The sequence below is a fragment of the Phaseolus vulgaris genome, chromosome 2 (genome assembly GCF_051622355.1).
Source record: "Phaseolus vulgaris cultivar YP4 chromosome 2, ASM5162235v1, whole genome shotgun sequence".
NCBI classification, from domain to species: Eukaryota; Viridiplantae; Streptophyta; class Magnoliopsida; order Fabales; family Fabaceae; genus Phaseolus; species Phaseolus vulgaris.
The window spans coordinates 41,776,874-41,896,065 of record NC_143499.1 but is presented as its reverse complement, the minus strand read 5'-3'; the positions used below and the strand labels follow the sequence as shown (position 1 = coordinate 41,896,065).

At 29.5% G+C, this 119,192-nt stretch overlaps 12 protein-coding genes, 2 non-coding genes and 1 pseudogene across 19 annotated transcripts; 3 read left to right on the top strand and 12 right to left on the bottom strand.

The window, feature by feature from the left end:
- Positions 1-3,297: 3,297 nt before the first annotated feature.
- LOC137812167 (uncharacterized) lies at positions 3,298-4,842 on the bottom strand. Its single transcript, XM_068614084.2, is given in 1 exon segment — positions 3,298-4,842. A coding segment is annotated over 1 exon segment (1,230 nt). The 5' UTR covers positions 4,694-4,842; the 3' UTR covers positions 3,298-3,463.
- An 11,295-nt stretch (positions 4,843-16,137) lies between these two features.
- LOC137812170 (U-box domain-containing protein 17) lies at positions 16,138-19,230 on the bottom strand. Its single transcript, XM_068614087.2, has one exon. It carries the CDS (start codon positions 18,493-18,495, stop codon positions 16,351-16,353), a length of 2,145 nt encoding a protein of 714 aa, XP_068470188.1. The 5' UTR covers positions 18,496-19,230; the 3' UTR covers positions 16,138-16,350.
- A 4,127-nt stretch (positions 19,231-23,357) lies between these two features.
- Positions 23,358-24,659, bottom strand: LOC137812166 (fasciclin-like arabinogalactan protein 11). Its single transcript, XM_068614083.1, has one exon. It carries the CDS (start codon positions 24,535-24,537, stop codon positions 23,599-23,601), a length of 939 nt encoding a protein of 312 aa, XP_068470184.1. The 5' UTR covers positions 24,538-24,659; the 3' UTR covers positions 23,358-23,598.
- A 2,499-nt stretch (positions 24,660-27,158) lies between these two features.
- LOC137812165 (fasciclin-like arabinogalactan protein 11) lies at positions 27,159-28,325 on the bottom strand. The gene has a single exon (XM_068614082.2). The coding sequence runs from the start codon at positions 28,227-28,229 to the stop codon at positions 27,378-27,380; it is 852 nt and encodes a 283-aa protein (XP_068470183.1). The 5' UTR covers positions 28,230-28,325; the 3' UTR covers positions 27,159-27,377.
- A 3,610-nt stretch (positions 28,326-31,935) lies between these two features.
- On the bottom strand, positions 31,936-32,999 carry LOC137812164 (fasciclin-like arabinogalactan protein 11 pseudogene; annotated as a pseudogene). The gene has a single exon (XR_016518772.1). The product of XR_016518772.1 is annotated as a fasciclin-like arabinogalactan protein 11 pseudogene (transcript).
- Positions 33,000-34,404: 1,405 nt separating this feature from the next.
- On the top strand, positions 34,405-38,387 carry ERD2 (ER lumen protein retaining receptor family protein). Its single transcript, XM_068614080.2, has 6 exons — positions 34,405-34,631; positions 34,836-35,101; positions 37,115-37,230; positions 37,648-37,721; positions 37,801-37,864; positions 37,947-38,387. The coding sequence occupies exons 1-6, from the start codon at positions 34,541-34,543 to the stop codon at positions 37,981-37,983; spliced, it is 648 nt and encodes a 215-aa protein (XP_068470181.1). The 5' UTR covers positions 34,405-34,540; the 3' UTR covers positions 37,984-38,387.
- Positions 38,388-40,510: 2,123 nt separating this feature from the next.
- LOC137812169 (glutathione transferase GST 23) lies at positions 40,511-42,593 on the bottom strand. The gene is made up of 2 exons (XM_068614086.1): positions 42,077-42,593; positions 40,511-41,066 (listed from the first exon to the last, which is right to left on the bottom strand). The coding sequence occupies exons 1-2, from the start codon at positions 42,389-42,391 to the stop codon at positions 40,695-40,697; spliced, it is 687 nt and encodes a 228-aa protein (XP_068470187.1). The 5' UTR covers positions 42,392-42,593; the 3' UTR covers positions 40,511-40,694.
- A 4,616-nt stretch (positions 42,594-47,209) lies between these two features.
- Positions 47,210-49,384, top strand: UNE1 (intracellular protein transporter, putative (DUF641)). Its single transcript, XM_090298867.1, is given in 3 exon segments — positions 47,210-48,858; positions 49,159-49,191; positions 49,194-49,384. Coding segments are annotated over 3 exon segments (1,389 nt in total). The 5' UTR covers positions 47,210-47,531; the 3' UTR covers positions 49,223-49,384.
- Positions 49,385-53,205: 3,821 nt separating this feature from the next.
- On the bottom strand, positions 53,206-53,279 carry TRNAI-AAU (transfer RNA isoleucine (anticodon AAU)). Its single transcript has one exon. It is a non-coding gene; the product is annotated as a tRNA-Ile (tRNA).
- A 4,590-nt stretch (positions 53,280-57,869) lies between these two features.
- LOC137809499 (B-cell lymphoma 6 protein) lies at positions 57,870-58,434 on the bottom strand. Its single transcript, XM_068610606.2, has one exon. It carries the CDS (start codon positions 58,326-58,328, stop codon positions 58,038-58,040), a length of 291 nt encoding a protein of 96 aa, XP_068466707.1. The 5' UTR covers positions 58,329-58,434; the 3' UTR covers positions 57,870-58,037.
- Positions 58,435-69,085: 10,651 nt separating this feature from the next.
- LOC137812161 (uncharacterized) lies at positions 69,086-71,488 on the bottom strand. The gene is made up of 4 exons (XR_016518771.1): positions 71,141-71,488; positions 70,015-70,196; positions 69,778-69,873; positions 69,086-69,471 (listed from the first exon to the last, which is right to left on the bottom strand). It is a non-coding gene; the product is annotated as an uncharacterized LOC137812161 (transcript).
- A 726-nt stretch (positions 71,489-72,214) lies between these two features.
- LOC137812160 (NAD(P)-binding Rossmann-fold superfamily protein) lies at positions 72,215-78,925 on the top strand. 4 transcript variants are annotated; one of them, XR_016518770.1, is made up of 16 exons: positions 72,215-72,396; positions 72,759-73,004; positions 73,121-73,282; positions 73,434-73,484; positions 73,910-74,044; positions 74,460-74,483; positions 74,629-74,740; positions 75,156-75,281; positions 75,377-75,431; positions 76,160-76,318; positions 76,403-76,498; positions 76,581-76,696; positions 76,785-76,908; positions 77,907-78,020; positions 78,187-78,267; positions 78,522-78,925. XR_016518770.1 is itself a non-coding variant. In XM_068614077.2 (16 exons), the coding sequence occupies exons 1-16, from the start codon at positions 72,337-72,339 to the stop codon at positions 78,666-78,668; spliced, it is 1,803 nt and encodes a 600-aa protein (XP_068470178.1). In that variant the 5' UTR covers positions 72,215-72,336; the 3' UTR covers positions 78,669-78,925. The 4 variants fall into 4 exon arrangements, 3 of the variants coding, with proteins under 3 accessions (XP_068470178.1, XP_068470179.1, XP_090154992.1); XM_068614077.2 differs by having other exon boundaries at positions 75,382-75,431; XM_068614078.2 differs by having other exon boundaries at positions 72,234-72,396; positions 73,137-73,282; positions 75,382-75,431.
- Positions 78,926-80,868: 1,943 nt separating this feature from the next.
- LOC137812159 (uncharacterized) lies at positions 80,869-81,476 on the bottom strand. Its single transcript, XM_090299430.1, has 2 exons — positions 81,102-81,476; positions 80,869-80,985 (listed from the first exon to the last, which is right to left on the bottom strand). Exons 1-2 carry the CDS (start codon positions 81,368-81,370, stop codon positions 80,904-80,906), a joined length of 351 nt encoding a protein of 116 aa, XP_090155556.1. The 5' UTR covers positions 81,371-81,476; the 3' UTR covers positions 80,869-80,903.
- An 8,877-nt stretch (positions 81,477-90,353) lies between these two features.
- Positions 90,354-92,252, bottom strand: WRKY65 (WRKY DNA-binding protein 65). Of its 2 annotated transcripts, none has more exons than XM_068614075.1 (3): positions 91,883-92,252; positions 91,365-91,511; positions 90,354-91,206 (listed from the first exon to the last, which is right to left on the bottom strand). In XM_068614075.1, exons 1-3 carry the CDS (start codon positions 92,017-92,019, stop codon positions 90,717-90,719), a joined length of 774 nt encoding a protein of 257 aa, XP_068470176.1. In that variant the 5' UTR covers positions 92,020-92,252; the 3' UTR covers positions 90,354-90,716. The 2 variants fall into 2 exon arrangements, with proteins under 2 accessions (XP_068470176.1, XP_068470177.1); XM_068614076.1 differs by having other exon boundaries at positions 91,365-91,745; positions 91,883-92,088.
- A 7,420-nt stretch (positions 92,253-99,672) lies between these two features.
- Positions 99,673-100,815, bottom strand: LOC137809778 (transcription factor bHLH35-like protein). Its single transcript, XM_068610858.2, has 3 exons — positions 100,563-100,815; positions 100,300-100,446; positions 99,673-100,040 (listed from the first exon to the last, which is right to left on the bottom strand). The coding sequence occupies exons 1-3, from the start codon at positions 100,638-100,640 to the stop codon at positions 99,756-99,758; spliced, it is 510 nt and encodes a 169-aa protein (XP_068466959.1). The 5' UTR covers positions 100,641-100,815; the 3' UTR covers positions 99,673-99,755.
- Between the last annotated feature and the right edge of the window lie 18,377 nt (positions 100,816-119,192).

The following is a 119,192-nucleotide window of genomic DNA, read 5'->3' as shown; positions in this document are numbered from 1 at the left end:
TATCTCCTGTACAATGTTGATTGTATTAATGAATATTATAAATTATTAGAAAATATTAAATTAAAAATAATTTTTTAAAATAATATTCATGTAACACTTTATGTCATCTATATAGTCATTGTCTTCTATTATTATACTATTTATACAGGTGCTAGTTTTAATCATTTTTGTTATCTTATAAACTCTGCCATATGAATTATGAAAAATACAATTTCTCTAAAATACTATAAAAAAATTTAAAACTATAAAAATAAACCCATAAATCCTTTATTACAAAATTTGATTGAATAAAATCTATAATAACAATGTCATTTGTTTTAAAAAGGATAAAACAAATATATTAAAGGTTACACTAGTAATCTACCTTCAAGTAATGGTAACGGTGAAAATAATTGTGTATTAATATATTTTCTACACATAATAGACTCCTGAATGAGTTGATTTCAAAGATTATTTTCCTCTTAATTTTTTAAATAAACTATAGTGATATTTCTTTTAGTTTTATTTAATTTTTGTCATCTAGCGTAACTTGATTGTTAGGGTTTGGAAAGTGAAGAAAAGAAAAAAAATATATGAAATAATTTTATATAATTAAAAATATAGTTTCTTTATCATTGTTCTTAAGAAAGTAATTATTATTTAAAATATGTTTTTAAACTAAACAAAATAGAAAAGCGTTTTCCTCTGTTTCATGCCAATTTTGGAAAACAATTGTTTTGCAGTGAATCTCATAGAGATTTACTCTTTCTATCTCCCTTCTTAATCTACTCATAAATGAACTTCTATAACTTTTTCTACAGAATTTCTATTGAAATAAGATGAAGTTGAGAATTGTGTTGTCACATCGTGAATTAAATGTTATGACAATACATTTTGGGGTTTGGTCTAATTCAATCCATAATTTATATTGCTGTTTAATACTGCTATATATGTAACTCTTCATTTGATTGGACTGCTATTGGCATGAGGCACATGAAAATGTTAAGGATTCATTTTATATGTTTTCCTTTTTGGAAATAATCTCATATATAATATATTCCCTATTTCATGCCATAAAATATAACTCTTCAAATTAACCATTTTAGTTTCTATGCCAAGGGTGCTTAATTTATGCTGCTCTTATCATCATAAAATCCAATGTTAAGTCTTCTTTTATTTTAAATTGTTTATTTTTAAATAAATTGATAAGGAAGTAATAGTTTATCAATTTAAGGTTAGGCTACTAAAATATAAGATAGACAACTTCATTTACTTAAAAAACACAATGGACAATAAAAGTAAAGTTTTATTTTTGCCTCTGGAATAAAAGAAATAAACTTTTCAAGTTTGGGTATTTAATGATAAATGCAAAACAGAAGGAAATAAGTAGAAAGAAATGCAGTAAAATAAGATGACATAAAGTAGATTTACCATTATATTATTTGATTATTTTAATAACGAAGTGGATTATTGGAGTATTATCTGAGTTGGAGGGAAAGAAAAGGTGATGTATTTAATATTGTTTTCAACAATCCAAATAATTGAACTCAGAATCAATTGATTCCATTGTTTTTCCTGCAGGAGTTGTTTGCCTTTATCCCTAGAAAATTTCCCTTTTATGATGGCTAGTCAACAAGCTAATTTTAGAAGAGAAACATTTAATGCTTTAATTGCTTTATTACATCAAAAACCATTTGAATTCTGCATCTAGCAACTTGTGCTTACGTTCAGTTATCAATATGAACATGCATCTGCATAGAATGATGGATGCCAAAATCATAAATGAAAATATTAATTTGATCATGCAAAGCCTACCTGCAGCATGATTAAAGTAGAATCACCAATTTATGAGACCCTAGCTGATAGGTTAACTTTATTATTGCTTCTGCTTTTTTATAGGTATCCCAAGTAACCACCCAGTTGACTTTAAGAGTTTATTAGGTCTTAAGTGTAATTGGGACTTGCTGCTATGTTATTATCTAATTAGGCATTGCGTAGATGTGGCTTAAATGCCACACTTGAAGCAGGTTTTAGGTACGGTACACAAATTATGCATTTGGGGTCTCTATAATTTCCCCATATTGTACATGTAGATTATAATAATAGACATGTATAGTATTTGCATTGTATTGTAGCTAACTTGTATCATTTATTCATCCCTTATAGTAGATGATCAGAAATGGTACCTTCGAGATAAAGATATCTCACAAACTCATAAATTTCTTCACTCACTCGATCACTCCATTTGATGGCCTCACCTAATGCTCCCAACATGCTAGCTGCCACTTAAGAATTTATACCAAGCTTTATTGGCAAAACTAACATTGCGAACATTTTCATCACTGCTACAGGAGCTGAAACATGGTGAAGTGTGTGGGGGTGTCTTCAAAGGGAGACATGCTAATTCATTTAATTAGGCAGGTTTAGACTACATATCACAGTGAAATAGGGGGAAGGAAGAATATATTCTTACAGGGTCCTAATCAACCATGTGACGGTAGATCAAATGATCTAGATATGTTGTCTGTAGGACACACAATGAGTGAACCATGCTCATGAATCTACTTATTTGCCAAAAACTTATCATATCAGTTTTTCCTTTACTTGTGTGGAGAGATAGTTTTTGGATTTTATTAATAAGACATAACTTCACTGTTATGCTCATTTGTTAAAGAAGTCCAACTTCACCTTCAGCATATTCTGCTCATTAACATGTAAGCATAACATTTTTATGTGCTGTATTAGAATTTAATGTTTAACTAAGTGAGCATAGTAGAACATTAGCATTTATGACATTCTTGTGATATATTTTATTTGCATATTGCCGCAAATTTTTAAAACTAAATAATTAAAAGGTGCAGACCAAAGCTGAAGGTATCTGATGGTGTGTAGTACTGATCACGAGGAATGAAGAATAGTCTCCTTTCCCTTTCTTTCATTTCCCATAAATATTTAACCACAGTTCTTCCACCGGCATGGGCAATGTCGTATGGGTATTACACTGGTGGGAGTGTCTAGGACCATGCCGATGTGAATAGCAGCAATGTATTATATCTGAATTCTCTATTTTTGGAATTTTTTACCATTTGGAATTTTATAGATTCCTTGTTTCCTCTAAAAGTTTCGGCTCCCATAAGTGCTTCAGACTGCTTCCTAACCTTCCTTAAAAACAGTGCTAAAATTATGAACATGTTGCTACAAGCTTACAAGCATCCTAACTTCAACAATATAATCATGATTTGATTATAAAAGCTTGGGATTGTTTAGATTTACATGCACAAAGAACTCCTACTAATGGCATTTTAAATATAACTTATTGTTATTAATATGAAGTATGAAGTCGTTGAGATCTTGATGCAACTTCTCTTGAATTTTATACAGAAGCTGAGAATGGAGAAATTCAAGTAAACTTAGAGCATAACTAGAACAAGGGTAACTATTTACAATTCTGCCAATCATTTCCTACAAGCTAAACATTTTGTTGTTAATCACAACAACAGCATTGCTTGTGTGATTAAATATCCGAACTCGCTTGGCTCATGCACAACCATACTTGCTTGAACACTTGGATGATTAGATCATGGTACTCATTGGAATTCAAAGTCAGATAACATGCTAGCAGATCTTGCATTTCTTCTGGCTGGCTGATCTGTTTCTCCGTGATCATCTCAATCATTGAATCTCTGAAATCTTTCTGTGGATCCAAAGAACATTTCACCACCGCAAAGCTATCTAACCCTTCTGTTTCCTCCACAATTTCCTCTTCTTTCTTCATCTTCAGTTTTGCTTTCTTCTTCTCTTCTATGGCCTTTATTTTACGGACTTCAACCTTGGAACCTATCCTTGGAGAATATACTTTAACCTTGGAGTTGTGCTTTGGCTTCCTCCTCTGGTTTTCTCTGCTCACATGAAGCGATTGCATTTGTTGGTTACTCTTTGCTTTCAATTTCAACTCCTCAGTTTGTTTCAAATTATGCCACTCAGAATCCAATTGGGGACTACACACTCGAGCTTCTCTGAGATTTCCAAGGCCAGAACTCTTGAAATCCGCAAACAAATGCTTCCTTGGTGTACAAATTGTTCTTGGTGACTCGTATTGCAGCACATAATTTTCTAAGAACGGACTTGATGCAAACTCGGCTTCCTCTTCTGCCTTTTCCAATTTCAAGAGCTGCTCTTGCAAAACTCTTTGTGCTTTTCTCTCATATCTCCTCCTCAAGGATTCAAGTTCCTTTACACTCCTTGCTGCTTCATTCAGCAATGTTGTTTCTTCTCTCAGTCCAGTGTCCTTCTGCTTCGACTTCTGAGTGGCTTCTCTTCTACCTTGTCTTTTAGCATTATTCAATCCACCGGGGAAACTTGAGGATGAAATGACATGTTCAGCATCCATTTGGTACTTTAGTGGCTTCAGAATATCATCACTTTTTCTATGCTCGTTGCCCTCTTCACCAAATGAGAGTCTCCAGAAAGCCTCATCATCCCCACCATAAAACCTGCCTCTATTATTCCCACAAGCATAATAGGGTGAGCTCTCTGATGGAGTTGAATTCTGCTTTGCATTTTGCTTCAGTGCGCCAGGTTTTGGCTCTGAGTTTATTCTCATATGCTTGAACTTGGAAAGCCACGAAAAAGGAGACACATGAGATATGAAAGAAGGCCTAGAAGAGGAAGAGGAAGAAGGAGAAGGAGAAGGTTTTTTTCCACCCCACTTCATAATTTGGTTTGTTATTGTGTTTGGAACTCTAGATTTGGTGAAGGTTTTATTGGTGTTAACTTGAGAGAAGATAAAGAGCAGAAGTGAAGTGCATAATGGAGTGGGGTGTGTGAGAGACTTGTAGCAGTTATTGGGACGGTTAGGCTGTTAAATAGAAACGTGGGTTTCCTACTGATTTTTTTCTGCTATGTTTTCAAAAGAGATACCCGCCCCAATTCCTGTGACCACTTTTCCCACTTTTCCTGCTTTTTGGTTTGTACTCAAAAAAAGATTTGTGCCATGGGGGGACCTCTTTGTTAGGCCCACACGCTAATACTAACAAATACCCAAATTTTTAATCAGAAATTTGGTTGCGAATATGAGAAAGTGGTTATGAACAGGGTACATTGTAATACTGAGGTAGTCCTGTTCTCTGTGTAACTTTACTGTGACAATAAGAACTAGAATTGTAGGGTATTTGAATATTGCAGTATATTTGAATGAACATTAACTTTGTTTTCAATATGTAGAAGGCTTTGTAAAAGGCAGAAGACTAAAGAATAAAATTGTTTCTTTTTGGATTGTGATGGAATTGAAGTGTTTCCTCTTTCTTATGGTATGGCAAAATCCTTGTCTCATCTTTTGCTTTGGTGGCTTTATTTATTTGCAGTTTTCTCAACTTTTTGTTATAGGTCAAAGACTGAGAGAGCAGCAGCACTGTGGCACACTGGCACACATGTTTGGAGCACACACAACTTATTACTAGGATTAAGCACAATGTTTGGCGGTTGGGGTGCTCCAAATTGAGTCCTGTCTCTCTAGTCTAGGTGTGTAAATTCATCTTTCACCCCTCACCAAATATTACAAATATTATTTATAGATTGTGATCAATATGCGTAGTACTACCATTTCTTTGCTACTTCTATTTCTATACTTTGCTTTATATACTTCTTGTTCGCTACTATATAGTTAAAAAAAATATATTGAGTTTTGAGTACATTGTTCTATTCATGAGAAATATACCGTGTCAAGCCAGGGGATTTGGGCCTCTAAAAAAATCAAGGATAATAGTGATCCTTTTGAATGTTTCAGTGTCAACAAGATTAAGTTATGAGAAATATTTTAAAATTTAGGACAAAAATTGGTGTGATTATGCTAGAGAAACTTGACACAATATCTACCATTTTAGCAAATGGCTCTTTCTCATAGTAGCTATTATATCATGAGATTCTGCTTGTCTCCTCCAAATTATGCAGTAACTCTTAAGTTCCAACCAAGAAATAAGGTCCTTAAGATGAACAAGGAAACCTTCATTTCCAAGGAAGGTATAAGACCAGAAAAGGCTATAGGGTAGATGAGTATTCGATTATTTATGAAATTCTAAATTGGTTGTGTTGTAATTTGTCAACAAAAAGAGGTCATCGAATTGATTCTTTAGTTTCCTATTTTGATAGATCATAATCTTTTGCAAGTTATTTCATTTTCACACACAATAAATTCTTCAACTCATACCATCCTTCTTATTCACTCCCACCTGATCTAGGCATTTCTTATTAACTAGAAATGAAAGAGAATCTTTGCATTATTTCCATGTTAATGCATGAAATGACATGTATGCATTTAATATAGCAAGAGAGAAAAGAAGGATATTATGGAATATATAAAGGAAGAAAACTGCAAATCTTGTTTTTTTGTTTAACTAGAGTTGTACGCAACATTCTACATAAGGTTATATGCTTCTTTAGCAACATCATCCAGAGCTCTAATTTATTATTACATTACGATTTACATACACGTACGTATCATCTTAATGTCTCTAAAATATATTTAATTTAATTAATATAGACTAATTATTTTTTTAAAAAAATATTTTTTATTTAATATTTTTTATTTTTATTTTTGTAATTGTAATTGTACCTGTATGGATGTCAGGGTCAGAGTAATATCGATCCACGTCAATACACAATTGTTGTCGTGCCAGCAGCTACCTAATCCTTCAAGTCCTTTCTCGGTGCTGACCGGTACGGTAATTAAATAAATTTTTATTTTATTTGCTCAATAATTTCTAATTATTGTTTTAAATTATATTTTAAATGAACTAAAATGAATTACAAGAATTGATGACAAATTGGTTTTGAAAAAAAGTACAGGTGACATTGCGGGCTGACTCATCTCGTATAAGTGTGCTCCGCGTTTAGCTTGCAAAATGCGAGCCAAGATGACCCGTCCCATACAAGGAATGCAAACTCATTTCATTGACCCGTTTCGCGTAAGAGATAGTTTGCATCAGGAATTTTTTTTTTAAATTAAAATTTAATGATAAAAATATATTTCTGCTGCTGAAAAATTAAAATTTCATCATTGTTTTAATTCATTCAATTAAGATAAAAAAAAATATAAAGACATTTAAGTATGATGGTTGTTAGAAGGCTTGATTAAAATAATTAAAGTTTTGTTTTGCATATATTTACCTTATATATGTATTTAAATGTCTGAGAGTATCTTATAAAAGTTTTGCTACAAAATATTTTAATGAAATCTCTTCATTATATTATTTTTTTATTAACAAATTTTAAATATAAAGTTTTACTTAAAACTAAATCCACTTTTAATTTCAATATTAACTTCTTTAGATAATTAAAATAAAACATACTTTTTTGTGTACATTAAATTTAAAATAAAATAAAAGTCACACTACAATAATAATGTGCGAGTGAGATATGGTTTTTTTTAAAAAAAATAAAATAATTATTTCTTTTATTTATGCGAGTCAGCGAATCAATCCATCGTCCTCATGTTGTCTCACACCCATATGGTTCATTCCCTAGAAAAAAAAGTGTCAACGATTTGAATGAATTAGATATATGTGGGAATAAAAAATAAAATTCATAATGAAAATTGTTAAAAATATTTTTTAGTTGTGGGTGCATGAAAATATTTAGTTGAGAGTAAATTAAATATAAATGCGTATTAAATTAAATTAATAAAGTTTTTTGAATTTATAAGAAGTTAATTGGGCCCAATGATATTTCTCTCTCTCAGAAAATTCTTTCCACACACCCTGTGGTTTCATCCTGCGCCTCCGTGAGTTGGAACTTACCATTTTACCCTTGATAAAGTAAATAAATCCTACAACACCTCTTCTTCATGTTTATCATTTTGAATAAAATGAAGGGACATTGTGCACGGATCAAACAAGTGACAAAAGTTAGCAATGAGTAGTGGTCATGTAAGACTGAACAAATGAATTGACTTTAAACAAGATTACCTATGGTATTTACAATCCAAAAAAATTTCAAAATTCACATTCTAAAATAAAAATAAAAAATTGGTATTTTTTGAAATACAGATGCAGGAAGAATTTGCCCTCTCGCTCTAGAAGTACAAAAACTGTAGCCCACAAACCTTACCCAATTGCAGTTTTGTATTGGCTGATGGGTATTTCTTCCTACGCCACTACATTTTTCTTCCTGCACGCCTCAATTTATGCAATACCAGAATTATCCTTGATAACTTTGAATGATTCTGGAATAAGAGTTCGGTAAGAACAAAATATTTCCAAAATAGGGGTTCTGTGAGTAAAATGTGTTTCCAGAATAGGAAATTCAGAAGGCCAAAAATCATTTCGGAATTTTCTTCTGGGACATATTTTTTTAATTTCTGAAACGTCCTGAATTCATAAAATGTGTTCTGAAAAGTATGTTCTGTAAATATTTTGGAAAGATTAATTCAGCAGTTATTTTTAATAGGGGTAAAATTGTCTTTTCGAGAAAGATGGGTGGAGAAAGTTATTTCTCGGGGTGCAGGGAGAAACATCCTTGGATGATGGGCTGACTCTTAATTCTGTTGGCCCAGTCCCTTAGAGCAACTATTTTTCTTCCTGCACTTCCTCTTTTTCTCCTAACACCCCATATTCTTTCAAATTTCAATTTTACCCTTTTTTAGCATATCTAGAATATTGTAACATTGTTTTAAGTGTCCTTTAAAATTATGTAAATAGTAATTAGTTTACACAACAGTAGAATGTATATTTTAAAATGTTTGTTTACCAAGTTTAGAAATTATTATTTTTGGAAAACATTTGACATATTTTGAATTTTACTTGACACCATGTTTATAGGCATTCTGAAACACTATTCACATCCTTATCTATTATCTAGAATATACATAATTTTAAAAAAAACTGTAATCCATTCCCGATTGTATTTTTTTTAATGTATACAAGATTTAAAAAAAGTAATTTTATCCATAAAACATATGAATGGGGGTGTTAAGGAAGAGATTATTCAACTGATGGTTTGAAACCATTAATTGGTTATGAATTTTATTTGTCTCGTGAGTTGTGAGTCGAGGTGGAAGTGTTAGAATGTGGAACCTTCTGTTATAGAAATGCTGATCCATCCATTAATGTTGTGATGTTACTTTAATTTAAGTATTGTTTGTTGAACATTGAAGAGTAGTAATGGTGCTGGACTCTAAACTCAAGTTTCAACCTTGTTTAGTTATATGCAGGAATCAAATTACATTTTTGGTGGCCAATTAAGAAAATTCTTAACAAAATTATTCCAAAATCAACTACAGACTTAGAAAGATCATAACAACACAAGTTAGTCAAATAATAATTACATTGCTACACTACAACATAATGTCTTACTATTCAAAATAACCATAAATTGAAAGTTAATTCAAATTGACTCATGACAAAAAAAATAAATTAGTGCAACCTACGTTGGTTATGTTCGACAAACTAGTTGGAAAGTTAGCTCAAAGATGAAAGTTCAGCTGAAAAAATAAAAATTAATTTAGTTAATATAATAATTAATTATTTTTTATTTTTAAAATTATTTTTATTTAATAATTTCCTTGTAATGAGTTAAAATTTAAATCATAATTTTTATTTTCGAAAATAAATTTATTTTAGTTCTAACTTTTACAGTTAAAGTTAAATTAATTTAGTGTTTGAAAAAATATCAAAATCTTAATATATATGTATATCTTATAAAGTTTTCGGTAAAGTATTTTTCCTCAAAAATTATGATTATTTTATGGATATACATAAAATAAATAAATAAATAAATAAATTAGTAAATATAAAAATTTGACAGCAATAAAATGTTGATAATTAAGCAGTAACTGAAAAATGGAAAGGTAATGTTAACCATTTAATAACAATCAACATTTATCATCAATAGGATATGAAAAGCATAAATTTTAATTATTAAATTGTCAAGATTACCTTTCATTTTTAAAGGATAAATTTAATTATTAATCTGTAATGCTAAATTGATTTAACTTTTGGAGAAAAATATATTAAAGCTATTTCATTTAATATGATTTGATTTCTTTTAATTCCAATTAAATTAATTTGATGATAAATGGTTTAATTTGAGTCATATTCATTTGAAAATGGAAATATCTCACTAAAAAATAATAATTGAACTTTATCATCAACCAATAAAATAAACAATTATATTTGATAAAAAAAACACTAAGAATTCCTCTACTCTCATGAATTAAGATTAGGAATTCATAGTTATTTGTGTTTAAATATGAGAAATTTGAAAATCTTTTGTGATTATAAAGTTAAAAGTAATCTTTTCTGTTTATTTATGATTATATTTTTGTTACAAGGTTTGAAATCCTATTTTTATAATTTTTTATTAATTTCTATCATGCTTTTACGAGATAGAGTTGTTTCACAGTTTTTAAATTCTATATATATCCTCACAAGTAAGATAATTATGTAAAAAATTATGTAAATTAATTTTTATAGAGTGATTCACATGACTTAGAGTTTGAGTTTGGGCTCCGAATATAATTTAATAATAACAATATAATTAAAGGGTCTGTTAGTTAGTTAACCTGAGAATAAATATCTGATGATACCTAATAAAAAACATACATTTGATGGAGATTGGGAATTAAGAGCAATAGAGTTCTGTCTCTGCAAATAATAGTTGTCTTACTGTCAATCATCGAAATATTGGAACATGGATCAAGGTAAGTGTCTATTTCTTCTTGATTTTATGAATATATGTAAGAATCATAATTGATAAAAATGCATATGTGATAATAATGTGTTCAATTATACGTTTATTCATGTTTTAATTTATAAATCAAACATTCTGATTGAAAACAAATTCCAACAATTTTGATTATATTTTATTATATTTTCAGACGGACAATTATATGTATGAATTACTTTACGTATTTAAAATAATTTATTTTTTTCACTGATAAATATATATTCGTTCATCGCATAGTCTATTATATAATATTCGGAAAAAGAGAACTGAGATTCCAACAACCAAACAAACTTTTTTTATGTAATAGTCAAACATATTTTTAGTATCTTAAAAATAATTTCATTAAAAAATATACCTATTTAAAAAAATGGAATTGTTTTAAGTAGACTCAATCCACTTGGTATCAAACAAATGTTTGTCATGTTCTCGTAGGTGTGATTTTCAATGGATAAAAACGACCGTAGCTTATAGATAGAGTCACTAATGATTTTAAGTTTTAACAACCTCTTCTGTCACAGTCTATTAATTAAAAACCTAACCACACATTAATCACTTTATTAAATCTCAATGCTTGCTATGTGAGATTAATAGGCCGGTTCAAGAAGCAAATAGAGCATAGAAAATTTATCTCTATATCTCGATCTCAATTGTGTTAAATCGACTTATAAAATTAAACTAAATTTAAAATACGCTTTTTCATACCACTAAAAAAAATCTTACACAACATGAGAAAACAATGAAGATTCATGATACTAGGTTGTTATGGTGGGTGAATTTGAATGAAGCAATTGAGAATGATAGTGTTATTGTCATGAATGAAGCTTCCAATTATTTAATTATTTTTTAAATGTGTGCACTCTGTGTCCCCACTGTGAAAAATATTGATGTAGTGGAATTGGGCAAATCACCTGCAATTCTCCTTTTTGAAGAGAGGTTCATGAAAACCATTGAGAAACTCAAAAACTTATAGTGAGGTCAAGAGTGGCTCTGCTAACACCACCAAAAATGGTGCAACATCTTATCATAACAACCATTTTTTCCAGCCTTTATTTATGTGCTATTTGGACCACTTTGGATTCGAATCCTTCCAACTAATTATGAGAGAAAAGAAACATGTAATTAAATGGAAAACACAACTTTAAAATTGGATTTTTTTTCTTTTAATCTAAAAAATATTAGAAGGAATTAAAAGTTAACACATGTATATTCATTTTTGGAAGATTAAGAATGTGTTTGTTGCTGAAGACGGAAACATAGGAGGCTGTAAAATGTATGGAATACAATATATGAAATTATGAAAATCCAGAGGAATTTTGTTACGATAAATTTATAAATTTGTGATTAAATTTCATATATAATTGATTTGATAATGCTTATTTTGCATAAAGTACTAAATAATAATAAAATCTTAATAATATAATCGATTAAATAAAAAGTATAATAGGTGTATAAATTTACTTTTACTGATAATTATATTATTAAATTTTACTTCAACAATAATATTTGTATGGACTATTCTATTAATACGGTGAGGATGAGATTGTGTTGGTGTATGATCCAATTGACCCTGCAAAATAGTAAATTTTCCATTTTACAAAAATTTCATATGTAATTCACCATAATAATCAATATGTGAACCAATAGTCTTCAACCAAGAAGCAACCAAAATAGGTTAACGCTTGACACAGGTAACAAAAACATTGGAAAACGAAAATTATGGCCTTGTGCATGAAGAGCAAGATTTAGTATCATTCACTCAACTATGATATAATTCTCATTGCCCACAATCACTTTGTAGAAATAAGGAGCCCTTATAATTCCGTCGTTGTGTATGGACTGTGAGGGCTCTCAGCCATATGGATAGTTTGATGTGCTCATCAGCGCTTAATCTTGAGATGTGGATCATCCAAGGCACATTAGCATGGCGTACTTCTCCTGTTTGAACTGGAGTTTGAAACCAAACTTATCCTCAGGAGGATAGATGGGGCGATTCAGGTGAGATCCAATGTAGATCCAACTTTCTCTTCACTCGTGGGATCCGGGCGATACGGGGGAGTTCAATGTCAAGCTTCAAACATTTGACAATTTGTAAAAAATTATCCAAAAATTGTCAACTGAATGATTATGTAGTATGAATAGCTACACAGACACGAGACATGGACACTTTGATATATGTAATATCCAAAATATAGGACACATGATACAAATTTATATATTACATTCTTATGAATTATATGATAGGAGATTATCATCATCATTGAAAAACACATTTTAGATGAAATTCATTTAAAGAAAAATTAACAACTTTAACAAAATGCACATTATATGAAGATATAATAGGATATTAAATAAAAACATTCTCAATAATACATATATAATGATTTGTTTTGATTTGAATATGGATTTGAGGAAGTGGATTTGAGGTGAAAGTGAATGGAAAGTGTGATTGTTTGGATTAAGGGAAACATGATAAGAAATGAAGGAAATTTTTATAAAAGTTTGTGAATAATTTGATAAGTGTGATTGATAATATATATATATATATATATATATATATATATATATATATTTTTAAATAGATAAAAATGTAACATTACAAATTTACCATTGTGGTTTAAATTAAATTAAAAAGAAATATTAATTTTTTTATGTATAAACAAATTAAAGTTTATATAAAAATGTTTTACAAATCTTGACACATGTATTTTACATAAATACAATTTCTAAATAATTATTTTTTAAAATAAATACAAATCATAAATTATTTAATGTACTACTTAAATAATAAAAATATGAAATAAATAACATTCTTAAAATTTTCAAAATCATAAATAATTAAAAATCTAAATTATTTAAATTCAGTGTTTAAACAAAAATAAATAAAATTCTTAAATGATTTCAAATCCTAGATAAATAAAAATATAAATTATTTAATCTCGTACCTAAAAAATCTAAAAAAAATAAAATTACTAAAAATTAAATAATAAATAAAATTATTCAATTATTTAAAATATTAAATAAATAGAAATATAAATTATTTAAACTCGTATTTGAAAAATATGAAATAAATAAAACTTTTAAAATATTTAAAATATTAAATAAATAAAATATAAAATATTTAATTTTGTATTTAAAAAATCTAAAATATAAAAAATTAAATTATTTAAAATCTTAAATAAATACAAATCCTAAATTATTTAATGTCTTTTTTAAATAAAAATCTGAAATAAATAAAATTATTAAATTATTTAAAATATTAAATAAATACAAATACTAATTTATTTAATGTTCTATTTAAAAAATAGAAAATAAATCAAATTTCTAAGTTATTCAAATTCATAAATAAATACAAATCCTAAATTATTTAATGTACTATTTAAATAAAAATTTAAAATAAATAAAATTCTAAAATTGTCAAAATTTTAAATAAATATAAATATAAATTATTTAATTTTATATTTAATTTTTTTTAAAATAAAAAAATTTCTAAATTGTTCAAAATCTTAAATAAATACAAATTCTAAATTATTTAATGTCTTATTTAAATGAAAATATGAAACTAATAAAATTTCTAAATTATTCAAAATTTTAAATAAATACAAATTATAAATTATTTAATATACTATTTAATTAAAAATCCTGTAATAAATAAAATTCCTTAATTATTCATAACCTTAAATAAATATAAATATAAATTATTTAATTTGATATTTAAAATAAATTTTGAAATAAAGAATCTCCATAATAAAGGTATAATCAAGCATAATCATTATCAAAATGTAAATATAATTGATTATGACATGAATATAATCTATTATCATTTAAAAAAAAAAGTTATAATTGATTGACAGTGTAAAAATAAGCCATAATCAATTATGGATGACTTGAGAACATAATCAATTACGGTTGAAAAAAGAGTTTAATTAATTATGTTTGCAGTTGATAGAGTTCCTTACTTGGGTTTCTAGATCTTCATGTACTTTGCTTGCTCCATCATATATAAAAGCAAATTGCATACACAGAAACGGTGTAACTATTTTTGTATTTACATAAATGCATACATGGTTGTCCCCAACTTTCTCTCTATGTTAGCGAGGCATGGATGAGAACATATCCACGTTTTTCCTCACACATATTTCAGTGCACATCAACTGATACAAACTTAGTCCATTCACACTTTCTTTTGTCGTCTAGAGCCAAACATACGCTAAACATGAACTTATTCAATTTTCCCATCAAAGGTTATGGGTGCTTTGGTCCCAAATAACATGGTTATTACTTAATTTGTCATCAAACGTATAAATATTTTTTTTTAATAAGCTTGGACCAGTTTATTTAGAAATATCTTTGAAAAAGAGTAGGAAAAAACTTGTTTTTCTTATAAATTTAACGTAAAGTTATGTGATTTAACTTTTTTGATACTTAAATTTATGCATAAACAAATGTTACTCTCGTCCTCCACCGCTCAATGCCACCAACAACCACTTTCATTCTATGAATAGCACTCTTCTTAATTGCCTCCACTTTTTTCTCAGTGTCTTCGTATGATATGCTCCGCAATATTTTAAGATACCTGTCCATTATGATTCGTGACGACACATATTCATTCATAGCTGCTTTTTCCCGAGCACATAGGAATGGAACAAAGCAAGGAAAGTCAAAATCAAAGAGCATCATTCATCTCTTGCGTGATCCACATTCGTTCCTGTGCTCTCTTAATACTTCACGGGACAGAATTTGCGGACTAAGTTAATACGGAATAATGATGCATGCATGCTACACGCTTCAGCCCATCCCAACATGGTTTCTCAAGTCAAAACTACAAATTTTATGACTCAAAACTTGACAACAAAGAGAATTTATTCCACCACGCTTTAGCAAAGATACATCTGACAACTCCATGTAGTAGAGCAAAATAAAGGCAACCAATTTTAACACTTTCCCGCGGTGTAAATCACTTCAAATTTTGTTACACCTTTTCCATGCTCATGTAAAAGTTCTTTCTCCCATCAGAGAACAGGGCATGCCACTCAATTCAACACAACGAGGACGCAGAATGGTGCTTATAAATTCCCTATCGATGAATAAACATCAGTAGGAAATAACTCAGACTACCCTCATTGCAAAATGCAGTTTTTTGTATCCTAACTGTAGCGTTATTCTAATACAATAGAAAGAATAGAAAAGTGTTGTTTAACACAAGTAAACAAAGAACAAAGTGTGCACAATAGTACACATGTTGACTCCGGTAAATTTAACAAAACAAGTTTAGTTCGTATGTTTAAACACAAATATGTAACATCAATGCATATGTGCGCATCAATCATACATATAAAAGTAGTAGCATTACACTTAAAATTCCTGTAAATTGGCATTCTTGGTATTTATCAGTAGTGATGGCCAATAGGAGAGATGCACAAAAGAAATAGGAGCCTGAAATGGTCTAATAATTCCACTTTAGAACATTTTGTATTCGTTCTTGCAAAAACAGATTACACATGGGTTGAAGCTAACTGCTCAACAACACATCCTTCTTTGAATACATCTGGTATTGCTATACTTATTGACTTTAAATGTCAACGAAAGAATCAATAGAGTTACAAAAAAAAAAAATCAAGAACACAAGAACATGGGAAATGATTATTACCACTATTATAAAACAGGAACAGAAATGGACATTGGAAGTGAAACATCACTCACAAAGCTTGTAGTATTCCTGGTTGAAGCTGAATCGCTAGCAAATGCATAACCCACACCCAATCCACCATAATGTAGAGATGCATTTTCACATCTCTGAAACACTCTAGCAAGTGAAGCAGCCTTTCTTCTTGCCCTCTTTGTCCCTGTAAAAAGCAAGGTTTGAAGCAAGCCGGCCAAGGCAGGCGCCCTAACCACCCTTTCTGTTGCAGCTGCACCACCACTCCTGCACAGCTCCAGCAAGGCTGCAACTGCATTCTCTTTACCTCTTGGCGTTCCACAACGCATAATTCCTAGCAATCCACCTACTGCTGCTTCCTCCCCCACCACTGCCATGGCGCCAATAGGCTGCCGAACAATTAAGGCCAAGGCACCAGCTGCTTCCTCAAAAACTCCTTCATTCCCCAAAGCGACGACCATAGCTTTCACTGCCCCTGCCTCTATCATTCTCAAACAATTCTCAGTATGGGTGGAGAGATTAAATAATGCTGTGACAGCGTCCTTCTTCCCTCTTTGAGTTCCCTGTAGCAACAACCATGCCAATGCTTCAACAGCTCCCACATTATCCGCAATTCGTTTCTTATACTCATGGACAGCAGAGAGGCTGAACAATGTTGCAGCAGCATTCTCCCTTGCCTCAGTCGTGTGCCCGAATTGCAACACCTCAACAATTGATCCCAAACACCCTTCCTCCATGATCATACTCTTATTTCTTTCAAAAATGGATAAATTGAGCAGTGCAGTCACAGAATTCTCCTGTGCAACAAAATTGGGAGAGGAAAGCAAGTTCCTAAGATGAGGAATTGCCCCAGCTTGCGCAATGAAGGCACGGTTTTCCTTTCCATTTTTGGCCAGCAATCTTATCTCCCTGGCAGCCACAGTCTTTGCAACTTGAGACCCATCAGCAAGCTGCTGAATGAGAAGCATGGCCGTCTCTCGGTTAGCTTCAAGGGAAGCTTTGGAGGGACAAGCTGATGCAAACATCTCAACAGATGGATCAACCCCTTCAGGTGGATCATAGGGCACGCCATGTGCGCTGCACCACTGCATAATCAAATTCCTAAGAGCACGATTAGGAACAAGCCTGTTATGTGAAAGCAATAGCCCAGTTTTGGGACAAGTGCAATGCCCCTCCTCCATCCACCTCCATATAGACCTCCTATCATAAGTTTGACCGGTAGAAATTATTACAGGATCACACATCAAATCCAGTGTTATCGGACAGCAAAAGTCCTTAGGAACAGTAAAAAATGTTTCAGCAATTTCCTGAGTAATCAACCTCTTCCTCGCCCTCTTCTGAATCTCAATTTCCAATTCGTCCTCAAACCCAAATAACAAAAACCTACAATACCTTGTGATAGCCACCATCCCATTAAGCACAGGAACTGTTGGCTCAACATCACCCTCGTGGTTCACAATCTGCTCCTCCAAGGCTTCGACCTCCACCCTACAACTCTTAGCATCGAGCATCTGCAACTTATCCACAAAGAAACACCTCAAGTCCTTAGAATCAGGAACCCTCCCACTTTCAAATTCATCAAGAAACCAAAAGAACCTTGTCCTAAGGGCATCATCTTTCTTATCTATGAACAACTTAGCCCTTCTGGACTGTCTCTGCAACAACTCAACCTGTTCCCTAACGTCATCACTGAGTCCAATCTCTCCAACAGGAAAAACATCCAAAAGGGTCGAAAATTCTTGACTCAAATCATGGAAGTGACCAGAAACACAATGGTTCTGAAGCAAGAGCCACAACTTGCTCGATCGGGCACAGTAATCAAGGAGAATCTTGGAGCGATATAGTAGCAAATAAAGCTCCTTTAGGCACAGCACCGCCGTGGGGAGAAGAACGCCACCGTCGGTGGAGTCTCTCAAGCACTCCAACATTGACCGAAAAATCTCCACTTTTCCGACGAGGGCACGCGAGTTCCGGCGCTGGAAGGGAAACCGATTGTCGGAGAAGCATGATACAACGTCTCCGGCGACGTAGATAAGTGTCTCCAGCAGCGCCACCTCAGAGAGGTCAACCGGCACAATAAACGCCTCCAGCGATGGCGACCGGCGCCGCCGAAGCGACGAAAATATAGCCGCCGAAGCCATCGGAGGTGCTTTTTTTACTAGACTAGCGGCGACCCTGATGGTGGTCTCAGGAAAGGAACGGGTTCCCCAAAGAAAGGGGAGAAATTTGAAAGGGTGAAAGATTTTCCCGGAAAGTGTTTTCTGGGTTTCGAAACGGAGGTGGCATGCTATGAAACAGTTTCGCGGTGGTTGGGTGAAGAAGTTTGAACGTTTAAAGAAGTAGGAATCAGCAAGTTAAGAAAGAGATGAAGTTAAGAGTGGATTATGCTAATAATTTCGGCCGAATCCGCGTACGCAAGTGAGAAAAAGATGGGAACAAAGGACTGAATTTCCAAAGACTTTTTGTTTTGGGTAATAAATAAATTATTTTTTATTTTCCCTACCTTTCTCTCTCTCTAGGAAAATTCAATGCAGCCGTCCAGAAAATGATTTTCCTTAGTTTGACGGATGATTGATTATGTACTCTATATTTGTATTCAGATCATGATCCATTTTTTTGTTTTTTTTTCAAATGTTTAACTTTGCTGTAACTGTAAGAGGAAGGAAGATGATGATCACAGGAGAAAGATAAGAGGATGAAGAGTATGACAACGAGGAGTTTTGGTTAGAATTTGGAAAAATAGATTATGAAGTTTCAAGACTGAGGTGTGGTGAAATGGAAACTGGTGGGAATAACATGAATTTCGTATCTCCATAGTGGTTAGGTTTATGCAGGTCCTTTGAGTTTTGACTTTCTTTTGAATAGTGAAGGAGGGTGTGGTGTCCTTTTTCAAAACAATTAATAAATTTGGCTTTTGCATTTACTTTTATAGATTTTCTTTTAAAAAAAACATTTTATTGACTTTAAAATTAATCTACTGTTAATATTTAAACACTTTCTCCATTCATATATCTCTTTGCACCATGTAAAATTGAAGCTTGTGTAATACATACTTCAATGGTATACTTTCATAAACAACCTCATAATATTTCACTAATTTAATATTAATATTCAATGTATAATTTATTTTAGTGATTACTTAACTCGAATAATCTAGCAACTTTATTAGAGAACACGTTACAAAAATTAAAATAAATAAATAAATAAATACACACTCAAATGACAATTCACTTTTTTAACTTAAAATCTACCCTTAGCACTCAGGGAAGGGAACAGAATATAATTGGACTAATAAATAACAAATAATTTAATTGTAATATGTTATGTGCATAAGATATGTACTGATAATTAATAAAGCCATCTTATATATGATTTTTAAATAATTATTACAAGAGTAAATACTATCGATATATTATAGGCTCAATATCATGAATACATATATTAAATTATAAAAAGTAAATACAAATACACTGAATGAAATATAATATATTTAAAATGCCTAAAACTAGTAATTAATAAGAGTTAACTTCCTTCTGTACATCTAAATATAACTTAAAGTTATTGAGGAATTATTTTATTCCTCTGGTTTGACGAAGAAGTTGGTGAAATAAATCCTTTATTTTAATTGCTCCATATCTATTTGTTGGGATGTCTCTAATGGAGTGATATACTTGCAAAGCCTGGGATGTTCTTCAACAACAAATTTTTATTTTTTTTATATTTTCTACGTTGAATTAAAAAAATATGATTTATATTTTCAGTTAGACTTAATTGCATTCCCCATTCATAATTTTATTTTATACATTTTCCTATCCAAATTTCAATTTAGGAATTTTACTACTAATATTTTAAAATTAAATACATTTTATTTTTCGGTATGAGATTCTCAAATGTTTAATATTGTGATAATTCGATATGAATGGTGTACTTACAACTCGTTCACACTGAAATTCAGAAATAGAAAATATATAAATACTTTTTTATTTAATGGCTATATTTAAATTAATGTATAATATAGCATTACCAACACATATAATAAAGTCTGGTCCTTTATGCAACTACTCTTCAAATAAATTGAGATGCTCCATTCATTTTAACACATTAATAACTTTGAAAAGTCATAAATATCTGCAGTCTCTACAAAATAAGAAGGATTAAAAATTGAAAGACATTACATTAATTTTTTTTACTGTTTTTTTTTTACATATAAATATTGGAGATCCAAATTCATATAAAAATAAGGATATTTTTGAAGTATATAAATAATTACAAATTTTATTTAATAATTTTATAAGGTCGAATTATATTTAAAGGTTATTTTTTAATAATAAATAAATATTACATTCATAAGATATATACATGAAGAAAAGAAAAGAAGTGCATGCATGATAAATATGCATTTCTATCTCATTTGCCGAAAGGAAAAAAGTTAGAAGATTTCTTAGACTTTTGATGTGTTTAATTGTTGTTTCTTTGTGTGGAAAGTGGAAATGGTGTGGAATAACTTAGTTTAGGGTTAATAAAAAAAAAGTGCCTACCCTTTTCACCAAAGTCACTAATTTCACGAACAACTTGTGCGAGAAATAATTATAAGGACCGACCACGGAATTTGAAATCATAAACAAAACAAAAAATCATAGGTAGTAATTTAGTACGGCCCGTCAACAATATAACATCCTCAAAATTAATCGCTTTAATGTTAAATGGATATGAGTGATATTTGGATTTGTTTTTTCAAATTAGGTAGGAGGAGTATAATGTGTATGTTAATATTTGTTATATTTTTATACACGTTTTTATTTTAAATTATTAAGATATCTTTGATTAATTAAATATTTTAGTAATTATAATTTTTTAAATATTAAAAAATAAACTATTTGTTCTTTTGATATTGAGTTTTAAAATATCATTTTTTTTATTTTGATTTTATTTTCTAAAATTATTTAATGCTCATTTAAATGAGACGAGGTTTGAATACGGTATACATGTTATTATCGAACAAAAATAAAAACGTAACAAAAATGTTATTAGCATATCATAAATGAAAATAAATATAAATTTTAATTTTTGGAAAAAAAAAATGGTACAAGTCAAGCGCACCTAAACACCATGTCATTTCAATATACATTTTATCGATATTTTAATAATAATATCTTTGCCTTTTTTTGACAATTAAAAAACCTATCGCCAAATATTAATTTAAAGATGAAGATCGATATCACATTTTTTAAATATTAGATTATTAATATTGGTTTAAAAATATAAGAACCAAAATTAAATTTGAGGAGTAAGGGAAACATTTTTTTTCTTAAAATAATATATTTTGTATTAAAAAAAACTCTAACCGGCAACATGTCCTCACCATTAAATGTGCTTTTATTATTTGACCGGAAGAAGGACGGAGATGTTAAAGCTTGCACTTTGCACATGCATGGCCTCTTCACTGTCTCAAAGATGCAGATGACTTTTGAAACACACCATTTTTTTCTTTCTCTAAAATAATGGGATATATAGAAAGAGTTCAAATTTCAAACAAATATTTATCTATTTATTAAAATCAATATATTGAAAGGAAATAAAAAAATTAAGATAAAGATATTAATTTTCTTAAATTTATTTTAGAATTTATTTATATATTTATTTTAGTTTATAAATATTAAAAAATTATGCTAAAATTGTTAAATAATTAAAAAAGGATTAAAAATTTAAAATTATGTACTGTTGTTGTAAGAATATTGTATACTCCCCTAAGAAAGAAACGTGGTACCTTACTTAGATGTATGAAACCTTGAGATGCATATAAAATAAAAATTCATAAAAAAAATTAAATTTTAAGTTTAATTCAATTTTATAAAATTAATTTCTAAAATAAGATTTATCCTCACTTATAAATTTTAATTTTTAATCGATATGAAGTCTTTAACACATTTTTTTTCGGATGTTATCAACTTATACATAAGATTATATATTATGAATGTTTTTATAGGTAAAGTCGTTTTTTCTCCTGCATGGAGAGTGTAAAAAATATTTTGTGAAAATTTTATTCTGTAATTAATGGAAGATGATACAAAAAGAAATGTATAGGCTTTAGGAAATTAAGTTTTAAGTATTTTGTGGAGCTATACTTGTGTTTGTACTAGCAAGCATATCTATGGCTGGGATATTATCTGAAGTCGGTGTTGTTATTGCATAATCTGTGGGCTAAATCACTGTTCATCTTTTGGGCTTCTTGTTTATACCCACATTTTGGTTGCTATCAGTAGTGCATAATCTTCACTCAGAAAAACAAAATTGCTGTAAACCCATGCATATGTATTTTCAGCTATATCTTTATCCATAAATCTTTAACATTAAAGGGAAAATGAAATATATTTTTTTATCTCGTCTTAAGTTTAATATGGAGGGAAAAGAAGCAAAAAGAGGAAAAGTAGAGGTGCGACTTACAAAGAAAAATTTATCTCTAATAAAACGGACATATTTATTTATTTTTGTTAAATGAAACATTTACCACCAAAAAAAAAGAGAAACATTTACACTTTTATTCATATAGAGAGAATAGGTAAAAATAACATTTTTTAAAACAACAAACCAATGTACTTTGGTAATCATTAATCATATAATATGTTATATAATTTATGATCCCGATCTCTTCGAAAAAATTACCATCTAATAATTCAAAGAACAATATAGCTAGATATCTATTTTGTTATCATAATTTAAAGAACAATATATATAGCTCGATACCAAGCTTACCAATTATATTTATTTGATACTTAAATTTACATTTATTTATTTAACACTCAAATAAATTATTATTATTTTTTAAAAAGAGTTGTAACTTTTCATATTTAAATAAATTATTATTTAATTATAATATAATGTTTTATTTCAAAAATCAATTGTAGAATAGTAGTTTTTATTATTCGGTGAAAAAACAAACTTTATTCTCATAAAAAATGAAAAAAATATTATAACCAAATAACAAAATTTCAAGAGCAAAATATACACAGAACCTTTTGTTTTATAAATCCGCTTACAAAGCCAGAAAGAAATGGATCAATTACCAGAAGTAAGAAACAACTTATCAAAACAAAAGAAGTGAGAAAAACCCATGCATGCATGAATACATTTTCACCCTACAGCTATACCCACAAACAAGAACCCCAAGAACGAAAGCATACATATCACTCACAAATGCACAACAAAAAGATCGAATCCCTCTATCTATTCCATCCACACTCACCTCAGATCATAACTCCACTCACCAAACCCACCACTCCAACAACAACAACACTATTCACCCACTTCATCGAACAACCTGCAGAAACTCCCGCTGACAAACCCTTCCCGTCGCTACCATCATCGCTGGCCGTGGTACTATCATCCGCCGCCGTGGAATTCCCTTTATCAGCCTTCGGCAACCCTTTTTTCGCCAACGCCGGCGCTGGAGCTGGCGCCTTGCTGGGTAGCACGAGGTCGAGAGGGAGAAGCACCTTGTCCACCTGGTATATCGCCAACTTGTTGTCGGAGTAAACGGTTCCGGTGATGGAGGCGTTGACGGCGCCGGTGGCCATGCTTACCTGGCTTCCGAAAGAGGTGACGTTGAGTTGCAGCCTCTTGGGATCGTCACCAGCTTGAGTTTGAACCGGGTTTGTAAGAGTATCAAAGTTAGAGATGGAAATGAAGGAAGAGAGAGTGTGGAACTGCAAAAGCTCCACCTTCTGCCTGTCGCTAAGAGAGTTGAGGAACCCTGCTTTGAGTTTGGAGAAGGAACTGTCTTCTGGTGCAAAGAGGGTTAACCCTCCCGAGCTTGAAGTTACGAGCTGTGAGTTGAGTTGGTTGATTAGTTGGGTGGTTTTTAAGAGGCGAGTGAGAACGGAGAACCTTTTGGCTTTTCTTAGGATTTGGACTATATCAATGGTGGGGCCTTTGGGGATGATCGTGGGTGTGGGGGCCCCACTTGGGGTCACTGGGACAAGAGGTACAGTGTTGAATCCCGGTGCCGGGGCTGTTGCCGGCGGCGAAGGAAGTGCCGGAGACGGCGGGGAGGGCTGGGGCAACGGTGGTGATGGTGTTGTGGGGGGTTGAATTGGTGAGAGTTGTGCTGAAGTTATGTGAAATAGTGCTAGTAGTAGAATTGTGGTGGGAATAATGAAAGATCGAGATTCTTGCATGATCCTCATTTCTAGGTTTTTTTAGGGTTGGAGTGCAAGGGTGAATGATAGAGTGTGGGATATTTTTGCTTTTGAGAGTAGTATATTGGAGTGGTTGGGGTGTGAGAGAATGAGAGAAGGGTTGCCTTTTTATGTTGGAGGCTAGAAGGGGAAGGATGAATGATTGTTTGGTGCAAGGTTTAGTTGGAAAGATAGACATTGCTGTAAAGAACAAATCTGCTTCCGTTGTCAGGGAAAGGTGGTGCATCAGAGTGTGATAATGGGTGAGGGAACCATTTGCTTTCACATAATTGTTGCAATGAGTTGGATACATGGGGTAAAGTATAGATGGAAAGGGGACGATAAGTGTGTGTATTGGTTTAGAAGTTCCATCAAGTAGGAGGAACAAAAACCTAATATGGTAGCAATCTAAGGTGGCCTTGTCTCAGACAGATTCAGGTGAGGATGGAGCCACATGAAGGCTCAATCACACACCTCAATTCTATTATCTTCATTTTATTATATATATCCCAAAACTTAGCACACGTTCATAAAATTACTTTTTATTTCAGAAAATATAATTCATATTCTAGAATATAATTTTCTATCTCTCTGTCCCATCAATTATCCTGTCTCATTCTGTATTATAAAATTGTATAATGTAATTAATTTCTCAATTTTTTATGCTGAAGGGGATTTGTTGAGGATGTATGTATATATGCACCCCTTCAATTAATTGTAAATTTAACCTTATTTTAGGTGCATATCCTTCCCATAACAATCATTAGCCGTATCATATTGATTATTTTATTTAACATATATAGTTTTTTTCTTCTTAAAACAATGGATACTAGGCTTCCAACATATAGGGACATTTTTTATTCAGATAAGATCTCATTATTATTTATATACTTTTTAATATTATTGTGTGACGCAAAGAGTAGCTTGTGGTGTTTGTATTATCATCCTAAATCATCAAGTGAAAACCTTACCTTATTCACACTTTTTACATACCTAAAATGACCATTCACCTAATAGATAAATAAAGAAGAAGAAAATAACCAATTGGGGCATCTTTGATAAATATAAAAGACAAGTTATGCGTAAAAAAATATTTTACCCTTTATAAGTGTTCCAATAGTATTAATTGATAAAATAATTTTGAAATGCTTGGTATTATTTTGTACCCATGACAATACCTTTTAAGTATTTCTTTAAGTTCAGAGTGGTATCTTTTGGAGTGAGTGGCAACATCTATTTCTTCAATCTTAATGTATCAGAAGTAACTCGTTACACCATTACCGTGCAGTATAATAGAAGAAATAGTGTTTACTTTAAAAAATAATTTTATATTATTGTCAAAACACACACTTAGAATTTCTTTAATATTAATTAAACCATCAACTTCAATAACATCATAAATTTTATCTACCGTAAAAGTGTGAAATTTATTAGCTGCACGTATAATGCAAACCTACCCATTTAATAATAAAAGTAAACAATATTACTATCATAAAATATTATTTTTTCCAATTAAAATTTTCAATTTTAACGTAAGTATATGAACTACTTTTATTTTTAAACACTTATTCTATATTCATAATTTCATTTTGTATTTTTTTTCTTATTACATCACATCAGTTACAATATTCATGTATATTTTGAAATCAAATTTAAGATAATGTTGTAAGATGAATCATCATATTCAAGGTTTATCTACTTTGAAGTTTGATGCTTTTAAGGTTTTGTTATTTTAGATGATATAAAATTACTTTTAACTTTAACTTTTAGTAACGGTTTGTATCCGAATGATTGTTTTTCACTTGGAAAGAAAAAGAAACCATGTGTATTGGTATCCCACAATTTATGAAGAATGAGTGGTAAAAAAATTGTAAAAATAGTCAATTTGATTCTTCTGAATAATAAAGAGAAAACTACAAGTAAAATGTGATTTTATAATATTACCTTTTTGCTTTTCATATAATGTCATTTAATATTATTACTATTCCATGCAGAAATAATATTTTAATATATCATAAATAATATTTCAATTACCAAAAATATTATTTTAATTCAAATTAATTATAATTTACAAATAATCAATCAAATTATTTCTCTACAACTTTTAAATATAAAAGTAAATGCATAAACTTATATTTTATCAATTAAAAAAAATACAATTTCAATCACACTTATTATATCACTTACAAACTTTCATCAATTTTCTCTATATTTTTCCCTCTATTTACCTTAATCAAAACTATAATTTTTTTCACTTTCTGTTCAAATCCTCTCAAAATTTATTCCCTCAATTTCACTTTCTAATCCAAACAAAACATTAGTCTACTATTACAAATCTTTTATAGATAATTAAAAAGGTAAGAATCACCTAAGGTCCTTTTGTTTTTTTTTTTACTACAAATGACCATAAGATTGTGATCTCAAATCGACTAATACAACGTAATTAAATTCAATTAGAGATACTTTTTCCTCACAAAATACTGGGAAGACATTTCAAAATATATAACATTTGAAGTATTTATATATTATTTTTCTAATAATAATTTTAAATGTTTAGGAGAGTAATATGCTACTCATCATTGACTATGGAGAGTAAGAAGATTCCAACCGGAGAAGATAACCGAAAAGCATAAAAAACAAAGGGATATTCCTTTCTTCTTTTACAATAAAACGAATCACATATTTTTGGCTTGATCACAAAACAAAAACAGAACAAGGGTTCACATAACTCACAAACAACGCTTCTCCTACGCAATAAACAAGTCAAAGAATACAGCATAAACACAAGTCCACAGAAGTTGCCTGCTTATCCTGAAAACATATTAGAAACTTGGAGAAATGGATGTTCTTCAACACGACAATGTAGCTGCTGCTGCAAGCAGACCAACCCCAAAGGACACCAAGGTTGTCCCATGAACGATGGCACCAGAGCTGTCCTTGGCTGCCCGAGCCTGGTCATCATCTTCTGCCGAAGAGTTTTCCTTATCAGCTTTAGGTGCCTTGGCCACAGCTGGAGCTGGAGCTATACTCTTGGGCTTAGAGAAGTCGAGAGGAATGAGGACCTTGTCCACATGATATATTGCAAGTGTCTTGTCTGTGTACACGATGCCTGTGAGTGTAGCATTCACCACCCCAGTTGAAATGTTCACACTGTTACCATATGCTGTCACGTTTAGCTGATACCCCGTGGGACTGTCACTGGCCAATGTCAGCACAGGGTTGCTCAGAGCGTCAAAGTTTGAGCTGGAGACATAAACGGGGAGGACATGATATTGTATCAATGCTTTTTGTTGTCTGTCTCCAATGGAGTTGAAGTACCCTGCTTTCAGTTCTGAAAAGGCACCATCATCGGGTGCAAGGATGGTTAAGCCTCCATTCTTTGAGGTCACAAGCTGTGCATTCACTTGGTTGATGATTTGGGTGGTCTTCAGCAACCGGATTAGTGTGTTGAATGACTTGGCCTTCCTCAGGATCTTCACGATGTCTTGGCTGCCAGAAGTATCACCTGAAGAGGGTGACTGGGGTAATGCCGGGACTAATGGCTTTGCAGGTGCAGGAACCGGTGCAGCTGGGGCAGGTTTTGCTGGAGCAGGTTTTTCTGGCGCTTTAGGGGCTGCAGCTGGTGACTGAGCTAAAGTGGTGATTGAGAAAATGGGGGCAATTAGAAGGAGTGAGAATAAGAGAGTTTGTTTTATCTTCATTTTGGAAATTGAAGGCTGTGGTTGCTTTGCTGCTAAATTGCAAATGAATATAGGAAGTTGCTATTGCAATAAATGCTTTGATTTTGTGGAATGTGGAACGGGGTAGGGTGGTTATATAGATGAGAAGTGAATGATAATTAGGTACAATGTTTAGTTGTAAAATAACTTATGGTTGTATGTGTGGGGATATCATTTCTCCATCTGCTAGGAATATTAAGGTGGAATATCATGGCAGATAAAGTTGATTTAAGAAATGGATTTGGCTGCTTTTGCTTGAAATGCAGGGAAAATTGAAAGAGAAGTGAGATCTCAGTTGGTTGTGGCTGTAAAAGATGCACACTAGTGCAGAAAAAAGAAGCATCTCTATTATCATTCGGGTAAGCAGATGTGAAATTAAATCAATCACAATTAAGCAAGCTGTAGTAACTGTTAAAGCTTTTTTCTATCATTGGTTTCAATTAATCATCCAAAAACCAGGTTGGAAAATCGAACAAATACCACTTCTCCTTATCGAACAATTAAGCATAACACAAGTCAATTATTGTTGCAGTCAGCGAGACAGCAACCAGATCGAAGCCAGGTTAATCAACCTATACTTTCTTCCTTCTTAAAAATCTATCAACACTGGTTTCTGAGCTTTGAGTACACATGAATAAATAAAAGAAGATTATTTTGCTTTCACCAATTTTTTCTCCACTGTACAACTTTTAATTGATAATATAAAAAAAATATTTTTGCTATTTCATACAAAATAAAATAAAATTAAAATTTTAGGTAAAAAAAGAAAGTGGTATATGGAGCAAGATTCTCAATGTATATTTTTCTTTTGCTTTTAACTAAATAAAAAAAAAATTGTTGCTATTCACAGGGAAATTCTAGAGACTAGATGTTAAAGAGATACCGTTTTCTAATTGTTCTCTTAAATACTTAAAAACAATTTGCCCATGCATGAACATAAATGATTTATTAGAATAATGATATATTTATAATCTTATTTTTTTATACAATTACATTACAATTTTTAATATTATTATTTTAATATTTTTTCATATCATTTAATTACAAATTTATCTTTTATTATATATATTTATATCTAAATCAATCGTGTACAACTCTTATGGTTGTCAAAGTCTCATTTTTCAATTTACTAAAAGGTAATAATATATTAAGAATCCAGAATTTTTATACAACCACGTTAGAATCCTCGATACTATTATTTTAATATTATTTATATTATTTAATTATAAATTTACCATTTATTATATATATTTATATCTAAACCATCACATCAAAAGTTATTGTCAAAAAATCTTTTTCCTTTATTAAATTCATTGAAGTGAAAAAATAGCAAGAAAAATAGTGCATTTATGTAAACTTAAAAGCAAGTAACTTCTCTGTAATAAAATCCATACAATTATTAATCTAGAGATACCCGTATATGGGAAGTATTTATTTGGTTGGACAAGATATCTTGACAATGAGACACTAACAAAATTTTACAACCATTGTGATTATCTCAGATGGAATTCCTATCTTGCCTAAATTGATGTCATCATCATAAGAATCTTATCCTCCTCCCTTATCTTACACAGATTACTATCTTTCTCCTTCACAAATTTTGAATAAGTATTTAAAATATTAAATACTTATATTTGTCATTAATATAGTTGTATGAGAATGATTTTATTTACAGACTTTTTCACCATCATTCCCATCTTTTTTTTATCAATATGAGTATTTACTCAATAATTAATATCCGTAATAATTTGTGTATTATAAAAAAAATAGTTAAAAAGACACTTGCTATTTTTTTATTTTTTATACTTTTAAAATATTAAATGATTATATTGGTCATTTTATATGTTTTTATAGAATAATAGGAAGTTTTGTAGAAGAATAACAAAAAAGATGTAACATTACTGGTCACAAATACAACAACCATAAAAATTAAACAAAAGATATATACAATATTATGACGCTGAAGTTATGAGATTCAATTTTTAAAATTAAATTAGTTAATTATAAGTATAGGATTTTTTTTACCATTTCTGAATATCTTTAAAGTTTAGACATACCTGGCCTTTAAATTAGCAAAGGAAGAATAAAATTTGTAATCTAAAAATAATACATTTTCTATGTTTCCGAAAAGAAATATGGAAAATACCACAATATAATATCCTCTTAATGTATTTTTATTGATAAATATCTAGGAAAAAAATATAGATCGAGACCTTCATTAAAAAATTATGAAAAGTAGTAGTTAATTACTTCCGGGAAGTAAATCAACCAGGAATTAGAAGAAGATGTAATAAAATTAATATGATAAATAAATGATAAATCAATATTTAATTTTATTATTGTATTATGGATATTATTTTATTTTATTTTATTTTTTCTAAAACATATTAAAACAATTATCATAAAAACTGTTTTTTTTAAAAAATTTAATTTCTGAACCATTTTTTCAGTTTTTTACGATTGTTGCTTTTTTATTTAAATTTTTTAGATTTTATCACTATTTTTTTTCTCTTTTGTTTTTTCTCATTTTCTCTATTTTTTTCTCAAATCTCTTGAAAATCATATTTATGTTTTTCATATATACAAATACACATAAATCTATATTTCATTTAAATAAATATAAATATACATATAATAATATAATAATAATAAAAATAAAAAGTGCATATGTAATGGAGCGCCTAGTGTTATTAAGAAAGAGAATGAGGCATGTATATTTGCATTTGCATTTACTGAGAAATAAAGCATATGATGAAACAATAATATTTGATACTAAGTTTTGAGATAAAATACCTTTTGTGCATAGATGGATGTACCCTAGTGTTTCTATGGCAGCTATATTTCATCAATTGTTTTACCCTTTTCAATTTCCTCCATCACCACCAACTTGTTTATAAAATAAACATTTAAGAGAAAATAAAATAAATAAAAATTATTTAATTTATTCATAACAAGTTTGTTTCACATTTTGTTTACTCTCCTATAAAAATTTATTGAAAACTTAGGATTAACATATCCTTACGTGTATAACCTTTGGGCCTCATATTTAAGAAAAACTAGGTTTGGGCTTTTGCTTTCTGGACCTCCGTACAAAAAGAAATATTGGTAAAAAAAATATGGTTAACACAAATACCAATTTTATGTTTCTTATAATTCCCTGAAAGTTTATATGATTGGATTTCTGATATTTTTAAAATCATACTTTCTTTTTGTTGAAACTAAAAAGAAATTATTAGTTTGTCTTGTATGTAAATATATTTTCTATAAACTAATCAAAAGTAATTTAAAAATTACAATTAGAAATATTTTATATGAATTTTAATGCATATATATTTGTTAAATAAAATATAATTTCGTTATCCGACTCCCATTATAATCATTCTGATTTCCCTCCTTTAACATAAGAATAAAATAATAATGATATATACAACTCTTCTTCAAAGACTCTTATTTTACATTTTTAATTTCTTTTTTATTTTTATTCCCTATTATAAAATTATATATTTTATAAACCTATTTCTTCTTTCTTTAAGCATAAATCATTATTTTAGTTGTACCATAAGAAAAGTAAATCATGACTCAAATCAGACAATAATATTAGCGCACAATTATATAGATTGCTTTTGCGAACACAAATTTAACTAAATTTACAAACAAAACACAAATTTAACTAAATTTATAAACAAAATAAATGAAATTTAATAATTTATTTGGAAATTTCAATTGCCAACGATTTCTCAAGCAAATGCAAAACAACTAATCACTCATGAAAATGCAAATATTCCTTTTGGCTTTTACAACAAACATTGGAGAAACATTGAAATGAATGTTCTTTAACACGACATTGTAGCTACTGCTGCAAGTAGAGCAACTCCAAAGGACACCAAGGTTGTCCCATGAATGATGGCACCAGAGCTGTCCTTGGCTGCCTGAGCCTGGTCATCATCTTCTGTTGAAGAGTTGTCCTTTTCAGCTTTAGGTGCCTTGGCCACAGCTGGAGCTGGAGCTATACTCTTGGGCTTAGAGAAGTCGAGAGGAATGAGGACCTTGTCCACATGATATATTGCAAGTGTCTTGTCTGTGTACACAATGCCTGTGAGTGTGGCATTCACCACCCCAGTTGAAATGTTCACACTGTTACCATATGCTGTCACGTTTAGTTGATACCCCGTGGGGCTGTCACTGGCCAGTGTCAGCACAGGGTTGCTCAGAGCGTCAAAGTTTGAGCTGGAGACATAAACGGGGAGGACATGATATTGTATCAATGCTTTTTGTTGTCTGTCTCCAATGGAGTTGAAGTACCCTGCTTTCAGTTCTGAAAAGGCACCATCATCGGGTGCAAGGATGGTTAAGCCTCCATTCTTTGAGGTCACAAGGTGTGCATTCACTTGGTTGATGATTTGGGTGGTTTTCAGCAACCGGATTAGTGTGTTGAATGACTTGGCCTTCCTCAGGATCTTCACGATGTCTTGGCTGCCAGAAGTATCACCTGAAGAGGGTGACTGGGGTAATGCCGGGACTAATGGCTTTGCGGGTGCAGGAGCCGGTGCAGCTGGGGCAGGTTTTGCTGGAGCAGGTTTTTCTGGGGCTTTAGGGGCTGCAGCTGGGGACTGAGCTAAAGTGGTGATTGAGAAAATGGGGACAAGTAGTAGGAGTGAGAAGAAGAGAGTTTGTTTAATCTTCATGTTGGAAATTGAAGGTTGTGTCCTTTGGTACTAAATTGCAATGAACTGGAAGTTGCAATGACAAAGAATGTTTTGATATGTGCGCTTATATAGTTGGCAAGTGAATGGTAGCTAGGTACAAAGTTTAGTTGTAAAATAAGCTAAGGTTGTGTGTTGTGGGGTTATCTTTTCTCTTTCTCTATCTGTCTGGAAGATTAAGGTGGTATATCAAGACAGATAAAGTTGATTGATAAGTGGATTGGGTGCTGTATGCCCAGAGCTTTTGGTTGGAGATGCAAGGAAAATTGAATGAAAAGTGAGATCTGAATTAGTTGTGCACTGATGAGGTATGCACAGTAGTGAAGAAAAAGGAAGCACTCCCTCTTATGATTCAGGTAAGGTGATGTGACATCAAATCAATCACGATTAAGTTGTGGGAACTGACATTTTTATCATTTGATACGAGTAATCATTCAAAAGCCAAGTTGGGAAAATTGATAAATGCCTCGCATCCCAACTCGAACAAACAAAGGCAAAGTCATTTTATTGCTGCAGTGTGGAGAAAAACAAACGAGATTGAAGCCAGGTTCCTTAATCACATAATATTCTTTTATGGCTTACTTATTTTCTTCCGTCTTAACAATCCCTCAACACAACATTATGGTGTGAATAGCATGCTCTCTAGTATGATGAGATAGAAATCAATCTTATGTTTACCATAGTAAATTATTATAAAAGGAAGTTTAATATTTTTAACTATTGAAGAAGCGAAGGTACGATACAAAAAGAGATTAATTATAATATAATATTTTTAAATAAATGAAAACTTTTTGTAAAATTTTAAAAGAACTGGATTATTAATGTAATTTAAGAAAATTCAAAAGGTATGAATGTAAATTATTTTAAATTATTCAATATTTGCTTCTTAAACTATTTGAGAATTTTTCAATTAGGTCTCTATACTAAACTTTTAATTATGCGCCTAACCTAAACAACTAGGTATACGAGTTTAGTTTAGGGTGGCCTAAAACTGTTAAAAATATTAATATATAATAACTTTAAAAAACTTAAAAGAATTCAATAAAAAAATTAACAAGATATTTTGGTTGATACCTACGTAAAAAATCTCAAATAATTGACAGACTAATTAAATAATGTAACCTCTATTTTATAATAATAATAACTTATAATTTATGAGATTGAATGGAAGACAAATAATAAATTATTTTATTATTAATTCTATTTTACGAAGGATTCCTTAATATTTCAGTCAAAATTAACATTAATTTTCTAAATAATAAACTAATATTTTTTTTATAAGCGGAATTTACAGGAGGTAGTAATTGAAAAGACCGAAAAAGAAAATAATAGTAATTAATGATAGCGAAAATAAATTGAAGAGGTGAGGGGAAGGCCGAAAAAACAAAAAGCAGAATATGATTATACCACACCTTTATAAAAAATCCAAAATAATTAAACAAATAAGAAAAAAAGAAGAAGCACAAGACAATACAGTCACGTAATTTTCATTTGGATTTCTTTTCGCGTTTCGTTTCGTTTCTCCATTCCCCTCCTTTCTTTCTCTGCTTTCGAACGTTCTCTCTCTGTCTCTCTCGTTAGGGCAAAACCATGAACGTCTTCAGGCTCGCCGGTGACATGACCCATCTTCTCAGCATTCTCCTCCTTCTCCTCAAAATCTACGCCACCAAATCTTGCTCAGGTCACTCTTCATTCTAATTCTTTTATTTTCTTCCGCTTCCCCCAAAATTCGGACTAATTTGCGTTCTATTTTCAAATGTCGGTTTGCGACTTCACTCCCTTAGTCACATCCCTTCGCCAACCAAAAATTCAGGATCAATTCTATAACTATTTCATTTTCATTATTTCGCTTATTTATTCGAACTGTTATTTTTTTCGGTTTCAGGGGTTTCTCGCAAGACTCAAGAACTGTACGCGATTGTGTTCATCTTTCGTTATTTGGATCTGTTCACGGACTTCATCTCCGTTTACAACACCTTCATGAAGGTGGTCTTCATTGCCAGCTCCTTAGCCATTGTTTGGTGCATGCGTTTCCACCCGGTGGTCCGGAGAAGTTACGATAGGGAACTCGACACTTTTCGCTATTTTTTCCTTGTTGGGGCCAGCTTTGCTTTGGCACTTATCTGGCACGAAAAGTTCTCCGTTCAAGAGGTCCGTTACTACTTTTTAATTCACTCCCCCTTTCGTACCTCGTATTCTCTTTTATCCTGTTAGGTAGATGCTAGTTTCTAATAATTCATTTTCAATATTATCTTCTTTTTTTGAAGTTTTGCATTGTGAATGTGTTCTGTAAGAAGAGTCTACTGGCATAGATTGGCTTTTTGTTAGTTATGCTTAGCCTGTCATCTTCTGTATTTGAGTTGTGGGGTTTTACGGTTTTCCATTTGTGATGTATTTCTGATCTTTAATCGTTGTGCATTTTCCCAAATGTTTACTTCTTTAGAAGAAGGCCATTGGAAGATGTGTTGTGCATTGGTGTACATCTGCTTGACTAGATAGATGATTGATTTGCCTGGTTCCAGTGACCAGGTTTAGATAAGCAGGAAAGTTATGGTTGTGTTCATGAACGAAGGTACACCCTTCTTGTGTTTTGGGTACTGTAGTTATATGATCTGAAATTTTACACCATTTTTTTACTGCTCAGAAATCTTATAAGTATGAGTTTTTGTTGATAGAAATGATTCTTTACCCATGGAACCCCATTTTCTATGGTGTTTTTTTAATACATTTTCAGCAGATACGTTTTCACTAATAATTACAAAAAACGCCACTCTGTTCTCAGTTCATTTCCTATTTTGAGAAGGAAATTCAAATGGTGAAAACAATTTGAAATGCTTGTTTTTTCACTTGAAATTGTGAAATGTGATCTGAGCGTTGGCAAATTAACCATGCCTTCAATTTGAACGTAACTATGCACTATAAAAATGGCTTACAAAGAGTGGTGGTTCATTGGATACTATAGTCTTTTCGATTGAGGAATTATTACCATTATGGCTCAACTTGAGTGCGGCAAGTGGAAGAATGCAGCTACCATGTTCCAGTGCTCACTGCTTGCTTACCATTAAATTAGAATGGTACTTGAATTGGATCTTTTGAAACCATTGCTATACATGTATTATCTAGAATCTCCCAGATTCCTTTAAACATTGAGATTCGGTTTAGGTTTTGATTGTATTCATCTTCTTCCCTCATTTGCATAATTATCTTTGAATACCTGAACATTAGTTTCTTGAAACTTTTGTTTATTTGTGCTTACTAAAGCTTCAATAGATTGTATTCAATACAACTCAAGGTTTCAATATTTCATTGGAGAGTGTTGAGTTTACTGTCATGGATGGAATCTGAAGGTATTTCCAAACTTTTCTGAACAGTAAAGCATCAGATCAGAGTATATTTTCCGTCTGAAAAATCATTATTACATCTTTGAAGGCTGTTCTTTCAAAATCAGAAACTCTAGGAAAAGAAAGTTTTAAGATTGAAGTTCTCAATTGTTTCTTTTGTTTTTTGTTTTTAACTTATACTAATTATTTAGTATATAAAAAAAATATTAGAATAGCAGTCATTCCGACTATCCCACTTTTGGGGTCATCCCACTATCTTCTATCTGCTATCCTGCTATCCCATTTTTGGAGTCTGTTGCACTTCTCTGCCATCTAGGAATGACAACTTTGCCCAAATAATGTAACTGGGTTTTGAGTGCTCTTGAGATTTTGGGTGGAAATCTAAAAATTATGTTAGGGACCCAAGTCGTAACATGCTTCACAAGATGACCAAGTTTCACATAGTATTTAAGCTAGCACTTGGGAGAAAAATTCATATTTAAACAATTCAATCCATGCATGTCTTCTTATGGCCCTTGTGCATAATGGTATGGTTGACCTCTGCTTAGTGTGTTATAAAACTTCTGCGGATATCTATTTCCTTTTGGACTCTGTGGCATGTGTAACTGACCGTTCCCTTTATTTTTTCTGCTTAATATTGCAAGAGTTAAAGCAAATCCATCTCAAGATTTCAAATGTTCTTCGTGTCCAAACATACATTGCAATTTAAAAATGGATTGCCAATCTAAAAATTGCTTTTGTGTATTACATATCAGCTTTATAGTAATTCCGTTACACATTGTAAGATCATGAATGATTACACTTTATGTAAATCTGTTAACAGGTTTTCTGGGCATTTTCAATATACTTGGAAGCAGTTGCAATATTGCCCCAGTTGGTTTTGTTGCAAAGAAGTGGAAATGTGGACAATTTGACCGGGCAATATGTATTCTTTCTTGGGTATGCACACTTATGTTGAGTTAGTTCTCTTTTTAAGATCTGCATTTATATTTTGGTATCTTACACTATGTTCTCTTTTATGCTGTTTATTTGCAGATTGTCCTTTTTCTAAGTTCCTGAGATAACTTATAGTGACAATGGTGTATTCCTATTTGCCATCTTGAAATAGCTTAGAAATTAAACTCATCCAAATTGTTGTGTTATATGTTATACATCTATTTTTACATGTTTGTCCTAACTTTTTTCATCGTACCTGATTTGCAAATCCTGTTTATTGGTTTGAATTGTCACTTTTCTACTTATGCATTTTTACTAATTTGTCTCTTGATTTTTGCACAAATACTTGAACAGTTAGCAAGCTGTATAGATTTTTCAATATGAACGTCTCTGAATGTAGTGATTATTTTCAAACTGCAGTGCGTATCGTGCATTTTACATCCTAAACTGGATATATCGCTATCTGACCGAGCCACGATTTACAAGATGGATTGGTAATTAAGGCTGAAAATAAGAACTTCTTTGGGAATTTTATGTTTACATTAGTAATATTCTGACTCTCTTTTTTTACAGCTGGCACCTCAGGTGTTGTTCAGACAGCTTTATATGCCGATTTCTTCTATTATTATTTCATCAGGTAATGTTATTATGAGTTAAGGTCGATTTTATTTCTTATTTTTACTTGGCAAATAGGTAATATGAGGAGTTTTGTTTTACAGTTGGAAGAACAATTCGAAACTGAAGTTGCCTGCCTGATTAATCTTAAGTTTGTTTTTTGGAATTTGGACCCGTGAGGTGAGACCAGTCACTGCCAAATTTTACAGAGCGTGGTTTGGATGATGTTGATTTTGAGAAACGGTATAGACCAACTTCTTCTCCCTGTTCTTAAGTGGGGTAAGTGGGTTTTATTTTTATGGTAGAAGGGTAAACGAACGGTTTTTAACTTCTGATGAATCTAACCATCAAGCAATTCAAGTGTAGGTTAAAATGCAAGTGTTATGTGACGATGTTTTGTATATTGAACTTTCCATTGCATATTACTGTATAGTAGGTTCTGTAAGGTAGGTGATTTTTGTTATGATACGAATGATCCATGGCATAGGTATGGCAAATGTATGATTATTACACTGTAAAATTATACATTTTCTTCTTTTCACGTACGACTAAACCAAAATTCAGACGGATACCGAGACGTGATTGCTTCGTCTATTCTATGCATAATTATACTGTACTTTGTCCCTCGATGAGAAATTTTAGTTAGGCTTATTAATCACATTGTATTATTTCAACTATAAAGTTTCAAAACTATCATCTAGGCTTTTAATTTATCTTTTTTTTAATAAATAGCAGTAGGCAAAATTTGAATGGAAATTTTTTCAAGTTATAAAGAACGTATTAGTTAAAATGGTAAAAACCAAACATTTTTAAAAGTCAAATTGCAATTTTGGTACCTTTATTGTGTCTAGTTTTTCCCCGTTAACTAAAACTTACTTTTAAAGTTTAACAAATTTGATTCATTCGTAATTTTTTGTATTTATAGTGGAGTTTTAATAAATTTGGTATAAGACAACTTTTAAAATTTATAAGTTCGAAATATAATAAAATTTTGATAATTGTAAATTGTAAGATTATGATTTGAAGAGTAAAACTGATAAAATTGTGCTTTGGTTAGTAATTTTTGAAGAGGAAAAGAGTTAAAACCAATTTATTTGAATTAATTTTGAATAATTTACGTTATAAAATGAAGAATTTGATCGACATAAAACTGATTTAGTCATTTCCCGGATTTTTAAACTGCAGTACATTATTAATAAAAAAGTATTTTTAGATTATATTTGATTTATTTCCCACATGTTAAAAGGTGTGCTTTTGAGTCAATAAAATTTATTAAAAAAATATTTTAAATTCAATTCAATAGTCTATTATGATTATTTAACTCGTATTTATATATTCTTATTAAATTGATTGTAATTATTTTAAAATATAAAAACTTACAAGGCTTTTAATTGAACGACTTAACCATGTGGCTTTTAAGAAGCATAGGCAGCAGCGTTAATCCTACTAATCACCAGTGACTTTTCATTTATTATTTCAAAATAATCTTAAGCTTTAGAAATTACATATCATGATTCTTAGTTTTCATTTTATTTACTCTATTATTGTATATCTTTTTCTTTATTATTTGATTCATGTTTTCTTCTTTTTATATGTTGTATATTTCTCTACATTGTAGACGCAATATTCAAAATAATTACAGCTCTACAAAATTTGAAGTGAGATTATTTGTAGTGGAGACTTCTAAATTTTAGAGTTTTTTTAATATAGTTTTTTTTTCATGTTACTGACTTCATGTTTTTATCTTATATCTAATTCATTTTTATTAAATTTTTGGTTTCCTTTTGCTTTTGCAAGTTTTAATTTGCTTTTTTGGAAGATTTTAACTTTTTATTTTCATTCTCATTGAATATATTTCTAAATTTTTCCAATAATCGTTATTTGCATCCATGTATCATATTTCTTTGCTGTTTCTGCATATTTCAATTGCTATATTTTAAAAATTTGTTTCACAAAAGAAGTAAAATGAAATTAGTTACTTCTAATTTTTTACATAATAAATAAATAAATCATGAAAATTTTAAAAAATAGTTGTTAGTTAATTCAAATTGCTGATGTCAATTATTTTTTAGATTAAATAATATAAGTGATAGTTATATTTAATGAAACAGTTTAACAATCAATAAATATTTTTTCATACTAACGAGTGTGATTTATTTGTATTATTAATAAAGATCAATGACTATAAATACATCCAATTGCACGTGGAATAAGTGGATGTCACTTAAATATTTTACAATAAATCTAGAGTATAAAATTAGTAATTTATATATCTAAAAACTTGCTTATTTCTTTGTAGTTATTTCTTTATAGAAATACCTTTTTCATAGCTAAAACCTGTAAAATATACATATCAATTTCTCATATACGAGGCTAGAAATAATACACTGTTCACACAAAAAATAAGATTGATTTTTTTTTTTTGTCTACTTTAGAATTTAGTTTTTTCTTTTCATATTTTTTTTTACTTTTTTCTCTTTCTTGAAGATGTCTCTTTTATTACTGTTTTTATTCTTTCATTTATTTTTTTAACATTGTCTACCCTCTATTTATTTTCTTAGAATTTTTTCTAAACACTTTTCTAATATTTAGTATTAGAAGTGTGTGATGGTCATTCATTACTCACCACACTAGTAATGTGCCATTTGCATTTTAGTGAGAGAAAACGAGAGTGTGAAACAAACTTTATTCCTTTGCATATGCCATAAAGTGAGTTACACATCCAAAAAGTGGTTTATTATAGCAGCACAAAGAACCCAAAATACAAACATAGCCAGTGTGACTCCCTCTTCTTATTCTCATTCTACAAACATCTAACATCTTGGCCTATGAAACATGGAGAGAGAACAGATCTAAACCTTGAACCAACCCTGAAGAGATGAAGAAAGTGCCTTTCTGCGACTGTGGAAGTAAACAAGCATTTTGTCTCTTGGGGGCAAGTTGTCCTTGATCACAGGGTGGCTCAGAAAATTGGTGATCCATGCATTGGTAGCTGGAAACTTCAATGGGTCCATTATCTGCATGGATCCAACTTCCTCCCAAACAGGAAGCCAGTAGGAGATCCATCCAAGGGCAATGTCAAGGTATCCAATGTTGTCTCCTCCAAAAAACTTCTTCCCCTTAATCTCTTCTTCAATCTTCTCCATCGATTCTCTAGCTACTTTCAGAGCGTTTTCCTGGTCATCCCCGCTGCTACACATTGCAATCCATGATGGGTCCAAAAGCTGTTTATACACACACAAACACAACCATTCAAAAATAAGTTAATACACCCACATTGCTGACAAAGAAAATCAGTTACTGAATAGTTTGATTCTCACCTCTTCTTAATATTTATGGAATGTAAAAACACTTTTGAAAAGGTCTTGGGATGGTTCTATTTTGTCTAGTCGAGGTGAGTGAGAATATGGTCAAAAAATTATTGAATTAGAAGAAGCTTCTCTAAAGCTGTTTTTAGTCATTCTGAAACCTGTGTGATATGAGCCAACCACACTTCAGTGTGATCAGATAACTTTGGTTCACACACTTCACCTTTTATTGTTTTAAGTTCATTTGGAACAAGATGTGGATAAGTCAGTTAGTATATAGATAACATAACACAATAACATGCTCATTTTAATTCAAAAAGTGATAAAAAAAATTTAAGGTAATAATACATTGAAAACTCAAAATTTTTATACAATCATATTATAATTCAATTTTTTTATAAAATCATATTACAACTCCTACTACAAGAAAAATCAATTTTAGATAAAAAAAATAATTAGTTATTATATTAATAAAATTATATACTATTTTAAAGACTAAAAAATTTATTGATATCTAAATTATTTTCTATTATTGATAAATAGTTTCTAAATTGCTATCTAATTATATACTAAGGTTTTAGATACCAACATTAGAATTTAAATAATTGGTATCTAAAATTTATGTAGCTATTTAGATACCCATTTAAAAATTATTTAGCAAAAATAGAAACTAATTTAGATACCAATAATTTTTTAGTTTTTAAAATAATATTTAAATTTGTCAATATAACAACTAATTATTTTTTATCTCTAAAATTAATTTTTATTTAATAATTTTTTAATAATATTCTAATACTATTATTTTAATATTTTTTATATCATTTAATTTTAAATTATTATATTTATATATTTATTTTTAAACACAAGATTCGTAAACAATTGTAGCAGTGCAGTAAAGAAAAAGTAGAAGGGAATTGATAAATTACCTTTTGGTCACCAAAATTGGCCCAAAAGTGAACAAGCGCTCGTTGATAAGGATGTTGTGGCAAGAGTGGATAGTGCTTCCAAATTTCATCAATGTATTGAAGGATGATGAATGACTCAGCGATGGGTTTGTGGGCATGGAGAAGAACCGGAACCTTCTTGTGAACCGGGTTCAACTGGAGAAGGAGATTACTCTTGTTGAAGATATCTTCTTCTATATACTCATACTCTATTCCCTTCAGTTTCAAGGCCCACTCTACCCTTATACCAAACGGACTCACCCAAAAGCTCACCACCTTCACTTCTTCGCTTCCCATCTTCTTTCTCTCTCAACTTCTCTTCGCCTCTCATTATATACTGTCGGTGGTTCTTTCCGTAATTTTCCGCAAACTATAAGTCCACTTTTCTTAACTCTCGCAGCCAAATCTGACCAGATGGAATGCGGTACATCCTTATCTTGTTAAGATTCCAAATTTGTGGATCAAGTGTTTTATAGGTTACACGGATTTTTTCTTTTATATTTTATTGCATATTGGAAAGTGTTTCAACCAGGGAGATTGACATAGAGAATCTTACTTTGTCTTCCTCCTTCCTATTAGGTGGCTCCTTCCTATTAGGTGGCAAAATCAAACTTCGTCTTGCTTCTCTTTTTTTTTAGTAGGTCTCGGTCACATTATGGATAGATGTCGAATAAGGATACTTGTAAAAGACACTATACTTGTAAAAGACACTCTAACGCTCAAGTCAACAAAATGGATATTTGATACTCGGAAGTGAACAGTAATAATGGCGTGCCTGCTCCTTGGAATATGTGTTATTTATATTACTTGTAATGGACTTTTCTTAGTGAGCCAGATTAAGGAGTGTGTATGTGTTTAGAGTTGTATTACCTAGTTGCTAACCACGGATTAGGTTTGTTGAATCTGTTTAGGTGGAATAAGATTTATACCATCGGTTGGTCCAACAGGATCGAATCCTGGTTCGGTCGGTCTGCTAGTGGAATGAGACTCTGGTTAATCTTTCGATTCATTACATAAAGAATTAATATGATGTAGTTATTTGAATTACAATAATAATAATATTATAAAGTAATAATAATAACAATATCATGAAATTATAAATATTAATTTAAATTATCTTTTATAGAATGATTTGACATAAGTGTGTAAACTTTGGAGTAGATTCAATAAATAAATATTCTATATAAAAAATTATTATATATTAGTTATAATAAATAATAGAATAATATTTTAATATAAATAATTCAATTTTTCCAATAAATTATAAACGTTATTAAAAATTATAAATTATTCGTAGACTGGGTAGTAGTTTGGAGGACCAAATAAATAAATAAAATATATATACTACAACTAAAACAACAATAATACCTTGTATGTTTTTTATTTCAAATATTTTCAGATATTTCTTTTTACACCGAAGATTTTAGTTGTACTAGTTAGATTTTGTTCTTTATCTTAAATAAGAATATTTTTTTTTAATTCAAGAATCAACAATATATAGTTGATCATGTGTGAAAAATAGATGCGAAATATACAATCGAAAGTTGATTTGGATTCTTTGAAATATACAATCGAAAATTATCTTCTTTGAAATTTTAAAGATAGTCTTGAGTCAAAAGAAATCAAATTCATTCTTATGATAAATATTTTTTGACTAATGTTTCTCGTGTGATGACAATAACATAAATAACAATTTTGCTCAAATCATTAACTTGCAATAATAATTTTAGAGAAAAATAATAATTAATTATTATATTTACTAAATTAGATATCATTTTAGAATTTTTTTTGTTTCTAAATTAGTTTCTATTATTGATAAATAGTTTCTAAATTGGTATCTAATTAGGTATCAAGATTTTTGCTACCAAATTTAGAATCTAAATAATCGGTAGTTAAAACATTGGTAGTTAATTAGATATCAATTTAGAAACTATTATCATAATAAAAACTAATTTAAAAACCATACAAATATTTAGTCTCTAAAATGGTTTCTAATTTAATCAATATAGTAACTAATTATTTTCTGTATCTAAAATTAGTTTTTATTTAATGATTTTTTTTAATACAAAAATTATTGTTAGATATTTTAAAAGAAAATAATAATGTTCCAAACAAAAGAAACACTATAAAAAAACAACAAAAAGGAAGAAAGCAAGCAATAAGATAAGAGATATTATAAGCAAACATTTCAGTTGACATTTAAAGAGAAGCGTTTACAAAGAAAAGAAAACATTGTAAAAAAAATATAACACATTCACATATGTAAAAGTATAAAATTCTAAAAGGTAATAGGTAAAAAAAAATGAACAAACAAAAAATTCTAAACTGACATAAAAAAATTAAAAAGAAAATGTCAAACAAAATAACACATAAAAAAAGAAAGAATTTCATATACAAGTAATACAGAATAAGACATGAGATATTGTAAGGAAACATTTCACTTGACATTTATTAAAGAGAAGATAAGTATTTACAAAGAAAGGAAAACATTATAAAAAAGAAAAATAAAAAAAGTTATTTCCAAGAAGGTAATAGGTTAAAAAAAGGAAAGAAAGAAAAAAATTTCTAAACTGATAATAAAAAAATTAAAGAATGTAACAAACATAAACTGATAATAAAAAACTAAAGAATATAACAAACATATCAGTTGATATTTAAAGAGAAGATAAGCAGTTAAAAAAAAGGAAAACATTATAAATAACAAAAATATTAGACGAAACACAAAAATAAATTATTTTCAGAAATGTGATCAGTAAACCAATTGAAAGAAAAAAAACTATAAACTCACATTAAAAAAAATCGAACAAAATAACAGATAGATATTAGTTCACATAAAAATAATAATACTATTTCAAATAAAGAAAACAGTATACCAAAACAACCAAATGAATCAAATACAAAAATTCAAAAGCTATCTTGGTTGACCTCGTAGTTTAACGTAAATTTTGAAAAGTTCGATTTAAACAAATTCATCTTAATTACAACAAGTTACTGAACATTTTTTTATTTTTTTTTCAGCACGATGTAAATGGATTCACGTGGAAGTACAACTTTAGACAAGAAGAGTACTCTTTAGTATTGTTTGAAATTAGTTTATATATTAACTTTGCTGGTTATATGGGATAATATACTTTTAAATAATTAGTATGTAATATTTTATAATTTTTTTATATTTAAAAATGTTTTAGACAGATTTTGTATATTTGTATTTGTGTTTTTATAGTTTTTTTAGGCTAATCCGCCAACTGGGCATCAATTTATTTGTATTTTTTTAGCATAAAATGTTGACATCTGTCCAATTTGGAGAGTTTTTATATAGTTATATATTAGTTAGAAAAATAAAAATTACTTTTATACTAACGTTTAGTTTTTTTTTTTAAAAAAAAATAAACTGGTTTGATTTATTATTTTTTATTGGTATGGCCAACTGACATTATGACGTCTCTCCCTGTCCGAGACAACTGAGATACACGCTGACGTGTTCCAGTCTGTTTGATCGAGCTGACCGAGACACCCCGCACAGTCAGGACGTATAACCATTAACGCTCAAACCAAGGTCAGTGATGTTAAACTATCATTAAGGATTAGGTAATGCAACCCTAAGTGTGATTCATTCCATTAATCAAGCTCAATGATGTAAGCTCATTAAAATAATATAAATAGTACACATTTCAAGGAACAAGGTACGTCATTGATTACTGTGCATCTATATGAGTGTCGATCACCCGCTTTACTGACTTGATAAAGTAACGAATTTCAATTTCTATTAATGTAGATAAATAAAAAATAACAATGATATTAGAAAGTGCTCAGTGGAACTTAGTTAAAATTATATAAAATATGATAACATGTTTTTAAACTCAATTCAATTGTTCTTGGAATGAATATAAACAATAATTAATTCAAACTTTCAAATTAGTTGTTTTTTTTTTATATATTTCAATAAGTTTTAAGTTTAAATTTATAATCCAGACTCTTGTACATTGAATATCTTAGTGTGAAAAGAATCAAACTACTTAGTTCACACATGTCAAAATTTGCTGCTTACTAGCTTCTCATTTGGACTTGCCAGTGTCCTTTATAACTGCAAAAATTAAATTGCGGGTTATATTTCAAAAATAAAAAATAAAACTTAATATCTGGAATGACTGATACAAATTTTGAATATAAATTTAAATATTATTGTGTTAAAAGAATGTTACAGAGAGTTGTCTTACTTTATTCAAGTAGAACTGGCTTTTATAAAAGGTAGATGAGATCTGAATGTAACTCAATAACTTTTTGCATTAGTTGTTTATTTTTTACTTTTACTGAATACAATGAACAAAAAGAATGCAGTAGAGCATTTTCCATGTTTCTGTTTGTATCTCTGCTGCAGTGATGCTTATCTAATATTCCTTCACTTCATCCCTTGAGAGATTTGATTTGATTACCATGGAAATAGCTTTTTGAAAACCACAATAATGTTTCTGACTGTAGTGTCCCCCACAAATAAAAGCTATATGCGTACGTATTTAATATTTTTAACATAAAGTCTGGATAATGGTAAACTTTATTCAGGTTATAGCTACACAAATATTTGTAGCCGTTCATGTACCTACAGCTATACTGAATCAGTTTCAATAATTAATGAAAATAAAAAGGGTTCAAAATCTTGTTTACTCTTGCTGCTTATTTACATAAACAATCACTGTGGAGTGCTTAAGCATCATTTGCTTTTCCAAACCAAAACATATTTAGCATGCTGGTATCTTCTAGTTTACAAACGTAAAGGCAACATCTCTAGCTCCTCACAGGTTTCATAATGTTCTCCATCAGACAAGCATCACAGATTAACTTTGACATTTTTACTATATACGTATTAAACTAATAACTCTCAGTGTGTATAGGTAGGGGAAAGCTGAATTGTATAGGGTTGGTAGGGTCAAGAATGAGATGATACCCATCAATCACGTAGGGCAATAGGTCCCACACTATCATCTCTCTGGGTAGCTCTACAGGTATTATTCCAAAAACAAGTAGCCAAAGGAAATGGAAAAAGAAAAAGAAAGTAAATAATCAGTGGCTTGGCTTCTATCTTAAACTTCTTCTACTACAAGCCTACTTCCAGTATTTAACATCTTTCATCACAAAGCTAAACCATTCCTCCTTTTTCTTTTCCCGCGCTTTAAAAGCACTCTTATTTCCTTAATTTTCTCCATTATATTAATATCACGCCCTACTAATCGCCATCCTCGGCTCAAACACTGATTTGATAGCATAGTCAAAGATTTGCGCCTGCTTTTCCCACCAAAATCTCCTTTTTCTGTTAACATTTTCTTTCACACAAGTCCAAACTCTTTCCCTTTCTTGGATTTCTTTGATTTTTCTGTGAACACACGCAACACACGTTCCTCCCAAACTCTTGAGCTTCAAACAACAAAACCTCTGTCTCGAGATGGAAACCGTTAAACCCAAATCAGCACTCAACAATAATAGGAGCAAGAAACTGGCGAAGACATTCCAGAAGGTGATCAGCCTCCGAAGTGCAACCAAACTCGCTTCAAACAATGGCATTTGCATGCTCAACTCCCACCTCAAAGTCAAGGAGGATCTCTTCTCCGATCATCAGACAAAAACCCACCAAGGAAATAGAAAAAATAGAGCCGTTATGGAGGCTCTCATTGCAAGACTCTTCGCTGGGGTCACCACCATCAAAGCAGCATATGCAGAACTCCAAATGGCTCAGCACCCGTACAACAACGAGTCCATTCAAGCAGCGGATCAGGCCGTGGTGGATGAACTCAGAGCCATATCAGAGTTCAAGCGCAGGTTCTTGAAAAAAGAGCTTGATCTTTCACCTCAAGTAACCATTATGCTCGCGGAGATTCAGGAACAGCAGAGCCTGATGAAAACCTACGAAATCACCATCAAGAGGCTCGAAGCCGAGGTTGATTTCAAGGACTCGAACATCTCATCGCTCAGAAAACACCTCGATGACTGTGTTTCCTTCAATAAAACACTTGAAAAGAAGCTCAACTCGAGTGGCTCATTGTCTCTGTTCGATAACCTCACACGTTCAGCGTTGAGTCCAACCCACTTCGTCCATTTTCTTCACCACGCTTTGCGATCAGTTAGAAGCTTCTCCAAGTTGATGATGGCGGAGATGGAGTCTGCTCATTGGGATCTAGAAGCCGCCGTCAAGTTCATCCACCCAAACGCAGTTTTCGCCAAACCAACTCACCAAAGCTTCGCATTTGAATCATTTGTGTGCATAACAATGTTTGAAGGCTTCAACAATCCAAACTTCAGCGTGCAAGAAGACCCGCCTCAGAAACACTCACTCCAACAAGGACAAAGCCTCTACTTTGACAAATTCAAAATGCTCAAGTCTCTTAATCCGAAACAGTACTTAACCCACAATCGAAACTCTTCCTTCTCCAAGTTCCTGAAATCCAAGTACCTTCAAGTGGTGCACGCCAAAATGGAGTGTTCCTTGTTTGGCAACTTGAACCAGAGGAAGGTGGTTAACTCTGGAGGGTACCCAGATTCCGCTTTCTTCATCGCGTTTGCAGAGATGGCAAAGCGCGTTTGGACCCTGCATTGTTTGGCGTTATCGTTTCATGACGATGTTACTGTTTTTCAGGTCAAGAAGAACACGAGGTTCTCAGAGGTGTACATGGAAAGTGTGACAGAAGAACCTGTTTCAGCTTCGGGGGAATCCTCTGATTCCAATCATGGCGAGCTTAGGGTGGGTTTCACCGTGGTTCCTGGTTTCAAAATCGGTAAGACAGTGATACAGAGTCAGGTTTACCTCTCTCTGGTGGGTTCCCCGGCAAGTTCCTGATACGTATCATTATTAGTATTAATTACAGTATTAGTATCCCATGCTATGGTAATGCTAATGTTATGAGTATAATACTCATAATGAGTTGTCAAGTATATATTAAGTGTTAATTTACAATAAATGTTTCTAAATTTATTAAATATATAATAAGGAGTATTAAATGAATACTCGACAACTCATTTTCTGTATTATTACTTGAGGGATAGAACAAAGAAAGTATTAATTCCTGTACAATTAGGCATTTTTGAGGTTATTATTGTATATTTGGTCTCAGCGTAGGGATGCTTCAGGTGCTCTGTTAGATACTCGCCAAGGAATTTATAGTACTATACATTTGGTATATACACCTTATTCTAAATCTCTGTTTTTCTCTTCTCTTATCATCAATATCAACTGTAAATCATCTTGTATAATGGTGCTGTAGTATAATAAATGAAGGATAAGTCTCTCTCGGTTGATTACTACTTCCTTTAATTCGCCAAGTATTGGAGTAATGATTCAAAAGCATAATCATTAGGTTGTGTTTGACTGGAGTGTATGTTAAGTTTTACTTTAATAAGCATAGCCTTCATTACTTAACCAAGTGTTGCCGTAGTGCTCAATTATAATCCGTTGTATAAAGTTAAAGACCAAAGTTTATGGCTATTTTACGGGAAAGATTTTGGTGATAAGGTTCCGCCGGTGTTGAGCTATTATTCTGTAATAAAACCATGATGTGTATGGCGTATGTTTTAACTACCTTGTCATGTTTCTTGTTTATGTAATTGAAGTGTAAAATGAGTACATATCATGATGTTCGTAAGAGAATAAGAGGGCGTGTTTGTTTTCCTTAAATCTCACTTTTGGCTTTTCACTTCAACTGACGTAATGCAAATTCAAATACTCTCTATTAGATTCGTTCTAAACTTTTGTTTATACTGTAATGATACATTTTTCAAAGGATCATTTTCGTTACATGGATATGAGAATCTCTCACCAGTTAGGTATTGAGTCTCTGTAATGTTTTCTGAACATTTTTGTTTTACCATTTAGAACCTGAAAACTATAACTTTAGGGGAAAATTACAAGAAACGTTTTTTGACTTAAACTGGCTAACATTTTTGAAAGAAGAAACCTAATTAGTGAGATTAGTGAGTTGGAGAGAAGAGTGTTAATGATTGAATTTGAATTGAAAATGTTGGATTTGATAGAAGATAGGAGTCTAAGGTAAGGATGGGGTGTGTGCATGATTAATGGGCCAGGGTTGCAATGGGAGAGAGGAGCCAATCAAGTGCTTCACTATCGATGACAATAGGGAGGCGCGTGGGATAAGTTTGGGTGGAGGGGAGCCACAAAGGGATGGGTACTGTAACCGAAATGGAGAGCAGACAGAGCACAGAGACAGAGCCATAGGCATTTGGGACCCACATGTAAATTGGCCAACAGGGTGGTGGTGGTGGCAACATCATCTTCTTTTCATCAACAGAGAAGGAGACTGGTCTGGTGGGGTAGGAGGTTCTCAGATATTATGGCCCACAAAAGACAAACTTTGAGTGTCAGATTTGTTTCTTCTTGCAAATACTTTCATTTTTGTCAAAAATAAACTCTCTGGCGGTTGGAATAGTAATGCTTCAAACTTCTTGAAATTTGAATTTGATAGCAGAAAAGAAGGGAATATGCTGCTTAATTTGCTCGCTAACCTAACCCGTTAATCTATGTGGTTAACCTTAAATAAAGCCAAATTAGCCTACAGTATCAAAAAATTATAAACTTTGATTATCCATGTAGAGTATATTGTAGAGAAAGAACAGTTGAAGAAAATATGGATTTGATAGGAGACAGAAATAAGAAAAGATAGAGACTTGGGCATATGATAAGTTGTAAAAATTACAAGACACGACAAGGGTACAAAAATAATGCGTAACATGAATATAAAGAAGTATTGAAGCTGTTCATGCAATGTCTGACAGATATATACGGTAAACACATGTAGCATTTAGAAGTGTACGTTGGAAATTTGTTATTTGTTTGGGGAAACTTTTACACTAGAGTTCAGGAGATAAGTAGGCAAACATGTGATGAGGAGTAGATATATGCAGCCAGCAACCAAATTCTGTGATTGCATCATTGATCAGAGAGGGCAACAGAGAAAAAGCTTATTTTTTTCTTGGTATGATATATGATGGGAGAAAATAATGATACGTACGTAGCTTGAAATTAATTTTGAAGTAAAAGTAGAGCATGAGGAAGCATAAAGATAGAGTAAGGGAGAATTGTGATGCAATTAGGAAAAAATGTTTCCCCGATTTGGATATTTGAGTTTATTCGTAGCTTGATGTGCACTCCAAATACCAAACTCCAGCTAATAAATACTAAAGACCTCATCAATCAAATCCCTTTTAACAAAAGTTCAAATGTTTGAGACCATCATCATCAAAAGAAACCTCTCTCACAACATATTTCATCAGTAACACACAATCCCTGTTTCTTCAGTTTCTTAATGCCATGAATACACACAAAAATGGGAAGACATAAGAGCTTCGCCATTTTGCTATGCTTTTCCAATTTCACTTCACCAAAACATCTGCCGGTTATCAACACACGTGAACTTATTTTCTTAATACAGGAAGTTTTTTTTTTTTGGATTTCATCTGAAAAATAAATTAGGAACGTGTTTTTGTTTCTTTTAATCTTTTTATAATAATTTATTTCCATTTTCCTCGTGTATTAATGGAAAAGGACACTCGTCACTTTGAGGTAGCTGGTAATCATTTGTAGATCGTGAATTTTTTTTATATCTTTCTTTTCTTCATTCTATTACACAACGGTAATATTCTGTAACAAATTCAAATAGATATGTTGTCCCCTCTCAATATTCTTTTGTAAGAAAAATATAAAGCAAACATTTTCGTATCTTCTTGTACCTTCCGTTCTTTACTTCTATGGTAGACTCTAAATGCTACATTTATCAAGTAATATTGACTATTCTCAAGATCCCAGCTCATGGTACAACCTTAAGAAAATCCTTCATCAATTCTTGTTTTTTTTTTTTCTTAATTGACCAAATTATCATCGGTTGTCACATTATTTTTTATTAGTCTTGTTTCCAAGGACAAACTTGGATTCATTTATGGAATCATTGTAGCTCCTACTCACACCAATGTATATCCAACTTGGAAAGGAGCCATCATGATTGTATCTTATCTCATTTGGTCACTCACATCTATTGCATATGATATGAAGATATAAGCCTTGAGCATTTTGGTCAAACTTACAGAGAGGTTTTCTTAGTATGACTTTTTTTGGCTGGTTGATTTATAAGACACTATCTCATCCCTTCAACAAAGACAATTAAGTGTCAAATTCAGATTCAGTGAATATAATTTTTTTTTAAGTATTTAACTGTTACCTGTTAAATGTTTCCATATATATATATATACTAAAAAATTATTAGATTCAAACTAATTTTAAAAATAAAAAATAATTAATTATTATATTAATTAAATTATATATTAATTTAGAGATTACAAAAATTATTGGTATCTAAATTAGTTTCTACCATTTATCATTGATAAATAATTTTTAATTTATTATTCAATTATCAATTATTCAAATTCTAAAGTTGATAACTAAAACATTTATCAATAACAGAAACTAATTTATATATTATTTTTTTTTAATTTTAAAAATAATATCTAATTTAATTAATATAACAATTAATTATTATTTTTTTAAATTGATCTTTATTTAATAATTTATATATATATATATATATATATTAAATGAATTGTTTGTGTTTGAGGTTTCATTATTATTAATTAGTTGCACAGGGAAATTTAAAAGTTGGCATGTAATTGAGGGTAAAAAACATATGTATAAATGCGTGACACGTTTTAATTTGGCTAGGAGAGTGTAGATACGGAGTTATAAGAGTTAATTATGAAAACATGATAATTCATTTGTAGCATGAGATTCTTTATATGGTGAAATTTATTTATGTAACACTACGATAGCATTTATTGGAGAACATTTGAAAGGAGCTTCTGATATTTTAAGGTTTTGAGCATTGATTCCTATAAATGATATGTAAGGGGAAAAAAAATGTTACATGTGTGAGCTTAAAACCATTAGTAATGTTTGAATTAAAAATTGAGATTTCATCACAATATCTAATTTATAAAATAAATAATAATTTCAAAGTAAAATAAGTGAGTGAAACATTATAGAGTTGGAAGTAGTTAAATTAGTAAAATAGTTTTTTATTTTGGCAGAAAAATCAAAAGGCCAAAAAGGCAAAAAAACATTTTGGCCCATGCAGGTCTCGAACCTGCGACCTTGGCGTTATTAGCACCACGCTCTAACCAACTGAGCTAATGGGCCACATGTCAATGATTTGGAGTGTAAATGATTTGTACAATTATCTATAATTATATGGTGTTTTCTCCCTTATATTTTCCTTTTTTTTATAGTAATTAACAATTAAAAATCACTACTTTCAATCATGTATATTGAATAATATTAGTTAATTCTGTCGAACAAAACGTGAAGTGATTATTTCAAATATCACATAATAATGTTGTGATACATTTCACAAGAATTCTTGAGATTTATATATTTATCTATCTTAAAATAAATATTAGAAACTAAAAATAATAATTTCAAATTGTTTAGGATATAAAACTCTAAAAAATATCACACAATGCATTTTATAGGTGCTAAAAGTAATTATTTTAAATTTTATAAAAAAATTATAGAAACTAAAATTAAAACTTACTAATTTTAGGATTACTATAAACCTATTAAAATAAATAACCCTTAGACATTTAAATAATATCATAGGATATAACAAACTCTCTCTGGTAATAATTTATAGGGATATGAAGGAGAGTTCTTAGTAAGACGCTTATTCCTTGTTCAAATATCTGTAATAATAAAATGCTTTTAGAAATACACGAGGCAAAGTGAAATGAAGAGATAAAATAAAATAAATTTAAATAATTTAGTCAACAAAAGCCTAAGTCAAATAAATATCCAATTTTAAGAAAAATACTAAATTAATTTAAAAAATATTTAACTAAACAAAATATTAAGATCAAAATGTACAATATTATTCATATATCATTACTCTTTTAGTTTACACACTTTAACTTGCGTACTAGAATACATCATGCATCCGTTGCATTTGTACATTCTCATTGGGTCATTACATTCTTCACTAAGTTGCATCTACAACCCTATGGGTACCGAATTATGAAAAATACCTCCACTTATTCAAAATTGGATGATAATTTCGAATTTTTTTAATTGTATATTATAATCTATTTTAAAATTATATATATATATTTTATTTTATTTTTGAAATACGTTTATAGATTTATAAATTAATTTCAAAATATGTATTTTGAAATATATTTCTAAATTAAAAATATATATTTTGAAATATATTTCTAAATCTAAAAATATATTTTGAAATATACCCTCCAAAATACATATTTCAAACAATAAAATTAAAATTTTATTTTTTATTGAGATACAACATCAATATATGGGGCAAATTTTTTCTACACTCAACCTTTTTAACTTGCACCCTAAACATTTTTTAATTTCCAAAAATTTCTTCCATCCCAAAAATGAAAATTTGGAATTGGAAAAAGTACTTTTTTGAAAAAACAAATTTGGAATAGATTATTTTCTTTAGGAAATTAAAATCCGGAATGGAATTAAAAATCAAAATTTAATTATGAAAAAAGTAATTCCAAAGTATAAAATATACGTTTCAGAAAAAAAAATAGCAAATATATTTTGAAAAAAAGGTCCAAAATGTATTTTTACCTGTATCCTTTTTATTTAAGAACATTTTTAGAAGTAATTGTCATATATGGGATACCAAATACAATGGCCTTCTCATTATCCTCAAGAGGCCATTCTAAAGACCCAACTCTAAGTGGGCCTTCACAACTTCTCCATGTCTTATAAACAATATTTAAGTCATGCTATTTTCTTCACATTTTTATATTATTATAAATAATTGTCAAGTAGTCATATAAAAATAAATAAAGATTGTCAAAATATTTTTAATTTTCTTTTCACTATTATTAATGGTACCTCAAATACTTACGTCAATCAAAATTTTCCAATTAAAAAACAAATCACTTCTTCCATTAACTACAACAAATTATGAACATCACTGAGTATAGGAATTTAGTGGCGGAATGAAATTATGTATCTACTTTTTTGCTTTTGTAATCGAGGAATAATAATTCTTGAAAAAATTTGGCAAGAGAAAGAATACTTTTTTTCAACAAACACGTAATTTCATTATTGAATTATTGACAGAAAATGAGACACATAACAACACTTAACTCCTATTTAATGAGTTGGAAAGTTGATAAGCAGAATTAAACTTTTCCTACGCTTCTGTTTCCCCTGAAATTAAAGGAAGAAATAAAGACGGAAAACTGAATAAGTGAATGAGCAGAAGTATAGCTATGTCTGCATTAATATCGTCACACCAAACACCGATATTTAAACTACTTATTCATACGTGAACTGTGTATTACACAAATTATGATATTACTTAATAATTTTTGGAATATAAAAAAAAATGCTAAATTAATGAGTAGAAGAAGAAAAAAGTGGTGTGTGAGAGGTGTGCAGATGGCAAAACAGAGGGCAGTGACGGTGATCCCCTGGTAAGAAAAAGAGGTGTTGGTTGGACGCGTTTTTAGTGTTTTGTGATGCTAATTTTTTGCCCAAAATATATGCAACCCTAATGGCAGACCAGTAGTTGTATACATGGACCATATGCAACACCATGTTTTTCTTCCTACTTTGTACTTTCAAATTGAAGATCTCACCTACCATGCTTTCTCATTTTCAGTATCACATTCTCTCAAAACACTTCTATCCTCCAAATTATTTCAAACTGTTACACCTGCTATAACATTTTTTTTCAAACCATATTTTTATGTCATTCAATTCGTTAACATATATGAGATCATTCCAGATTTTCTCCCACAAAATTATTGTACCTTACCATCCTCATTAAAGTTCCTTATGTTATACTCTTCTTATTAAATCAACAATAAACATAATATGTCTATTATGTTTTAATCACATGGCTAAGAAAATCAACAACTTAATTGAAAGCTATAAATATTAGTTACAAGTGTTTTATAAATTAACTTTTTGAATAATTGATAAATATAAAATTACATTAAAATATGTCTACATTCAATTTTTTTCATAAAAAATATACTTTTATGAATATTTTGATTTTAAGTTAGCTTTGGCTTTTAAGCTGTAATATTTTTTCTTTAAATACACTATTTCATTAATAGAATAATAATTAAAATAAATGTTTACTGTTAATTTTTATTAAATTAAATCATGGAATATTAAAATAAATAATATTTAATTAATGAAAAAATCATATACCGACACACTTTTACTTAATCAAATAAATTATAATCTAATTAATAAGCTATTACTTAGCCGAAATAAGTAATTAATTACACGCATGGAAATTAGGAAACTTTGGCTTAGGTGGAATTGAGATTAAAAATCTTCAATAGCACACCTAGTGCAGTGAATAAGTATGATTAATATCATCTAATAATAATTAGGAATTTACATAATGCTTCTCCCCAATGAGTATCATTGGATGATGTGAATATTACATATAAACACCATTTTTATATAAGAATTAGTTTCTAATCATTAAAAAATAATTGAGAAATAAGTTGTAATACCCATTTTAAAGAAATTATATATAAACATGTGAGATAACTTAGGAAATCCATTTTAAATTCTTAAAAAGTGCTATAGCTGAACAAAAATATTGAAGTTCTTAAAATTGTACTATTGCATAGTAAGATTAATTAAATGAAAAGTTTCGGAATCTTTCATGGTGTTGATTAATTAAATTGTACTAGTACTGTTATGGAGTGTTGGTTCTATATTTTCAAAAGTTTATTGTAAAGAACAGTAAAAAGTTAACATTGCATTATGAGTACTATCCTACCTTTACGAACAAAACTGAAGTTTATAATAATGTCCAGGTGTAATAAATCGGGATTTTTAGACATTTCAATCAGAGAAAGACTTTTTTTTTTAAATGTGGGAGAGAAGTGAAGTTAATTAGTATTTCTAATACTAAGTAAGTAAAAATGATATAAAAACTATATTAGTTATTTAAAACATTGTGCAGCTTTTTTAGATGATTATGTATAAATTAAAATTTTCACTATCAATATAATTTAATTTTTTTTGTTGGTAATTCAAATCTATTTTAAAAAATTTCATAATTTATTTTTATACTAAACATATTTGATTTGAAAAAATGTTGGTGGAAAGGGACATATCAACAAAAATAACACATTAGTCAGGAGAAATATTTTCTTTATAATCACGTGTCACTTCTTAATTAAAGAGACTGAAAAGGAAGGTGAAAAGTATATATAAGTAATTTGGATCTCTAACTATCGAACCATATCATCACCAAGACATGATGAGTACGTACTAAAACACACACATACAGTTAAATTCCTTAAAACACATTGACTAAGATTTAACTTTTACTTGTGCGTATGAAAAACTTTATTACAAAAAGACAAATCACATTTTAAGAAAAGCTATGCCTTAATAATACTAATAATTAAACATCGATTTTCAAACACCATCGAATCTTTGCACACCAACTCTTCGTGCAAAAAAAGTAAGTGGAAGCTTACGAACAATTGTCTGGAGTGGAGTTTTTTTTTCTTTTTTTTTTCATTTTCTATAATTTCATAGTATGAGACAACAAATGGAGTTACGTTATCTCTGGATTCCAAGTCCCAAATCAACAATTCCCAGTTCCAGTTGAGAAAAAGTTGATGCAAGGCTATTGATTGACGTAGAGTTGAAAATTGATTGATTTATGTTTCTCATTAAGTGTAATCGTAAAGAGAAAGCAAGTAGTCCCAAAACAGAGGAAATCGCCGGCACATATTTATTTATTTATATGAGAAAATCACAATCCACCATGCAAAGAATCCGACTTATAACAAAACTGAGGCAATAAAAAAAATGTCGTGTCATCTCAACATAGAGATGAAAGAAGAAAGAAATACAAATAAATAAATAGTTAGTTAGTTATTAGTGGCCAACACCAGGACTAGGGACAGATCTTAGAAGAACACGGTCGATGGTTATGAGGTGTCGTGCTATGAGCTTCTCATCAACCTCCGTGGCGTGTCCTTTCTTGCTTGGAGAAGAAGGTGGCACAGTACCCTTTGGAAGTGCACTCAGAAACAAACTGTCCCTTCTTGGAGATGGATTCACCTTGTTGTGTTGCTTTTGTAGAACAAGTTTTCTGGCCTCTAAAGATGAGCAGAGTGAAGCCAAGAGAAGCATCAAGAGCAGTAGCACCGTGGTAGGTCGTGCCATGTTAATCAATTGGAGAAAACAACTGAGAAGGAATGAGAGAGAGAGAGAGAGAGACAGAAAGGTTATTGTAATATATAATGTGGAGAGAGAGAGAGAGAGAGAGAGAGAGAGAGAGAGAGAGAGAAGTTGGAGATGAAGGTAGGTTTAAGGGATGAGCAAAGTCAAGAGAAAGTGGGGTGGGGTTTGAAAATCCAAAGTGTGAATTTAATTAATTGGGATATTATAATTGAAGTTACATTTAAATGTTACAAACCCACACGCGCCATAAAAATTAAAGCATCTTTGTATTAAGACCTTTTCTTAAGTCACATATTAATTATTTAAAAATATTAATATTCAATTCTTTGGTGTTAAAGGTGTAGACATTTTCCCAATACTTCTACACTTTTTTTGTAGAAGTGTACCTGCAAAATTTCCACGCTATGGATGATGAATATTACAGTAAGTACCTCAAATGTGTTGTCTTTATAAAAATAAAATTTACATTATCAATTAATAGTAAACATTTTGTTAGTATGATTTGTAGCAGTTATTATAAAAGTTAATAAATTTATTACATAGAGCTAGTTATAATTTGTATAATTCGTCTCTTAATTAATGATTTATAGTTTTTTTTTTAAATGCAAAAGATTTGTAGTACGAAGTGTGGACGACCTAAGTTAGGTGAGGCCAGCCGGCAGGTTGTCTTTTGTTCTTTTGTTGACAGTTACTTGTCAGAATAAAAAAGTTAAAAAAACATGTCTAAAACTGTGTTTTATTTATTTAATGATTTTTTTGGAAAATAAATATTTCAAGGAATTGAAAAAAGAAATATACAAATATAACATTCTCTACTTGATTGGGTTATCCATTTTTTACTTGTCAGAATAAAAAGAGTTACAAAACGTATCTTCAACTCCGTTTTCTTAAAAAACAAAGTTAGTGAAAGCTCTAACCAGTTCAAGTTATTTGCTAAAATATATTCATTTCTTAATAGAAATATTTTAATTAGTCGTAATTTCAAAATATCTGCAATACACTTATAATTTCTTTAGATTGAAGGGAGAGTGAAATAATAGAGTAGAAAGTGAGATATTGAGAAAGAAAAGTGAAAGAAAATAATTGAGAATTTTATAGCTAATTTGATTGATATAATTAAAAAATTATAAATATATATATATATATACACATATATATAAATACACTAAAAAAATTTATAATATCTAAGTCCTGTTTTATTTTGCAAGTACTTGAAGAATACTATCTAAGAAAGCAAAAGTTATTTTTTCTAAGGATATAAATATTTTTAATGCACCTCATTGGTGTTTTTAACTTACTTCATAGTTTGGCTTGAAAACATATTGAATTCAATTACTTTGTAACAAAATCTTGAAATATATATTTTTAATTAAAAATATAGTACTTAGAAATAACCTGCACTGTTGGGAAAGTGAGAAGTCAAATCGATAAAAATGATTGTTTGTGAAGAATGGACAGAGATACAGAAGGGAAGTATATAATAAGTAGTTGACGAAAAAATTAGTGATCAGTGGGTATTGCTTTTGAGGGAAGCACAAAGAGATTGGAGACTTAAACCATTAAAGTTCATCAATTATTGGATAAAGGATAAAAGGTTTGAAATTTTTGTCAAATAAGAATGGTCAAAGTTAGAAGTAAACTTTGAAAAAAAATATTAAGTTTTGGAAGAAAGAGATGTTCGAAAATATATAGCTCCGATGTAGGAAGGTGGAAGGAGAATTGAACAACTTAGAAAGCATAAGGTGAAAAACAGGGGATAGATGAATAGTGGGAAGGTGATAATAATTCTATGTACTTTCACTGAAGATGAACTTTACTAGGAGGAGAATTACTTTAATAGGCTTACATATGCAGAGTCTAATTATTTTTAACAATAAGATCATATATTTTTTAATAGATTAATCTTAGTTAAAAGGGATTGAATATTCTAAGATTTTGAAAGAAGAAAATTAAGATTTAATTGTTGAAAATGTTAGAAAAAGTTCGAGTTGATATGAGTTAAACTTCAAATTCATTAAATAGTTTTAACATATTCTTAAGGAGAACATATTGTGATTTATTATACGTAAATGATATACTTTAAGTGGTTGTAATTCATTATTCATTTCATTGATTTTCAAGGTGGATCATCCTTAGAGCTTAAGAGGTTTTTAGGCTCATGTCTATAATGAGTTATATGTATAAAATTATTTTAATGATGTTTGCAAAGAAAATTAGATGAACTCTTCTTATGTGATTGATAAGAAGAAAGTTATTTTTTTAAGAGAAATAAATATGTTTATGTTAGAGCAAAGTTCAACACACCATATCTTTATTTTTGTTATACATGCTTAATAAAATATAAAATATAATTTTATAAACATCAAATCTCGACATCTAACCGAATAGACACAAGTATTTTTCTTAAATACACATATGCAAGCACTTTCTCTAATCGTATAGATCCAGTTATTTGTTTATACACTTCATCTTATGAACTTTTGAACAAACATTTTGAAGTTTTAATAGACACAATTATATTTCTTTTTATAAAAAAATATGTCATACACATTGTTTCTAATCCCTTATACCATTAGAGGTCAAAACATATAGATATAATCACTTCATTCATGAATTTGTTAAAAATAACTTTTAACTCCTATTCATGTCAAAAAGATCCTTCCTAATTTCTTCCATTGTTTCATTGATAAGGTGAATATCATCGATATTTATTTTCAAATTTAAAGATAAATATTAAAATAAAATATAATTATATATTATACATACTATACATATTTGATAAGTGTCTAATTTCAGTAATATTTCATATTAAAATATAGGCACTTATGAGGATTTATTGCTAATTTACATATAAAATAATCCCTAATTTATGAATTTATACCTTTTTACATTTTTTATGATCTTTATTTGAATAAGAGTATTTTATTCCCAAATTTGGTGTTAATTGCAGATTTCTAAGGAAGATTGGAGATTTGGATTAAAGATGAATGATTTGAGCTAAAAAGATAAAGATAAAAGGTCCCAGAATGGAAAAGATGCAAAGAAAGATTGGGCCTTTTTTATGTTTTATCATTTAGCCCATTAGCGCGACATAGGAAACAACCTAACCCTAGAAAACTAGGATAAATAGAGGGCTAGAGGCTCAACCTTAGTGTGGCAGATTGAGAGGAAAACACCATAGAGTGAATTGTAACCCAATTGGGAGAATGGAAGGTGATAGAAGTATGCGTGGCTAATTCTACCCTTTGGGATTGGGAGTAATCTGCTCAAACTCTTATGTATTGAGGTGATATTTATATATTAATATTCAGTTCTTGATTGATTATTGGTATTGTTGTTTTACTTTTAATTTTCCGTGACAAATTGAGAATCTTAAATCTGACCGGGAGGTATTTTTAGGGTTCGGACCTAAACAACAATACTTAACATATTTGAGTGCTAGGAATAGACTTGAAATGTTAATTGCTATTAAACGTCCGAGCTTCGTTTTAAGTTGTTCTTATAATTATGCGAGGGATCGATAGTTAGGGAACATTCTTAAGGATTTTATATGCGAGGAATCGATATAAATGATTTTTATACGGGCATCAATTTCAATTGAAAAACTTAATATTGACATGTTAATCAAAATACATGAGAGTGAGAGAGATGAAACCTAATCCCTATTTTTCCAATTGAAACAATTAATTCTTTGTCTGTTTTCTTATTGATCATCGCCAACACAACCACTCTCAATACACTTTTAATTGTTTTGTTCTATATTTAGCGATTATTGTACTTGATAATTCACTGTTCCTTGTGGGATCGATATCCGTCCTTAGGGACAATTATTACTTCTGACAAACGCAGTGCACTTGCCGTAAAAAGTCATCAATATTCAATTTAAGTTTCCAGATATTATAAATATTATATAAAGATAAAGATAAAGATAGATTGAGAAGACTAGCACATAGGACAAGCACCCGTTAAAAACATTCACTTAACAACCTAATAATTTAATATTTTAATTATATTTAACTTTTTCTTTTAATTTAAATTATTATTATATTATTATAATATGTTGTCAAGCAGATATAATTTAGTGTGAAAATAATCTTTTCATATATATAATTAATTATTTTGTTTAATTTTCTCTTTATTTTTTTTATTATGTTTACATTTGATTCAATGAATTATTTTAATTTTTTCCTCTTTAATAAGTTTTAACAAAATTTTTTTTGTCAATTTAAATATTAATATTTTTCCACTAAAATTATGAAAATTCATATAATCAACAGTAATCATATATTACCCACCAATAAAATAAAAATAGTCTTCCCAATATTGAAAGGAAACATATAGATAGATAGATAACAAAGACATTGTGGTATTTCAAAGAACACTTCAATTATATTTGGAAAAAATGTATTTAATTATGTATTTATTTAAATAACTACTTTATTCTCCGTTTTCATGTATGTTACGTAAAATTAATAAATCAATAAAAAATATTAAATTTCTAAGCTTTGATTATAAATCTTTCTTTTTTATATAACATACGACATAGTGTGTAAACAACATTAAAAGCATTATTAATATAATCTTATAAATTTATTATTCATAAAAATGATTAATAAAGATAAACAGTAAGAACACTTATATTTTAAATTTAGACTTCTTGTGATACTTTTCTAAGCTGGTTATACAATGATATATAGCCATTAATTAACTAATTAGGTTATAGTTGTATAGTATAAAGTCTATTAAATGTTCTAATTAAATAATTACATATAATATAATTAAGATCCAATAATATATTTTAATCAAAAATATTAATACATAGTTATTTATTGAATTATATAGCTAATATTTTTAATATAAATATTATATAAAGATAGTTATGTTGTGTCAAAAAGAAAAAAACTGGCATGTGTATGGATAAATTGAGTATTACTTATTTTGAAATAAATAAAGTTATATGTTTAATATGCTTATTCACGTGGATATATAATTTAAAAAATTGATTCAAGTTATCGATACACATTATTTGTGAAAAATACATATAATTATAAATAAAATTATAATTTTAATATCGAAACTATATGTTATAATACATATTTGTGTCTTTCATTTAGTCATTATTTTAATCTTTGCCTAAATAAAAATAAAATCATGTTTTTATACTCTCTCAGTTTCTTCTCTCTTTCCATCTCCGTTCACACAAAATATGAATAAGACGTGCATAATTTCCACTAATAAGTTAATAACCACCCTGAACTTTCTTAATTCACTATTGAGAACCACGTTATGGCTTTATAACAAAGAAATACTGAAATTAACGATAATTACCACATATTTATTTCGTTAATTATGTGATCATGATTCCACGAAAAGATTGAAATTACTTTACCAATTAAAAAATAAGTAGCCATGATTACAGTGGTGGGCGTGGCCCGTGTGCAACAGCCTTTTAAGTTTAGGGTGGGGTGGTTAGAACTTTCTGTCCTTGTGGGCCAATACTACCTATAACTTATTTATCTTTTATTTATTCATCAATTTCATGAATGTAGTGTTAATGAGCACTTATGATATTTATTAAATTATTTCAAAATAAAAAATTTAACAAAAACTAAAAGACAGAGCAGAATTAATTGGACCGAAAGGGAACATGTTGGTAGCTTATGTTGATATACTTAATTGCTCTATACTTAGATTCCGTATGTCTATTGTAGCTAACCCAAGGAACAAAGATACATCAAAATTGGTGATATAGAAACTTACTAAGTAGTTGGAAATATAAGTTGATTTTATTTTATCCGTTCTTCTTCAAAATGTTAAAATTATTAAAAAGAAATTTATTAAGAATATAAAGTAGAATATTATATACCTAGTTAGAAAAATGATAAAGTGACTAATATGGGAGTTGGAGGAGTAATTTTTGGGATGAAAAGTTACATGGAAAAGAGAATGTGGAAATAAGTGGGTGTGGAAGGCAGAAAAAAAAGATATTCTGTATAAAATCCAGAATTTAAAGATTGCATAGGTTGTAAAAGGAAGTGCGGAGTAATCAGGTTCCCTCTAAAGGTTGTCTTTTTCTTATGAAGACTTTTTTTATAATCGATTATCAACACAAATAAATGTATTTACAATGAATCATGTTATAGTGTGTCATGCTAAACAAATATGCATCAGCCTGATGTAAGCTTGGAGATCTAGATTATTAGATACGAGGACAATTCATTATATATAAATGGGTGTGAATCTCATTCATGAACCGATTTTATGGGGTTGAGTTAGACTTAAAGTTCAGTTCTTAATATGGTATCAGAATCATTTTGAACTTATCATAACGAGTGTTTGTTGGACTTATCAGGTCATCCTTTATCGGGCCGTTATAATATGTTATCCCACACACGAGTTGTCACTCTCGGCGTGAGGGAAATGTGTTGAAAATCCCACATCGACTAGAGATAAAGACAATTCATTGTATATAAGTGAGTGCAAACCTCACCTCATGAGTCGATTTTATTGGATTGAGTTAAACTTAAAGTTTACTTCTTAATAATATAAGACTAATAAACCTTATTTTATATGGTTTTATAAAATTAGTTAGATTTAAAAAATACGAAAGAAATAATAGAAAACAATAATAAAATTATAAAATAATTTATTTGTGTTTGTGGTATGCAATTACATTAGAGAGATCTCATTAAACCAATCATCTTAAGTAATGTAATCGTACATTATTATTATTTTAAATAGCGAGAAATATTAACTAAATAAGATAGAAAATCACAAAGTTTTATAATCATTAATCAGTATAAGAAGAATATTTTAGTAGTATTTGAAATAATAATAATAATATGGGTGACTTATGGTAATTAATATGATATGGAAAAGGTTGGGAAGAGTAAGAGGGGATGTGAAAGTTTGTTGTTGGATAGGGTTACGTGTATGGCAAATACATATTTTTGATGTTCTTTTAAAAGAAGGAAAAGGTGTTGGGAAGGATGAATACAGAGGGACCCTTAATTATTGACATATGTCACAGTTCAGGTGTTTTTCTTGAGACATGATTTACCTAATTACCGAAAGTATTCCACTCTCTCTGCTTTTATGTCTCCATAAAGTTGAAACACCATAAACAATGGCAGAACCACATTATGAATATGATATCAGTAAAACCACAAAACTGCTATTTCCTCGAATCATTTCCCCTCAGTAGATAATACACACTATCCATCTCAACAAAATTTTAATTTATAATTCGAATAAGATAAGATAGTGTTCTTCGGAGTTTCTTGATTTGCATTTAGATATGGACAATGTTTTCAAATCATACTTTGTTTTCTCTAACTGCTTTCCACTATAAAACTTTTTTTCCCTTACTTTCCCGTGTTATGTTTTAATAAATATTTTTTTAAGTTATCTTTTGCCTTCACAGATCATCATACTTTTATTCTAAATTAAATTGTAAATTTGGCAACCAATTATCATAAATGTAAATTTTTTTTGTATAATTTTAAATTTAAGTGATAAAAATCATGAAATTTAAACTTTAGTAAAGTATAAAAATTTAGTTTGTAGAATATACTTTAAAACTATTTATTTTGTTTAATTTCGTTCTTCTATTCATAAATTGTTTAATGAAATTCCTCAATTTTAAAAATGGAAAATGTAATCTTTTTCAAGGTTCTTCGACCTTTAAAAATAGAACAACTTGCACTTTCTTTTGTTTTGATATTGAAGCTTTTAATTTTAAAAAATATTATATATTGATTATATATGTGATGTAATGAATCAAACTCATCTAGTGTAGTAGTCCTAACTTAAAGTTAACGATTATGAACTTATCAACTTTACTGGATTTTGTATGAGGCTATGGGTTGTGAAGTCATGGACCGAATCCAATCATTTGGTGAAACGGTCTTAATCTATCAAAATAATAATAAAAATATGTTGTAATGATTATGAAAATTGACTGAATATGAATTGTAATTAATTTAAAAATATAACTTAAAATAAAATTAAATATAAGGAGGAAGAAGACCAACATACTGTATATTAAGAAAAGAAGATGGTATAATTAAAAGAAAATAATAATTTAATTATAAATCATTGTTTTTGACTAAACTAAATACTATTTGAGAAATCTCCTTCTTAACTGAACAATATGTTATATATAAATTAAAATGATTGGTATTTGTTGGTTAACAATTTTTTTACTAATTATCACATTATAGAGAAAAATGCATATTTGTATTTAATTTTTTTTATAACATTTTGTATATAAAAAAAGAAAGTAAGAAGAAAAGAGAGGCAAATATACAATCTGAAAAATTATAAGATAGATTAAAAAGAGATAAAAATAATATTTTAAAGACTCTTTTAGTCTTCTAAAAGATAAAAATAGGATTCACTTTCGTTTACATATATAAAAACACCCGAGTTCGGTAGCCAATTCCAACTTGTTCGTAGCATCGTTCATTAAAAAAACTCTAATTCTCGATTTAGTGCAGAAAAAAAATAAAGAAAATAAAGAATGTTTAAAAACAAACGTTGTTTAGTTAGAAAAAAGAAAAAAAAAAGAGAAGAGAGGGGAAATATGTGAGAAAAATAAACTAAAAGTATATATTATTAGTAGTATTTATTATCGATATTTTATTTAACCTAGAGTTGGCAGAAGACAAAGATATTTAAACAAAGAAGGCATTGACTAAGAACAATGTTGGAACAAAAGTGAAGTCACCTAAAAGTAAAAATAGACAGAGGTACATAAAAATAATTGCAGTTAATTAAGGAAAACTCAACTATCACCATCCATTAAAAAATCAATATACTAATAAACAACGTCCTCAAAGAAACGTGGGTACGAGGAATGTCCTTCGACATCGTTAGGTCCACCTCAATCCAGAGCTAGGCATGGTCCTCAAGGTTAATTTTTTACTGTTTTTCCACTACCCCATTTCTTCCTCCTTTTTTATTCACCATCTTAAAGGGTGTGTGGGATCTGGGTTTAATTTGTTTTCACATTTTAGGTTGCTTGAATTTTCAAGTGAAAGTTGAGGCTTTTATATTGGGTTGCTTCTTTAAATATACACTTGAAAAATAAGAGAAAGTAAGAATAAGAAAAAAAAAAGGCTAACTAAAAAGAAACTACCGGTGAGCAGGTTGATCAACTGGTGAACATTGGAAAGAAAAACTGTCATACATAATGATCTTATCCATTTTGATATTTAAAATTTTATTTATTAACTTTTAGTTTAATTTTCGTTTTCATCATTGTTGTTTTGTTTTAGTTTCTATAATGTATATTTTTTTTTCCTTTTTATTCCTATAATGTGTAGATAATTTATTTTTAGTCTCTGTAAGATATCATTCTAAAAATTCTTTACGTTTCATATCCAAATAAGTCATCAATAATTTTGAAGTATTACATTTTAAATTCACTTCAAGAATTGAATCCTTCTAAATTTTTCATTCAAATAAGCTATAGGTGATTGTTCAATAAAAAAAGAATTTCTATTTTGATAATATATGTTGATTTTTAAAGTTCGTCGCTAATTTTAATTGAAGAATAGCTTATAAGCCTAGAGTTGGTAGAGTACTGCACTTAAGTATTGTACGACTTGTATAGACAGTGTCTACGAACAAAACTAATAAAAAAAAAAACTTCAAGACAGTATTAAAAATATTTTGTTTTTGCCTATGTTTGTGATTTTTTATTATTATTATCATTGTATTTTCTGCCTAAGAGTTCATGTTAGTAATTAATGAGAGGATTCTTATATGTAATGAAATAACTTTCCTATGATTTTTTAATGCAGCATTTATTATTTTAATGCATCATAAGGAATCATTTGGTTATACTATCTCACTCAATTAAGAATAGTAAGTAAGTTCATTCAATATTTTTATTTCGTGCGATAAAAATATATTTTTCTTAATTTTTTCTCAAATTATATTCATTGCGAATGATATTTAATTTTAAAAATAAGAATATTTTCAAAATAATAGGGTTAAACTTTATTTTCATTTACCTGTAATATAATATTTAAAAAACAACTACTTATCTTACCTATTAAATTATAAGTAAATAAAGAAGATGAACAGTACCTCTTAAAATTACTCTTTTAAGAAAAATCATTTGTCCTTGTATATATATAAAGAAAATTCACTTTATTTTAAAATAATAATTTTAAAAGACAAACTTTTCATCCTCACTATTTATTTTCTTATAACTTATTATAATTAAAATAAGTTGCTCTTTTGAACAAGTAAATGAATGATGAAAATGTATAATTACTCTTGGAGTCGATTAATCTTTCTTCATATAATTAATTAATTGATTGACCCCTTAATAATATGAGTCTGACCCTGTCCCGGGTTTGGGTGAATTAAACTAAATAGGCATTTAGACAATACAAATATTAAATTGTTCTGTAAGTTTATTGATGCTATCACATGAGAAATGAAAGAAACATTGGTAAACTTTGAAAGCATTTCAACTCTTGGGTATTAGCATCTGCTAAATTAGCCCAGAAAGTCATTCACCAAAAAGGTAAAAGTCAATGAAATCACCTTTGCCTAAATATTGGATATTAAGTGATCCTGATGTACATTAATTTCTTTCTTTTTTTTAGAAAAAAATCCCACCTACATGTTTCAGCAAGTAGAGAAAATGCAGAAAACGTTAAAAAAACTAGAACAAGGCAGGGTTCCAAATTGTAAACAAAAACATTACCGAGTGCAACACATTGTTAAGTTGAAGGCATCTTTATTTACAAGCTTTCAAAACGATTAGAGAAGTCGACACATTAGAGTTTTGCTTTCAAGAGTCTAAGCTCTCTCAGTCACTATCACCATTATTTACCAAGATTCCTCCCTGGGCAAATTTACTATCCATGAAACTTGTTTTAGTGTTCCCATCGGCCTCAGCACCACTCTTTCTCACCCGACTTACCAATTCAATGCCTGTAAGCTCTAAATTCTGCAGACGACTCACGAAATTGGAAAACACGTATCGCGAGCGAGACTAGGATGATGCTTTTTCAGGTGTTTCAACTGCTTCAGAAGCACAACTTGATAACTTTACCACTTCCTCGGCAGTTTCCTCTGCTCGAAACATTAAAAACAAGGACAACGCCTAGATCCAATTCCTTGGATACTTTTGATATTGTTTAACAAGTAGATAGAATTGGACTATTAGAATTCTACCCTCGTAGTTTATGCTAACTTTTAATGCAAACCTTTATTATGTGGATAACTGGAGTAAAGCTCCAATTTTCGTTGGAGAAAAGTACTAAAAGCACCGAAGGGGCAGTTCAGCTTTATGTTTTGAAATTTTATAAAAAAAAATCAGTTTGAGTTTTCAGTTTCAATTTTTTATTTTCAGTTTTTAAAAAGATCTATCCTACAGAACAAAGACCCGTTAAATAGGAATTAGGATTACCTGTCTGTTGTGATATTGGAAGAAACTGCAGACAGCAGGATTTTCCATGGCTGCATTCCATACATTTGGATAACAAGCAAGTGAAGCCACAACAGCCTGGTTGAAACCAAAGACAAGTCAATTCTATCTATTAATTCAATAAATGAACCTAAGCCTTCATTTATTAGCATTTTTAGATATCATACACAAAACGAGATTGCTAAGGATACTGTAATTTTGACTTCACCATCAGTTTACCTGAACCTCACGACTTGTGCTAAGCAAATGAAAAGGCTGACTGACATGTTTTGGCACTGAAGGATTTGAAATTGTCAATGACACGAGATCTGTTCACTGGCTCATCACAAAGTGTAGGAGACAGAGCAGAGACTTCACAACCAGGAGATGAATAATAAGAAGAATCGAGAGAAAAATATAATCTGAAAAAACAAGACATAAGATTTCAGATAGAGATAAGTATCACCAGATCTTATATCCCACAATGTATGTGTCTATGTGAACATGAAAATCATCCTCCGACCAAAAAAGCAGCATGGTTCAAAAGAAAAAATTAATAACCATTGTTCCCCACGATTGCATTCTAGACCCAAGAAAGGGAATTTACGCAATATAACTTCGTCAAGCAATAATTTCTTCAAGACCAAAATAAAATACTGGGATTGAACTGATGACAGACAAAGAACAAGAACATGTTTGGATAAGAGTTGAACCCCCTCCAAAACTACATTCAGAACAAAACATATAAAAAGTATTTTAAAAAATGTGTTCAGTGTCTAAAGTACGTTCAAAATGGTTATCCAAACATGCACCAGGTCCAACACTTCCCAAAAGCCAATACCTTTAATTTAACAGCACCCAAATTTACTATCAAGAAACAAGGATAAAACACGTTGAAAGAAAGAGTTTCAAGAAGGGAATAATAGGCAAAGATAACAAAGGCAACCGTGTTTACCCCTAATATTACCAAGACCAATCAATGAGATAAGATGCAAGCACTTCCTAACATTTATACTATCATTATGCTCAAACTTACTTTGAAAGGTGAACAAGAGCAACAGCCAGAGATTTACTTATAGAATTTATTTGCAATCCTCCTAAAGTGTCGTTTACAATATCAACATGAAAACGATTAAAACTTTCAACGTTCACTGATACTGTGCCAGCAAACCCAAACGAAACACAGTTAAAAAAAAACCCTCCCGAAAGCAGAAAAACGAAACCTTTAGAGAAACTCAGCACAGTTAAACAGTAAAACCAAAACAAAGACTTCAAAACAGAAATTGAAACCACAAATACACAAAATAATGAAAATAAATAAAATTTATATCACAACAATCATCATCAATTAAAAAACATAACATACTCATCAACGGCGTTTTCAATTTTGTGGTGGCTTCCTTACTTCCTCGAAAGTGGGGGCAGAACCGAACACCATTCTCGGCACGATGAAATCACTGTCAACGGCGAAGTCACACTAGTCCAACGACGCCTCCGTGCGCACCGGGACAACCTCGGCGGTCTTCGCTCCCTGCGATGACACGCCAGCGATCGACGAGGGTGGCGACGCGTTTCGGAACGATAAGGCCGGGAGCGCCACCGGAAAACCCCCAGAGACCCATCCTGGAGAAGCCCATGCCGGCAATCTTCGCCGCCGTCCTCATAGCTCCTCCGCCACTTGCAATAGGTGAACTGAGAGTAGCACCGGAAAGAAATATTGTAATTATTCATAAACGTTATGATCACTTTTTTATATGCTACGCGATACACATTTGGTAACGGATCCGCGCTAATTTTTTTATTTATTATCGCCTTATCTTATTTTAAATAGATAATATTTAACATTTATATTAACTTTTATATATTATTTAGATAAATTTATGTATTATTATTTTTCATTATATGTGTAATTTATAATTTAAATGAAAATAATATCAGAGAAACAATATATGATATAAATTTGAGTGAAAAAGAAAAAAAAATTGCAGTCTGAAATAGTAAAATCTTAGTAAATAATATTCTATTTTTTTTTATTTTACTATTGTATATGTTAGGTAGTCATAAGATTTAAAATATTATAATTTTAAAATAAAACAGGAATATTAATATTTGTTACAAGTAGTAGTGGAAGCACTAAATTTATTTATTTTGTAATGAGTTTATTATGTATAAAAAGTAATAAACAAAACATTACAAACTAATAGATATGATAATAAAATATGATGACTAAAATTATTGTTTAACAACAAAGTACAGTAATCATTATTGATGTAAGAAACTAAAAAGGTTAAATAAATTAATCAATTGAAAGGGCAGTAATTAGAAATTGTAAAAATAATAAGAGGATAAAATTAGAAACTAAATGAAAATATGATAACAATTTAAAAAAATATAAAAAATGATTGAAATTAATTAAATTTCAAAATGATGATAATATGATAAAGAAGTTGATTCTAGACACAACTGAAATGGACACTTTCGGTTTGTGGTTGATATGAATCCTGCACTGTAAATATCAGGGCTACCTTAACTCCCCAACATATTGCTGCGATCATTTACCAAATGGAAGCCTTTTGCACAACTCAATCCTCCTCTGCTTCCACGTCTCTTCTCAATTTCCAGGTATTACTCTCACATTTGGAACATATACCAACCCTCTTCTTTCAAGCTTTAACACTTTTATACTTCATAATATTATGTCAAATTATCTTTACAACCAATGTCGTCAACTTAATTTAACTTGCTTGAACTATTCATTTCATATTACCCTTTTTTTTTGTTATCCTGGAAGTTCATTCAATGCCTTTTCTGAATTTGGTTGGATGCCAAAATCATTTCTTGAAAGTGAATTTTGATTCTAGTTGCTGTTGCTGTTGTTTGTTGCTGAAGATGGAAATTCCTTTTTCATCAGAGCTAGTGAAAGTTGGTACTTATTGATATAATTTCTGCTTCATCTTGTTGCTCTCTTTTAATTCATACTGCAGGGCCCTGAGTTGGCTAGAAGAAAGTTTTGTAAGAATTCTTCACACACTATTTTGGCATCACCTACGCTACCTAAACCGTTTCTTCAGATTTATGGTAGACCTCAGACATTGATTTATACGTCAACGAGACTCTCTTCTGGAACACATAGAGCAGCAATATCGGCTGAAGCTGGACGACAAAATTGGGATTTTGGAAGATTTGTAAAAACACTATACTTCTTCAATGGGTTCCCATCTCCTGCTAAGGTAACACTTTCTTCAACTTTCAACTTGTATAACTAGAGAGTAATAGGAAGAAAGAGAGAGAGGGAAAGACTTATATGGATCTACTAATGAATATTCTTCATTTCTGAATTGTGAAGTTCTTTGACTTTCTAGCTGAGAAACTTTCTGGTCCTTCCCCGAGTGTAATGGTTAACTCAATGAGAACTTCTGATATTGTCCTGGTAGCTGGAGCTACTGGTGGCGTTGGTCGAAGAGTAGTTGACATACTACGGAAGAAAGGAATTCCAGTTCGAGTATTGGTATTGTTGTTAACTTACCCTTTTCACAAGATTTCATTCCGTATAATAGTTTCTAGATAAAGAACAAAGATAAGAATTTAGATTTTTTTTTTCATTAATGATTGAATTTGGTGCATAACAATTATTATATTTCTGTATCAATATTTATCAGGTTAGAAATGAAGAGAAGGCAAGAAGGATGTTAGGCTCGGATGTTGATTTGGTGAGTCAGTTTAATAATGTACTGAAAGACATTACAAATGATAAAAAAAATTGTAGTTTCTTAGTTCGCTATAATTTGCTTTGGGTTCTGAATTTTGCAAAAACTGGCACCTTAGATTTCTGGTTATCATTTTTTTGATAATGAGGTGTTATTGGACCTAAATACAAGGAATTCAGCAATGATGGAAGATAGAAGTTAGTTTGGTGATAATCAATTTGACTTCTGGCCATATGAAGTTCTTCACTGATTTTTCAGTGGAAGATTTGCTAATGTTTCAAGATTTTGTGGAATATAATAATGTTCCCCAGTGCAGACTTACCTGTTATTTTCTTATTGAGTGATTGCAAAAAGTGCACTACGTAAATTGATTGTTTCTTTATCCATTACTTTCTCTGCTTCCAACTTACCTTTATATGTACACTAAGGTTGTTGGAGACATTACAAAAGATAGCACTTTGATACCTGAATACTTTAAAGGCGTGAAGAAAGTGATCAATGCTGCTTCTGTTATTGTTGGCCCTAAGGAAGGAGACACTCCAGACAGAGCAAAATACAGCCAAGTATGTCCATTATCTTTATTAAGAGAGACAAATTTGATTTTTCTTACACAGTAATTGATACTTATCTTTCACTGAGAAATAGGTGTATAATATCTACTAATGATTCTATTTGGACAAATTTTTCCATAAATACTTTCTCTCATATGCTAAAATTAGGTTATGAAAAGGTTATAATCAGTTTTTGAAGAAACTAAATGGAGTATCTTCTACAAATTAACTTATGCTTAAGATAATTTTAACTTGTAAGAAACAAATACTTCATTTTTTCTCATTATTATAAGTGTTTATGGGAAAATTTATAACAGCGGGGCCATTGTCAACCAGTTACTTCTCTTAATTGTTCTAGTTGCATGATTGTTTGGTGAATGCTTCATTGTTATTTCTCACTAACAGAATGAAATTATTTTTGGTGCAGGGAGTTAAGTTTTTTGAGCCTGAGGTAGGTTATTGATTTTCCTTTTCGTTGAAATTATCTTCACAGTCAGAGGTTTTCCTGTCTTTTTAATTTGGAAGTACAGATGATCTTAAGCTCATTTGTGAAATTTTTTAAGCTTCTTTTCTTAGTTATTGGTTGTTGAAAACAGATAAAAGGTGACTCACCAGAAAAGGTTGAGTACTTAGGAATGAGAAATTTGATCAAGGCTGTGAAGGACAATCTTGGACTTCGAAGAGGAAGGCTATTATTTGGATTTGAAGGTAGGTTCCTAGTTGACAAAAGTAATTAATTGTTTTGATTCAACTTAATTGCTTAATCAGACTTTTTGACATATACAAGGCCAGTGAGCACCACACTTAACTTTGGTGCATGATATAAAAAGGAAACTCGTAGAAGCTGAATTGATTTTTATTCTTTCTAGAGGGTGGAGGATGGGAGAGATTGTGAGGCGCAGTTCATGCATTAAAAAGTGTTCCACATCCACTTGGCTAATAGTAGGAAGAACAATTAAAGGGTGACTTATTGGATTGGGCTTTGAACTTTGAACATTAAGTTGTGACTGATTGCAGCGTCTCTGTTGCATGGATTGGCTTTGTGCTTGCAACATGCTAAGAGTGTTTCAGTTTTACTGCTGTGCATTCTGTGAATAGAATTTGTTTTCTATTTTCCTTGCAGGCAATAATTACAGGCAGCTTCCTTGGGGTGCTTTAGATGATGTGGTAATGGGCGGAGTTAGTGAAAGTACTTATCAAATTGACCCAAGTGGGGGTGAAAATGGTGGACCAACTGGGGTTTTTAAAGGTATGTGTCAAATTCTTGAAATGCATGTGACTTCACTTTTGAGGGAATTTATAATCTGTGTTTTACTGCCCAAAATAATACAAATTTGTGTCTAGTTCAGGTGTTGTTTCAACAACAAACAATGGTGGCTTTACAAGTATCAGAACTAAGGTAATGAACAAGCATTTATATAAACTTTTCAATGAGGTCAGGCAAATGGCAGTGACATATTTGATTCAATACTCGACCACTGTGAAAATAGAAGGTTACATTTTGATTAATATTGTTTGAACCAACTCTGACGTAATCTTTTCTTAAATCTAGAAAATGACCTCGATTTATTCTCTTCAATGAAAAAGTGTCATGTGTCGTCAATTCCTAATGTTCCACTAAATTCTGACAAATGGATATAAAATCTAAATTGATGTGCTGGTTCACTTATAGCTTTAGATAAGTTTCTGATACTGCCTTTTAATATGATTTTAACTGTATATCGCCCTTGAGAATTTTTTAGCTACTGAATAGTTCAGTTCTTGTGAAAGGTATATACTAAAGAACCATTTTGTTTGAAGCAAGGAAAACACTTATTTATTAGGCCATTAAGGAATGAATACAGTTTTCCCTTGAAAGCATTTAACTTGAAGTATGAAATGAAGGTTCAGAGAATATCAGCATATAAAATATTTTGCATTTCTTATTTTTTTTCAAGGAGTATATTTTTCCAGTAGTTGAATTAAGTTTAAAGTATATTACTAATTATTTCCAAGTTTCTGGAGTTGCTAGCTGTCTATGGCTAACTGTTTTTGGAGTGAGTATAGTATATTGACTTCATGTTAACTAGTTACTTGGTGAAACAAAGTTCTTATATAAAAAAGGAGAGTTTCACAATTGGTTTTCAGAATTTCTCAGAACCTGAAAATCTTTCTGCATATGATGGTTTGGAGTTCCGCCTAAAAGGTGATGGGCGTAGATATAAAATCATTGTTCGTACAAGCAGTGATTGGGACACTGTTGGTTACACTTCAGGCTTTGACACCGAGAAAGGAAAATGGCAATCGGTAGGTATCATCCATTGCAATTGTTGCAGTCTATATTATCTAAGACGAACTCAAGTGTTTTGTTCTTTTTTTTGCGTTTCATAGATTCAAGTGCCATTTTCTTCCTTGAGGCCTGTATTTCGAGCAAGAACTGTGTCTGATGCTCCACCATTTGATCCAAGCATTGTTGCATCATTACAGGTATGGCTTTGTTAGTATACCATTATGTCTTTTGGCTTAGAAATCCCACACTGGTTCTTAATGATGGGGCTAATTTCTGCAGCTCATGTTCAGCAAGTTTGAGTATGATGGTAAATTAAATGAAACTTTTGTGGAAGGTCCATTTGAGCTTCCAGTGTCTAGCATAAGGGCATATATAAAGGATCCAATAACACCCAGGTAATAGCCTTATCTTTTTGGTTGTCTTTTCCATGCATTTTTTACACTGATTACTTAATCATTTTTGTACTATATGTGTCACCTTCAGGTTTGTACATGTGAGCTCAGCAGGAGTTACAAGACCTGAAAGACCTGGACTTGATCTAAGTAAACAGCCTCCTGCCGTTCGATTAAACAAGGAACTGGATTTTATTCTCACATTTAAACTAAAGGTAAAATATCTGGTTCCTTGTTTACCACAGATATATTAATATTACTAAATTTTAAGGTCTATATTTAGTAAAAAGTTGATTCTGTCAAGGTCACCTTGGTCCACAAAACTAGTTTCTTGGTTAAGATTTGTTATTTATGAGTTCATTGTTCAGATTGTTTGTCCTAATCAAGTGTTTTTCCTTCTTTAACTCAAATAATTAGTCGATTTTAAACCAGTGAGAGTTGGTTGAACTGGAGCAAAACTGATGATTAAAACCAATTTGAACGGGTTGCTGTACTTCATTTAATTTAATTCGTTTAAAATTATAAAATATATTTTGATGGAATCTTGTTTGATACAAAGACCTAAAGTAGCAGCTGTTGAATTCTTATAATTAGGAGCTTATGACCTAGTCTACTTTAAGCCTAAACTAAGTCAAGGCATGCATATTAACTGAATAAGTCAAGTTAAATATTTTTTAAACGTATACGTAGTTAAAAAGGATTGGAGTTTATGCCATTCTTTTAGTTTTGAGCCTAAAGGATGGCATATTTTTTTATTGCTACTTAAGGTATTAAATTTTTATTACCATGTTTTAAGATTATATACTTGTTAATCTATCTAAAGGCTAACCCATTAGTCTCCATATAAGTTTAGGCCTATTAGCCAATTTAAAGATATGGGTTTTGACATATTTAAAAGGCTTTGCTCATTAAATAGACTTTAAGCCAGGCCTTATAAAGTCCAAGCTCAGCTTTTATAAACAACTTATATTCGCCCTCTATTAAGACTTTCTCAAGGAACCTCCTTTGCTGGAGATCTTACCCCAAAATATAGCTAAAATAGAGTTTATAAGTTAGAGCAAATTTCTCCTTACAGATAAATTTTTGTTAGGTTGAGTTAAACATAAACTTACTTTCTAAGATCCTTAGTGCTTACCATGGCCTATTCAATTATGGAATTCATATTTCTGTCACATGCTTGTTCATTTGCTAAAAATGGCTAATGTTGCAACAGGGAGAGGATTTGCTTAGGGAAAGTGGCATTCCCTATCTAATCGTAAGGCCTTGTGCATTAACTGAGGAGCCTGCTGGTGCCGATCTTATTTTTGATCAAGGAGATAATATTACGGTATCGTGAAAACAAAAGATTGATGCTTCTCTCAGTTTAAGTGCTCTGACTAACCTGTTTATCTCACAATACATTTCTGCTTATTCTTTATTTTTTTGGCATTTCATTGTAACTATATATATAGTAGCATTTTGCTCATTGCCGAGTGCTATGCAAAAATTAACAGGGTAAAATATCAAGGGAAGAGATTGCTCGTATGTGTGTAGCTGCACTTGATAGCCCTTATGCGTGTGACAAAACATTTGAGGTCAGCCTTTTCTTTTGTTATGTTCATATTATTCATAATCTGTTTAATATTTTTACGTTTTCTAAATGTAATGTGAACTTCTCTTGATCCGGGGACCTCCATTTTCGAGAGGAGCCTGCTTCATAAATCTAATATTACCCTTTTATTAAGTAAACTGTTGCTGCTTCTATTATAAAATACCAGTCATATTGCATTGTATTATGGGCAGTCTCACTCTGTTTTTCTAGCTACATAATCTATAATAAACATTGCAGGTCAAAAGTGTGATTCCATTTAGCGAGCCATTCACTGTGGATCCAGCAAACCCTCCCCCAGAAAAGGACTATGACATATATTTTAAAAATTTAAAAGAAGGCATTACAGGGAAGGAAGCTCTCCAACAAGATCCTGTTTCTGTTTAGTGTTGGTGTATTGTACAGTTCAGCTATGAATATTGCAGATGTGAGAGTACGTTGAGAGCTATACAGTCTTTGATCTATAGATTCTAAACTTCACAAATTTGTGTTCCTTTTAAACCAAGTTCATATGTGACCTTTACCTTACTAGATGCATGTATATTATGTCATTAAACTGGATCTTTTTCCTCTTTTGCTGTAGCAAATAGGAACGCAAAATTCAAACTGGAAGATAGAATTATCGTTTTCTTTTTCTTGTAACAGTTTAGGTTTACATCCCCATCTCCCTTCAAATGCACTATGACTGTTTAAAACTTAATCTACTTATATAACATTTCGTTCAATTTTTCCTTTTTAGGAAAAAGATGGATCAAACACTAATTGCAGAGCTTTTTACTGCTGTCTATAGTTCGATTATGATCGTCTATATTTTTTTAATTGAACGGAGCTTATATTTCAATTGTTTCCTTGTCTAATCAAAATTATATGGATTGAATTTCATGTTACTTATTGTTTATTACTAATCGAGTTTAAATATTTTAAATTTTTAAGTTAGAACTTTTTTTTATTACCTGAACATTAAAATATTATAAACTCAAACATCGATTTGTATTTTCAATCACGGTATCAACTATTGTTTAAGAGAATAAAACATTTGACAAGTACATGGTAATTGTCTAGAATTTTCATACATGTTATAAATCTCTTTATAAATAAAATAAATCATTTGTTGCGTATCATGTCAGTGATAAAGAGCAAAAACAATATAAAAAATTCAAAGAAATAATTTTTTACAAATGTACCGAAATTACAAGTACTAAAATGAATTGGACTCCAAATATTGTATCCTAAAGGATCAGCGCATTACTTACTTAGTTGAATATTTGCATATTTACATTAAATAACCTATCAAAAATAAAGAAAATAGAAGTTTTTTTTTTCTATCAAATAGTTGGTCTGCAAGGTGTGCTAATGTTAATTTTGGAGGAGAAGTCGAAATTGGAACTTACTAAATAACTCTTATTCAACCAATTAAGTATTAATTCAGTTTTTATTTAATGTTTATCATCAGCTCGTGATTATTCAAATCTTAATTTTAATTCCTTATAAAATTGAACCAAAGTCACATACTTGTGTTTGGAATTCCCTGCAGAACTCAATCAAGTATACAACTTTCGATATAAAGAGTTTAAAGATGTCTTGATTATAATCAACCTATTCATAGTAATAATCCAATTACGCCTTTTCCCCAATTCTAGGTTTAAATCATATTCCAATGACAATTAATTTTCAAGAAAATAGAAGATGAGGAATCATATATAATTATTGAGGGCCAGCAATATCATAATAGAAACTTAGATTAAAATTATGAATTTAGATTTAATTACATTCAACTTCAACTATAGGTGATTAGCTGGTTATAACTAGCTAGAGAAGCAAAATCTTAAGCTTGGATAAATTTGTGATGAAGACCTTGAGAAATGTTTTGTAGTAAGTATGAGAGTTTTAATATTTTCATGTATATTAAATTAAGTAAACACATGTATGTCGAACATATTTATATTTTTATGACATTCATTTTTGGATTTTAACAATGAGTTAATTCATATTATACTTGTATTTCTAAATCTCCTCCACTACTTATCTCAATTTCCAAGTTGTTTTCTCTCTTGAGAAAATCATACATGCTGATTTTGGGGAAAAAAACCCAAAGTTGTCGTCTTTGATCTTTAGTATATTTTGAAAGTTAAAAAACTGATTTTTAAGAAACTAAAAGCATTCTGTCGATATAGAATCTTTTACAGGAACTTGCCAATTAACTACCGCCTTTAATATATTAATAATATTTTTTAAGTAAAAACATTTATTTTTAATTTCATAATCACGTGTTGGTCACTAAAGACGTTTGTCATTTATATAAGAATGAATGGTGACAAGGGATAAATTAGAATTTTGTATTCAAACATGGTGTTGATGGAGAAGTGAAATTGTGTTGGCACAACCCTATGAACATGTGAGTATGAGTATCTTAATCTAAGATGAAGAACAGGGAAAAGAGAAGATTAGGGGAGCCAAAGGTAGTGCAGTACGAAAACAATGGATCACAAATTGATATTCTATATGATATTTTACACAAAAACGCACAGATATACATCTTTTTTGGCTAAGCAAAAAGAATAGAAATACACGTAAATTCCTGTGAATATGATACGACAATCATAGAGAAATTTTTGGATTAATTCAGTTTTGTATTGTAAACAAGAAACAGTGCAGAAAAATCTTCCCAGTTTGTTTACATTCAGTATCAGGCACAGCAGAAGACCTGCAAAAAGGATAAGGCATAGAATTTTTCAGTGGTAGTTAGGTAAGAAGCAGAGGAAATTGACATGGAGCACTAGTTGGAACCAATGGAACAGGGAAAGAACCAAGAAGTGTCACTGTACAGTGAAACAAACTCTGAATTTTTTGCCATGTCTTGTTCGTGCATTTTTTCTTCTGAGTCTTTGAAGCATTTCTTGCTCAGTGAATATCCTTCCGGGTGAGTTCAAGAACACGGTGCGTGGAACCGGAGGAGACCACAACCCACTTTGTTCATAATCAAAATCAAACTGTGACTCGTCGTGGAACTTCTCTAGCAACTTATCAGACACGGGCTTTGAGACATGCTGAACTTTAATGTTTTGTGAAGAGGTCTGATGGGGCAGCATTTCAGTGGAAGATATGAGTGATGGTGAATGAAAATTTGAACGATATTGATAACACAGCAATGTGGTGCGTGAGATAAGGAAAATACAGGGTGGGAGTGATATAGCATTTGCAATGGAGACAAATTTTATGAGGGGCTAATGACGCAGAAGGTGGGAACTGTGACAAGGACGTGTATGGCTGTATACAATCATAGATAGGTCGTGATCACCATAATATGAGATAATGAGATTCTTTTGGTGTTTCAATGCCAAGTGTTCACTTTGTTTCTTTTCAGAACCTGCATATTTAAATATAGCAAAATCCTTATGCAGTTTCTTACGTGATTTCAGCATTATTTTTTAATCAGGATTAAAGTCTCACGACCATTTACATGAATTTTAAAGTGAAACTTTTGGTTTTGACTGGTCCTACTTCACTGGTTATTCTAAAGCTCTTCTATTTGGGTTGGTGGTGAGCATAGAAGCATGTCTAGATGTGAGGAGAATAATTTCTGGGACACTTAGGCATTATGTTAAAATAATGTTTAAATTTTGTACAGAGATGAAATTAAGTTTGTTGGTTTGTTGAATGGATAAAGAATGCAATTATGCTTTGATTTATTATATAAAAGAAGTATTTAAGTGTAGTTGTTTTTCCCTTAATGGCATGGGAAAAGTTTGATTCCTTTATTCCTTCTTGGTACTGTGTTTATGTGTGTAAAATGGGGAGCTAGGTCTGGTGTTTCTGTATTCTCTCAGGGTTAAAATGTCAGATTTTGTTTTCATCTTTAGGTAGAAGGAGGAAATGAATATGAGGAATCAATGAGCAAAATTTTATCATCATTTCTCTAACCCCTTGGGTGTCAATAATGATGCATGTCTTTGTCTCCAAAAAACTTTTAATCACAAAAATAAAGAGAGAGGTAGCAGCTACCAAAAGCATAAATAGAATAAATGCTATTATTATTCCCTGCCAACATATACTTCATAATCAAAATATTATACTTTCATAATATTTATTTTAAAATTAATTTCAAAATAGTTATGAAAGGGATATTTGGAACAATTTATGGATACGAATTATTCATTTATATATAACACATTTATTTCATAACTAAAATATCATACATCCAAATCATCTATTTAAAAATAGACAGATGATGAAGATTACTTCGGGAATCGCGTTTAAAATTTAAGTAGAAAAAATAGTGTGACTAGGTCTGGGAATATGACATATGGGGAATCCTAGTGAGTTAAGGTGGGCACACAAATCCATTCAAAGATGTTCTAGATTTTAATTTCTTCAATCCATTTATAGGTCCAATTAAATGGATCATATTTTTTCAGTCCAAATTTTGTATTCAATAACTCATAATTCAAATACAATTTTTTTATTGTATAATCTAAAATGTAAAAAAAAAATTGTTGCATATCATCTAAAATTAGTTACTACTGTTAACGATATATTATCTATTTTTTTTATATACATTTATACATATTGAAAACAAAAAGAAGCTTAAATAAAATAGAAATAAAATACATTTGTTAAATTAAAATAAAATTTGTCACAAAAAGATGTATAACTAATTCATATATTGAGAGCAGGAATGTAAACAATACATTGTGTAAAAATCTATTGTTATGTTCTTGATTTCTGTCACGTACAAAACAAGAATGTCTAACATAAACATTCTTCTTATTTATCACACTACAAGTTATTGGAGTGCAATATGTGTTTCCTCTCACGTTAAAGTGTCTTTAGTGATGTAATCACAATCAATCATCATTTGCAAGACATTGGTGATTTGCCTAAATATGTCTTGTATTCATTAAAATGACATTTGTTAATGATTATGTTAAAATGAAATTTGTGATAAATAATAAACAATGCATATATTAAACACTATAATAACTTATCGAACATGCATGATCCTGCTATGATGCAGAGTCTATCTACATCATGTGGACTATAAGCACAATGACGTGGCAGTACAGTCGATCCATCACGAACTATATATTGTTGTGAAACAGTTTTGAACCATTATATGTATTCAGCTACACATGCAAATGCATGACAAGCCAATGTCACACCTGTGACGAGGTGGTAAAAAAAAGTGTAACCACGTGTCTTTTATAACCGTCAAAACTCCACTGTCAAACGACATGGGAGGTGAAGGAATTGTTTGCTCATATTCCCATTGCTGCAACACACGCTTGGACAAATGTTTATATGCATACCCATATGGATGTATCCGTAAAATAAGGATATTGACTCGAACGACCTACTGTAACGATAGACTTCATATGGAGCCTAAATAACCCTAACATGGGTTAGAGCATCTAATTGGACTCGCTCAACACCAACAATATAAATATGTCATTTAGTGACATATTGTGCTCATGGGTGAACCTTATGAAATGTAGGATTCATATCCTTCCTTTCCATGTTCGGAAAGTGCTCATATACGTGTTTGTTACAATTTCAACACAATAGTATTTATTATTCATATTATGATAAATGTAACTTTTATTAATTATGTATATGATTTGCTTGTATAAGGGTCGCATAACCGCTCAATTGTTTTTTCTGGGCAAAGCACACACCCTCTAATTGGTTATACATGTAGGTTAGTGCGATAACTCCCCACGAGTATCCACCATACATTCGTAGATTGTTGAGCAACAGCGAGTACAACACAGAGATTGATGTTGCACTATTTATGAGTAAATATCGTGCATCCCTCTAGATGCAACAAATACCTCTCGGAGCGTCTGACATATGCACCTCGATAATGTCTCAACTCTGAGGTGGCATCACCCAAGTCAGCCCCTAACAACTCCACCAAAATTGTTAAAGCGACAACAAATTACATTGGGACGTACGTAAAATATTTCCTTACAATAGGGATATGGAGCAGTGCCAACATATGATTCAATGTTATCGTGATCTCACCAACTCAAATGTGGAAAGTGTTGATGTCCCATTGTCATCTCTCCAAAAAAACTGAAATTAATCCCTTAACGGCTACCTTGTAAATTATGTTGCATAGCGACAACAATCCCAAATTAAGTATGAATGGTTCAATTTGGGAGCAAGGCACCCAAAATTTACTTAATTTGCGACCATGGGAGACCAATTTTAACTATCAACAATACTAACAAAAATATGACTATTTGTAACTAAAATTAATGTCATTGTGATCCATACAACAATTGAATACAAACGAGTAAGAATGATGAATCTCAATCCCAATTTTTTCTATTGAATCATCTAAATCGTTTATTTGTTTTATTTAAATTTCTTATATAAATTCGTGATACCAACCACCTTTCAAACAAACTTTAACACATCTTTTTATATTTAGTAAATATTATATTTTAGAATTGTTTCTTATGTTTGATATCTGTTTTTATAAACAAATTATTACTTCTGACTCGGTACACTTGTCAATTAAAAAGTCATAAATACACTCTAGATTACATAATCTAAATCATATCACGTTTTTTATATACACTCTGGATTGCACAATCCATAATATATTTTCACATCGAGAGATACCTTATACCAATTCAAAGTGTATTTTGAAAAAAAATAACATATTTCAAATTGTGAATTCTGTATTTTAAAAATGTAATATTTTTCGGATTATAAAATATAAAAATTTTGTAAGATTACTTAATCTGGATTACAATGATATAGAATTGAAAACATTAAAGGAATGTTTTACCAACCTTTGAAACCGGTACAATAGGACAATAATTGTTCAAGAAAGACCAAATCTCGAGCGAAGAAGTGCGGAAATGCTCTCCAGCACACAAGCAAAAGAGAGAGGGTGTGGTGGCTATAGAGGAAATCTGACTAAGAAGATGAAGAAGGGGTGCTGCAACGGAAAAAACTTATTTATTTTTTTCATTTAAGATAATATGATTTTTCACCAATGAGGATGCAAGAAGAATTTCTCTTTTTAAATGAACTATCCAATGATATATTTGGGCCTTAATACAAGATGCACATTGGCCCGTCAAGTAAGCAAAAATACATTATAAAGTGGGAAATGCATTTGAAACGATAAAGTGAAACATAACTACTAATTCAAAATTAACATTTAATATTTTTTTAATGTATTGTACTTATGTACTGTGTTTTAATCCATCTCAATTAGTATTTATCACTCTTCTAGTTATAGTAATTGTTAGGCAGGATAAGTTTGTTTCTTTTTACACTTAAAAAAAATATTAAATAAAAACTAATTTTAGAAACTAAAATAATTAGTTACTATTTAATTAAATTAGAGATTGTTTTATAAATTAAAAAAATTATTGGTATCTAAAATAATTTTTATTATTAATAAAAATTTATAAAATGGTTTCTAAATTTTTTAAATTATCTAACAATTAGTTATCAAAGTTTTAGCTACTTACTATTTTATATTCTAAATTAGTTTTTATTAGTTTTTTAGAGAGTAATTTAGTGGTTAAAACTTAGATAAGTAATTTATATACAAATTTAAAAATTATTTTATAAATTTTAATTATTAATAAAAATCAATTTAGATATATATAAATAATTTTTTGTCTCTAAATTAATATATAATTTAATTAATATAGTGATTAATTATTTCTATCTCTAAACTTAGTTATTATTTAATAATCTTCTTATATAGTATTTCTTCATTTCATCTAACAACTAAGTGGCCATAATCACTAATAGGTAGACACTATTAAGTTTTTTACATTGACAATAAATAAAAAAATTAAACTCTACTAATTATTATTAAAATAATATGTAAGTATATAATTTTAATTATATTTTTAGTTTTTGTGTATTTTTAGTAAAACCCATTTTGGTCTTCTACTTTTTAAAAGCTTTCGGGTCATATTTTTTTTCTGTCCTATGCTGGAATTAATTTTTCACACAATTTTTACTATGTTTTGTGACTGTTTTTATCCGAGTATTAATCAAGTTTTATAGTTTGTATATAAGCATAAAAAAGTACAATATTATGTCTTTAAATAAATCTCTATGTTGAAAGAATAACATTAACTTGGATCTAGGAATTAAAAAAAAATAAAAGAACAAAAAATTAAACGGAAAAATGCCTTTTTAATCTTGCGATTTTGCTCTTTATCTTTTGAAATACAATCATTACTTTTACAGAATAAGTCCCGTGCAAATTTGATTTTTCTTTTATTGAATGAACATCACGTCTAAGAAAGGAAGAGAAAATGGTTGTTTCCATGCTCCTTTTTAACCAAACAAAAGTGTAATAATATTGGGGTATTCCCTAATAGGGAGTGTTCAAATCTTAAAAACCTTAATCCATGTGAAGTTATCCATCAAATAATGAATAAAAATATATACATAGAGTTATATTTTCGTACTTTGTAAATATTTCTCTAACAACGTGACAAATTTAAAACGATGAACGGTGTAATATTTAATGCTTCAATAGTTTTTTTTTTATACTAAAGTCTAGTCTTTAAATATTTGGTGCCGCTAGAATTCGAAATCTATTGTATGTTTAAACATAACAAAATTATGTAAATATGAATTCTTATTTTTTTTAAAAACCACTTCTAAGCACTTTCGGCCGGCTTGTTATGGACTGAACCAGCAATGTGAAGGTGAAAACGTCTTTTTCAAAAGTAAACTTTATAAAGCAATCTTATGTTACTGTTTTTTTTTCTCATAGTAGACATTGCTTAAAAAGACATAGTCTAACACTACTTGTAGCTACAATTTGTCACGACTTATTGGTATATTATTAAGACATTTTAATGTTGTAACAAAAATTATAGGCACGAAAATCTAGCCGAAAAGGACAGTAATTTTTTTTATGTTATCCAGATATAATTAAATATTCAGAATTCTAAAATAATAATATCAGAAATAGTGTAACAACATGATTTTATAGGTTTTAAAAAAGTTTAAAACAATGAAAAATGAATATTTTAATAAAATTTATATATAAAGTTATGGATACAAAATTAAACATTTCATTATTTATTTTTTAAAAACATTTATATCTTCTTTAGCTTTTTTTTAAAAAATATTTTGTAGAATTATTATTTTATTTTTTTAGCCTTTAGATCTAAAGTGAGACAAACATAAATTAAACTTAAGTTGATCGATACAAATTTCAACCAATGTAAATTTTTGAGTTTTAATTTTTTCTTTCTTTCTCTTCTTGTTCTAATTATGATGTTTTGGAAGGATGGATTTAAAAACTTTAGTTTTGGAAGTGAGAGTTTGAAGAAGAAGAAAGTGACTTTGTGAATACGAGGTAGTTGTGGGTAATTAATGGTTAAATTATTTGTCCATGCTATTTGAAGATTTTGTGCATTTTCTAAAATCTTTTATTTGATTAATATATTTCTTATAGAGAAAGTTAACTCCAGAGGAAATTAGTTGGAATTAGTTCTTTGGAGTTATAGATAGTCTAGTAGATTCAAACCTTAGTTATAAGGATTTTAATGCTTAACAATTTGAAATATTAGATCAATTGCTGATTAGATGTTATTGTTATAAAAAAAAAATGTGTGATAGAATTCAAACCTTAGTTATGACTATTTTGATGTTTTACAATTGAAATATTAAATCATTTGGTATTTAAATTACATAAATGAAGATTGTGATATAGCTTGATCGTATGTAATCAATATGATGAATGTTGTAAAGTGATTGGTGCTTATTTTTTATTTTAAAAAAATTATATCTTTTAAATAATATATATTGCATTGAAAAGTTCACATTTGAGAAAATTGTGTTAATCGACATTATAAATGAATCCAAAATAAGTTTTAACGAAAGATTTTAGGTTTGAGAAAAGTTTTGAATTTGTTTTTTTATAAGACTTCTTATTAGGCATTACTATAGATTTTTCTTTATAAAATCTGTTTTTTTAGTTGTTAATATATGCGTATTTATACGAAACAATAAAATAGTTGCTAAAATAAGATGCAAGCGATGATATTTAATGTTGTTACAAAGGTTTATTACTTAAATATCAAAATTATTTCTCAAAAACATGATATATAATGTTCAAACGTTCAAACGTTCAACTAATAGTTTAAAAGAGAAAGAAGTAATAATTATTCTTTATTTTTTTGGAAATTCAACCATTCACACAATGAATGATTCTCAAAATAACTCATATATTTTGTCTGCTTTAAAAATACAACACTCATATATCATAAAAGTCGCTTAAGAAAAAAAAATGTGGTTCAAGTAGTTATTTCATATTTAAACAAGGAAAAATCAATGTTAATCATCTTTCTAAAGAGAAATGTCCCTCAAACAATTTCTCTTTATATCAAAATTAATATTTTATTTATTTTAAATATATTTTAAAATTAATATTTTATTTATTTAAATATTTTTTGAGATGATAATGATTGTATAATATATTTAATTGACTATAGACTTTATACATATTATTAAAACCAAATTTTCTTTGAATTTATATTCCAGATCTATATTAGATCATTCTTCCACTCACCCATACTCTTAATAACATTAAACTTTAGTTGTAAGTTATTATAAATCCTTGGATAATCCATTCTCTGGCTGTCCTTTCCCTCTCTTTTCTAGAGGTTATACACGCAAATTATTCTTAGTTGGTTAAGTTCCATATGCTTCGCAGACTTTAGTGACTTTTTTTGTTCTACTATTCTTTGACAAACCATAACTTATGCTTTGGTCAAGTGCAATCAATAAGAGATTTGTTTAGCTTTTTCCAATACAAGACGGTGTTTTCTATATAGATTTTTGAAATAAATTAAGGATATAAAAGTAATTTAATAACCAATACAAGATAAGCAATATAAATATTTGTTGCTTATATCTAGAAAGAAAAAAGTTCATCTTATTTATTTTTTTATAAAAAGAACTGAACGGAGAATTTATGAAAAAAATAATAACACTTTTATTTTCAAAATAATGAAGCCATTTCTGTAAGAAGAAATGCATATCCATAGCCCCATCATGTTCTATGGCCAGATGATAGGCGTGGTAGCTCAATCTCCTTCGAGAAAGAAGTAAGGGGCAGAAAGAAAAATGTAAAGAGAAGATCAGATTCTAAATTTTTTCTTGTTTTAGATAATACTAGCGTTTTAAGGATATTCCTTCATTTTGTAAATTTTAGTTGACAGTAGTAAAAACAACTTTTCTATTATTTATACTTTCACTCTTTATTGTCATTTTCCTTACATAAAGCTACTTATTCATGATTCAAAACAATACTCAAAGTATAAATTTGACCCATTCGCTAAATTCAGCTTTTTGTAACTTCTACATCTACATTAAACCCTTTACCTAAAATATAATGACAAATTAAGTTAGGTGGTAAATATAAGTAGACCTCTAATAACGATTTGAGCATTATGAGAATTTAAATTACGACGAATGGTGAAAAGTAGAAAAAGATAGATACAATTATTAAAGTTTAGTGCGCCATTTTGAAAACTTAGAAATTAAAATGTTGAATCATCATTAAGAAATTAAATGTTAAGATCCAATATTATAAAGTCAGAGTAATTTTTATGTCGATCTGGACAATATTTTCTTTTTTAAAATTAATTTTGAGCTTAGTTCAATTACATTTTATTTACCTTTAAGATAATAATAATAATAATAATTTTTCCGATAATTATACTGTATCACTCACATAATTAAATTTTTAAAAGTTATTTTCATTCATAAATATTTAAATTTAGCAGAAATTGCGCCTACTTTAATGAGATTACATGAAATATTCTTATTTATAAATATTTAAATTAAAAAATATAAAGTAAGTGAATGTTGTTTCCTTCAAAACATAATAAAAACGAATTTCTATTAAAAAGACAAGAAAATTTAATATGATTTTATGAAAAGAATGAATATTTGCATAGTTAATATGATCATCAATTTAACCGAAGATTTTGTTGATTGTGGGCATTTTGTTTGGCAATGAATAGAATGGGCGCATGATTAAAGTGTTCTAGAAAGAAAGAAGATGTGGGGTCCAGTAAGTAATATAGTATCTTGATATATTGCTTTTTTCAAACATTGTGCGAGATGTTGAAACGGACGGCCAAAGTTACGCTAATTACAACCACTTCCCGACACGCACACACACGTTGTCTCATCTCATCCCTCATTAACTGCCCCAAACTTCCTCTTATTCTTTATCTCCCCACTCTACTCTCTTCTTTTCCTTTTCTACTCAACAAACTATCTTCTAATAACAAAAAATAATTTAAATCAAAATATCTCAGAACTACAAGTAAAAAAATGCTGGTATCTTTTTCTGCTGCCCGCCGCACCAACAACGTGTCAAACAGGCACCTCTTCTCTTTTTCTATTCTCTTTTTTACTATTTTGCCCTCAACTTGTGGTCCCGCACCACGGCGCCGTGTACCGCCGCCTCTCCTCCAGCAGCCCCTGCCGGAACATGACGGAGCACTCCGGAAGCTCCCCGAGGTCGGCGAAGAGCAGCTCGTCCTCTTCCCTCATCGGCAGCAACGCCGACTCCACGTCAGCATGGTACGCTGCGGACATAATTGGGCTTTCGAGAACGGTGGACGTCGTTGTCTCCATCTCCCCCAGCCACCCCATCTCATCCGCGGTGGTGATCATGGATTCGTCCCCGCCCAGTTCCGCAAACTTCTCCTCCGGTTCTGGCTCCGGTTCGACCGGGTCCGTTACTGGTTCGGGCTCGGGCTTCTTTGTGGGCCTGGTGTTGTTTCTAGAAGCTGGCCAGGGATGGTTGTGGTCGGAGGAATAAGTGACGACCAACATTGTGGGGTCCACGCAGCTCCTTTCTACTTGTTTCCGTGCCGGGCACCCCTTCGAACTGCTACACCTGTAGTACCCTCTGTTGTACCACAACAATTTCTCAATTTCACTCATCAAATTCACCAACTTACAAAACAGTTACACTAGTTATTTCCGTTTCTTGTTTTCAGTTATTTCGTACACAAAAATAACGAAACATGAATACCAACACTTAAACGTTGTTGGAATGGAATTAACCTGGGATAAGGTGAACCCTTGATGGGTTTCTGCCCGTACTTTCTCCATGCCCACGAATCCGATGGTGGCGTGTTGCTCTCTCCTTTTAGCCTACACCCTTCTGTCTCCTTGATTGGGATTTGCACCACCCTTTTCTGTATTGCCCTCCTGCATGTTTCAACAAAGCCAATTCCTCTTTTCATTCACCCTTTTCACACATATACTCACTCTTTTGAAAAACCATACCCATACCCATACACACACTGTATGGAAAAAACGAAGCGGAAGAGAATTGAAGGTGCTGATGCACGTACAGAAATTCTGGGTATCAAGAATTGTTATAGTACTAGCGAAATCTAAGAATTTTGATACAGTGGTATTTTAGGTAAATAGCTTTGGACACTGAAAAAGAGAGAGAAGAAAAGGTTTGTGAATACGAATCCCAAAGTCTTGAAACCTTTGAGAGTAGCATATAATTTGTCACACGATTCCTTGGTTGTAACATTTAAAGTTGAAAGGAAGGTAGATGGAGTGGTAACCTTCTCTTTGATGAGGAAGTGGGGGAGGTGACAACGGCATCGATGTTGAAGAGAGAGGAAGAAGGAGGGGAGTCGGCAATGTTTTCTTGCGGTGGATCAGAGTCTTGACGGTTGTTGTTGGTGAGTTTAGTATCCATATGTGGAGATGGGGTGATGATGGAAAAGGGTTGTGTAGATTAGCAGAAGAGAAGGGAATGAAGAGAATTAAGAAAGAAGAGGAGAGAGAAGGGGAAAGAAATGGCCTTTAAAAACGGGGCACCATGTTGACAGACTGGGTGGGTCTTTGTTTATTAGAGGACGTGAGGGCAAATACTTCATCATATCCGAACCAGCGCCAATTTATATGAATATGTATATGTCATTTGAAAGCAAACCCTGTTTCTTTACTACTTATTTTATGTCAAACTTTTCCTTAAGGATAAGCCCATTCATTACATTAATGTAACTAAGTCTACTCTTTTTGTCATATCTGCCCACCCTTTCCACCACAATTACTTAGTCTACTTTTTCTTATACTCTACGTACTGCTAACTCCTAATTTTAATTAGCTCCACCCTTTTTATATCAATATCATAATTCAACCTTTTTACTGCTTCAAATCACTTTTATAAAACAAAAACTACTTCCGTACTCCAAGTGCTTAGGCTAAATTCAAAATATATATATATATATTTTTTTTTAATTTCGCTAAACGTTAGAAATTTTGTTTCGCATTTCAGATTAAAATCATAGGGGTTTTAATATAGAGATTTTCTTTTATAAACATTTAAATTAGAAAAGAACATCATACTTTTTATGGATTAAAATTATACTTTAAAAACTATACGGAAATTAATAAAGGTGCCAAACTTTTCACCAAACATAAAAGGGCTGCGACGAAAGGGGCTGAAGGAAGAGTAGTTGCTCCCTTAAGCCAAAACAAAGGGAACCTTTTCCGTGGTAGAGGTAATAATAATTAAATTCCTATGTATTGCACTTCTTTAGTTAACCTACTTGTGAAAAGAAAACAAAAACACTCTCAACACTATATTTTATGCAACAGAAAGAAATTCAACGGGTGGAGATGAAAAAAAAAAAATAGTTAAAAGACAAATTAGGATGTTGTTCTTGTTTGGGGGCAAGATAATGATATACTTGTGTCAAATACTTTTTTTTTTTGGAACTTAGTCTTTAGTCTTCAATCTTTTATTTTCAATTTTGAGTTGGAAATACCTGCAAAAGATTTTTTAACACTCAAGTCAATCGTTTAACTGTCGGAGCTAATAAATACTGTAATAAATACATATTTTGTATAGATGTTAGTCACCTTATGTATATATTGTGTTAGGTCCTTGGTCCATTGGGTCTATGTTACTATATGTATCGAAATTAATGTCCTAATTAATTAGTCTTTCGTATTGTTGAATCGTTATACCTCTATGTAAGATGGTTGATCTGATTACCAACGTAATTTGAACCCACTCGATTCTTAGTAATACATATAAATTTTGGATTTTTTCATTCAAAGAGATATTTGAAGTGAATTTAAAACAAAAAGTATTAGTTTTTTTTGTCATCTTAATTTGCTTACCATAAAAAATAGGATAATATTATAAATAAGAAAAGTAAATTATTTTAACAAACAAAATAAGTGAAGAGGTTATTATTAATCATACCGCCATATACATCAAATTTTAAAACTTTGTAAAATATATTTTACAGCAAAATACTATAAGAAAATCACTTTTGTAACTAATTAGATACCAATTTAAAAATTATTTATCAATAGTAGAAACTAATTTAGAAACCAATAATTTTTTTTAGTTTTTAAGATGGTATATAATTTAGTCACTATAATAACTAATTATTTTTTATCTCTAAAATTGGTTTCTATTTGATGATTTTCTTGTAGTGAAAACTTGTCTAACCTGCAATTTGATTAAATTAATGATTAAATTTTATCTTATTTAGAAAATAAGAAAATGTTATGACAAATTGTTTATAAACGTTGTTATTTGTATAACTTTTACGAATAATATTTATAAATCCTTTTAATAATAATAAAATTTAAATGACTTACAAAAGAAAATTGCCAAATAATTTGCATAAAGATGGAAATAAAATTTACACAAGCTCAATCACTTATGCTATTTATGCTTTATGGCATTTAGAGTGTAATATTTACTTTATATATTTTATGATGCATGGTTAGTATTCAATAATTATCGTGATATTTTTTGTAACATTTAAGTTTTAGTACTTATGCCATAATCCTGATTTGAAATGAGAAAATTACATATGTGTTTGATGATTATAAAATAGCATTTTCTTAAAAGTGAACTAACTCTACAACTATGATTAATTAGTTCAACGTGACATCACTTTATACAGTCCCAACAACAAAAGTTACACCCTAATATTGCCATGGCCTTTTACTTGGTGGAGGTAGAATCTTAGAATTCTTCCCCAAAGCACCAGAACGTCCATAACAGGTTAAATACCTTGCAATAATAGTTTATTACCAAATAGAGAGAATTTGATGCACTAACAAAGGTGACATGCAAAAACTTGGTTTAATTCATTTGTCAACATATTATATAACTTATTTTTGTATTTAGTTTTAATTATCTATGTCTAACAATTCCATAATAAGTTAGAATATCATGTATGTTTTTTTATTATTATCATAAAAATATATATTTTCAAAAACAATCCAAAACTTCCATCTTAAGTATTAAAACACTACATTACAATACTATCAAAGTGACGAAACATTCAAAAAATAAATACTCTTAGATTGACAAGCCAAAAATTAAAATGAATAATTTGCAAATGTATCATCCCAAAAGAAGGACTTGTTTCAAACTTCTAAGATGAAGGATCCTTCTAATTAGGATACTGAATCTTTGAAATGATGCTTACAAACCTTTAATAAAGAAATAAAACAGCTTGACAACACAAAAATTAAAAAAAGGTAGTTAGACTAACTTTCACTACTCAAGGTTGTCCAAAAATATAAAAAAAAATCTCTCAAATGAATAAATGTCAATATAGAAAACAAAACAAACTTAAAAAAAAAAAAAAAAATACTAACTCAGAAATGTGAATTTACTCTAATTTGCTAATAACACTATTTTAAGAGACACTTATAAATAAGGTTACAAATATTTAGACAATAACAATAAATACTAAAATGACAATATAATGTGAATTCATATTGACAATAATTTCAATAGAACATGCTAATTTGGGAAGAGTGATTGATTGTTTTTTAATCCATATTTTTGACCCAAACCCAAAATAAATACTTTTACCTACAAAATGTTAAGACATCTTACACTCCATGTAACATTGCAATATTTCATAACAAACTCATGATAATCTTAAGAGTTAATAAAATCATGTTTATGGTTCACTCATATCAATAATATTATTCATACAATGAAAAATCTAACAATTAAAGATAGACAATAAAGACATAAAATACAATTTATTATAATTTGAATTTCCTTTATCATCTTTAATGGTATTTATTTTAAATATTAATAAAGAGTCATCTCGCAATTTCTAACTCTTTTTAAAATGTTTTTTTTTAACTTAAAGTGTAAATATATTTGTATTACATTTTTAGTAAATTGCAATCCGTCTGTTCATCTTGATATAAGAAGAATAAATTATTTTTACAGAGGCAAAGCTCTTATGAATGGGTTGTGTATAGTATTAGATTATAAATAAAAGGATGTTCATCCACTTTTATTATCGTTAAGCATATATATATAAGTAATCAATCATTTGTTAATTAATAGGATAGGAGAAAAGAAGCAAAAGAACAAAAGTGAGCTAAACAACGGTCACGACCCAGAATACAATATATAGCTTTAAATATTGATGATTGTATGATCACATTTATTTGGATCTAAATTGTTGAGAATGGGTAGCTATCGAAAACTTGAAGTAACATTTTAATTTTTGTTGATGACGTATCATTTAATATTCAGATCTCATTAGTTTTGACTGAGTCACTTATGGCTGGATCTGTCGCTCTCTGATGGGAAAGGGGTTGGAAGTACCTATTGGCCAATATGTCATAAAAAATATCAAACACCAAAAACAAATCATTTTTCTAATGTGCCTAAAAGCGTGAAGCAATGCAACAACTGTTTTATATTATTCATCATTTATTATCTCCAGCAACCCAAATTTTATATTGTCAACAATCCATTTTCTTTTTTTATTTTCCACATTTTGTCAGAAAAATAATAACTAAACCAATCTGCAAATGAATCGATGGAAGAAAAAAAACGTATTTGATAGGTTTCTTGTTCCCCAAATTTTGACTTCCTTTCCTTACGGCACTAGTGATGCAAATTATTCTCCACCTTGAATAATTATAATTTGGCATCATAGTAACATACCCCCTACTTCTTCATATATTTATTTTCGCTCTTGTTTATTTTAAGGAAGATTGTTAAAGAATCTAAATCTTCTTATTACCAAAATAATCAAGGCCTGTTTATGACTCTTAATTAATAGATGCTTAATATTTGCTATTTATATAACAATCATCCCTAAATTGATGAAATTTCTAACCTTTTTTTGTTTGATCGTTTACCATCCCTATATTATTTTGCCCCGTCAAATCACCGCCACCTTTTTGTTAGATATTTCTTCCATTGTTTAGTTTCATATTTCAAACCCCTTAATTTACTTTCTTGATCTTGAATTTTCTTTCAGAAGTTCAAAAATAGATTAAATCTCCACACATCCAAATTGAGTCGGATAAATCTGTTTAAGAAGCTAAAACTCACTTAATATCTTCATTTGCAATATAAATCTAAATCGTTAACGTAAGTATCTTTAGAAATTATTCTCCAATGAGAATGTTATAATTTTAATATATTTGAATTATCACATAGAATGATAGCATTGTTTACTTTTCCTGAATCAGAGTGTTTTTAAAAATTATTATTCAATAAGAGTGTTGTTGGTATTTTTTTAATATGAGAGCCACTTATATTTTTTCCCCAAAATATTATTTTTCTTTCTAATTTTAAATTAAAGTTTTAATATTTTAAAAATATTAATAACTAAAAGTAACCTTCATCCCAGTACATTTCTTTATTTAAAATACAAAATATAATTTATTACGAATTTCATTGTAATATATTTATATATTTTTAAAATATTTACTTATTATGAATTTAAGTTATATAAAAATGTTTATCTTACGAACAGAATATTTAACGATTTGCTTTATAAAATAATTTGAAAATTGATAATTAAATTTAAACTGTATCTTCTAATTTATTTAATAAGAAAATTATAAGGTGTTTATGAGATATATTAGAATTAGTTTTAAAATTACACCACGGATAGTTGGGTTCAGGTGAGTGAGCTTAGTAATTTTAATGGGTGTTAACAGTAAGCCAGCTTCTCTCTTTTACATTCAAAAAATACATAACGAGATTAATTTTTTTTCAACATTTTCCCATGAACTCTTTATTCACTACCCTCTGCTTCCTCCAAATTTAATGATGAGATATACAATGAGATCATAAGTCTTAATTACAAATATAAAAAACTTAATAAACTTTTTCAAAAGTTATCGGGTTTTTTTTAACTATTTATATGACTTCTTTTCCATAAAGGATGGACATGTATGACTTTTTTCCATAAAGGATGAATATGTATGAGATAGTTTGTTAAATTTAAGTATTATGTCCTTTTTAATGAAACAAATTTAAACTTAATATATTTATATTTATCAAATTGTCATAAATTTTAATCATACAATGATAAAAAGGTATTTATGTCTCTAATTTTACTTTAAATTGACATGCATTGCTTGTTTATGAAACAAAATTAAATGAATCTAGGTGTTAAATTTAGAAAAATAGTAAGCATTTTAATTACTTTTTACTTATATAATTTATTATTTATTATTTCATGATATATTAACTTTATTTTAAATAAATGATAATGTAAGAATTCAACCATTTAAAAATCCTACTACAGTAAAAGGACTTAATTGCAGTATATTTTAAAAAATACAAGTTTTGTATAGTAGAAGGGAATTTGTGGAATGAGGAAAACTCTATAATCAATATATTTTTATCCGTGTTTTACAAATGAAAGGGAATATGTGCAAGGAGTTAAAATATAGGATTTTGATAATCTTACGTTCAATTTTTTTTTAATATTATTTAGTTACAAATTTAGTTTTGTTATTTACCTATGATTTTTAAAGTTTAAGATATGATTAATTATTTTTTTAAGTTACATTTGAATTTTTATTTAGTTTATTGGAGTTTATAAAGAATAATGGCAATTTGATGATCCCAATGTGCAGTGATGTGGTCGCAAACCAAACCAGTGGAATGTAAGTCACATGCTTTGAAGAATCAGGATCCATGTAACCTGCAAGTCGCATTTAATTTGAAGATTTGCCCCCACTCTTCTTAAGTACTTTCATTTCAGTTTTTCAACCAAACACCATAATGAGGGTATTAGTTAAATATATATATGTGTGTTTTCTATTTACAATAAGATACATAGTTCTTTAATTACAATTTAAGTCATAACATGTGTTATAATAAAGTAAAAAAAATAACAAAATTCATCTTAAGAGAAGGAAGGCACGATAACCTACAACAATAATTCTTTAACTAGTAATAAAATTGCTGTCTTACTCAGTTTCGGGTGTTTTCTTCCTGCACCTTGATAATTTTTTTTGACACTCCCGTTAGACAAAATAATCCATTTAATCTTTAAAAAATACATTTTTATTCTAGAATTTGGTAGATATGAAAATATCGTCTAAATTTTATAATTCACTATATTAAAAAAATATTATAGATTATAAAATTTCAAAAGTATTAATATCTTCTAAATTCTATAATTTAAAATATAATTTTTTAAGAAAAAAAATACATTATGGATTATTGAATATAAAAGATATTTTCAAAAGTATTTCTGTATTCTATAATATGAAATGTATTTTTTTTAAACATATTTCAAATTATAGAATTCATAAGGTATTTTTATAAATATTTAGAAAAATATACATTTTAGATTCTATAATTTAAAACGTATTCTTTTTAAGAAATATATTCTTAATTATAGAATCCAGAAAGTATTTTTGGAAAAAAATCAATAAAATACAATCTTGATATTTTAAGAAATATGGGATGCTGAAAAAAAATTATGGAGGTGCAGGAAGAAAACAGCTCAGCCTGGTCAGGTACACAAGTTGTAAAAATCAGATTGGCCAAATTTCTTATGGACCACAATTTTGTTGTTGTTATTTGGTCATCGATTGAGCCCATTAATCCATTTCCCCCCTAAATTTATACAATTCATACAATATGATTTTTAAAAATATCAAACAAATATCTTCTAGTGATTATTCACTCGACCAAATGATCCTAATAATTTTTTAACCTAAAATCTAGAACCCATGATCTTATATACAGGTTGTTCGATGGACCCATCTGATTTTACTAACTTCACACAAATGTATCTTCCTTCTTTGTATCTCTGGAGAATGTGAGCTCTCAGATCAATCTCACTACACCCAAATTCAATTTATTTTTAAGATGCTCATAACTGTTTTTAATTTCACTGCTGAAAATTTATTCATTCCTAAATTATTGGGAACAACCCTCACATTGTTTATAATTTTTTACCAACATTATGTGTCTAACGGAGTTATGTTCCAGCACATAGAAACCAAGGGCAGCTGTGTCAGGCATTAACCAAAAAAATGTCATACGCACATAGGTGATTCTTTATTAACTAGTTTGAGAAATTGGTTTATATAAAAGATGAAGGTGAAATTGGTATTAACTAGTTTGTGATACACAAGATGTTGAGAACACTAAAGTGATTGAAAAAGTCATAAATCACACTTTTTGTCAAACTTCGGCAAGTCCTTTTCACCACTCTGTTTTCCAATAGCTTTTACAAGTGCTTCACTAACATCCCTTACATCCAGGGTCTGGTCCTCAGCCACGACAATGGCTTCCAAAGAAAAACCATTTTCGCATGAAACTTTGGCTTGTTGAACATTCAGACACATCTCATCAAATGCCTCTAAAATGGCCACTAGCGTGTTACTCCCCTTCTCACAGGTGACCTTCACCATGAAAGTTCCTGCCCTTACCTTCTCTATTTTCACATCCTGCCACATTTTTTTGCAACATTAAATGTAGAAACAATATCCATGTATATTATGTCATTAGCACATACATTTTTTCCTTAATTGTCATATAATCAAAATAATACATATAACAAGTCTCATAATAAACTAATCTTTGAAATCGAATCAGACTCGAACAAAAATTTTAAAATAGTTAACATTTTTATTATGATGGGTGTTTTCATTTTTGTATATAGGCCTTGTTTTTCTAATGAAGAAAAGGTTAAGAGAATAGAAATACCTTGTTCTCTTTGACATGGTTCAATAGGTTAATGTGCTCTCCTCTGGTGGCCAGTAGGTTTTCATAATGTCTTTTGACAGTTTCCAAGGCGAGCTTTAGCTTGTACAAGCGCAGAACGGTGCTATTGGCAATGGAGGTTCTCTTGGCCTACAAAAAGCAGAAACAACTTCAGTGTATGAAGAAATAAATTCTCTGCAATTTTGAAGTCACGGGAAAGAAATTGAGAAAGAGAGGTTGTAATAGATGGTGTTAGATTGCATTACAGAATTTGAGCTGGTAAGGACTCGCAGAATGTGAAGTTTTCTGCGCAGTGATATCCTCTTCTGCACCCTGCAAGCCATCTTCTCTATCTTTATCTCTATCTCTATCTCTCTATTGAAAGTTAAATTGGGAGTAGTTAACTTTGCAGGGTATTTATAGCTGGTGATTGGAGTGATGTTTCTTGGATTCTTGCCATTTCAAATTGATAAAAATAGTCCATTGCTACCATGAGTTTCTCTGTATGAAATTAAAAAAAAAAAAAAAACTCGAGATATAAAGAGTTAAAGACTATCTGACACCACCATACCTATTACACATATAGAGAGACACGGGGAAAAGAGGAAAAGGAAAGGCACTGACTAGACTGTGAAATGATAAGAAAATGAATAGCGACAAAGAGACATAAGGTTGGTGTAAAAACCAAAATTTGTTATCAGTAAAATATATTTGAATAAAATTATTTTAAAGTTACTAAGCTTGATTCATTTATTCTCTTCAAAATTATGGAATTTTCATTAGCACAAAAATTCGCTCATATGTTTATCATTTAAAAAAAAGCAACGATTAAACACCTCTACATAGAAACAAGTTTTAAAATTTACAAAGTAGTGATCATGAATGCATGCATTTAAACTAAAATAAACTAGGTAGTTTTGATATAGTTTTGCCTAAAAAAATGTTTAGTTTTTAATATATTCTTTATCCAAGAATATATTCATGTCATTTCCATCTTATCTTTAAAGTTTTCATTCATTATGTGTACTTTGTATAATATTTTAATTATTTGTTTGTTTAATTTATATATACTTCCTCAGATGAATATTGTTTTGAAATAAACGTATTCTCGAACGAAATTTTAAGCAACTTCTTTTTTAAATTCCATATGTTGTATATACTAGCTAGGAATAATGATAGGTAAGCTATGACATGATATTATATCAGACCCATTCGAACCTGAAGTTACATTAATTCATAAAATGGAACTGATGAATGAACTCGATATCCTATAAAGTATGATTTTTTGGACCTATTATATTTTAGTTTAGTTCATTTGGGTTGTATAATTTCCTATTACTACACTCCCAAAGCATTAAATTTGAAAGTATATCGTTTAGGTTGATTTTGAAGAAGCAAAATGAGGTTTTGATTTGAGATTTGTGTGACAGTGGTTCTGGATATGTAAGTACATTGTAAATGAAAAAAGGTGTGAGAAGTACAGAGTTTTAGTAATTTCTCATTTCTCAATGTGGTTGAAGAGAAGGGGTAGCAGAGTTGGTTGGTGAAAGGGATGTGTAGGAAGCAGAGAAAGTGAAGAAGGGAGCATGAAAAGGTGGATGATATAGTTGTGAGAGTGTTAAAATTTGCATGGGAAGGGATGTAGGAAGTGAAGCAATCCAATGGACAATAAGAGAGGATGGTCTTTCTCAGTCAGAAATAATAGATATGAGTTCAGTGACTGGCAATGAGACATAAGAATACATGCATGCACATTCACACACACACACTTCACGGGCCTCTCTTTGCCTTTGTCTCTCTCTGCATTCCCTTGCACCCCATGCCAAATCTTCACTTGCTAGTGGCCACAGTTGTATCACATGGACTGACACACTTTCTGTATTATTCTTTATATCGTTCCCTTTTTCGATTTCAGATTCGCTGCTTGGCTTCTACCTACTTCAATTAATTCATAAAGTATAAATTAGGTACTGCAACACTCATCCAATCATTATAATATTGCTTTATGCTAATTCTATGTTTACTCTATCCTTAAGTTTACAACTTATTTAGATCATTTTTTTATGAGCTCAATTTAAAATGGAGAAACAAATTTTAAATTAATTTTTTCTTAACTTCAAATTAATTTATATACACATTCAAAAAACAAAAATTAGAAAAGATATATGAATGAGTTTTTATAAATTCGCTTATATATAGGTTAATTCTAATTTATATAATTTTTTTTTTCTACAAATTTAAAGAGAACCTCATCTGAACAAACCTTAGTAAAATAGACATGAATCTAAGTTCTAAATGATTTTCTAAATTTACATTTCCTAATGAAAAATTATACATAAATGTTATTTCTCTCTCTTATTATAATCTATCAAATACTAATTTTGATACCTTTATCTTTCTTTATTGTGTCATGTTTTTTATGGTTATATATATTTATTACTTCTCTCTTTTTTTTTATACTGAAGACTAATGGTATATAAATATTCACATAATATTTATTTCAGAAGTGAATGAGTGAAAAAAAAAGAAAAGAAAAGAGAAAGACAATAAAAAATAAGACTGTTTAGATTAAAAGAAAAAAGAAAAAAAAAACAGAAAAGGAAGTATATTTATTTATTTTAATGCTTTTATTTTATTTTAATTATTTATTTTAGTATAACTTTTTTTAATATTAATAAAATATTATTTACATACTCTTTAACATAGCTTATTATGTGATATACATCTATACCTATATATAGAGATGATTCTCCTCTTTAACTACCTTAATTTTATTTTATTTTTTTTGCATATTTTATTCTTATATTCATATTTGATTTTATTTCGGTATTATGATTATTTTTTCATTATATTTGCCACAAAACAGTTTTTATATTTGAAAACAGTTTAACAACGCGTTTTCAAGGAAAAGTTTTCCAAGAGAGCAATTTTAAAATTGATTTAAATAAAGGCACAAGAGTACGTTATATTATTATTCGAAGCTAGTTTTTGAAAAATGAAAATGTGTAAAAGAAAATAGGAGTTTGCGTTGTGCTTTCTTCTCCTCATTTTTACACAATGGAAGAGTTTTATTTATATGGGAGAATCAAGCAAAGGCTTAACCCCAAACTTTACTTAACAATCGACCATAACCTCTAGCGACGACCATGATTTACTGTGCAATGACCGCCACTCTTCTGCTTCAGAGGACGTCTACTGATCCTCGAAGCGCCACCACCACCACCGCCACCATGGAAGCAGAAAAAGCACAGTGAAGAAAGTGAACGGCATTGTGAAGTGCTTGGATGACTCCTTTTTCAATTCTGCCCATTGCGGGATGACAATTTCAAAGAGGGAGAAATTATTGAAGAAGACAATTGATATCGCAAAACTATAGCTAGTCATTCCAAGATCAAAATGTTCAATACAACAACGCAACTTTGGTACATTGATTAAAGTTTTGTACAATTTATTTATTTTAAAATCATTGGATTCGTCCATCATGTCGTTGAGAAAAAAAATATCATTATATATTAGATATTTCAATTTATCCACTCGGTAGTCTTTTCTTCCACAATATGTAAATTTCGTTTTCCACCCGAGAAACTTATGAGATTTTCAATAAAAAAAAATAAAGATATAATAAGTTAAAATTTGTAAAATAAATTTATAATTATAATAAATACATAAATTTATATTGATGGAAACAGTTAAGTTAAACTAGTATATATATATATATATATATATATATATAATTAAAAAAATTTGGAAAGTTTTTTTCTTAAAGAAAGAGTGGTGTGGTGGATATATGGTTAGAAAAATGTTTAAGATTAATTATAAATAAAAGATTATTGATATTGGAAATTATCACTTACTTAATGCAGTTTTATGAAAACTATGTACATTGCTACTTCTGAACCGAAACCAAAGTAAAAACAAAAACCAAACCCGTAGGAAGACAACGTAGAAAGAGTATAAAAAGAAAAGGAATCTCTGAAATATTATTGATTTTTAAAATACGAAAAATACGTAAATTTATGATACAATTAAAAATAAAATAAAATAAAAAATAATATATATATATATATATATATATAAACATAAGTTTATAAAAATAGAAAATAAAAATATATAATGTTTAGAAATATAGAAATACATAAATTTACGATAAATTAAAATATTAAGATATAAATTTATAATTTATATATATAAATGATAAAAATAAAAAATCAGATACACAGACATAATAACACTTCCCACTAGTATTAATAAAATATTTAGGATATAATATTATTCCTTGAACACAATTAATTATATCGTAAATAATTACCTATGCTTTCAAATACAATAAATTATATAAAAAAAGTTACAATTCTTTTTATATTTGTACAGAAAATTGTGCATATATTTTTCAAGGCATTAGTGTAGCTTGACATATATATAAATCATTCTTATATTTAACAAAGAAGTACACAAATAAATCATTTTGTCACATCAACAACTACATATACATAATCTGTACTTGGTGCAGAGATGGAAGAAAGGAACTTAGTAATTAATTATTGGGTATATTAATTTTAAATTTTATATTTAAAATTGAATTATATATAGGATTGGTTTATAACAATCAGATAAAGGATGATTTACAGTTATTATTTATTGTGGGTTTCTATATATAATGTTAGAGCAATGATACGTGGATATCTTGCTTCATTATACAATTTTTTTTAATGATATAAAAAAGAGTATTTTAGTTATTTTATGTAAAATTTGAAATTTTAAGTCAAAAAAAAGTTGTATAGTGGAGTAAAGGTTGTTATTTTATATTTTTCATAAAGTTAAGGAATAGCAGGGCTTTAATAATTGTTGTAACCATGAACCAGAATTAGATTGAATGGATAATGAAAGGAGTTTAGAGAATTAGAAATTGATTATTTAATATAAACCAATGGTGGTTTAGTGTGTGGTGAATGTGTGTTATATTATAATCCAAGTTGAAGGAAAGAGTTTGGTCATTCGCTAAAGGTAGAAATGACAAACACATAGCACATAAGGTGCATAAAAGAACATGGAAAGGAGTTGTCCACTACTGAATGATCTCATTCTTGCATTGTTGCAGAGGCAAGCACTAGCAATACAAGAGGCAAAAAGAAGGTTTGGAATTTAGTAGTTGCATGCCTCCTTAAATTGCTCTTATTAGCCTTGTTTTGTTGTTGCCACTAATATCTCTTTTTGAAGGCTACTAGCTGCTACGTGAAAGAGGACTACTTTATTGTGTCCTCATGCACCAATGATAAAAACTTCATCCTTCCATCGGTTTTACTTGTCCATTTGTGTTTGACATGTCTCTCTCTGAATGGAAAAAAGGAAGCTAGATTTGTATCTATTCATTGGCTTCTAGCTAAAAGCTCTATACTTTTCATCTGCTTATATCCTTCATGGAATCTAGACTCACATGCTCTAAATAAGGGAGCAATATTTTCTATACCACCAAACCTGTGTGTCATGCCCGGATTTTACCTTCCAGAGAAGCTCACTGTAACCACAAAAACAAAACCACCATCACCCATCACACTTCGCAGACATCACCTTAGAGTGGTTTCGATGTTAGAATATTATTACCATCCAAAAGCAAAAGTTGTACACAATTTCATTCATAAATTTATATGGATATTTAACAAAATTCACCAGTTTACTCTTTCTCTTCAGCTAAGATTCGTCTAGGGAGGCTAACATGTCAGAGTATTAAGGATAGATACAGGTTTTTATTTCCCGTACTAGTGTAATTTGATTTCAAATTTTTGTAAATAGGTAAATTATTTTTTTTATTTTTTATTTGGGCGAATTGTATATAAAGAGTACAATTTGTCCATAACAGTGTAATTTGATTTCGAATTTTCGTAAATGGACAAATTATTTTTTTTTTATTTTGGATTTCGGCAAATTGTGATAGGAGTATGGACTAATTATGAAAAAATGCCATTTAAATTCATGATTTTTGAAAATTTCAAAACATTGTATGTGGTAAATATGAGTTTTGTGTAAATCCTGTGTGCAAATTATTTCTAAATAAATCTACGTCAGAAATATGATTTTAATTAGCAGACAATTGTTCAAAAATTATACATGTAAAAAATATTTTCAAAAAAATATTGTATAGATGAAATCGTATTACATTTAAAAAAAAATCAAATTATCTACGTAACGAAAACATAACTATTATATATGCTATGACAATTATTAGTAGAGTTCAAACTAAACTGTAGCAGGTGAGACTTAAAGCCAAGTCCTTTGATTAAAAAAGTTTTTTTGTCATGTTATGATTATTATTATATATATTAATATGATTATCAATATTAATATAATTAATAATATAAATATTATTAATATTATTCATATTGCTGATAAAAAATAAAAAAATTAATATTATTTATGTATTTAATATAATTCATATTATTAATTTTATTAATATTATTAATTTAGATATTTGTGGGTAATAGTTGGTAGGTAATAGAGATCCATGAGTAATAGTTGGTAATAGATATTTGTATGTAATAGAGATTCGTGGGTAATAGTTGGTAGATAATAAAGATCCGTGGGTAATAGTTGATAGATAATACTGAATTTACCTATGAATTTAGATCTGTGGGTAATATCCATAGGTAATGTTGTCCGTATGTTATATCCGTAGGTAATGCTAAATTTACTTACGAATTTAGATTTGTGGATAAAAATTCGTAGATAATACTGAATTTTTTTTGTAGTAATAACTTAATTTCAGTGATTTTTTTGGGAAGAAAACTTAATTATTTATTTAAATGATGGAATAATCTAAGAAAATTTTAGTTGTGTTATTTTGATTGAAAATAATGTAAAAAAAAGTAACAATGGTAGTCAAATTCAAATATAAGATGCTAAAAATCTTAAACCTAAATTTAATTACTTTTAAATATGAGACCTCATATTTTGAGGATTTAATTAGATATTTGACCCACATTTTACACTAGAAGAAATTTATTACATAAAAATCAATTTTAGAGATAAAAAATAATTACTTATTATATTGACTAAATTAGATAATATTTTAGAGACTAACAAAATTATTGGTATAAGTAGTTCTATTATTAAATAAACTGATAAACTACTTTCTAAATTGATATCTAATTAGTTACTAAGGTTTTAAAGTTGGTTGTTAAAACATTGATAGCTAATTAAATACCAATTTAAAAATTAATATATACATTTTATTAATTTTTAGTTTCTAAAATAATATCTAATTTAGTTATAATAATTAATTATTTTTTATTTTAAAATTAATTTTTATTTAATAATTTGTTTGTAGTTTTTAAATATGGTTTATTGTTTGCAATTTTCCTTCGCATGCATCACCAGGTAGGCACTGCAGTGGTGATGTCCTTCCCTTTGTCGTGGACTTAAAATGTTGGGCTCAAACTCTTTAATGAAAAGTCAACCTTCTTGAGTTCATACTGGCCCAATATCGTGACAAAAAAAGTACGTATGTTTTTATCTGTAACTGATGGGCTAATTGCGTTGGTCCAATTTTACCTTTTCAAATTCTTTTGGTGTTATTTAGTAACAAAAGAATCAATAATTAAAGTTTAAAAAAAGCCTAATTAAATAAGACTCTCTCTTCAAACAACATTTGAGCATGGTATCTCTAAAATGAAATTATTTTGGATTACTTTTTTTATGAATAGTTATGAAGTTATGCCTGTGTTATTATTTGTCTTTTTAGCAAATATTTATTACATATTTTAATTTAGTCCCTAAGTTATCAAATCATTTATATTTCAAAATTATAAAGATTTTAATTTTAATTTTAAAAAAAATATTTTATAGTTTTGAACCGTATTTTGTTATTAATATTTAAATATAGTACTTGTATGTTTTAAGTTTCTGAATCTCAACATTAAATTTTTTCTTAAAATATTTTAAAACAATAATCAAATTTTAAATTTAAACATTCACAATTTTTGTATTTAAATAAAAATAATTTAATTAGTTACGGGCTAACTTAAAATGTCTAATAATTTTATAATTATAATTAGATAACCAAAAAAAAAATACTGTAACTAATAACTATTGGGGTAAAAATTAACTATAACAAAAATGCTTAAATTTAAAAGGATACAACAATATTTTTCTTAAAATTTTAACGTCATTTGTAAAGTGATATTTTCTAAACACATATTCATTTCTCATACCGTATACAATTTATGTGTTGAAAAGATGCCTCCAATGCCTTTTCTCTTTTCAATACTTCTACATAAATTAATCAGAAAGACAAAAGATCGCAATAATGGAATATTAATATTTTTAAAAGCTAGAAAAGGAAAGTTCCTTATACGTGCTTTGCTTTTCAAAATAAATTAATCAAAATTTCTATTTTAGTCCCATCAATATAATAAGCAGAACCAAACATAACCATAAACTGTTGTGTTGGAGGAATTGGACTTCGACTTTTGCAGCTTTGAATGGCCACCAACGTTTATATGTACCACAAAAAATTTGGAGAAACAAATTATGTTTTCCCTTTTGTTTCTCCTTTGCTGAAGCTTAGCAGTTGTGTGAAAAAATAATTCACCATAAAGGATGGTTCGCATAGAAAAGAATAAAACCATATGAAAGGACACATGCAACGCAAAATAAAGGCATAGTTCCTTTGGATATGCCATCCTAAGAGCCATAAATATGGTTTCCAAAGGCATTTATCTATGTGTGTGAGAGTGGGTCTTCCTAGTTGCAGCTGCATTACAGGGCAAGTTCTCCATTGGCAGGTAGCCACTATGATGCATGCATCTCATGCTTGCAACTTTCTTAGCGTGCAATCTGCCAAAGGAGATTTGCCCAGCGATTCTCCTGCAACAACTCAATGCTTCATGGAAACACCATTCCTTATACTTTTCTCAGCATCTTATATCTATTTACAAACATTTCTTCTAGGTCTAAATGATGAAGTTGAAACATTCATTTTGTTTTTTTTTTTATCAGCAGAAACATTCATGTTGTATTTGGAAAATCATATTTCCCTATTTTTTTTGTCCAGTGAGGTTTTTTTTATTTTATACTGAGTGAATAGTGGATAGTTATAGCAGACCTAGTTAGATTGCTTGGCTGTATTATTTATATCTAGTTTTAACGAGTCCTTATTTAACACATTACTTGTTTTTTTTATTTTGTCATTTAAGGTGAATGAACTCCACCAATTATATGTCAAACTAGCATCTTTGTATCTCTCTTCTTTTCAAAGCTTTGTTCACACTATAACATTTTCATCCACATATAATGTAAATATAAATGTGATAATGTTTTTACTAACTCATACATTAATTTTCTTCAATTTATGATATTACCATTAAAAATAAAAACATTTTATAATATATAAATAGGTATAAATATCATCTTATAAATTGATTTTACAAAATTGAGTTAGATTACTAATCAAATTAGTTAATTTTTTATACAATCTCAAATAATTAAATATCATAATTATCACTACAAGAAAATCATGAAATAGAAACCAATTTTTAGATACAAAAAATAATTAGTTGTTATAGTGACTAAACTAAATATCATTTTAGATACTAAAAAATTCTGGTTTATAAATTAGTTTCTATTATTGTTAAATGATCTCTAAATTGGTATCTAATTAGCAATCAACGTTTTTGCTACCAAATTTAAAATCTAAATAATTGGTAGTTTTTGCAACTAATTATTTTTTTGTCTCTAAAAATTGGTTTCTATTTCATGATTTTCTTGTAGTGTATTTATGATCCACCTCTTAAGTATTTTCCTTAATTTAATTTATTCTTTGGTGATAAAAAAAATATTTATAACCTAAATACACTCCCTTGCTTGCTTGCATTAGGTTTACATGTCATTGTTAACACCAATTGGAAGATGAATTTCTCTTCTATAAGGAATGAACAAATGCCACGATGGGATGAAGAAGATGTTTGTGCAATTAAGATCTAGTAAAAATATAAATTGGGTGAGTCAAATCAATAATAAGGCATTCACAGTTAGTTTCAGGAAGGACTTAAAGTGCTTCATGCACTTTGTGAGCACAAGTTTTGAAGGATAATAATAATCTTAATTGGTTAAAGTAGCTCTCTTTCTCCAATAAGAATATAACAAGCAGCACATAATCCAAATCTTTGCGCTGCTTCTAGTTTCAACATAAACAACTTTTGGGGTCAATAATTAATAATAGTGTTTGCTAGTCACCAATAACAAATCTCTAGTGCGTGTAGAAGCCAAGGAGGATGTGCTGCAGAATCTTCTTTCTGCATAATGGTCCCATTTCTTTTTTCTTCCCAACAAATTAAAATCAGATTCCTTATGAATTTGTTTACACAAAATCTGAAAACATATATTCTTATTGATCACTCTCCGTTGAAAGGTACTTTAATTCTGACCTAACATGTTCCTATATGTACACATAATTTTTTTCCCTTTCTGATACTTTGTTGGTTCTTTATTTAGTGATTCTATTCTATTTCTAAGTTATGTTCGCCACATATGTTACTTAATATGTTTCACAGTAGCTAAAACAGTGGGCATATTTTTATTTGTAGGGTCTCTTCAAAATGCTTCCACCGAGCCTAGGTTTTTCTTTGAGGCTAAGTTTGTTTCAGGGGAAGTAGAAAAAGGAAATAGGAAAAGAAAAATATAGGATGCAAATGTAAAATTTGTGTTATTTATTTGAGAAAAGAAAGAAGTCTTCTTCTTAATTATATTCTCACAGATGGAAATGTTTATTGTATTTACTCTTTTTATGTGATTGTTTAAAAGGTATAATATTTTATAACATAACAAATAACAAATAATTTTATTTTACAGAAAATATGCAAAGAAATGTTTAATGTTTTAGTTAAATTTAATTTTGTAATTAGTCTATAAAGATGATTTTTATACTACTCATCTATTTATTTCTACTCACTTTAATTAATTTAAACATGTATTTTCTATTCATATAAATAATACAATTTTTTATGTTCTATTTCTATCATTTATATTTATTTTCACTATATTTCATTTATAATTAATTCAAAATTTATTTATCTCATTTTCTTATATTTAAAAGTGCAGTATAAATTGGCGGAATCAGTTATCAAATTTTGACTCAAAAATAAAATAATTCATATTCGTCCCTCCATCGTTGAAACATCGGTTTTTAATATGATCTTTCATTATATTTTAATTTTATTTTTATATGTTTCTTAATTTTTTTTAACAATATATTATTAGAATTAAGACCAAACTGTCTAGGATACTCCAAGATCCATTGGAAAGCATACTTATAAACAAAAAAATGTATCCGACATCAGTATTTAAAAGACATGTCAGACCATTTTTGTATGAAAAAAAAAACGTATAAAAAGACAGAATACAAACTATGTCAAAGAATAATTCCTTGTAAAAATTGCTGTTGTAAAACATTTATTACATTAAGCATATAAACAGATTAAATACTTCTTAATTAGTATCTTTTAATGCATATTTAGTCATCTTTAAATTAAATAGTAATCAAATTTAAAATAAAAAATAATTAATTCATTGTATTAATTAATTTAGATATTATTTTAAAAACTAAAAAATTATTGATTATATTATTAATAAAAATTTATAAAATAATTTTTAAATTGATATCTAAATTAACTACCAAAATTTTAAGATAAAATATAAAATATATACCAAAATATGAGTATTGGAAATCTAACTTTGAATTCAAAACATATAACGAATAATTATAATACTGAACTTCACAAAATAAAAGTGCAACCCTTCTTTGCAAATTGTCTTACATTATATATGTAAAATCTTCTAATAACAAATAACATGAGAATTTCTTCATGAGAATTTCCTGTGTTTGCATCCATCATGAGAATTTCTTCTACCTAAGAAATTAATTTTTTATGAGAGTTTCGTTTCAGAAGAAAGGTTTGCAGCAGTTTTGGAGCAATTAGCTTGCCGGATGCCAATAAATGGTAAAACCAATATAAACAAGCAAACTTTTAAAACATCAATATAATTTGGTTTCATCGTGCAAAATAATAGAAATGCTCGATTTTTTTTCATCAAAAAACCCATTACAAGCGAAATATTTGATCATTTATAATATGTTTATTTACATATCAATCTATTAATTAATCGACACGTATCTTTTTTTTTTCAGCACACTGGCATGTATTTGGAAATATTCTTTAGAATATTTCTTACGCTAGAATATTTCTGGAAACAACAACGCTACAATGAATTATTTAGAGAAATACTAATTTAATGAAAAAATAATAATCATATTTGAGAGCTTTTAGAACCAAAATTCACACCTTTTAGACACAACTAAATTTAATAATATTGACAATTGAAATCTAAATAATGAAATATGTAATTTATTGAATTATTGACCGGAAAAAGTATATGATTTCGGTTTCTTACAAGTTCGGACTTCCCTTAGTAACTTTTTTATTTTCTATTTCTGGTTGGCTTTTAGGTTTAGTGGTTTTTTAGTCTTTCAATTCTCTCGCCTCTACCAAATGACTGGAGAACTTGTTAAGATACATACTCTAACGCTTAAGTTAGTCTGATATGTAGGTGTGAGAGTTGAAAAGTTACATGTGATACTTAGTTGTGTCTGTTATTTATACTTTTTGATTGGATCCTCATTGTCATGAGCCTACTCGTAGGGCCCAAAAGGAGACCTAATTACACCTTAATTTTGTTTTGCAAATAAATTGACTTAATACTGATTAAGTGACATTTAAGGGTCTTGTTTGGATTTAAGTAAACCGAGAGGCCGTCGGCCATCCGACCATTCGACCAACTGGTAGTACATTCATCCGACTAACTTTAGAAGTTAAATAATTGGTAACTAAAACATTAGTAACTAATTATATACCAATTTAGAAATTATTTATCAATAATAAAAACTAATTAAGATACTAATAATTTTTTTAGTCTATAAAATAATATCTATTTTACTCAATATAACAACTAATTATTTTTTATCTCTAAAATTGGTTTCTATTTAATTATTTTCTACTAGTATTTTCTTTTTTGAAAACAATTAAAAATGTCAAGATTTTTTTTTTTGAATAAAATATAATTTCTATAAATTTACCAAGCTGAATTCCAAATAAAAATAATAAATTTTGAGGAAGCTATAACAGCTGGAAAGAAAGGTTCCAGCTTTAAAAATTACCTTGATTTTTCACTTTAAAAAGATGGTTCACAAAGGATTAGAGAAAACCATACGAAAGGGTGAGAGGCAGTACAAAATGAGGCATAATTCGAAGGGATATGCTGAGTCTAGGAAGCCATAAATAACATTTCCAATAGCCATTTACTTGGTATACCTTCCCACTTGCAGATGCATATTACAGGGCAACTTCTCCTTTGGCAGTTTAGTATACTATCTTACTCAAATTATATATATGCATAGTTACAACCTGCCAAAGAAGATTTGCCCAGTGATTCTCCTGCATGCTACTATATAATATCATCTCCTATTCTCTTAGGATCATTTTTCCTTGCATCTTTCACTCAAGTTTATGTTCATTTACATTACCTATTTCTGCTTTGAGTTGAAAAAAGTGTGAAGCCGGAATGATATTGTTTCAAGTATACTAAGAAAGAAGCTACCATTTGGAATGTACTTTAATGTCATTTAGCTAAATTTAATTTCCTCCTCAATATCAAAATACCTTTTCAATAAGGTATATCAAATTTGTGCATTTTCTTTCTTATCCCTCTAATCTGACTTTTGTAATCATTTTTTGTAGAATGTTGTGTGTGTTTTTTCATCTCAAAACTTAAAACCGTAGAATTTTTGTTGTTGGAATTGTTCTAACATGACCAAATATTTCTTTACGCGTTATGTTATATGTCTTTGAATTTTTAGGTCTTTGATCTAGAAGTACTTACGATTATACTATAATATTTAATATTTAAGTCAATTTCGATTTAAATTAAGGGTATATTTTGAAAGTCATATATATTTTTTATTTTTATTTTTTTTTATGTTCACCGGTTTATAATGAGGATATTTGATCATATTTTGTGTGAGTAATTAGGATAGACCTAAATAGGCTCACGTGTTGTTAATGATTATTGTAGGATGTCTCAAGGGTGTTTTTTACTAATTACGTTGTTAAGTAATCTGACTAAAAATAGTGAGATCTCAAAATCTTGAACACTCCTAGACATCTCGGATAGTAAAAGAATTTTGGATTATCACTTTTCTTTTTTTTATAAATCCAAATGTAATTATTTTAATTTTAAACCAAATTTAATTAAAAAAAGTATATACATTTAAGATACATACGTCGACATTATTAAATTTATAATATTTAATAAATAATATATAAAATATTAATAAATATTAAATGAAATTAACATAGGAGTATTGCCTTAATTGCATGAGCTTAATATTCTTTTTCTCTTAACAATAATGTTATTAACATTTGAACGGAGTACAACGTGTTTTATATATAGTTTATACAAATATATAATTTTATGAGAAAAATGTAATATTAAAGTTTGTACAAATTATAAGTATAATTTTAGAAATTCCCATACTTCTATTGTCAACATTAATAATTAATTTCAGAAGTAATATATATCAATAAAATGTGGCATACCTAATTCATTTTTTTAAAATTATATATACTTTTTTTAAAATTCTAGTGGGATCAGTGTGTCGACACCTTTTAAGGTGGATCCCTCACTTTAGAAAGCAATTAAAAATATTTAATTGATTAAATAATTAAGAAATATCTCGGGTACAATTATAGTTGAGTAGTGATTTATGTACTTTAATTTATAACTAATATCTTCCCAGTATCTACAATTTTAAAAAAATAGTATTGTGTTATGACAATAATCACTTATAAAATAATAATAATTTAACGTTATTATAGATATGGTTAATGTTATTCTCAGATAAAATTTAACATTTTATTGAATATATGATATATTATTAAAATAAAATTATAATTATGATCAGAGAGCAACACCAAAACTACTGTAGATAAATTTTCCTCCTATAGAAAAATTCAACACTAAAATGGTTCCTTAAAAACTAATGTAACAGCAGAAGAAATGTTTGAAATATTGACATCAACATTCTACATATAGATTGTAGAAATATATATATCTGTGTGTGTGTTAAAAATAAAATGAACTAAGAAAGGTTCAGCCAAAAGGAAATCGTAAGGAGAAGAATATAATGAAGGCATTGTTCCATAGGATATGCTGATTCTTTTGTTACCAGTTGTAAAAAACATTAATGGCAGAGGAAATTCCATTATGTGTTAGCTAAGGCTGCATGCATTACTGGGCATGGCATGCATATTTCTCCCTTATGCTTTTCATACATTCGCATTTTCTTGAATGAGCTTCCAAGCAATTTCCTATTACTAACGTTCAGTGTGTTCTTCCAAGCAATTGAACGTGAAGTACTACTTTCTTCCGTTTCGCTTTAGATGATATTTTAGAGAAAAAAAAAATAGTTTTGTTTCATGAAATTAATGATACATTAAATTTCTCTTCCCACTCAAACAAATTTCTCCTTCACCCCAACTTCCACTCCCACCTACCATTGTTCCACCTTCCTCTTTGTACCAAAGAACTACAACCACTACAAGAAAATCATGGCTCTCCGGTTTTTAGTAAGTTGTGGAAGTATAAAGTCGTGCCTTCTGTTTTGTTTGCTGCTTGGAGGGTTCTGACTCGGTTAGCGTTGTGTGAAGTACAATTTGGGCGGGGGTTGTAAGTGAAATTTGGAATCACAGGAATTTTATCATTTTCAAAAAGGGTGTGACTGATGTGTCAGAAGTGTTTGTCTTGGTGCAAGTAAATGTTTGGTCTTGGATTTCTGCAAAATCTCGTTCTGCTTCCTTTTCCTATTTTATTTGGTGTTTGGAACCTTTGGCGTGCATGAGGATGGTCTCTTGATGTTTTCAGGTTGTGATTTTAGTTAATGCTTTCGTTGGTTAGGTAGGCGGTTCTAGTTAGAAGTTGGGTTTTTGTGTAACTTTGTATAAGGGTTGAACCACCTTGAATGGTTCTCATTTATTTATTGTTTATTGCTGATAAAAAAATTAGATACCAATTTATAAACTATTTAACAATGATATAAACTAATTTATAAAAAAAAAATAGTTTCTAAAATATCTCTAATTTAATCACTATAACAACTAATTATTTTTTTTTCTAAAATTAATTTTTATTTTATGATTTTCTTGTATTACACAATCCAGAACAATGATAATAAATCATGAACTAACACATCGACTCAAAGTTAACTCATAAAAACATTGATTTTGGTAACAATTATTATAACATTTTTCAGTTTTATAACATTTTTCAGTTTTGTATCAGTTTAAGAGTTGACGTATTAAAAAGCAATATAAAATCTACCAAAGTTTTTACATCAATGACATTTACATAAAATATAAAATAATATAAAATAATATAAATACTAATAAATAAACATTTATTTGTCCTTTTTTAACAGTGATAGGATATATCACATTATAATTTGTACTATAGTTTTAATATACAATTAAACCATTCAATTTTTTATTAAGAAATATTTAATTTTTATATTTTAAATATTATTGTATAATGTAAAGAGAAGAAGAAATCTGAAATAAAATATGAGTGAAATTTACATTTATTTTTGTATTTTAGTAGATATACAGATACTTCAAATTATTATGTAATGAAATGAGTTTTGGAAAAGGGGTGGTTTGTAGTGAAAGGAATAAAACCGTATGGATGGCATTGTTCCAGTGGATATACCCATTGTAGGAAGGCATAAATAGTTTTGCCATCAGTGTATGAAATGATGTGTGCAGTAGCAGTTGTTGTGGTGCATTACAGGGCAAGTTCTCTTTGGCAGGTATCACCACAAGCCATGCAACATTCCGCAACCCGCCAAAGGAGATTTGCCCAGCAATTCTCCTGCAACATTCACTTCAACACTCGCTCAAACTAGGTTATTCTTCATGCATCATGCATGCTATACGTTCACTCAATGTGTTTGGTTTCTTACTTTCACTTTTTTTTAATCTATTTTAATTATTTATTTTTCTTTTTCCATACACTCATTTTTCTTGCTTATATCAGTCGTTTAAATAGGCTTGCACGTCCTTTACAAATTCTAAGAGAAAAAAAATATGAAAAAAAATATACATTAATTTCATTAAAATTAAAATAAACTAAAAAAATTGTAAAATTATTCAAATCTTATTTTAACAATTAATGTATGTATAGATTAACTTTAATTTAAGTAATTTTAAAAAAAATTATGGAAAAAGTGATCCTAATACTTAAGGGTGTGGTGATCGAGCAGTATACACCAATAAAATATAAATAATTTGTTCTTCACTTATAAGGTGATTTCAAAAGGTGTAACAGTTATGTTTTTTTTTTTGTTGCATCGCGTCTTCCCTCTCGGGTTGCAGGCATTATTTTCCTCTTACTTGGCTACAGGTTGGACTGCATTATGTGAACTTGCGGAGTGCTGTGTATGCTTTTTTGCTGGCCAAAGGGGTAGAAGAGCAAAGAATCTGTTTATTAATGAGATACTGATGATAAAATAAATAATAATAATAATGAGATACTTTTTTTCAGTTGTAAATTTTCTGAGCCTGATTGTGCCTATGCAGTTGTAGTTTTCTGTGGTTAGGGATGTGCTACCATTAGTTTCATTTTGCAAAATTAAATATGAGAAGAATATCATATGTAAGGTATTTTTGAGCTCAATTTTCTATAGAGGATTCCTTAAATATCCATTCATTTAATTTTTTGGGCTGATAAAAAAAATAATTCTTTTAACCACATTTCTTTGGTTTACAAAAAAGTGTCAAAATTGAGACTTTACCTTTGTTGAATAGTTTATTAGACAAAGATTATATCAACAAAAATAGTCTCAACCCTGTTCGTAAAAAAATTGGGGAAATTAAATTTCATTAGGATGGTGAGATATTTATAAAATATTCAAATTTAAGATTAAAATATTATATAATACTTTTTTATTTTATTTTTCAAAGTAATACAAAAGGTGTAAGTTAAACCTATTAACCTACAAAATGGTGAAGTGCGAGACGGACTAAAATGAAACAGCACTCGTATTATCATCCTAGATTTTATTTTATTAGCTTAACATTTATTACATGACAACATTTTCATAATTAACAATGACGATCATGAAAATTATGGTGTCAAAAGATAATTAAAATGTGTTTAGTTATTGAAAAATATTTTTTTAGATGTATACACAACTTTTATGGAAATTAAAAAATAATGTACTATTTATAAATTACTATTTATGTACAACTTCTTCTAATTCATATAAAGTTCTCCAAAATAGGTTGTGTTGTATTCACAAAATATAATAATAGAAATATATTTTTTTTTTCAAAATTACAACTTTAAATTTTATTTATAATAATTCTAAAATTTTGGTAATTAAATAGATATCAATTTAGAAATAAGTTTATAATTTTTTTAGTAATAAAAATTATTTTAAATACTAATAATTTTTTAATTTATAAAATAATATTTAATTTATATTTAGTTATTTTTTGTTATTTAATATTTTTTTTAAGTGTAATGTAATTAAATAAACGATCCAAATCGAAATACATGGTAGTGTAGCGAATAAATAATTTAAATATTAACATATATTTCCATAAAAACAAACAAAGGTAAGATTTGTTTCAGGGAATTGATATAAAAACTAAAAAATGTTTGTTACAGATTAAATTAAGAATGCTTATGTGAAATAGAAACAAAAATCATAGGAAAAGAGAATGCAACTAAGGGTGATGGAGAATAAGATTGCTACTAGGGTAAATTTGGAAAGGCGAGGGGTGGTGGTAGAGAAT

What these genes read in the sequence shown, in the direction of transcription:
- LOC137809778 (XM_068610858.2), bottom strand. Translation starts at nt 100,640, where the DNA reads ATGGCTTGCAGGGTGCAGAAGAGGATATCACTGCGCAGAAAACTTCAC. An exon ending in TCCTTACCAGCTCAAATTCT is followed by an intron (nt 100,447 to 100,562) that starts GTAATGCAATCT and finishes TGCTTTTTGTAG; the next exon opens with GCCAAGAGAACCTCCATTGC. An exon ending in ACCATGTCAAAGAGAACAAG is followed by an intron (nt 100,041 to 100,299) that starts GTATTTCTATTC and finishes AAAATGTGGCAG; the next exon opens with GATGTGAAAATAGAGAAGGT.
- LOC137812160 (XM_068614077.2), top strand. Translation starts at nt 72,337, where the DNA reads ATGGAAGCCTTTTGCACAACTCAATCCTCCTCTGCTTCCACGTCTCTT. An exon ending in TTAAGTTTTTTGAGCCTGAG is followed by an intron (nt 74,484 to 74,628) that starts GTAGGTTATTGA and finishes TGTTGAAAACAG; the next exon opens with ATAAAAGGTGACTCACCAGA. An exon ending in AGAAAGGAAAATGGCAATCG is followed by an intron (nt 76,319 to 76,402) that starts GTAGGTATCATC and finishes TGCGTTTCATAG; the next exon opens with ATTCAAGTGCCATTTTCTTC.
- LOC137812159 (XM_090299430.1), bottom strand. Translation starts at nt 81,370, where the DNA reads ATGCTGCCCCATCAGACCTCTTCACAAAACATTAAAGTTCAGCATGTC. An exon ending in AGAGTTTGTTTCACTGTACA is followed by an intron (nt 80,986 to 81,101) that starts GTGACACTTCTT and finishes TCCTTTTTGCAG; the next exon opens with GTCTTCTGCTGTGCCTGATA.
- LOC137812165 (XM_068614082.2), bottom strand. Translation starts at nt 28,229, where the DNA reads ATGAAGATAAAACAAACTCTCTTATTCTCACTCCTTCTAATTGCCCCC.
- WRKY65 (XM_068614075.1), bottom strand. Translation starts at nt 92,019, where the DNA reads ATGGATACTAAACTCACCAACAACAACCGTCAAGACTCTGATCCACCG. An exon ending in ACTTCCTCATCAAAGAGAAG is followed by an intron (nt 91,512 to 91,882) that starts GTTACCACTCCA and finishes TGAAACATGCAG; the next exon opens with GAGGGCAATACAGAAAAGGG. An exon ending in AAGGGTTCACCTTATCCCAG is followed by an intron (nt 91,207 to 91,364) that starts GTTAATTCCATT and finishes GTGGTACAACAG; the next exon opens with AGGGTACTACAGGTGTAGCA.
- LOC137812170 (XM_068614087.2), bottom strand. Translation starts at nt 18,495, where the DNA reads ATGGCTTCGGCGGCTATATTTTCGTCGCTTCGGCGGCGCCGGTCGCCA.
- LOC137812169 (XM_068614086.1), bottom strand. Translation starts at nt 42,391, where the DNA reads ATGGGAAGCGAAGAAGTGAAGGTGGTGAGCTTTTGGGTGAGTCCGTTT. An exon ending in CCAATTTTGGTGACCAAAAG is followed by an intron (nt 41,067 to 42,076) that starts GTAATTTATCAA and finishes GTGTATAAACAG; the next exon opens with CTTTTGGACCCATCATGGAT.
- LOC137809499 (XM_068610606.2), bottom strand. Translation starts at nt 58,328, where the DNA reads ATGGCACGACCTACCACGGTGCTACTGCTCTTGATGCTTCTCTTGGCT.
- ERD2 (XM_068614080.2), top strand. Translation starts at nt 34,541, where the DNA reads ATGAACGTCTTCAGGCTCGCCGGTGACATGACCCATCTTCTCAGCATT. An exon ending in CGCCACCAAATCTTGCTCAG is followed by an intron (nt 34,632 to 34,835) that starts GTCACTCTTCAT and finishes TTTCGGTTTCAG; the next exon opens with GGGTTTCTCGCAAGACTCAA. An exon ending in TTCTATTATTATTTCATCAG is followed by an intron (nt 37,865 to 37,946) that starts GTAATGTTATTA and finishes TTTGTTTTACAG; the next exon opens with TTGGAAGAACAATTCGAAAC.
- LOC137812166 (XM_068614083.1), bottom strand. Translation starts at nt 24,537, where the DNA reads ATGAGGATCATGCAAGAATCTCGATCTTTCATTATTCCCACCACAATT.